This window comes from Phlebotomus papatasi, chromosome 3 (assembly GCF_024763615.1).
Source record: "Phlebotomus papatasi isolate M1 chromosome 3, Ppap_2.1, whole genome shotgun sequence".
NCBI lineage: Eukaryota > Metazoa > Arthropoda > Insecta > Diptera > Psychodidae > Phlebotomus > Phlebotomus papatasi.
The window spans coordinates 73659657-73803835 of record NC_077224.1 but is presented as its reverse complement, the minus strand read 5'-3'; the positions used below and the strand labels follow the sequence as shown (position 1 = coordinate 73803835).

The 144179-nt window shown below is 33.7% G+C and overlaps 7 protein-coding genes across 8 annotated transcripts; 2 read left to right on the top strand and 5 right to left on the bottom strand.

Annotated features, from left to right (window-relative positions):
• Positions 1-17647: 17647 nt before the first annotated feature.
• On the bottom strand, positions 17648-25533 carry LOC129806760 (uncharacterized). The gene is made up of 3 exons (XM_055855532.1): positions 25447-25533; positions 23565-24103; positions 17648-17882 (listed from the first exon to the last, which is right to left on the bottom strand). Exons 1-3 carry the CDS (start codon positions 25531-25533, stop codon positions 17648-17650), a joined length of 861 nt encoding a protein of 286 aa, XP_055711507.1.
• A 3323-nt stretch (positions 25534-28856) lies between these two features.
• Positions 28857-85682, bottom strand: LOC129807332 (arf-GAP domain and FG repeat-containing protein 1). Of its 2 annotated transcripts, XM_055856527.1 has the most exons (6): positions 85256-85680; positions 48920-49108; positions 44433-45031; positions 39890-39976; positions 35843-36219; positions 28857-29924 (listed from the first exon to the last, which is right to left on the bottom strand). In XM_055856527.1, exons 1-6 carry the CDS (start codon positions 85438-85440, stop codon positions 29889-29891), a joined length of 1473 nt encoding a protein of 490 aa, XP_055712502.1. In that variant the 5' UTR covers positions 85441-85680; the 3' UTR covers positions 28857-29888. The 2 variants fall into 2 exon arrangements, with proteins under 2 accessions (XP_055712502.1, XP_055712503.1); XM_055856528.1 differs by lacking the exon at positions 39890-39976 and having other exon boundaries at positions 85256-85682.
• A 152-nt stretch (positions 85683-85834) lies between these two features.
• On the bottom strand, positions 85835-86666 carry LOC129807331 (60S acidic ribosomal protein P1). Its single transcript, XM_055856525.1, has 2 exons — positions 86478-86666; positions 85835-86214 (listed from the first exon to the last, which is right to left on the bottom strand). The coding sequence occupies exons 1-2, from the start codon at positions 86547-86549 to the stop codon at positions 85945-85947; spliced, it is 342 nt and encodes a 113-aa protein (XP_055712500.1). The 5' UTR covers positions 86550-86666; the 3' UTR covers positions 85835-85944.
• A 3230-nt stretch (positions 86667-89896) lies between these two features.
• Positions 89897-96333, top strand: LOC129807330 (F-box-like/WD repeat-containing protein TBL1XR1). Its single transcript, XM_055856524.1, has 3 exons — positions 89897-90132; positions 90207-91144; positions 95437-96333. The coding sequence occupies exons 1-3, from the start codon at positions 90075-90077 to the stop codon at positions 95929-95931; spliced, it is 1491 nt and encodes a 496-aa protein (XP_055712499.1). The 5' UTR covers positions 89897-90074; the 3' UTR covers positions 95932-96333.
• Positions 96334-98144: 1811 nt separating this feature from the next.
• On the bottom strand, positions 98145-99284 carry LOC129807329 (ribonuclease H2 subunit A). Its single transcript, XM_055856523.1, has 2 exons — positions 99063-99284; positions 98145-99005 (listed from the first exon to the last, which is right to left on the bottom strand). The coding sequence occupies exons 1-2, from the start codon at positions 99238-99240 to the stop codon at positions 98233-98235; spliced, it is 951 nt and encodes a 316-aa protein (XP_055712498.1). The 5' UTR covers positions 99241-99284; the 3' UTR covers positions 98145-98232.
• Positions 99285-99329: 45 nt separating this feature from the next.
• LOC129807327 (uncharacterized) lies at positions 99330-104552 on the bottom strand. Its single transcript, XM_055856522.1, has 2 exons — positions 104190-104552; positions 99330-100287 (listed from the first exon to the last, which is right to left on the bottom strand). The coding sequence occupies exons 1-2, from the start codon at positions 104485-104487 to the stop codon at positions 99362-99364; spliced, it is 1224 nt and encodes a 407-aa protein (XP_055712497.1). The 5' UTR covers positions 104488-104552; the 3' UTR covers positions 99330-99361.
• Positions 104553-110656: 6104 nt separating this feature from the next.
• On the top strand, positions 110657-137298 carry LOC129807326 (uncharacterized). Its single transcript, XM_055856521.1, has 5 exons — positions 110657-110996; positions 127574-127754; positions 135177-135448; positions 135509-135985; positions 136221-137298. Exons 2-5 carry the CDS (start codon positions 127586-127588, stop codon positions 136554-136556), a joined length of 1254 nt encoding a protein of 417 aa, XP_055712496.1. The 5' UTR covers positions 110657-110996; positions 127574-127585; the 3' UTR covers positions 136557-137298.
• The last annotated feature ends 6881 nt before the right edge of the window (positions 137299-144179 follow it).

Here is a 144179-nt window from a genome sequence, read left to right as displayed (position 1 = left end):
GCCGGACAGACACACGAATAGATGGACAGACGCATAGACAGATAAACAGCGTGAAATCGCCTGAAACGCGAAGAAATGTTAAGAAAGCCTAGATAAGCTTGAGATTCTTTACCAAGATACATCGGAATGCATGCAATTCGGACTGCGTGAAAATTCGATTTTGAGTTAAATTTTAGGGGTTAAAAATCGCATCAAGCCAATTTTATCCCTTTCTGCCCCCAGAAACAGTTTAATACCAAAAATGATGACCGATAATACGGTCCGGTCAAAACATTTCTAATTATAGCTCAGGTCAGGGAACATTGAGGAAGGAGTGCAACCCACCGTTGGAAAGGTCTCGATCTGAGCTATAACTTACTAAAATTTTAAGGAAATTGATTAAATCGTGAGAAGGTGGAGTGTTCAGAGACTTGTAGCATTCAAATTCTGACAATTGGAACCGGACGTACGATCCTTTGAAAATTAAATTTTTGACCCCTTCTAGCTTGGTTCAGGGAAGTCGGAGGGGCTTAATTAGTCTTTAATTGAAAGCTTTTAGGCCCAGCTATAATATACTACTAAAATTTTAGATCGATCGATGCCATAGAGGCTGATTTATTGAAAAAAAAAAAAACAAAATTTGAGGAGGTTCGAAAAGGAAGTAGGGGGGTTGGAGATGTGGATCTAATATCACTTATTTCATTTAACCTTTTCTGAAAACCGCTTGTAGATATCTCTCTCCGATTTATCTCCAGAAATGGTTGAACTCCGGACAAGACGAACACGGGACGCCGGGCGGTCCACGAAAATCGATTTTTAGCGCTCATGATCAATAAGTGTCAAAACGTGTAAATCCAAAATTTGGGCCCGATCTGACAAGGTTGGATTTCACCTCGGATTCGGACCACAAAAGCTGAGATTGTAAAAAATCTTAAGTAAAAAATAGTTAATTTTTTGTGCTTCATTTGTTCTTAAACGCTTAAGGGCGAGAGGGTCAAAACATAGAGATGAAAAAAAATGACTTTTTCTATCTTCTTATAGCAAAACATAACTTTAGAAGGTTGTAGAAGAAAATTTTTTTGGGACACCGGTGTTACAATAGTCAATAAAGGGTTAACCCTTTAAGGACGATAGGAACACCGGTGTCCCATAAAGAAAATAAATTTTCCTGACTACCTAAAGTTATTTTTTCCTTATGTTTGTACGTAATTGCAAAGTAAAAGGTTGAAGGAATCTAGGATATTTTTTGGAAGTCCCCAGCTATTTGCTATATAATATAGTAATTTTTTAATCTCAAAAATGACGAATTTTTAATTTCGCATAATGAAAATTAATTTTAAATATTTGTTCGAGTGACATCTCTGCCAGGCAAGTACATTAGCTCCTCTGTTGTACGCTCCTGCTGTTTTTGTCCATAACTGACGAATTTGTGTGTCTCGAGCCCTCAAAGGCGTCTCTTTTTAGGCAAAGGAGTCCCACCGAAGGGTCCAAGGTGAAGGAAGGGCTCCTTGTGGGATTTACTAGCCGTAAGAACAATTTTTCTCTCGACAAAAAGTTTTCTTTGAACTCCGGAATGACATCCGTCAAATCCATCACCGGCTCCGGCAATGACTGGTCAGTGGCGCTAGGAAAAAGATTGAGAGCCACTCCTGAAAAAGCCCATGGCGCGCCTTCAAAGCAGAAAAAGCTAAGTGACTACTGGTTGGGACCGACCATAGAAAATCGCTTTTCCTCTTTGGAAAATGAAGGTGAGAAGAACCCAGACGAGGAAATGTCAGCTGATGTTTCCGAAAATATCAACAACAAAAACATAGAAAATCCTGGACACGAACCACGTCCACCTCCAGTATTTATTTACAATGTAGAGCGCATTGAACCTCTAAAATCTTTACTGCAAGAATTGACGAATGGAGACTTTGCTATGAAGATTCTCTCCGGAAATCAGGTTAGGGTGCAACTCATGACAACAGAATCATACAGATGTGTCTTATCCAAATTAAAAGAAAAAAACACTGAATTGCATACATATCAATTCAAGAAAGATAGAGATTTTCGAGTGGTCCTATGTGGTCTTCATCACTCGACAAGTGTTGAAGACATAAAGAATGAGTTGCATAAACTTGGACATGAAGCAACGAATGTATGCAATGTTAAACATAGAGTCTCCAAGAATCCTCTTCCAATGTTTTTCGTAAACCTTGTTACGAAGAACAACAATAAGGAGGTGTTCAATTTGACAAAGTTTCTGCACAGTATTGTGAGGGTGGAACCGCCAAGGACAAAAAGAGAGATTCCTCAGTGCCAGCGCTGTCAGAGGTATAATCACACAAAGGCTTTTTGCAACAGAAGTCCTCGCTGTGTGAAATGTCAAGGATCCCATTTGTCAAAGGATTGCCAAAGGAAACAGAAGGACAACGCAGTTAAATGTGTAAATTGCAATGAAAACCACCCTGCCAATTATAGGGGTTGCTCTGTTCACTTGGAATTGAAACGAAAATTGTATCCTGCCTTAAGACAAAGAATAAACAGGGAAAGGAGACAGTCAGAAAATGTTAATAGTGTTCAGGGAGGCCCTTCCTTTGCTGATGTCCTTTCAGGAGGTGCTCAACAGGGCACCATCCCTGCTACCAATCAAACCCCGTTAGACCAGCCGAAGGGTGACATAGATGAGTTAAAATCAATGATGAAGGGACTTATGGAGCAAATAAGCACTATGATGAACCTTCTAACGACCATTGTCTCCAAAATGACATAATGATGATGGATAAACTCAAAATTTGTATCTGGAATGCCAACGGATTATGCGCACACGCAAATGAATTGCGCATATTTTTGACGCAGTATGATATAGATATCATGCTTATATCCGAGACACACTATACTAATAAAAGTTATGCTAAATTTCCTGGCTATTCAATTTATTTGACAAATCACCCAGACGGAAGAGGGCACGGAGGGACGGCAGTTATTGTTAAAAACAATGTTACTCATTATGAGGGAACTCATTATAGGCAGGACTTTCTGCAGGCCACTTGTGTGGGACTGCGTTCCAAGTACGGGGCTCTGTTGAACATTGCTGCAGTTTATTGCCCACCCAAGCACAACAATAAAAAGGAAGAGTACAGTCATTTCTTTTCTACTCTTGGCCCTATGTTCATAGCGGGTGGTGATTTTAATGCAAAAAACATAATGTGGGGTTCCAGGTTAACTACTACAAAAGGCAGAGAACTGTTAGCAGCTTTTAATGAAAGTGGACTTTCGTATCTCAGTGGCGATCAGCCTACTTATTGGCCAACGGACGGATCAAAGATACCTGATCTCATAGACTTCTATGTTACCAGGGGGGTTGATGGGAGACGCTGTATCATCGAGTGCTTGTCAGATTTGTCGTCCGACCACACACCAGTTTTACTCACTCTAGATGAGAAGATTCAAATGGTTACGAAGCCTCCAACTTTATGCAACAAAAACACGGATTGGACCCTGTTCCGGGATGAATTAAACCAGGCAATATCACTTGATGTCCCTCTGAAGACCAGTGAAGATCTGGAGCTGGCCACAGAGTCTTTGACTTGTATCATACAAAATGCTGCCTGGTCAGCTACCCCGGGTAGTCATGAAATACAGCAGAGGCCATTTTGTCCTGATAGTATTGCTAAAATGATTGCTGAGAAGAGAAAACTTCGTAAAAGATGGCAGAGAACACGATCTAATAGAGACAAGCATGCTTTGAATCAATCGATTAAGATGATAAAAAGAGCTTTAGTTGAGTTTAAAAATGATTCTGTAAAACAGTATCTTTCTGGGCTCTCCTCAACACAGGCGACGGACTACAACTTATGGAGAGCTACGAAATATCTAAAGCGACCCCATATGTCTTCTCCTCCCATTAGAGCTGATGATGGGATATGGATGAAGACAGACGAAGAAAAAGCAGACGCCTTTGCAAAGCATCTACAGAATGTTTTTACACCTTGGCACGGGAGTTCCGGATCTGGGTTGTGCACTAATACTCCAATTTCTGCTTCAACTGATGGAACCATCAAATTCTTCAGCCCCAAAGATGTTGAACGTACCATTTTTCAGATGAATCCCAGAAAATCTCCAGGATACGATTTGATTACGGGTCGAGTCTTGAGAGAAATATCATATAAATGTTTAAGACATTTGACACATATATTCAATGCTGTGCTGAGATTGCAGCACTTCCCAAGTCAATGGAAGACTGCGCAAATCATTTTGATTTTGAAACCTGGAAAGAAACCTGAGGAAGTGCAGTCTTACAGACCTATTAGTCTCCTGCCAGCCCTTTCAAAGGTATTTGAGAGACTATTTCTTGACAGAATAATGCCCGTGATTGAGGAGAGAAGATTGGTGCCTGACCATCAATTCGGGTTTCGTTGTGGGCACTCTACAGTGCAGCAGGTTAATCGTGTTGTGGAATTCATTAGCGGGAGTTTGGAAGAGAAAAGATTCTGCGCTGCAGCCTTCCTGGACATTAGTGCTGCGTTTGACAAAGTGTGGCATGAGGGCTTACTGGACAAATTAAGAAGTCATCTACCCGGTTCAATTTATAAAATATTGGAGTCTTATCTGGTGGGAAGGCATTTCTTTGTGAAACAAGGCGAAGCTTATACAAATTTATTTGACATATATTCAGGGGTTCCACAGGGAAGTGTCCTTGGCCCTGTGTTATATTCAATTTATACTGCTGATCTTCCTCGGACTAAAGGTGTCACAGTCGCAACTTACGCTGATGACACAGTATTACTATCTTCTCATAGTGACCCAGTTGTGGCATCAAGAACATTACAAAACGGCCTGAATGACCTACAACAATGGCTCCAACACTGGAGAATTAAGGCCAACGAGACTAAGTCTGTTCAGGTCACATACAGTCTGAGGAAGGGTGAGTGTCCGCCTGTTCACTTGAATGGTGTCCAAATTCCGTCATCTGATTGCGCAAAATATCTGGGGATGCATCTCGATCGTAGACTCACCTGGAAAACTCATATATGGAAGAAGAGGCTGCAGCTCAGTGAAAAACTGAGGAAGATGTATTGGCTAATCGGCAAGGGATCGCCACTTTCCCTGACAAACAAACTACTCTTGTACAAAGCGTTGCTAAAGCCAGTGTGGACATATGGTATCGAGTTGTGGGGTAGCGCTTCCAATTCGAATGTTGAGATTCTGCAAAGGTTTGAAAATAAGTATCTAAGAATCATCACTGGGGCCCCTTGGTTTGTGCCAAATTTTGCAATTAGGGGGGGAAGCAATCTTTTGCTGGTGCAAGAGGAGATACAGAATAGATTAAAAATTCATAAATCTAAAATTGAAAGGCACAAGAATCCACTGGCCAGAAACCTTCTGGAGAGATCCTACACCACACGTCTGAAAAGGTCAAGAGCTCCTGACCTCAATTTGGGAGTAACATTGTAATGTTCAAGTCATTCTTTTTATTTATTTTTGTTAATTTTATTGAGGATTGCTACTGAGTAATACCTCTGCATGTCCCTTCACGTTGCTGTTCAAAGATTTCACTGAATGTTAATTTTGTGTAAAAAACAGATTGTGAAATAAACAGAGGAGATATTAAAAAAAAAAAAAAAAAAAATATTTGTTATACTTCTAATTTTTTTTAAGCAAAACCGTTTTGGGGAAAGAAACTACAATACTCAAACATAATACTTTTCATTAGATTGAAAAATGTCATTCATTAGTATTGTCAGAAAAATTACTTAAATTTTTAGGATATTTTTACTCCTATCGCTCATAGAGGAAAAAATACATCGAATCAGACTCTTTTGGATTTTCTAAGGTTAGATGTAAGAGATGTAAGACCTTCTATTGGTTTTGTTAATTGGTTTCATTTTTATTGCTAATTTTCGGTTCGCGAAAACTGTCTCGTCGTTAAAGGGTTAAGCGGTGAGCCTACCCAACATAACGATCACACAACTTCAAGAAGCACTTTGGCAGAGTCTGAACCCAATCAAAGGATATGAAATTCCTCAACTTTCACAAAAAGTTGAGAATACTAAAAACCTCACTATAAACTATGTAAATCTATGGAAGAGTCGAACTCCTGATACTTGTAAAGTAGATCTAGCGCTGTATCAGCCCAACTGACGCGATGTGATATCAATCCACCCAAAAAGTGCCAAAGTACAAAAAAAAGAGAATAGGTGTATTCTCTTCTGCTTCTTTTGCGTAACAGAAACTACAGTATCACTTGCGAATGCGCAAATTTATAATGTTGCTAACATCAACCCCCCGCAGAAACGTGAAACCATTCCCTGGTGTTCCCTTTCTTCTTCTTTACACACAATTCCCCATGATAATCATGCTGAACGAGTGACTTACACTGAAATCATAAAGTACCACAAAGGGGGATAGTCAGTCGCGTGGACAAGTTCTGTGGCAAGAAACGGACATGGATGGAAAAAAAATATCCCAAATGGGATGTGGTCTGTGATTTCCAACATTGAAAATCACAGTGATTTTTCTCATGCTGCAAAAGCATCAAAGAGTCACTCCAGCGTGGAATATTCACTTAAATCATCTTCTTGGAGCAGAAATATTGAGTGTCTAGTGTCTGTCTTAGAGTATATTACCATAATTTCATGTTGAGTGACGCAAGAGGAACGCAAAAAGTCTGCCAATGAGGCCAAAGCTACATACAACTTTTTGCCAAAATGTGCACTTCTAAGTGACTTTTTTTTCTCGCAAACCAGCATATAAAAAGCTCATCTGGCACTTTAATTGCGAAATAATTCATCCAGGACATTGTACCAGAGATTAAAGTTTCATCTGTGAATCTTAAAGAGAGGAATGGAACAATTTTGGTAAACACGATGTACTTCCATCGATGTTCAAAGGGTAAATATTTAATGATTGAGAGATTATCCTCAGGGATTTTGAAGAGTTCACTTCTAGGGCAAGGTAGCATTGGCCTAGAATCATGTGGATCTGAAAGTAAACACCAATAGATAACATAACTTTTTGAGTCTTTATAAATTCCTATTGAATGGTCGCACGACTAAGATTATCTACTTATCTAATCGTATTGTCAGATCTACTAATGAAATGTAACAATATTACTATAATGGCTTGCTGTCAGGTTGTATTAATCTGCAAATATGATAAATCTACATTAGCTTTATAATAAACGAGGTATTTAATGTTTACTTTTTCAATTCAATTCAAATTTTATGAACTTCAATTTTTTCCCATAGCATTTGAGTCCATCGCCGTCTTATAGTATCCTTCAATTTTGTCAAACGCTTTAACGATTTAGTGGCTAACAGAAGCCATTTAAATTTGAAATCCTATCTAACAGGCTGTTCGACTCTATCAGCTAAAGATCGAAATACGAAATATCGATAAAATGTCGATAACTTCTGGGATAAATTAATAAATTCTTAAGGATACTATCGGACAGATTCCAAGAATCAAGACAGTATACCACTTTCTACACTTTGATAGCTTGTATCAAGAACCCCAGTTACATAAATCAATCAATAGTTTTTCGGAATTTCTTACACTGTTGAACGACATTTATTATGGTTGGAATTGATGTAGGGTAAGTGTGCCAAATTTGGGCATAGTTGCATGCAAGCGCCAAAGTCTCAAGTTTGAAATGTAATATCTTTAACATAAATTGATTTTTTCATTCCTTCTACTTAAGGAGTGTTGCTTAGAACCTTGTAGAAAGTTTATCGTCTTTATTACTTTAAAATCATTCTTAATACATTTTAAAATGAATAAAAATGTAGACATAGCTTTGGTGCCCTATTTCGGCCACCTTCATTCTCATAGTTCTTTTCCCTTTAGGAATTCTTCAAATGTCTTTTTCACGTCATCCGTTTGTCGAAGCTATATTTTTTGTTATTCTTTTGCATTGTACAATCTCTAGAGTATGCAAAAACTAAAAATTCATGGAAATTCGAGGAACAAAAAAGGTGGCCGGAATTGCAAGCTGGCCGGAATTTGGCACACTTACCCTACAAATAATTAGGATCAGTTAGTTCGATGTTCCACAGGAGCATCTTGGAAGTTAAGACTAGAACAGAAGAATAGGAAGTGATAAGTTGGCCCAAGTACAGTGTCCTGGATGCAGCTGATCCGAAAAGTGAATTTAGTCAGTGAAAGTAAATTTAAATACCATGATTTCGTATGTAATATTTGACATAATAAGATTACAACATCAACCCGTACCATTCTGCACTAAAATTCGGAGAAACTAGAGCAAATTAATGTCTCGAGAAGTTCAAAAACACAGAAAAAAAAATATTTTGTAAATTGTTCTTAAATGTTTGTCAATTCCTACTGGGGATTTGCAAAATGCTCGTAAATCATATAACCCACAGGAAACAAAAAAGTTCGTAAAAACTTGTATTTTTTTTACAAACATTGTAATTTTGTGTGTTCGCCAAAAATTTACGAACAAATAATAAAATTTTACGAACAATTTTCTGTGTTTATGCACATTTACGAATAGATGTTTGTAAAAGAGCAAAGAATGCTCGTCAATTGATCAGATTACGAAGAATGTTTGTGATAAAAGTACAAACATTTGCGAACTTTCTATTGAGTTATACGATTTACGAATATTTCTCAAATCCACAGTCTGAACTAAAAATTAATAGCAATTTATAAGTTCTCGAAACTTAACCTCATAGGCCCTCTTAAGTGACCATCGAGAAAGGAACAATTTCTTCCTGAAATTCCCCTATTAAATTAAAATCCTTTGAAGAACAAAATTAAATGGCCACTTGAGTGCAATAACCCAATGATATCCGCTGAAGAAATTAATTTCCCTCTTTCTAAAAGAAGTCTGCAAAATTGTGTTCTTAACCCGATGAATCTCTTACTCCAACTTTTAATTAATTTTCCTCTACAGATAATTACTGAATAATTAATTGTTTCCCCGCCTGAAGACTCTGTCAATTCTTAGATACTTCGAGCCTTTTAGATTTTATACCCCAACCCCGGAAAAAAAACTTGTTTATTCTGTTAATGTGACTTTCGTCTGATGTCTTGAGGACATTGTGGCCTTAAGAAGTGTTTGGGACATTGAAAAGATGAATGGAGATTATAGTGAATGATGTTGCTAAAGTATTGCAACACGAAACAAATGTCCATTTGAGAGACAACTTGAGAGAAGTGGACAATTATTTTCATTCAGACTCTCTTGCATGAACTCAAAGAGAGAGAAGTGTTGTAATCAGTTGTAATTCTTCAATTTTGAGCTAGGACAGTGACTAATAGGGGAAACTGGGGCAGTAGAAAACACGGGGTAATTGTAAACACTGTAATTTTTTTCAAATTTTTTAAGTTAGAAATTAGACTTCAAAGAACGAGATCTATATGAAATCATAGATAATGCTCTAAACACAATTACAACTTAAGCCAAGAGACGGCTTAACGTAATTATAATAAAAATAATGATTTGACTAAATTCTCATCAGTCTCCTACTAAATAAGCCTTGAGCTCGGTTTAAGCCGGGAAACGGATTAATAAAAAGCAGATGAAAATGTAATCTGATTGTTAATTTAATTATAATTAAATCCGGTTTAAATCTAGGGTATAAGAGTCCTTGACCACTGAAGAAATGATCGACATAAGTCCAAATAGTGTAAACATAAAAATCAGAGTTTACAACTATCCTATGTTTACTAATGCCCCAGTTTCCGCGGGTTCATAAATGATTTATTTTACTGCTTGAACTCCAAAAGAGAGAAGTATTAATCCTTGGATTTGGATGTATATTACAACGTCTAGAAGCCAAACGGTTAGAGATAGAGACTTGCGACTTTCGGGGGACTCTCCATAAATCAACCCTGGGTCCATTAACATGATCCTCATTTCCCCCACCCTTCCCCTTTACCCTTCAAAACCATGTTTTTGAGATTGCTCGAAAACAGGTCGTACGATTTTTCTAAATTTCCGGATATATTTTAGAAGTTACTCAGCGAGCACAGTTAACTGATAAAAGGTGCGTTTTCAGCATATTTTTGCTGAATCCATGAGCAAAAATGTGCTGCCCGACCAGCAGTCCTTGAACAAAAAGTGCTAACCAAATATATGGAAATGGCACTGCCTTGCGAATTTTCGTTTAGGGTTAGCAGAATTCAGCTGAAAATAGTAGGTGAGATTGTTAAGAATCTCACCTAATACAAATAGGGTAAGTGTTCCAAATTTCGGCCAGCTTTATATTTTTTTTTTTAATTTTTTAATTTAATTTATTTAAAATTTATTCCTTTAAAATATCCACAACAAATAGGATACAACCCTCTTACAATCGTGTTGTAAGAAAAAAAGAATATAAAAAAAAGAAAAAAAAAGAAAAAAATACACAGATGAACAAGAAAATATATGAATAATAGGAAAAGAGAAAAAAGCAAGCAAAAGAAAAAAAAGATAAACTAATCAGTTAAGCCCAGTTTGGAAATGTTTCTGAATTGCCCGTTAAGAGCTACGTGCCTCACGGGAAAGGTAATTATAAAAGGCAACTCCTTTTACAAAAAGAGTGCGGTAAAAAAGATCTTGCTCTGCCCTAGGCACCAAATATCCCTGAACCCTAGCCGAACCCCCCTCGTCCAGAGGGAAGCCAGGTAACCAGGTGATCCAGCTGTCACCAGGCGATGCAGAAAGAGAAGGGCACGCATTTGGAGGAAGGACGGTAAATCGCAACCAACAAGCACGTCCCGATGCACGGTCACGATCACGGGGACCAAGCGAGCAGATATACCTTACGCAGTTGTTAAAAGCTACTTTTAACTTGTTAATCGTATCACTATGTGTAAGGAAAAGAGCCCAGCTCCATAGGAATATATGGGTAAAAGTAGGGCTCGTGAGAGGAGAAGGCATGTGTCGTCCACTTTGAGTGTAATTTCGGCCAATCAATTAAATGAATTACATGAATTTATTCTTCAAATAGTCAATGATTTTCTTTTGATTTTAAATATTTATTCATTCTAGGATGTATTAACACCAAAATCGTTAAATTTATTTGCAACTGTGTCAAAATTTTGCACACTTACCCTATTTTGAGCTGAATTGGAATCGGTTAGCATTTACTGCTCGCTGGGTACCTAGGCGGACATTTCATCCATATACGAAAATATCGTTAAATCATTCCCAATGATAGTTTTTTTTAATGTTAAAGGTTTAAAAGGCTCTAGATAACGTATTTCACAACTCAATGGTGTCATGTTTGAGCTTGATGGAAAGGTCTTGGAATTTCTGATAAAAGTGAACCGGTTCTCAACCGGGAATGAGCCGATTCATAACCGATAGCTAATTTTTATTAGAAACCCAATTGTATTACTTCCAAGCCATTTTGGTCAATCTTTTGAGTGATAGCGGTAGATTAGATATAGCATCTAAGTTACGTGTTCGAGCATTTCGCAAAGCATGGGACACTTTGCCACCATTTTCTTAAAATATTGTAGGGTAAGTGTGCCAAATTTCGACATAATTGCATGCAAGCGCCAAAGTCTCAAGTTTGAAATGTAATAATTTTAATACATATTGATTTTTTTATTCCTTCTTCCTAAGGAGCGTTGCTTGGAACCTTCCAGACAGTATATCGTCTTTATTTACTCTAAAATCATTCTTAATACATTTTAAAATGAATAAAAATATAAACATATCTTTGGTGTCCTATTTCGGCTACCTTCATTCTCATGTTCCTTGCCCTTCGGCAATTCTTCCAATGTCCTTTTCACGTCATCTCGTTTGTCGAAGCTACATTTTTTTGTTATTCTTTTGCATTGTATAATCTCTAGAGTATGTAAAAACTAAAAATTTATGGAAATTCAAGGAACAGAAAAGGTGGCCGGAATTGCAAGCTGACCGGAATTTGGCACACTTACCCTAATAATCAAATAATATTAAAAAAAAGTAAAATCGAGCATTCTCCAAATTTCCTTTGGTAATTATTTTTGTCCAACAAACACCAGAGAAAATTTCTGCAAGACATTAATGGTTTGAAAAGTTTCACGCATAGAAATGCATTTGCAGAATTTATTGAGAATTGAGGAACATAGGAAATGCATTTAATTAAAATTCACACAGTAAATTACTTTCACCAAGTTCTCCTGCAGATCAATGTAAATCTTCCTCAATGGAGACAGGAAATAGGGCTCACAAGTGCAAAGGAAAAAAAATCAGAGAAAATTGGGATATATGGGTGAAAATGTCTTCCTTACGTCTGCCCATAAAACAATTGCCATAATTTATTGGGCATTTAAAATAACCAACGATAAATGCCCCATAAATATTTTCCTATGAATAATTTTCTGTCCCTTGACATTACATATTCTCTTCTCACACTTTTTACGTAGGTTTGTTCCTTCTAGGGGACTCTAAGTATCCCTTAAAAGCCTTGTAGTCGTCATATTGTGTTATATAATCATCCGAAGGTTTATCTATCATGTCCCATCACACTGTGTGAATAATTCCTTATTGCTCAAGTGCCTAATTAAAATAATCAACATCCGGATGAATTCCTCAAAATCATGCCGGGAAATCTAAGCTTTTTCACCCCTCAAAAAGTACGCGCTAAATCACAGAAAAGCCTTTTTGTCGTCAAAACTAACTTTTACACTACCACAAACTTTGCTAGATGCTTCCTATAGTTTTCCAGAGATTGCAGAAGCACAGGAAAATCCGCTATAGACTTTGTGTTCATTTAACACTCAAAACTCGAATACATGCAAATAGAATATTAAACTCAATTAATAATAAAAATTTAATCATAATGGAATGAACATATTTAATTCATAAGATTTAAAGCAGAATAAGAGACTAGATTGTAACAAAACATTTTACAAATTTAATGATAACTTCTAAGGCTTAAGACTGAATTCTCCTTCGAGCGCCATTAATTGATAATATGTTTGGTTTTTAGGCAATTAGGTCAATGAACAAAAATTCAATCGTTTAAAATTAATTAGCTTAATTGTACACCAAATTTCGGTATAGTTGTATGCAAGGGCCAAAGTCTAAAGCTTGAAATGTAATACTTATAACACAAATTGATTTTTTTGTTACTTTTTTATGGAATGTGGCTTAGAACCATGTAGATAGTTTATCGCTTTTGTTTTTTTCTAAAATCGTTCTTATATTTAAAGTGAATAAAAATATAAACATAGCTTTGGGTAATTTCGACCACCTTGATTCTCATAATAATTGCCCTTCCAGAATTCTTACAAAGTTTTTTTCACATCATCTCGTTCAACGAAGATTCAGTTTTTGCTTTATTGCATTGTACAATTTTTAGATAATGCAAAAACTAAAAATTCATGAAATTTTGACGACCAAAGAAGTGTCCGAAATTGCAAGCTGGACGAAATTTGGTACACTTACCCTTTGAGTACTCAATGGGTCAAGTGGTAGAGCACTCGCTCTATGATGCAAGTGTCCCGGGTTCAAATCCCCTTTAGGTCACCAGGAATTTTTCTGGCGGTAAAGGTATTCGGATTGCCTTCAATGAGCTTCACTGCACTTGATTCCACGGGCCATGGGATTGACAACCCCATCCCTGTATAAGGAAAAATAATAATGGATGTACCGAGCTCCCATTGTGGGAAGGCCTTATTCCTTCATGAAATGTTGTGCCAGCATTATTATTATTATTGTTATTACCCTATAGCGTTTATTATAATGATTTTGAATTAGTATCTGAATATTTTTATATAAAAAAATACTCCAATTTTCCTATATTTAGGTTTAAATAATCAGTTCATCTTTAACATTTCATCTTTCATATATTTTGCACAAATAAATCAACAAGTAAAATTTATAATTAATAAAGAGAATTTCAACTTTATATTAAATTGGACCAAGATCTCTAGACAATTCGTGTATGAGTTTTGAGTGAAATATTATGTACTTTAAATTTTAGTACATTTATATTCATATTAATATTAATCTTTTCCAATTGCGTGAGAAAATATGTCAAACACTTTTCGCAATGTTTTGTGAAAAATAAAAATTTTGAGCAAGATGGATTTGATTGAAATACAATCCAGCCATAAGGGCTATTATTGCATAATAATCACATTACATTCGGTAGGAATTTTTCACTCGTAAACATACTCTCGTTCAGAGTAGATTTTAATGGTTTTTGTCATTTTCTCCATGTTTTTTTTTAAATATTTGTTATTAACAATACATTTTTCAGCCAAATATACAAAAAAAATTAATTACTTCTTTGCGCTCTTTTTGAAAGCATATCTTTTTTTATAAAAATTTAATTACTTTCGTTGATTAAGGTGAGTTTTTTAAAATATCAGTGTTGTGATACTGTTCAGTAAATTTTAATGGTCTTGGGAACTGTAATTTTTTTAATTGTTCCTGAGAACCACTGAGTTTTTATTCTTCCTGCAAATTATTAATATTTTTGTTCCCACGAAAAGCATGTTTTACCTGTTCTGAGAACAGTATGATTTTTCATTGCTCTTTAGAACAACAGAGTTTTTACTGTTCCTGCAAATATTGATGTGCCTGCGAACAGAAAATGTTTTTGCTATTCCAGAGAACAACAGATTTTTTTTTGCTTCTCCTGCAAACTTTAAATATTTTTGTTCGCAAGACCAGAACACTTTTTAATTCTTCCTGAGAACAGTTAGATTCTTTATCGTACCTGAGAACACTAGAGTCTTTGCTGTTCTTGCAAACATTGAATTTTACCTTTCCTACACACAGCAAATTGTTTTACTTGTTTTGAGAACAGTAAGATTTTTTACTGTTCCTACAAACTATAAATATATCTGGTTCCATGAACAACAATTTTTTTAGCTTGATCTCAGAACAGTGAAATTTTTCACTGTTCCTTTAGAACAACAGAATTTTTACTGTTATTGCAAAAATTTCATTTTTACAAATAGCAATTTTTTTTCATTCTTTTGGAGAACAATACTATGCTATTTTTCCTGCATGCGTTAAATTAGACTGTTTCTAAGAACAGAAGTTTTCTACTGTTTCCGAGAAAGACAAAAATTTTTACAATCCTTGCTAAGAATAAATTTTACTTAGCATACGAGCAGCATAGTTTTTTACTGTTCCTGAGAACAACAGATTTTTTACTGTTTCCGCAAACTATAAATATTTCTGTTCTTAACAAAATATTTTACTGTATCTAAGAACAACAATTTTTCTACTTTTTCTGCAAGCATATTGAAAATTTTAAATTTTACAGTTCTCTCAAACAGCAAATTGGTTTACTTGTTCTGAGAACAGTAAAATTTTTTATTATTCCCGGGAACAACATATTTTTTTGTTGTTTCTGTAAACTATAAAAAATTGTGTTCCCACGAACAACAATTTTTTAAACTTATTCTGAGAACAGTAAGATTTTTTATTGTTCCTGGGAATGACAAAGTTTTTACTGTTCCTACGAACAGTTCCGAAACAAGTCCTACGAACATTTACTTGTTCTGAGAACAACAATTTTTCAGCTTTTCCTGCAAGAAATAAATTTTACTGTTCCTGCAAATAATATTTTAGTTTTTATAGGAACAGCAATTTGTTTTACTCTTCCTGAGAAGAACAAATTAAGTGTTGTTCTTACATAATCATACCTATTTTTTACTGTTCCTACGAACAGCAAATTTATTTTACTTGTTCTGAGAACAACAATTTTTCAGCTTTCCTACAAGGATTAAATTTTACTGTTCCTGCAAATTTAGTTTTCATAGGAACAAACTTTTTTTTTACTCTTCCTGAGAACAACAAATTAAGTGTTATTCTTATATAATCACACCTATTTTTTTGCTGTTTCTGTAAACTTTCTATTCTCATGAACAGCAATTTTTTTTATAGTTCCTGAAAATGACAGGATGAGTTACTGTTCCTAAAAACAGCACATTTTACTGTTCATGAGAACAGTAATATTTTACAACGCCAGAGAACAAGATGAACTTTAAAAATTTGATTTTTCTGCGAACACTGTTTATAATACTGTTCTTATACAGCGTTTTTTTCATTCCTTTGGACAATAAATCCTTACTCTTCCCACGATCCCGAAAATTTTACTGTTTTCAGGAACAGTAAATTTTCCTATTTTTGTGAGAAGTGTGTCCTACTGTTCCCGCTTATAGAAAAATTTTACCGTTGAGAAAAATAATCTACATAAGAGTTAAAGTACTTTCGGTCATAGAACATTTGATTTGATGAAAATCAAACTTAATAACTACTCAATTAAGACCTGAGAGAGCAGTGAAATATTAAAACGAATTTTGAAAAAAAGTGAAAGTTGAAAGTATTTTATTTTATTTATTTATTCTGGATGGTAATATTTATAAATCACACTAATTATTTCTTTTAATTTAGAATCTACTTACCCCGGAGTAGGTTGGTCACCAACGCTAAGACGGCGGTGGACGCATTATCCTCTTGCCTGTTATACTTTGCCTCTAAGAGATGCACAGTTTCAAAGGTATTTTATTTAAATAAATAAAAATAGAATTTTGCCTAAAAATGGGCAGGTACTAGTTATGCACTCAAATGGGCGTGGCATCGTGCATTTTTTGGAATTCGTTTAATTACCATCATGCTTTCAACCAACATAATTCTTCTTTGCCTATCATTTGTATCATTTTAGCTATAAATTGCACAGACAAGGCCATATTTGGTTATGACTCTAGAAGTGGGCGTGACCTAAAATTATTTTTAGGCGGAGCATACATATGAAGTCGAATATCTAATAATCTTCCTTCAAAATAGAAGACTTCTAAAACGGAGAAAATCATTGCATGTTAACCTCATCACATGCTGGCGATAAATTGGTTTTTCTACAGAATTTAATGATAGTAAATTTAATGGAAAAAATAAAAAAAAGATAACTCGTACTCTGCTAAAACTTCTTTATATTAATCTCGTTATTTTCCGAGCACTTTTAATGATCAATACTAGTGCTGTGAAACTAACCCTAAAAATCTATGGGTAATTAATTTCGAAGTCGTTAACTGGTCATAAACCAACAGTTTCCAGGTTAGCATTGTTTGTGTTCCCTCAAAGAACCCGCGAAGTCGTAAAATTAAATATTATTCTGAAAGTAAATAATACGAGTTCCTTTTAATTAAGCTCTGTAATTGTCTTCCAATCTGAGAGGGGGGTGTAATAATTCACAGGTATAGTTAAAAATAAATTATTGTGTCTTTAAATTAAACGAGATTGTGTAAAGAATCTCAGCTGATTTTAAGTGCAATTATTGGCATTCCGAAATATTTCCATTGCTCGCCATAAATTCCCATTACGTGGGCCGAATATTATCCATAATTTTCATGCAAATTCCCATAGAAATTATTTTTGAGTATTTTTGGGGGAAGTTGCAGTGTTGGATGTCGATAAATTTTCTCCCAAAAGTAGCGTCAAATGTAATTTTGTGGTGAGTGACGAGATTGTTGGGGCACTATTTGACGTGGATGATGCCAACTAGAAGCTAAAAGTTAATTAAATAAACGATAAGCGCACCACAAACAATTGATGCTGGGAATTGCCTCAAATTGATGGGAAACTAACCCAATTCCGGCTTTATGATCCACTATACTAGATCAGATTCGAGGGTGGCATTTAGCCCTTTTCCATAGTCTTTTGTCCAGGTCATTGTGTTCAACTCCAGAGACAGTCTTTTCCTCGCAGTTCTGAAGCATAATGTATTTATTGCTGCAGGCAATTGAATGTTTGAATATTCAACAGAGCTGCGGTATTGACGAAAATGCCATTGATAGTGATGGGACAGTCAGATAAGGGCATAAGTAGTGGAGGAAGAAGGGCCAGAGAAGTGCACTGTCTGTCGGATCTCTTCACTTTATTTCCGATCAACGGTTTCCTTATGCTCTTTTTATTTGTCCACCAACTCCATTCATCAGACTTGTGTTCATTGAGAATTCCACTCCAAAGGCTTGCGCGTGTCTTAAAACATATTAAGACAAAAAAAACTACTGGTGTTCGATGGATAAAGTTGCGCATTCGGGCAGTTGAAACACTTCAGGAAATAATTAAATGAACAATGCAATGCACTGGATGTCAGCTAATGCGCTTCGCATAAAACATTTTTGTGCAATGGTGCATTTATCCAGTTTGCTCGAAGATAGAAAGAATAAAAATTAATGATGAGCCTAGACTAGATATTAGATCGTGTAGACGACATTCTTAACCTATTTCACGATTTTACTGTTTCAAATAATTTAATTTAGTAATTTATTTAAATTTTTTTTATATTTTGGAATAGTCTGACAGAGGTAGAAATACATCTTAGTGCTTTTTTCTCTCTTTGTGGAAAGTTTTTTTCGGTTTTTGAAAGATTTTCTAAAAATTTGACATCACCTTGATTTTGATGATATTTTCCTTCATTCTCTTTCCCGATTGTACTCTGAATGATAAATTCAATTCTTAGATAGTTACACATTAAAAATAAATCGTTTTTGTTAGGAATTAATGTAGAGAATTCAAATTCATTAACCGTTACGATTAGTGTTTGATAGTGTCTCCCCATGCCCCCTTATTAGATGTTTATAAATTAGAAAATATGGACAATAAACATCCTATCTCAAGGTTTTCTCAAATTCTAAGGTATGAGTGACACAGTTCAAAATACCTTCAATTTAGATTTGTATCCAAGCGTCAGGCGTATATTGTAGGAATTTTAGTAAAAATGCGAAGACATAAAATTTTCTCATAAAATCCAATAGGGTAAATTGAGACGCTCAGAGCAGAAGTGGTCTCATTTGAATGCATTTCCCTATTAAAACAGTCCACTTCTGCTTGCTCTGAGCGTCTCAATTAAGCTAATTCAAAACCTGCTCCAAATGGAAATTTTTCGCTACTCCAAATGGAAACGTCATTGTTTTCACGATAAATACAGTACTAAATTATTATATTTATATATTTTTTATATCACAGTTTCATTATTTAGTTAATTTTTTTTTGCAAATAAAGCGAAAATCTATTCATATTCACAAATTTTTATTTATTAATTTCTCAGAAAAATTAAAAGTGTACCTTTTCACCATCGAATTTTTCATCGATTGACCTTGTTTTCCAATGAAAAACACAAAGAGGTTACTGTTGTTTATTCATTTCGTTTAACATTTATGTCATATTTCTGGCTAATTTTAGTGAAATTAAGTGCTAATCCTTATTGTTAACGGTACATGAAGATTTCAAATGAAATAATTACCCATTTAGTGAAGAAAAAGGGTTTGTCTGAAGTGTCTGCAAATGCTACAATAGGAAACCCCGGAAATATGATTTTTTGGAGAGATTTTCTTACTGTTTTAGATGGGAAAGGAGAAAAGACTGGGAATAAGAACAAATCCTGCACTCAGGAGCAACTCAATAAGAGTTTTGGAAGCCTTTCGTCGCGGTTTCAGTTACACTCTTTGTCTCCAATTAGAAACTTTCTCTTGTCTCCATTTGGATTAATTTGTTTCCAATAGAAGCATTTTACGCTCGCGTATTTTTCTTGTACTTAAGAAGTTTTTAAATTATATCTAAAGAACTTTCACTAAAAAGTAACTTTCTAGAAGAGTCAAGGAGCAAATTTATGTAATTCTCTTCAGAAAAAATATGAACTTAATGTGTTGAATCTTCTGTCAAAGTTAAAGCATCTGGAAATGGTTTTAAATTAGGACATTTACCCTAACACATAATGTTTGAATTGAAAAATGTTCATGCATTTTATAAATTTTAATAATAGTTGATATATCTTGCCAAATACAGTGCAAATCAATAAAACACAATAAAGTTTTAGCAATGCGCCTTAACATTGCTGAATATTCGAATTTGCAAGGGGAATAAGATATAAAAATCGGAAATGATGTGCAACTCATTATAAAAGAGAGCGGAAATCTATAAAACGGAAGATTTGTAAAGTGAAAGCATAACTTTTCAGTTTACTGCCAATTTAAAATAGGTGATACGTTTTAATTTGTTTTTTTTTTTGAATATTGAAAAACTTGGCTATTTAGAACTTAATAATCCGTGTGTTTCAAAAAGACACATTTTATTGCTCGAACTCAAAGAGAGAGCAGTTATATAATCGTCTTTTTTTTCAACTTGTCACTATTCTGGAGCCTAAGCGGTAAGAGATATCGATTTCCAGTCTTCGATAACCCCCAATAAAAAAATAATATCTCGACGTTTTTTTAATATAAAATGTACTTAGCAAACGTACGACTTTTTTCGAAACCAAGGGACTATTAAAATAGTATTTTTTGATAAAGACCGGTCAATTCAAGATTTATAAAACAAATGCACTGGATATGAACCTGATAAATCATTTAGATTTTCTTTAGTTTTTTAAATTTATCTGGAATACCTCTTAATTCAAATCTTTTAATATTGAAAATATGACGTGATCTAATAACAATTTAGGAGCGTCTATTACGAGAGCAGAAGTTTTTTGATTACAACACTAAATATTCAATTTAAATCTTGCAGCTTTCTTTATTTTGTGAAGTGAAGATTAATTATACTTGCAAACTCAATAAATTTTAATTAGCTGTAAGACTTCCCTGAAAATTTAATCTTGCAACAAATACCCTATTAATGGTGAGTATTCATCTCCCAAAAACTAATTAAAAAGGAAGATTGAGATAAAAGTGTGTCACTAAAATATCATCAAAATCCTTTTCACCTTGGCTTCTAGATAATTTAATGTTAATAAATTTAGCTTAATAGATAATTTTGATAGAGTGCTCAAACTTTCTAATAAATTAATGTAGCTCTTCACTAGACGCGCTTCTGTAAAACAAATATATAGTCAGAGTTCAAAGGACTCAGCCCAGAATCTTTCGTCGCTTTCACCAACTTTTGTGATGTTCTAAGGACCAAAAATTTAATATCGTGAAATCCATTAATGAGAACACAAAACTTAAGGAAATAAAATAAATTCTTTGCTGAAAATCTTAACGATTTCTCAGCAATATCTTCTTGTGTGGCTTACCAGCACAAATGGTGCACAAATAAATTGTTTTATACACAAAACCCAACCCTCTCTGGAAAGAAGAGGGATTGTTTATGCAGAAAACTTCCTTTTTTTTTCTTTTTTTCTTTTTTTTTATGTGAAGATCACTTTACAAACATAGCTCTGAAATGCTCGATTTTTCATGTCCCGCCATAAATATTTATTTTTGCATTTCTCTCGAAAAATAATATATTGAGGAAATTGGTAATATTTTGTGGATTTTTTTGCGGAAGGAAATTTCTTCCTTTTAAGTGTGATTCTTCAACAAAGCACAGCTATTGTAAAGCGGTCTTCAGACTAGAGGTTTAGCCCAGTTCCCGAAGGTCTCAAAATCTTAAATAGCAAGTAATTTCATTGCTTTTTGAGAGCCTAATAGGTCATTTAACTTTAAAAATCCAATCCTTAGATAAATTTTTCCAAAAAATCGTGATTGATAAAAAAAAAGAGAACTTAAACTATTTTGCTAAGCCTTAGGTTTGAAACCCGTATAAGTTAATAAACATCTTTGTAATTTTACGATCGTGTATTCTATAATAATTAAGTTTCGAACTGATTGAGAAAATAATTTATACTTGAATAATTTTGATCGTCTTAGTTTGCTGTTACTTCTTTACTTAGTTTGTTTTTACTCTTTAGTTTGTTTTTATATGATATATTTGGAAGGACTGATCAAAAATCGAATTTATATCACTTACTAAAACCTTCACAGAATTTCTTGGAATGGCCATTCAATTATTACTTTATAGAGATTAGTGTTAAGACACAATATCCCAATCTCAATCAACTATTTACTAAAAATCTTATAATAAAACTTAAAACTTTTAACTTACATTTTTTGCGGTAAATTGTCATATGAAATTGTCATATTGTTACAGAATTTCCCTACTGGCCTGACCTAATCAACATTCTCTTTGAATACGTCTTTGACCCTCGGATTATTTTATGACACCAATGACCAGGGGAATTCTGTAGCACTCTGATAATGTCATATGACAAATTGCATTCGAGTCTCAGGAGAGCTATTTCGCAAATATGATTCTGTACCCATGACATTGCCATGTGGCATTCTCAGAAGTCACATATTTGAGGTTCATTCATTCATTTTCAACCGCTTATCCCTATTGGGGTCGCGGGCCCATGACATCCAATCTAGCAGCCCACGCCTGTCGGTCCTCCGCCACTTCAGGAAGATGTTCGGGTTCGATCCCGAGGCGTTCCAAGGCAAGATTCTGAATTTGATTCAGCCACCTTGTCCTAGGTCTGCCTCGAGGCCGAGGTCTCCTCACAATGGCTTGCATAGCTTTTCTGGGGAATCTTTCTTCATTCATGCGTTGAACATGTCCATAACATCGAAGTTGTGATCTCTCAACCCGAAGAAGCAGCTCCTCGACTCTTAGTTCCTCACGAACGGCCACATTCCTCACTCGATCTCTACGAGTGATTCCCTTTACCGCTCGAAGGTACCTCATCTCGGCAGCTTGTACTCGCGATCTTACCCTTTCGGTCATTACCCAAATCTCATGACCATAGGTGAGAATAGGAATGAACACAGCTTTGAAAACCGATAATTTAGCCGATCGACTAAGCTCGACCTTCCTCAGCACGCTTCTGCCAAGCTCCCTCATTACTGCAGAAGCCTGACCGATTCGCGACGAGAGTTCTGCCTCCATCCTACCATCACTCGTGAATAACACCCCGAGATACTTGAACTTCTCCACCTGTGTCAATGAGTCTCCACTAACATGTAGAGTGCATTTCACAGATTGTCGGGAAATCACCATTACCTCCGACTTTTTGTCGTTCACCTTCATACCTGTTTCGTCACAAACATTTACAAATCGGTCAAGTGTGCGCTGAAGCTCTTCTTCGGAAGATCCAAAAAGAACCAAATCATCTGCATAGAGGAGATGGCTCACCCTGAAATCCCCAATACGAATCGCATTCCGCCCCCGACTGCGTTCCATAATCTTGTCCATGTATATTATGAACAACAATGGTGATAGAACACACCCTTGACGCAGTCCAACACCCACTTGAAAACCTTCCGATTTGGATCCGTTTACACGAACACAGCTACTACAGTCACTGTACAATGACTGAATGGCTCCTACCAATTCTTCATCCAGTCCGTACTCGTGCAGTACATCCCAAAGTTGTTCTCTCGGTACTCGGTCATATGCTTTTTCCAAATCTATGAAACAAGCATAGAGTGGAATTGCATACTCCCAAGCCTTTTCGACAATCATCCTCAGGGTAAAAAGCTGATCCGTGGTGCTTCTACCAGGTCTGAAACCGCATTGTTCCTCACCCAGTCTGGGTTCGACTATTTCTCGACATCTTCTCTCAAGGATTTTGGCATACACTTTGCCGGGCAAACTCAGAAGGGAAATTCCCCTATAATTGGAGCAATCTTTCTTGTTTCCCTTCTTGAATATGGGTACAATGACCCCAACTTGCCAGTCCTTTGGTGCTCTCCCACTTTGCCAAGCCACCTTAAAGACACGCGTGAGCCAATTGACACCCGCTATACCCATGAGTTTTAGCATTTCGGGACGTATTTCGTCAATTCCTGCAGCTTTTCCATCCTTCAATTTACTAATCGCATACAGGACTTCACTCTCTGAAGGACTACTTTCCTCCCTGCCTTTACTCCTGGGTACGTCATCATCAGTGCCTTGCTGAGGATTGAGCAATTCTGAGAAGTACTCTTTCCAGCGATTTAAAACCTCTTCCTCTTTGGTCAGAAGATTCCCTTCCTTGGATGTTACTCCTTGGATGGAATTGCTCTTCTTCCCTCGGAGTCTTCGGACTGTTTGCCAGAAAGTTTTGTTTGCCGACCTATAGTCAAGCTCCAGCTTTTCACCGAACTTTTTCCACGCCTCCTCTCTAGCGGCTTTAACTGCGAGCTTTGCAGCCTTTCGCGCCTCAACATAACGATCACGAGAATCAGAATCCTTACGTTGTATGTACAACTTGTAAGCCTTCTTTTTCTCTCCAACGGCTTCTTTTACTCCCGGTGTTCCCCACCAAGATGACCGTTTCACGTTGTTCGTCACATTAATGCGCTTAACGCCACAAGCTTCTGTAGCCGAGGCCAAAATGGCTGTTTGGAAGCAGGCCCATTCAGCCTCTATGTCAGAAGGAGACTGTGGAATTTGAGGTTTGTAGAAATTTAAATGACAATGATGAATTATTACAAAAGAATTCAAGCAAAATGAAGACTGTATTTGCATAACATCATGACCATATAACTGAATAAGCGAGAGTCTACTGTACATTGAAATTTAAAATGTGCATTTTTAAAAGGTTCTTCTATAATCATCCAGTTTTCTCCAGAGCGGAGACAGGAAAATATTTTGCCTCCACCCAGGATTGAACTAGAAACCTCAAAATAGAGACCAAATAGACCAAATCCATGAATACACGGGCTGCCGGTTCAATTGCTGTTCCCAAATTTCATAAATTGAGAGTGTTCGATTGAAGTGCACAAAGCAATTAGTTAAGGTCGTAAGGCAAGTCAAACAGACCTTGTGGCCTCAACTCAGTTGGTAGAGCCGATAGATAACGATGAGAGGTCTTCCTACGTAGAGGCAGGAATTTTTCTATCTCCACACTCCGGAGCTGGACGATTTGAGTGTCATTTGCTCTCATTAATGATTCTCTGTATGGGAAATCGTAATACATTCGGAGGACACAAGCTTCGGACAAATCATTTTTTCTATGGATTTGGATTCTATGGATTTAATGGATTTGGACTAAAGACCTTTTAAGGAAATTTGAGGCACTAGACCAGGCTATTAAAATATATTATCATCCAGGGGCGTAGTAACGAATTTTTTTTTCAAATTGTTCTAAAATTTCCAACATGAATAAATACCAATTTCCGCAGCTATTTACTTTTACATTTTTTTTATATTAATCAAAACTCTAGAAACGATTCATTATACATTTCAACTTTGAGTACAAGAAAAAATCATGAAAAACCTGAAAAACACGTTTTTCTATTTTGTGACCAGAATCAGCGCTTAAGAGTTTATGAAGCCTCTTAGTTTCGTTGTTTTTGTGAAAAACGATTTTAGAGAACTTATTTTTAAAAATAAGTTTTTTTTTGTTAAAAAACAACACCTGCGGTTGGTAACCATTGCGTACAGGGAGTTCCGGCTTGAGTGAAAATAAACTGAAAGAATTTGTCATGAATTGCCTACAATTGGGAACTCATTTATAAAAATAATTTTTGAAATGCTCCTAAATGTATGCAATTTTTATTCACACGGTAATTTGAAATACATTTCTAATGAACCATTGGCGCATTTGAATACATCACGGCGTTTCTATAAGTTATCCCAAAGATATCTCCTCCAGATATGCAATTTTATTGTGTCATGGAGCGAATTCACGGGCTTTTCTTCGGTCCCGAAAAATGTTTTCAAAGCGGAACTCTCTGTATAAACACACAATCAATTGAAATAGAAGCTCCAAAAATTCTCACAATGGTTCTTGTATAAATTATGCTAAAAGATTGGTCTTCCGGACCTTCAAAACTAAGCTCATTAATTGGTCGCGGTGACGGCGTCATTTCGAACTGTCAAATTAGTAAAATTTTAGTCATTCTGCTGATCTGTGGGGGAATTCTGTAACAGCGATAATGTCATATGGCGCAATTAGTATCGAATGACCATTGCAAGTAGCGATATGAAGCTTTCAGTAACTGATAAGTCGGACTTTTAATTAATTCTTCCGAATTTACCACGTAAAAAAATTTAAATTTGTCATATGACATTGTCATAGGGTCGAATGAACACCTCTTTGACAGGGAACCCATATTGACACTTTTGTCAAAATATTGAAATTTATTTAATGTACCGTCGTTGCGGGTGACTTTGCACGTTTTTTCGCTGTTTTTCAACTTTACCCTTTAAAAGTGGACAGTTAAAGTGAAATGAGGGGGGTAAATGGGTAAAATTATTTGTATTCAGTTGTTAATGAATGGATTTTGTGCCACTAGCATTAATTTTATAAAATTTTACTATGTTTAAAAAAATCAAGAAAAAAGGCTTGTACTTGGGATAAGGTGCGGGTGACTTTGCACTATTTAATAAATACTAAAAAATCAACAATTTCTGATAATAAACGAAAATGAAGATCTTCACATCTAAGGGTAAGATGCACGAGATCTACAAGATGACGTGGTCGCCCTTGATTTGACGTTTCTGTACGCCATTTTGAATAACTGTCAAAACCTAAAACTGATCCAATTGGGTTGAAATTTTAATATGTTGTGGCTGATGTTAAGGCCTTTTCAGAACATATTGCTCCTTGGAAATTACAAGGAGCCATCTCAATCTGAGCCATTTTTCAGGAGACAGCATGAAAGATTCAACTTTGTATAAATAATTATATCAATTAAGCATGTTAATAAAAACAATTTAATCCTTTTCTATTTGTATGAGCATTATTATAAATATCGAAACATACATATTTTTACCTTTCAAAGTATGTTTTTTTTATGAGTTAGCTCTTTGTCATTCTAAATGATGCGCAAATTTTCATGAAATTAGAATGACAAGGGATCAACTTGCTTGAGTAAGTCCCTTGTTTCACAAAAATTTGAACGGTAAATCTATTTTGTGCCCCATGACTTCAAACAAAACCGCGAAAGCAAAGAGTAAAATTTTGAAAAACTTTTCTAGTAACGAAATTTATTGACTCATATCATCTGAAATTTTATTAAATTTTCTGTCTGAGTGCATTAAAATCTCAAAATCTGCAAAAAGTGAGTTGGCCCCTTGTAATTTCCAAGGAGCGATATCTATGTTCCAGTCTACGTTAAGCATTTACCTAGATACAGATGCTCAAAGTTTAAAATTTTGAAATATTCAAATTGTGCGATCTTTGTTTCCTAATTCTGAATTTTAAAACCTAAACAAAATGCATCAGTAACCATTGAAAATGGTTAAGGCTTTTATTTTATTTATTTATTTACTCTTACATAATTTAAAAAATAAATGAAAAGTGCATTAATTTATTTATTTTTGTATTTTTTCATCATTGTAAAACAGATTCAGATCCTCAAATAACATGCTGTTATAAAGAAAAACAATACTTTTCTTTTTGTTTGTTCGTTAAATCTCATCGCCTAACGATACCGCTGCCTTTTTTGTGATGGTTTCGATAAAAGAAGCTCCTGATAGTTCTGTATTCATGTCTAAATTTTGAACTTGGAACCCCAGTATCTAGAAAATCGCTTGACCTACACCTTATTTTATGTATGTTCTGAAAAGGCCTTGATATCAGCTATAACATACTAAAATTTCAGCTCAATCGGATGAGATTTTTGTTTTGACAGTTATTCAAAATGGCGGACAGAAACGTCAAATCTTGTAGATCTCGATCATTTTATCTTAAATTCCCCAAAAAATTGGATAGTTTTTAGACAAATACTTCTATAATAAAGCTTTAGAAAGACCATTATATGCAATTTTATAACATAAATCATGCGTTCTTAGGAAGATAATAGTGAAAAAAGTATTTTAATAAAAATAATGAATAAAATCGAAGTGGATTATTCTAGCCAGATAAATTTAGAATAGATTTAGGCAATTTACTGCTGTGAAAACGATTTTGGAATTTCACCAAAATTTCCTATTCGTCATTACTTTAACACTTTTTGGGTGTAAAAATATATCAACATTTTTTAATGTTAATTTTACACCTTTTAAGGGTAAAGTCAACTTGAAAGAAGGGTAACTTTAACCCATAATACACCTAAAAAGGGTAATATTTACACCGTTTTCGGATCAATACTGCAGGGTAAAATTAACATTAAAAAATGGTTCTAACAACGGCCTCTCTGGCTTGATTTCATGCGGTACCACATTAAATGACAATTTTGGTAATGCAACAATTACCTTTTCCTTACTTTCTATTTCTAATTTGGTAAGAAAATGCTACTTGGGCTATCAAAATAATTACAGAAAAGGTACTTACGGTGACAGTTGGAACTGTGAATTTTCCCTTTTGACAGCGGAAAGAATCTCCGCTTCCTGAAAGCCAAAAGAGTCTTATCGTTTCTTTCCTTGGTGAGAATTGCGTCGTGTGCAGAGGCAGAAGCAGTTGAAGGGGAGGAAAAAAGTGGAAGGAAGATTTCACAATTAGTTAACACATGGTTCAGCAGAAAATGATGCAGGGTCCTCGAGGCGTTTTGGCTGTTTTTCAGCACTCTTCAATCACGTGTAAAACCTCTCAAAATCTCCAACACTCTCTTATGCAAATTCCCAAGCGTAGTCCGTGAAGCATCCTCCGTTCAGGATATCCACACTCAAGTGTCTTTCCTCTTCGATTCGAGAGGGAAAATGGGAGAATGTCGCAGATAGAACCAGGGACAAAAGGGACAAAAAGGAAGAGTAGTAAAAGTGTTTTTTTTTTGTGTTACTTGTGTCCAATAAAAAATATCATTTTTTCATCTATATTAAAAAATAATAAAATGATTAACAAAACAAATTTACAAAGTATTGGTTCAGTTTTCTTGTTCGCCTAAAAGAGATTCCTAAAAAAAAAGAAACAAAAAAAAACTATAAAACAAAAAGATGGAAGGAAAAGCAATAGATTTGTGTTAAAGTATTTTTTTTTAGAGATTTAGTTCATGTGAAAGATTTTTTGTTGGGTTTTTTTCTTAGTTTTAAGAGAAAAAAATTCTAAATAATTCATTTATATTTTAATATATTTTAAAAACTTTGGAATATTTTTTTTCTCTTGCTGTTTTCATTTTCTTTTAACTTTTTCTACAACTTAAAATTTATCTCGTATTTTTTTTTAAATTTTTATTTCTCTTGCAACTCCTTTTTTTATTTTTTTTTTGATCTTTATGCCCCGTTTTATCACTTGGGATTTTCTCTTGTATTTCTTGTTCTCACAAATAATTTTCCTTGTTTTTTTTTTATTAATTTTTTTAACTGGTACGAAAGTCATTGACTTTATTCCACTTTTATTTAATTCTTATATAATTTTTCATTATATTTTTTTTGTCACATGCTAAAATTGTATAATGTACAAATATAAATAAAATAGCCTACATTTTCATCTGGACATTGTTTTATCAATTTCTTTGTCATTCTATTTTTAAATGTGATTTCCTTTTTGATTTATTTTAATAAAATTCCTAAGACGGAAATTGAATAAATTTAATCAATATTTCTCTTCTAAACCTTTTAGAGCACACCTTTGCATCACTTTTTAAATCCTCCTTTCTTTCTCTTTCCTACGTGATTTTCTTCTTTTTTTTTTATTAAGGCCACAAGCAATAATAATTTCATTTAATATTTCTTTTGTATATTTAATCACTTTTTTTTCTCATCGATCTAATATTTTGTAAAATATTTCTGTGGACATTTCTATCGATTATTTTCTTCTAAAAAAAAAAGAATTATGAAAATTCAATGTCACGGAATTAATGTCGAATTTACGAAGAGCGATTAGTTTTGAAAATCTATCATCTTCATCTAAAAAATTGAGCATAAACTCGACGGTTTTCTTCCCAATAAAAATACATCTTCATGCTTTCTCCCTTAATATTTTCCCTTCCAGGAAAATCTTTCTATTTCATCACCAAACATTCATTGAATATTTTTCATGCGAAACTCTTGCGTTAAAATTTCTCTCATTTTTTCCTTTGTTTTATTTTTTTCAAATATTTAAAATGTGACGTGCAAGATAAATGAACTTGAGCTTTTTTTTTGGTGTATCCCAGTTCTAAATCCATCCTTTTCATATCAAATGAATACCTAATTTTATCATTTTTAATTGATAATAATAAAAAAACAAAAAAAAGAGAGAATTGTCGAAAGTAGACTTTTGTGAAAATTGTCCATTGTTGTTGTTCCTTTTGTTGTTGTTGTTGTTGTTACTGAGGGCACTTCCCGATGGCTTCAGAGTTCATAAAAATGGATTAGTTGAATGGGTGGAAGTGGTCTGAAAGACAAAACACCGGCAATCAATTATAAATTTGACAATTGTCAGAAGAAAAATGAAAGCGCAGGAATAGTAGTAAAAATTGCAACACAAAAATTATTTATCAGTTCATAACCGGTTCATTACCGATTCATAACCGATTGGAGTCGGTTGAATCTTGTCAGGTATTCCAAGACCTTTCCAACGAACCTAAACTTGCTCGAATCGGTTGAGAAATACACCTTCAAGAACCTTTTTAACTTTCGAACTTGAGCGGAAAGCGTAAAAAGTCTGTAGATAATGTCCTGTAGGGGAATTCTGTAATTTTCGTGGCATTGTCACGCGTGAGTTCGAAACCTGATAATGCCATTCGAGCTTTTTTTGTCATATCACATGAGTTCGAAAATGCAATTCATTGAATTTTTAATGAAATTTCTTTACTTGATGATTTTATGAAAATATAGTACATATTGATTGATTTGTTTAACAAAATTAATTGTCATTTGAATTGCTAGAAAACTAAAATATGTGACAGAATCGCATTTTCGAAAAAAGCTCTCCTAAGATTCGAACCCAATTTGTCATATGGCATTGCCAGAGCGTTACAGAATTCCCCTCCTTGTTAACAGTACATTGCATAAAAGTGCATAATATTGTTGCGAATTCGTGCCGGAGACCACGATAGTAGGGAGGAAAACAATAGCCAAGGAGTTAAACTCAACAACATTTAATTTACTTCACTATTTGACAGTAAATTCACGGTACCCTGTATTCGATCGGCTGCAAAGTTTCACGGTAACAGAAAATTCCCTGGAATTTATCTTCTACTTTTCCGCGAGAGTTTCCGTGGAAATAAACGTTAATATTCCGCTTGGAATTCTGCGGAGTTATCAGCTTTTTTTCGCGCGGATTTCCTGGAAAAAAAAGTCCGAGGAATTTTCCTGCAACATATCTGAGAGCATTCCCTGGAAATTTATTCAAAATTTCCTTTGAATATTCCGAGTATATTTTCTGGTATATTTCCGGTCAAGACTCCATGGAAGTAAGCGCTAAAATTCTGCAATTATATTTCGCCCTAACGCTATAATTCTTACGAGCTAGACATACTCAAATGAACGATATGGTAGCAATATTTTCAATTCAAAAGTAGAACAATTGAGTGTTCGTCTGATAGATGAACACTCTCCAAGTTCTAAGCTGCCAATTGGCACTGTTCGTCCATATTTGTGGATGTTTTTTTTCTAGAAATTTTCTATGAAAGTTCCATGAAATTTTTGGAATTATTTTGAAGAAAAATACATTTTAAAAATCCACTGGAAAAGTCGTGGAATTCCGTAATATTAAACCACGGAAGCCTCTAAGGCCGTTGCATGGAAATTTCCACGGAGAATTTCGTGGAAATAAAGAGGATTTTTCCAAATTTTTAAAGGGCTGACTGCCGATTATACGCTAATAATCCTTACTGTGTTATCACACTTGCACATTAAAGTTTTAATATGATTTACATTGATTGTCGCTGGTGAGAGGCCAAATGTGTATGTGTAATTTGTGTGTTTGAATCATTTTATATTCAAAATTTGATCTATTTGTTGATAAAAAGGTAAACTTGGCCCGCAAAATTTGATATAAATTGATTTATAGCATTAATGCGAAAAATTAATGAGATTTTCTCTTTAATTTTTTAATGTGAAAAATATTTATGCTTTAGGTAAATTTAAACTTATTTTTGCAGGCCAAGTCCACTTCTTTATCAATAAATAGAAAAACCCCAAATATTAAGTGACTCAAAGACACAAATAACATATTTGGACGCTCACAAGCGACAATTAATGTGAATCACATTAAAATTTTAATGTGCAAGTGTGATAACGCTGTTAGGAAAAGCCGTGGAAATATTCGTCAGAGAAAAGTCCATGGAAACTCGCGGACATTTCTTATTAGATGGTCCAATACAGAGTTCCGCAAACGTCCATGGACCGCTAGGAATAAATTTAGCGTCAAATTCCATCTCGGAAGCTTAGGGTAAGTGCTCATAATTTTGGACAGTTTCTAAATTTGGACACTTTGAGGGTAAAATTGGACACTAAAAATAAATTGATTAAAATGATGGATTTTTATTCCAATATTTGATGAAAAATTAATTCTATCTAAATATTTGTTCTTTTTGGAAGATTTTGACACTAAATACGTTAAATTTTGAATATGATTTGAGTTGAAATTGCTTTGTTGAAAATTCAGTGTGAGCAATTGCTTACGAGAAATGTGACAGAACTTCGTGGCTTACTTCAGTCTTATTTAGTTTTGGTGAAGTACTAACAAAGTTTGTTCGCTGTTTTTGAGTGATATTATTGAATATTCATTGAATATTGTGTTGATTCACGTTACTGATGATTTGTACATTTGACCTGAAGTGAGATTTGCCTTGTGAATTATATTTTTCGTGTGAAAAATGGGAAATTTTTTAAGACATTCACCAGTGAGGTGATGATTCTTATTTTGGACAGGTGTTTTTCTCACGAAATTTCGTGAAGTTTTAGCTTTTGTGATGACTAGGTTAGACAAATGCCTGGAGAAACAAAGGAGCATCATCTCTACGAACGAGTTGTAGCGAGAAATGCCTTGAAAGGCTCCCGGAAAGGTCAGGGAATGAGCGAATCTGCACGTACTTGGAGTATCGAAGTCAACTCACTTTAATGAATGATATGGAAAGTTTCCGGGCTTCTGTGACATTCTACGTTTCCCTTACATGAACAGGAAGAGGACTTGGTAAGATTGGTTCATGAAATGAAGAACTATGGGCATCCTATTGAGGCGGATTAACTGTCCAAATTTACAGCCAAGTTGGATAAATTAATAAACAAGTTGTCCAAAATAAGAGCCAAAGTCACCTCTACATATCAATTCATTTTTAAACGTATTAAAACTAATTTTAATAAAAATAAGTCGATAAATAGCTTGCTAAGTTTCTAAACAACCCTTCTGAAAAGAGAGTAACAAGAAATGTCAATTAGTATAGAAAATATCGCACTTCAAACTTGGAACTTCGATGCTTATAAGCAGACTGTCCAAAATTATAAGCACTTCCCCTACGCGAATTTTGAGCGGTAAAATCCAGGGAATTCCACGCGGATTTTCAGCGGTAAAATCAGCGGACATGGCAGAAAAGACTGCTGGAAATCCAGTGGAATCGCTGCGGCCGTTGGCTATAGGGTAATCTCGTGCAGCTGTAAAGCGCACAGAGGAGGGAATTTGTGCTCTAGAATGACAGGGTGAAAGTTGCGCAAGCAGGATAGATGTAACAAGCTTGTTCACTCACTCGAGCGCGAATGATAAACTTACTTCATTGCGAGTATGAGTTGCTCACATGAATTATAGCGGTAAATTTAAAATCACCCAAAGCACGGCAATCACCCCCTAAAGAACACCGTGTAGCATCCCCTAGGCAAGGTATGCCTTAAAGCAGGTCCGCAACAATATAAAAGTCCAAATAAGTGCTTATTAAGTCCATAATTAAGGCACTTTTCAGGACAGTAGCAGTCTGATGGCAAAAAGAGGAAACTGGACCAGAGATTACGACAGACACGTGTTAACCATTGCGTAAAAAGATATGGAACAATTAGACGTTTCAGAAGAGCATAATACAATGAGTTCCGCTTTCAAAGAAATTCCCGGGACCGAAAAAAAGCCCAGGAATTCACTCCAGTGAGATAGAAAAATTGCATACCTACAGGAGATGTCTTTGGAATAAGTTACAGAAACGCCATGATGTATGCAAAACAGCCTATTTCAACCTATTTTCAGCGCCAACAATTCATAAGAAATGTATTTCAATTCAAATTTACCGCGTGTGTAGCCGGGCGTTTGCCATGAAAGATTATTCATGAAGATCAAGGCTTATCGCGACCAATTTCCCGGCAGCGATCCAGCTCTGTGCCCCCATCCGAACTCTTCCAGGTCATCCCCATAGCAAAAGAAAGCCGAATAGGAATAACAATCGAAAAATTTCTCGGAATTTTTCAGTAATTTTCCTTGAAAAATTCCATAGGAATTCTTTTCTATAGAATACTTCCATGGAAATGTTCGTGGATTTTATGTGGATTTCTCCACTTAAATAAAATGGAGAAAAAATGAAGTTGTCATATGCACCTCATGCTTTCACTTCCGAATATTAAAGAAATAGCAAATATCACGAGGATTTTAATATGTTTTACTAAATCAGTGATAGCGAATTACCACTTTAGATAATAAAAAAAAAAACTATTTTACAAAAAAAATTTTCCTAAAATAAACATTAAATTACATAAAACTAGTATTATTTTAGGTTTGCGACCTATTTAATGTAATCACTTCACTATTATCTACACGAAACGCAGTGTCGCATAATTAATTATATTATAATTGCCACATGAATCACTAAAAATGTTTGGAGAAGGTTTAGAAACAAATTATCCATGTTGTCACAACTCCATTTAATTTGCTAGACATTCGAGAAAAATAGTGGAAAAAACAATGGAAACCCCGTTGAAAGATTGTGGAAATTTCCATAGGATTTCTTTAGCATATCCCACGAACGATTCACGTTTGATTTTCCATATAAATGTAACGCGGAGTTCCGCGAAATTCAACGCTGGAATTCCACTGGATCGTACTTGAAATTCCAAGGAGAGCTATGATTTCAGTGGAATTTCCAACTCCAAATTCCATGGAAAACTTTCTGGAATTTTACCGTCAAATTCCGCGGATTATTGCAATTTGGACGCTAATTATCCACTGGAATTTCCGCGGAATTTTGCTATGGGGAAAAGCATAAGGTGCATGTGACAGCTTCACTTTTTTCCATTTTATTTAGGTGGAAAAATCCATATAATTTCCACGAATATTTCTATGGATGTATTCCGCAGAAAAAATCGTGTATAAATCCATGGGATTTTCCTTGGAATCTATTATGGAAAATTCCTATGGAATATTTCAAGGAAAAATACTGGAAAATTCCGAGGAATTTTTCGCTTGTTATTCCTATTCCGCTTTCTTTTGCTATGGGGCTTGCTTGGAGCGATAGGCAGGAAATATGAAATTCCCGCGAACAGGGAAGGAAATCCATAGCCGGGCTCTATTTCACTATCAGACAAAAAATCTCGACAACGCATGGAAAAAAAATTTGCATACGTTTAGGGACATTTCAAAAATTATTTCATAAATGAACTCCCAAATAGTAGGCAATTCATATCAAATAATTTTAAACTGTTTTCACTTAAGACGGAACTTCCTTAATATCAAAGCTTTATTAAGTATACTTGAAATGCTTTAATAGGAGTCTTTCTTTTAGTGACAGTCTACTATTTCCATTAAGAAATTTCTTGACAAATTTGTTGGAAAATTTTCAACTCCACTTAAACTCGAACTCCTAATTAAGATGATAAACCTCAAAAGTAATTTTGTATAATTTACCGTTTACCGTCTCTCAACCGCTTTGAACCGACTTATGAATCGCTCAAAAGATCCCCCAAATTAGTTTTAAGAGTAATAGAACTGATTTTTTGATAAAAATATTTTTTCGATTCATGACCGGTTCAAAACCGATTTGAAACGATTCATAAATCACTCATAACATTTTCCAAAATACACGTCTTCCATTACCGCTTCGAAAACCGATTGGAACCGTTTCAGGCTTGTCAGGAATTCCAAGACCTTTCCAACGAGCCGAAATATGACACCATTCGATTAAGAAATACGCTCTCTAGAGCTCTTTTACCCTTTGACCTTGAAAAACCGTTATTAGGAATGATTCAACAGTTATTTTCGTATAAAAATGAAATGACGATCTGATTAATCCTGAAAAAAAAAATTATAATAATGTTGCAATTTTCAATACAAACCCTGTGCTTTCCCTTCTGAAACTTGAAAATGAGAGAGAGAAAAAAAAGAAAGCGATTAATTACAGCAAAAGGGTTGAATGAGAAATTTGCCGAGCCATTGTTGAACTGCTGTGGCTGTGGGGTCGCCTCGGGGATCTTTGCGTAGCCATTGGTGAAACCATTTGTGGCAAACTGAGGCGCTGGACTGAAGACACTCTCACTGGTTGTCCACTGAACCCCATTTCCACTTTGGAAGGGATTCTTGAAGGGATTGGGACTGGAGCCCATTTGGAAATTCGATGATGGTGCTTCGCGCTCCTTCGTCTCGCGCAATTGCTCATCGAGATCCTTGAGGGCGGCATAGCGATCAGCGGACGGGGTCGAATTGAGCGATGAATTGGACGCAAATCCTCCACTCGATGAATTCAAACTATTGCTCGAGCTCAGAGACATTGGAAGACCTAAAAAATAGGTAATCCGAAAGGAAAAATTCATATTGACTGACTGAATAAAAGTAATTTAACTAATTTTTTAAGAACAATGTCTTTATGAAAAGATGCATTTGAGTTTCATTGAACAAATCGAAATGTCATTAAATTCCACGTAAATTTCCAAAATTTCATGAAATTTCACGGAAAATTCCAAAATTTCTTTAAATTTCATGAAAATTTCCAAAATTTCATTAAATTTCACGGAAATTTCCAAAATTTCGATACATTATTTCAGTTTGTTTTTTTTTTAAATACGGAATAGTTTATTATAAAATTCACCATAAATTTATTCAATTTTAAAATTTCATACGAAATAAATTTTCATGATAAAAACAAAGTTTCACAATATTTCATGAAAATTTTAAATTGAAAAATTTATGAACGAACCTTCGATGATTAAAAATACTTATGCTGCTTTCTTCTAACTGGAATTTGATAAAACAGAAAAAAATAAAATTTCAGATAAAATTAGAAATTTCATCAATTTTTCAAATATTTCAAAATGTCAAGTGTCAAATTTGTAAATGTATAGAAATTCTTCCACTTCCTCTTCTTATTTGAAAACTTAAAACATTAACAGCTGAATGTTGAATCGAAGTATAAAGATAATTCGAGGATGATCCACCATTTTCTAATGTTTGAACGAGAAATAGAATAAATTTAAACAGTGGATTAACGTTTAAGCCAAAAATTAGACCCCCGATTTCGGAGGTATAACTTTTGGCTTAAAGATGGAATAAACCTGTCCACATCTATCCGCAAATTCTTCCCGAAAATACTGTTAAATGATACAAAATTGATATAATCTGCACTTTAGTGGATTTATTGAAAAGAAATAAGGCTTTCACTCTATTTACAGCTTCTTAAAAAGCCAATTTTGCCTGAAATAAAAAGAAACATCCACCATATGCAACTTCAATGAGTCGCCACTGAAGTAAGAGTCGCGGGAGTCGCGCTTTTTTGCACCCAAAAAACATGCACATTCTTTCACATCCACAATATTGATTCCTATGTTATTTTAGAGAATTTTTAGCAAGTCTGGTGGTTCAAGATTAGCAAATAACGAGAAAAATCCGTGGAATCTTGCTAAATCGAACGAAAACATTGACGAATTGACATTTTCTTGCATGCCAGAAAAGCCAAGATATGGGCTTGCCGTATGACAAAAACAGCTTACGCCAAAGCACTATTCCACGTTTCTGCATACGAAAAAATATTTAAAAGTAGCTTAATTTTAACTCTAGATTTACGCTAATCTGAGGTTCGACTGAAGTTATTCTTCGTTTCAACATTCAGCTGTAAGAAATTATTAAAGGAAGAGCCATTTCAAAAATTTTGGAATAGTAATCAAATATTTAATATAATAAATAAATATCAAATTTATCAAAAACTTCTGGAAAAATCAAAATTTCGAACTTAGGGTAAGATGGGGTCATTTCGAATTATGTCTAATTTGGAACTTTAAAGTTTCCTAACAGTTTTAGATGCCAAAAAAAAAAACAGCAAAAAAAGAACTAAATCAGCAAGACAATTTCAAAATTCCAAAATAGACATGATTCCGAATTGCCACATCTCACCCTATTCTAAATATTTTATAGTTTTAGGGTAAATGTCCTAATTCAAAACCATTTCCAAACCCTTTTATTTTGACAGAAGATTCAACACATTAAGTTCATATTTTTTCTGAAGAAAATTACATAAATTTGCTTCTTGACTTATCTAGAATGTTACTGTTTAGTGAAAATTCTTTAAATATAATTTGAAAACTTCTTAAATACAAGAAAAATAATCTAACGTAAAATGCTTCTATTGGAAACAAATTAATTCAAATGGAGACAAGGGAAGTTTCTAATTGGAGACAAACAGTGTAAGTGAAACCGCGACGAAAGGCCTCCAAAACCTTGTTGAGTTGCTCTTGGGTGCAGGATTTGTTCTTATTCCTGATCTTTTCTCCTTTCCCATCTAAAACCAATAAGAAAATCTCTCCAAAATAATCATACTTCCGGGGTTTCCAATTGAAGCATTTGCAGACATTTCAGAAAAACCCTTTTTGTTCACGAAATAGGTAATTATTTCATTTGAAAACTTCACGTACCGTTAACAATAAAGATTAGCACTTAATTTAACGAAAATTAGCCAAAAATATGACATAAATGTTAAACAAAACGAATAAACAACAGTCAATTTATTGTGTTTTTCATTGGAAAACATGGTCAATCAATGAAAAATTCGATGGTGAAAAGGTACACTTTTAATTTTTCTGAGAAATTAACAAATTAAAATTTGTGAATATGAATGGATTTTCGCTTTATTTGGAGCAAAATTAACTAAATAATGAAACTGTGGTATAGAAAATATGTAAGTATAATAATTTAGTACTGTATTTATCATGAAAACAATGACGTTTCCATTTGGAGTGAAAAATTTCCATTTGGAGCAGGTTTTGAATTAGCTTATTTTACCCTAATAATTCAATGATTGCATGAATTTTGGAAAAATAAAAAAAATCAATTCAAAATTAAAATTTTGAAAACTACAGTAAGAATTTTTTAATTTTCTTTTTATTCCGGAATTTGGTAGCCAGATTAAGACGGCGGTAGTCGCAAAGGGCACATGCAAAAATTTGATAAATAAATATAAATTGAATAAATGTTCATAAAAGTTTCACAAAATTTCCAGATTATAGTTCATTATATTGGTAAATGGGGAAAATGCATTAACCCTTTAAGGACGATTGGATCACCCGTGACCCATAGAGAAAATAATTTTTCCTGACTACCTGAAGTTATTTCTTTCTAATGTTTGTACATAAACACGAAGTAGAAAAATGTAGAAATCTAGAATATTTTTTGCAAATCTCCAGCTATTTGCTATATAAAAAATATTTGAGCTCAAAAATAACGAATTTTCAAATTTTCACGTTGGTGCTTGAATTTTAATATTTTTAATATTTCTAATTTTTTTTAAGCAAAAACCACTTGGGACTAGAAACTATAATAACTATACATAATATTTCTCAACAAAGTAAAAATTATAGTTTATTGGTATTCTCAGGAAAGCTTCATAATTTTCATGGGTCATATATGACCCAATCGTCCTTAAAGGTAAAAAAAAACACCGAATTTGTCTCTAGTGGATTTCAGAATATTTGAGGTTAGACTGTTTCATGTTTTTGTTTATGTGTGCGCAAAATACTTAATTATTCGTGTAATATTGTGTGACATATCAATTAGCTGAGATTTCCCAGTGCAATACTGACCGACTATGAAACTCAAATTCATAAAAACATTGCAATAATTCCATCAAATCTATTTCAACACTTTAAAAAAAAACCAAAAATAAAAATCACAAACTGAAAAAAAATAAAAATAAAACAAAATGATAGAAAATAAGAGGATATCGAACACGGGTAAAAATCAAATTGAATTGCTACACGCAATTGGGGAGATTCAGCGAAAGAAACATAAAAAAAGAACAACAAAAAAAAAAAGCCCAAGCAATTGATAAGGGGCAGAAAAGTTTTTGCTCAATTTCAATTGGGAGGGCGAAAAGGTGGGAGAGACGGTGGTAAATAAAAAAAAATATAGGCGAACAATTGAATGGGGATTTGTGACCATAGAAAAGCACAAACCAAACTTACTCCATCGATTCTGTTCCGGAGGCTGTAAAGGCCATTGGAACTGCTGCCAGAAGCTCCACTGGGTACTTGGAGGTGGTGTTTGGTAGGCTAAACAAGAACATACCATTGTGAATTAAGTGCTAGATGCCCACCACCACAATGATTTATTCACACAACATTTGACCGAAAGGGAAATGGTGGAGAAATTCTCTGCTGTGGGAAAATCTTGTACATTTTGTCCAACATCCAACATTCCCCCCCAATATCTAAATACCCAGACAAAACCACAAATCTATATAAACAAATGGAATTGAAAGAGCATTTGATCACACTTTGTATCTCTTTGACTTCCAATTGTTGACACGGATTATAAAAGTTATTCTCTTCACATTGTACCATGAAAAGTTTTCAAATCACATAATTTAGTAGTTTCACTTTATTCCTTGGCAAATATTATCCAATGCTGAATTAAGTAAATATTATCGATTTTGGAGTTTATAAAGTTTGATAAAAATACATGATAAAGATATACTTCTAAGGAATATTTTTTCATTAAGGGAAGTTTTCTCTGACTTCGACACTTCATATTTGTGCTATATTTCCTTAATGGATTTGAGCTACTATTTTTTTTAGGAAATGTGTGACTACTTAGTATTTAGAAACCGATTAGATTAGTCTGCAATTCAAAAATCTTTGAAACTGAGACGCTCAGAGCAAAAGGAGCAAATTGTATCTATATTTCTGGACAGGTTTAATATCGGTTCAGAACCGATTCAAATCGGTTTCGCTTCATCTAAAATTCTAAGACCTTTCCAAATGAAGCCAAACTTGCCCCAAATGATGAAGAAAGCTAGTGATAAGACCAGATCAGCTTATTGTAGGTAAGATTCTTGACGTGAGCTAATTCGGAATGCATGCAAATTTGATTTAGAGCTAACGTTCAGAGACGCCATTCAGTTGTCTTGAATCAAATTCGTGAAATTATACAAATTTTCTATTTAAACCAAAATATCACAGATTTGGATGGACTGACAGAAAAGTGATATATGGGTGAAATGTAGACCAGAATGTTCTCTATAATTTCGCAGTAGAACATGATCTCATCGATTAATCAGAAGCCGAGATAATCGAGGTTGTTTGTTTCTTAACTCGTTTTTTGCGACCAGAGGCGCCCCAAGTGTTCATTTAATTAACTTAAAATATATCAAAGAATTGTTGTATTTTGTGAGACTTTCCATTTAAAACCCTATTTTAAGTGTCTTGGTCGAGAAGAAGTAGTCATATTGGCATCTGAGTGGTTTCAAAGCGTTATTATGGGAAAAATCAATTTTTTCACACTTAAACGGCAAAATCAGACAGATGGCATTATCTGATCGAAAAATGATGTATAGACGAAATATAGAGACAAATGTCCTCTACAATTATGTCGAAGTAGTCATCAAAATCGGTTAAGCACGTGTCGAGATAATTGAGGTTATGTGATATTGAAATTGGTTTTTCGACTGTAGCGTCCCTGGTGTTGGTCCCACGAAGTTCAAATGTTCTACAAAGTTGTAGCATTTGGTGAGATCTTTCGTTTAAGCCCTCACTCATCAAAATCGGTTAAATAGAACCGGAGATTTTTTTTGATCCTCCCCTTACCCTTGATATATGTCTGAAGCCTATCGACTTATTGTGACCAAGATCCCATTTTAATCAAACACTTAACAATTATACAAATTACAAATGTCCTAAATTAAACTCTATCGTTATCAGTTATATTCTAACGTCGTTACTGTTTAGAAACGCCACAATCTTTTTCAAGAGTCCTGGAAGAACCAGATATACCATTTTTTTGAATTTCGTGAACTTTGAACCCTCATATCTCCGGTTCTATTGTAACCACAGCGAACCCACGGCACTTTTCAGAAACCTTATAGCCTAGACTACTACACTCTAAAATTTGATCAAAATGTGCAATGGCGTTTTCGAGAAAAATGAGTTTAAATTTTGACGCTATCGCAGCGCCATCTGTGGTGAGTTTTTGAACTTCCATCTGAAAGTGTTTATCGAAAATTTAGCTCAAAATGTAAATTTAGAACTGGAGATAGAGGCTGGTCAATTTCCGAACATGGATCCCTTATAGTTCGGGTCAGGGGTTATAGATCGACTTAAGTTTTTTTTTTGATAGGTATAATCTGCGGCTACAACGTAATAAAATTTTAGCCCGATGCACAATGACGTTTTTGAGTTATTTAATTTAGATTACAGAAAATTGAAAATTTTTCCTTTTAATAATAGCGCCCCTAGCGGTAGTTTTATGAACTTCCGATGTTAAAAGGGAAGTGGAATTTCATAAGAGCTTTCCAAAATGGCCTCACTTTTTAAATTCTGACAATTATAACCGGAGTTATGGCCATTATAAGATTTTTGTTTGGACCCTTATAACTAGCTCGGTCAGGGGGATCAGGGGGACCTTAAGTTTTGTACTGATCGAAAGCTCTAAAGCCCAGTTATGACATACTAAAATTTGAGCCCGATCGATGCCATATGGACGGAGCTATTTAGAAAACAAACAAAAGGGGGTATTCAAAATGGATTAAGTGATTATGGAGTGATTAAAAAATGGGATAAGAATAGTAAGCGTCGTTGTTCTGTTTTTTTCCTCAAAAAACTGTGAAGATCGACACACTTTGACCATTTTGACACTTGAGCACTTCAAAATTCGAACAGGATGTACCTCAGCCACTTTACGGAATTATCAAGAAGTAAGAAAGTCTCTTTTTTTGGATCTTCAAATAGATTTTCGAATTTTTCAAGATTTACTTGTGGATGGTAAGATTGTGTGTATAAGATAAGATTTTGCCAGGGGTCAGTTCTCCATTTCGGATATTCCGATGCATCCAGGCCACCAATTGGGCCCCTTATGCTTCCCCACTCCTATTCTATCTTATCCCCCGATACGGGTACCCGCTCTATATCGCAGCTCTGTGTGGACAATCAGTGCCGTTACTATATCACAGCATCCCTTCTCGGTGTGTGTTTGGGATCAGTGACAGCGAATATTTGTATCGATTGAAGTACCACTTTCACATCGAAACTCGTTTTCGTACCAGCCTCTATTGTTTTTAGGCGGTTCACTTTTTGCCAATATGCACCATTGACATTATTATTCAGTCATTCACTGGACGAATTCGAAGCCGATATGGCATGAGAAATCTTTTTCTGTTGCCGCTCAGCCACGAACCCACGACCTCGCAGTCACAGAGCCACTGCTCTATCCTGACCCACTCGAGGCGCTAAGATTGTGTATACCTATGACACTTTTTAAAAATTCGGGATTTTCGCTTTTCGGAATTTTGGCACATTTGGAATTTTAGCCTATTTCGGATTTTGGACTATTCCAGATTTTCACTTTTCTGAAATTTGTGTCATTCTGGATTTTAGACCATTCAAGATTTTGTCTTTTCGTTATTTTGCCTCCTTCGGGATTTTGGCTTTTCTGGAATTTGGCCTATTCCGGATTTTGGCCCATTTGGGATTTTGGTGTTTTAGGATGGCCCGGTTCATCAATTTTATCGATCAGAATAATTAAAATAAATCAATTAAATAGAATAATTCTACATTGAAAGTCTAGTAAAAAGTTTAGTTCCAAAACAAACATTACACGAATGATGTGATGTTTGTTCTTACTACTCTTTTTGACGTTTTCACACGTCACAAAGTTAAACATTCTCAGGTTATCTGTAAAGAATCTCAGCTACCATAAACTTATCTGGGTTTACCACTATTTTTTTCTTCTTCTTAAAATTGATATCATTCGTGTTGTAATTATCTGAATATCAAAATAGATGGAGCAAATGAAAGATCTTGAGAAATGTCACAATTTTTTAAACATGATAACTTTCTGCGATTACCGCTAATGGCGCTCAAGTTAAAAAAACATATTTAATCACTGAGAAAAAACAGGGATGCGATTAACTTTTTTCCTCATAACTTTAACACTTTTTAGATGTAGAAATATATCAACATTTTTTAATGTTAATTTTACACCTTTTTAAGGGTAAAATTAACATGGGAAAAGGGTAACTTTAATCCCTAATACACCTAAAAAGCATAATATTTACACCGATTTCGGGTCAGTACTGCAGGGTAAAATTAACATTTCTGGAATGTTATTTTAACTTTTACGGAATTCTCTCATGATGGCAATTCTCAGTGGTTTTATAATAGTACGCCCCTTAATTCTGCATAACAATGTGTTTCAAACTTTATCACACGATTCCTTAGTGAATAATACTAGGGACTTTGGATTTTCCAGAGAAAAAAAAACACAAAAAAAATCTTTCACTTCCACTCACAGTTCAAATTGTGTGACCAAACACTACTTTAACAAATGCAGCATTTTGTACGACAATTCCTTCATCGTACCCACAAATAAACCTTTTCTCACTCGTAAACCATAGAAAATAAAATTGAATTTTCTCAATGTCTTCCAATATTTCCATTCAGTAGACAATTTGCCAAACTATTTTGCTATACGAGGAAGAAAAGTACAAAAATAAAAAAAATTAATGGTATTTACCTGCAGAATTGTAAATGGGATTGTGTTCGAAATCAGCAAAATTTTCATTTGTTCCACCATTTCCATTGATCTGCTGCTGCTGGCCAGATGACACATTGCCATTGACAATTTTGCTCGTACCATTAGCTGTATTATTCACCATTGTTGTTGATGATTGTGTTGCATTGAAAATATTAGCTGATCCAAAATCAGCCACAAAATCTGCGTCCGGCGTAAATTTATTATTATTATTTGCCACTATACCACTGAGATTGCTCGTGATGCCATTCTGATGTCCACCGCCGTTGCTACTATTGTTATTATTATTTAACCTAGTTTGACTATTGCCCAAGTTAAATAAACCCGTCTCACTATCTGGCGTGAACTGATGCTGAAAATTCACTGGGCCTTTGGTCGTCGAACGCGCATTCTTATTGTGCAAACGTAGCGATTGCGGGGGCGTCAGTGTGATTGATTTCAAGACGGCTGTATTGTCCAGCGTCACATTCGTTGTTGTTGTCGTCGATGACGATGTACCACTTGACGAGGAAGTTGCACATGTGGTCAGCTGTTGCGATGATGCCAGTGATTTAAGCGGACTCGCCGGCTCCAAGTAGTATCTAAGCAAAAAATAAATAAATAAGGGGAGATTCTTCACAATTTCCGCCTACGATACCAAAAGCCATATCATAGTCAATTGCAGAATCCACCTTTAAAATTCAATCCCAAACTGCACAATATTATGCGGTTATAGGAGATAAATTGTCGCAAAAGTCCTCCCACGTTAACAATAACAAAACTTCTAAAGAAAAAAACCTTTTAAAATCCTAGGATTTTCATTGAGACTTAAACCGATAGCTTGCCTTTACAACTTATCTCGGGATTATTTCTCAATGGTCATAACCGCCATAACTAAGCCACGCGATATAATCGGAAAATTTACGGATTTTGAGTTACCCTACTGTCACACTGTTCATAACAATTTTGCCAATTTTAAAAATCGTGCGATCTAAAACCTTAATTTATTTATGGCAAAAGACACCAGAGTAATTGTTTCATAACCAAAGGAATAAATTCGATCTTTTTAGGGACTAAATAAACTTTCCTAATGAACCCAAACTTGTCCCAATCGGTTGAGAAATACACTCCCTAAAGAACCCCTTGGAAGGAACGATACAACGCCAAGGATTATTAGGCACATTTTCGAGACCGAAAAGAACTGCCCGAAATGCATTTGTACCGGAGGCAGCTAAAATCCCGAAAGGGCCAAAATGTTGAAAGCCAAAATCCTTAAAAAGGATAAAATTATATGGAGGATAATGTGTAAAATAATTTCCCAAGACACAGACACTTTACCTCCAGTAAGCGTGGATGCAATCGTAGCTATGACACTTTTAAGAATTCAGGATTTTGGCTTTTGGGAAACACATATGTACCTCCCTGAAGTTGACTGATGGTTAGGCAAATGTAGGTGTGTGTCTCGGCTAAGGAAAATTGTTACAAATGCAAATTATAATTCTATGTCTTGGCAAAAACTTTGAGAAAAATTATTATAAATGTAAGAAAACGGAAAGAAAATGATGAAAACTCATTGTTTATTTGAAAATTAGGGTGTGTGCTTTGAATTAATAAAAAAGGCATTTGTTCAGCAAAAAAATCGACATACTCAATAAAAAACTTTAGAAATGGTCTGTAAAATATTAAAAAGGCAGTAAAATCTTTTTATAAAAGAGCAGTAAAAAATAAAAGAGCCGTATTTTATTGAAAACGATCATTCAAAACTAAAAAGTGATTAGTAAAATATAAAACATGATCAGGGAAAAATAAAAAGTAGTCAGTAAAAACTAAAACTTGATCAGTAAAAAATAAAATGTGGTCACTGTCACTTTCTGATTTTATACTGCTCAAATGGAATATTTCTACTGGTCATTTTTTATTTTTAACTGGCCCTTTTTTTATATCTAGCCAATTTTTTTTTAAACAGAAAAAGCTGAATTTTCAGCAGAAGCACTTGAAGATCAGATTAAAAGCTCTTGAATATCGAACAATTTAGTTGCATTTGTTTTGTTAAATTTTCATTACAGTTTTATTGTGGGAAAGTATTTAAAATCTTGATGAAGTCAAGACACACACCATAATTTTCATTTAATTCATTTCCAGTATATTCATTTTGTCAGTGTTTTATGTCAAGACATAAAAAAACATTTGAATTTGAAACTGTTTTTTTAGCCGAAACTCAAACTCACATTCGGCTGACCTTCGGTAAACTTCTGGAAGTTGTTCGAAACAACATTATACGGGGTTACTCCATGAGACTTCTGAGGTCAATTTCTCAAACGTAACTAGTCACAACTGATTACTGGCTGCTGGGGATTTCAGTGGAGCAATAGGCAAGACTATTGGTTTTGGACGGATAGACCCCTGACTTGACTCACAGTTATATAAGTTCGAGTCCCGTCCGGTGCAAAAATCTGAATGTCTAGAAAAAGACATTTTCACTGTGATATACCGTAATAAAAACTCATGGCTTCTGTCCAAAAAAAACTCCGGTAACATGAAAGAAGCATCCACATTACGAGAAAGGTGTTACCGGGCGATCTACGATCAACAGATTTGAACACGGTATATACGACAACATGATTGATACGATTAATAATAATACTGTTACTGTCTATTTCGTTTTCCAATTGCCAGGTTTAATCGGAAATTAAATTTAGCCACGGTCAAAACCAATTATCTTGTACAACACTCCACTTTGTATTAATCTTATACCAAATTATCTTTATAAAATATATTGTCCAGTAACCAGTCAAAAACTTATCTGGTTATGCTCGTAAATTTGGTCTCTGGTTTCTATACAAACTATACAAACTCTCTTATTGATTAAGATTTATTGATTAGGTACCTTTTAGGAACTGAACTAATCCTCTAGTCTGAACACCATTTTGGAGCAGTAGAAATGAATAAATGTGTAGCAAAATGTAATCACCGGTTCATAACCGATGCATTACTAGTTTATAACCGATCATAATCGGTTAAATTTTATAGCGAATTTTAAGACCTTTTTAAATGAATCCATATTTGGTAAAATTCCTTATATGTTCAGCTTTCTTGAGGTCATTAATTTTTAACCTTCAAAAACCCGCTTAAGAAATGATTCAAGGTTATTATCGTGTGTCCATCAATAACGACTCTAAATACAGGAGTTGGGGAAAATAAAGCCTATGTTAGTGATGCGAAGAACGACTTACGAGAAGCCTCTCGAAGGCCCTAAGTCGCTATTTTCAACCGTTTATCCTGTAATGCCGGCTTCAAAATGGAGGTTTAGCCCTGTTCTCGAAGGTCTCAAAAATCTAAATAACAAGCAATTTTATTGATTTTTCAAAATCTAATGAATCATTTGCCCTTGTGATCCAATCGTAAACAACAATTTTCTAAAAAAATTTGTGCCTAGTTAGAAATTAGAGGAGTTAAGCCAGATGGCTAAGTCTTAGGTCTGAAGCCCGTATAATGCCCTAAGCACATTTACGATTAAAACCGGGATACGACTTAACGTAATTATAATCAAAATAATGATTTGGCTAAATTCGATAGCAGATTCGATTCGCAATTTTAAATTCAAAATTGATTCGAATCTGCTCACTAGAACCTTTGAAATTGAACTTATTTTTAACAACCAAATTTTGCAAGTTTATCCCCTGTAACTAATTACTTCAACTCAAAGATTTAAATTTTTAAGCCCTTTTAAGGACAATTGAAACACCGATGTCCCAAAGATAAAAATTTCCTACGGGTTCTAAAGTCATGTTTAGAAATTTTTAGAAATTTAGTTATGAAATCAAAAAAAAAGTGATTTTTTTAACCCCCATTTTTGACCCTCCCACCCTAAAGGGGTTAAATAAAATTGAAAATTATCTAAAACTCTTAAAATATCTATGACAAATTCTCAAAAGATTTTTATTATTTTATAATCTTTTCAAAAATTAATAATCAAAGATTTTATAATTTTTTTTAGAGAAAATACAGCTTGAATTGATATAATAAATCAATATTTCATAATAGTACAAGTATAATAAATTTCATTTTATTTCTTTTTAAATTAAAAAAAAACCAGTGAATTTTTGTCATAACCCACATAAAATTTAATTGTCAAATAAAATTTTACGAACCCTTTAAATTTAAAACTATTGAAATTTTTCATTATTATTATTTTAAAAGGCATTGTTTAAATCGATTTTGATTTTTTTTGGTACTGTGTTTTTTTTATAGTATTAAATCTGATATTTTTTTTAAAAATAAACATTTTTAGTCAATAAAAATCATATTGGTACGTTACTAAGACACTTCAAAATTTCTTAACGTTTCATTTTTCAAAAATATTTCGCTATTTATAAACACTGAAAATTTATAATTGTCTTTCCAAGTTTGCTTCTTTTAGTGACCATATTTATCAAGATACTGTAGTATATTTATTTAACAAAAAAAAGTCCCCAATATAGGTAACTTACCTCTTTCGCTCATATTTATCAATCATCAATTCACGTTGATCGAGCGGTCGAGTCCTCTTAGGATCCCACAGACCCAGCCAAGTTTTGGCGCATTCATCATTTCCATGACTCCGGATAAATTCAATTTCATCCGGAGTAAATGTGGCCATTGAGATAGACTTGACACGATGTGGTGGAGTTATTCCTCGTCTACCAATGAAAAGAAACCAGAAAAAAAATTTATGAAGCACAATAAAGAGTGTGAAAATTGTTTTAATTCAATTATATCATTCTAACACTAATCTATATTATAGCAATAAATCCTCAATTGCATACAAGCACTATATACATCATTTTGGATTGGATAAATTTATGAATTAATCGTATAGGATTTCGGATGGGCATAGGAGGAAAGAGAAGAAAACGCCACATTTCCTGTCATTCACAATATTCATGTGATTTGGTTGTTAATTCATAAATTTCTATACATTCCAATTTTTTTTATCTTGTTATAATCCAACCAGACACATATATAATAGATTAAATTGAGGAAAATGTTTCATCGATATTTTCACCACAACTTTTTACCCATTATCTTTCTCCCTCTGTCTTTCTCTTCATCTTTCTCCAACCATGTCATTTTTCAGACACGTGTGAGTGCTTTTCGCCCCGTCCCGCACAACAAAATCAATAAACTTCACGTCTTCAACTTTAAACCACATTTTAGACGTGAAATCGAATTAATTTTCATCATTTCACCTTTTAATGTATCTCTTGTGAAAAGTATTCAATAGAAACCATCCATTACATCCAAAATAAATTCTCGTAAAACAGGCAATGCAATTATAGTTAAGGATCAATTTCATCGTATTTGAGATGAAATTTATTATATTTTTATAGACACACTGTCCTTTGCGATGTTTCGATTTTATGAAGTAAATAGAAACAAAAACTATGGGCTTTGACAGTAATTTAAATTGAAAAATAAATATCTGAAATTTTATTCGAGACACCAACGAATTTTTAAACTGTCCCAAAAATGTCCCATTTTTTGTCATTAGCAGTTCTGCAATATAACTTGACAACTAGCACATTGGGTGCAAACACAAGTAGATTTTGATTCTCCAATAGTGTCTTGGATAAAAGGTAAATATGGAGCTCTATTTGCACAAAAAGTCGTTGATGTTCGAAGAATTCAAATTCATTTTCAAATTTTCATACTAAATTTTCGAACAAGGTGGGGATAATTTATCAAATATTGCACTAAAAAGCTCGCAAAAGAATTACTCAGTGATTACGAGAGTAATTAAATAATGGGACAAAAAGAATAAAGGTCGTTACTTTATGTTTTTCCGCATAACAAAGTAAAGACCAACACATTTTGACACTTGAGCACTTTGAAATTCGAACAGGATGTACAACAGCCACCTTGCGAAAGTAACAAGAATAAAGAATGTCCCTTTTTTGGCTTTTCAAATAGATCTTCGAATTCTTCAAGATCTACTTGTGAATCTACTTGTGTAAATTGAGGCCATTTACACCATTGAATTAGAATGAGTTTTGGAGTGGAAATTAAGTTAGATTTTCAGCGGGATGAATAATTTGAGAGGTTAGAATCATTAGAAAAATTATTCTAAATTTCTAAATAGAATTTTTGTTTAATTTCACTGAGAAAGAAACGGGGGTTCGATTAACTTTTTTTTCCCATAACTTTAATACCTTTTAGGTGTAAAAATATATCTACATTTTTTTATTTTAATTTTACACCTTTTTAAGGGTAAAATTAACATGAAAAGGGTAACTTCAACCCCTAATGCACCTAGAAAGCATAATATTTACAACGATTTCGGATCAATACGGAGGGGTAAAATAAACATTTCCGGAATGTAATTTTAACTTTTTCGGATTTCTCTCTCACATCAGTGTTATAATAAGTTAATAATATACAATCTCAGCTAAATGCTTTTTGACTTTCATATCACTTATCACCTTAATACTGCATTTTTTTGTAATATCTGATAAAGAGTGCAAGTTTTATACTTGTTTTTTTTTCTCCTATTAGACTTTTCAGCTGTTATTTCTTTGAAGGAAGCTTTAAATTAAAACCATAAAATAAGGTCAGATTAAACGTCAAATGTTACTCCGAATTTTTTCGTGCGCTCCGAAAACTTTTTGGGACAACTCGGACAAGTAAGAGTAGGCTCTCTTAAATTCGGGCATTTCGGACTGAAATGTCACTCGTATTAGAGAGAAATTCGGGCGTCAAATTGTTTGAAATGCAACGAGTTTGTGTTTTTCTTCATACTAATATTAAGTTTACATATTCATATTTATAGGAAATTTCATGAGAATCCCTTAATAATGCAAAATCACAAATTAACTAAGACAAACCATGGCAAATTTGAGCATATTTGTTTCATTTGAAAATTTGAAAAATATCGATAAACTTTTTCCAAATTTAACTGCTGCACGAATTAAGAAGTAGGGTGAAAGGAACGTCTATTGACACTTTAAGAACTCGTGTCAGCACCTATTGACACCCTACTCTGTACCATTTGGGATACGAAATTTGAACATCTCTGTTTATAGTAAAAGGTAATATTACAAAAAAAAAAAAACGTTATATTACTTATATTTTACTAGATACATTAAATAATTTTCAACATTTTGACAAAAGTGTCAATAGGGGTTCCCTGTCGAACAGACGTTCCTCTGACCCTAGTCCGATCTTAAAAGGGTCGAATTATCGAGAATCTACTGTAAATCCAATACAAGGGGTCGTATAAATATATCGTTTTCATAGTCAAAATTTAAAAAAAAATCTCAATCTAATGCGACAAAGCAAATAACTTTATTAATAAATTTTTAGTGAAGAGGCCATAAATTTAAAGTGAATATTCAATTAATAAGGGGAAGATAGGGTAGTTTTATGCAAGCGAATATACAGAATTTTGGGATAAAATTGATAAATGGCAAACACTCTGTATATATTTAAATAGGCAATACCCAAGAGAAACTAACAAGACTTGAGTAATTTTATTATAAGTCGTAAACGTTCAGTAAATGAGTCTTGAAATTAGTATTTAGTAGCTCTTTAAAACTGCCCAACCCAGCTCTTTTAACTGAATAACAGAGAAATACACATTTAGAAGCAATCTTAAAAAATAAATCTCAATTGCTAAGTTTTCCAAATTACAATAATGAAAAATAAATTAATATAAGATACTCTAAAACCGGTAAACATTAAAATGACCATCCAGAAAATTGAGTATAAAATTCAGTTAGTCTCAAGACTTATGCCCAAAGCACAATAATTTTTGTTTGTAAACATGTTTTCAAAATTTTCTATAGGAGTGAGCGAGATGACTAGATCCAGATCTCACTCACTATCATTGAAATGTCAAAAACATGTTTACTAAACAAAATTTATTGTGCGTTAAGCATTATTCAAGAGGCTCGTGAATGAGACTCGTTTCATTTAAGCTTTTATCTGGGCTTATCATTGGTTTTCTAAGTATAGACATTCTTATTTATATTACTATCTTCTTTTTGAAATTTAAAGAAAAATAGTTAAATAGTCTTGCAATTTTATATAATATTATATAAAATATCAAGAACTAAGAAGAAATTGACTAAGCGGTCAGCCAATCCTAGCGAATAATTTAATACGTACTAATCGCATAGTTTAGTCAAGACACAAACACAAATTGACATTTATAATAAGTTTTCGTATTTCTATAATGATTTTGCAAATATTTTCACAGAATAATTGAGAATGTGTAATTACAAAATCGCTCTTAAACTGTAACAAAAGCAAGGGTGAAAGGGATGCCTTTTCGAATTTATCGAGCGTTTGACAAGTTTGACAGCTGTTATCCAGATACTGAACAGCTGAATAAAAATCTATCCATTTTTTCCAAGTTACAAAGATATTTTTTGACACTGCAAATGTTCCAATAATCCAATGCAATCATTTAAAAAAATTATTGATTTAATGTCATTTATATAAAACATCTATAAGTTCATCGTCATAAAAGCTTTCCCATAATTACTTTTGACTTTTTCACTACAAAAAAATAAAATAAAATCGAATTTCAATGCGGAATTAACTGAAATCTTTGGAGAACGTGAAACATTTCACAGTTATATCCCAGTAACTTCTTGAAAGCAATTAACACAAATTGCCGGAATTGGAAAAGAAATCTGTCTCTCACTTAAGAATTCTATTAGGTCATCCAATTGTCTTCCGGACACCCCAAAGAAAGGAGAGAATATACGTCAAGTAGAAGGCGATTTAATCCATTTTTATCCAACATCTCAAGCATCTTGAATTTATTGTTGCGATAAAAACCGGAGGAGAAAAAAAAGGTCTCTTATCGAAAGGCTGCAAAAAAAGAGTAGCAGGAGGATGTTCTCCATATCTTCAAGAACACACTTTCTTTTCCTCTTCTCTGTTATCGTATCCCCTGTCTCATCTTTCTCACAAAATGATTTTCTGATGAAACGATGGTCACAACCTTGACTTAAATCACATGCAAATTTTTTTTTTTGTAAATTTGCATTTTTCCCATACATCTCTTCTTTCGAGAAAGAAAAACGTCACTTATTTTCTTTTAATTCTCACATTGCACTTTTTAAAAAATAAAGAAAACTGAAATGTTTTCGGTGAGAGAAAAATCCAGGTCAATGGTTACAAGAGTTATATTGAATACAAACATAAAAGTTCGTCTCTTTTCCTATTTTTCCAATTTTTTCCCCACATTTGAAAAGAAAAGGCAGTGTAACAACTTTTCCCCAATGTATTCTTGCAATCACTTTATTATTCAATTTGTGACAAAAATCCATCTCTGTCGCTTGTAAGATTATATACTACATTGTTAAGCAATTTTGGCCTCATTTCATTTTTCCAATACAATTTCTGCTTTCAGTGAGCTATTTGCATTTCCCCTTATACGTAATTCCTTTTCAAAAAAAAAGAAGAAAAAAAAATGCTCAAAAACACTCATGTAAAAATGGCAAAGTTGTAAATTCTTTTTCCCTGACATGGGATCAAAACAAAGAAAATTGACTCCAGACGACACAGAAATTGAAGTCATTCCTCCTCAAAGAACGAAAAAGAAGAAACTCAATTTGTAAAACTCAAATTCTCTTCTAAATCTGCTTATTAACATTGATGTGGTTAAATTGTTTGTGAGATTTTTCATCTAAATAATCCCACAAACTCAAGCAATGTTATTAAATTACAGAGTACCATTTCAAACAGTAAGAAAATTGTACATGTAAGTAAATGTAAAGGACTTACAGTACTCTCGCTAATTCGGTTCTTTTGAGATCCAGGCCAATTTTTAATTCAAGTAGCTATTATATTTGCTTGTTCAATTATTATTAGCTGAGATTCTTTATAATGAGCCCGATCACAAGTAGATTTTGATTCTCCAATAGTGTCTTGGATGAAAGATAAATGGTACTCTATTTGCACAAAAAGTCGTTGAAGTTCGAAGAATTCAAATTCAATTTCGAATTTTCATACTAAATTTTCGAACAAGGTGGGAAAAATTTATAAAATATCACACTAAAAAGCTGGCAAAAGAGTTACTCAGTGATTATGGAGTGATTAAATACTGGGGAAAGAACAGTAAACGTCGTTGTTCTGTTTTTTTCTTCACAAATGTGAAGGCCGTCACATTTTGACACTTGAGCACTTCGAAATTCGAACAGGATGTAACTTCCGTCACCTTGCGAAAGTATTAAGAAATAAGAAAGTCTCTTTTTTGGATCTTCAAATAGATTTTCGATTTTTTCAAGATCTACTTCTGTACGGAAAGATTATCTCTTTCAGTTTAGGCGCTAAGTGAGAAAATAAAAAAATTTTGAAACTTTTTGCTTCTAAAATTCACATTTTAAATTTTTTCAAATTTTTTAAATGAAATATACAATGTAGAATGAGATATCTTTCAGTAAAAAAAAATAAATTTATCTTAGTCAGATAACTTTAAATCGATATTTTTCTTAAAATTGGAAATGAGTTTTTTTGCACAAATATTTTTTGTTGCTTTTTCTCTGACGTGTTACACAAAACTGGGGATAGAACCTAAAAGTAGAGTCAAAATGAGTTCAAACTTTCAAGAGATGTTAGTAAGACTCTTACCGAAGACACTATAGCACTTTTAAATAAATAAAAGCTTTGCAATCGCAGTAAATGTGATTTTTGTGAAGACCGTCTTGAGACGGTCTTACCTGATAGAAGGTTAAGGACGAACCATCAGATTAAATATTTTCTCTTTACCAAGACAGCCCATTTGTTTTCTGATCTGTTACAGATGCTTTTATAAAATGAATACCTTTGGGCATATTGTGGGCCATACTAAATTCTAAAACAATTTGTTGGCATACGAAAAAAGTTACCAAATATCCCCGGTCATGCGGTTTGTTCACCTGTCTGATCGTATGCAGACCTAAAGGGTAACCGGTGAGAGATAGATAATTGGGTTTTCAGGGGAACTCTATTTCATGAAAGATTTACGTATTAGTTAAGGTTTAAAAAACCCTTTTCTGTACACCGAGAAAAATGTGGATGGTAAAATTTACCATCCTCCATACAAAATTCTAATGGCCGGATAGTAAAAAAGTCACCCAGCAAACGCGATATTAAATTGAACTGTCAAAAATTGTAGAATCTATTGCATGGATAGTAAATTCTAATAGCCGGATGGTAAATTCTAATATCCCCGGATGGTAAATTTTACTGGCAGGATAGTAAATTTTACTAGCCGGATATTAGAATGAAAAATGTCGGAAAAATTTATTTTTCCTTATTTTCATTGTTTTTTGGCCATTGTTTGAGGGCTTGGGGCCCTTCTTCGATGACATTCTCTGTATTTCAAGCCATTTTGGTGCGTGAAAATTGATGACTGCGTCGAGATTTGAACACGTGGCCTTTGTGATGACAGTCGAGCATCTTCCAGCTGCGCCACGAATTGCTATAATGTATTCAAAGCATATCGGGAACCGTTGCATCGGCACACACGATATTCCAAAATGACATTCTAACAGCAGGATGGCAAATTTTACTGGTTTCTGGCTCTGTTAAAATTTACTCTCTTCCAGTTAAATTTTAACATCTAATATGCGGCCAGTAAAATTTACTTCCCGGATATTAGAATCTAAGAGAGGTCAAGGTAAAATCTAAATGAGGATAGTAGATTTTACCATCCGGCTGTTAGAATTTACTATCCATAGGATAGTAAATTTTAAAATGTCAACATGGTAGATTCTAAAGGAAAGTTTCTATGGAGGATGGTATTTTCTACTATCTTTTGAGGCAGTAGAATTTAAAGACACGATTTGTAGAAAATACCATCCAAATTTTTCTCGGTGTACCTAAATACCTAAAAATCAACAGACTCGGGAAAGTTTGGCTTTGACGGAAAGGTTTTGGAAATACAAGTCTAATCGGCTTTCAACCAATAAATTTTTACCTAAAATTAAATTGCATTACTCTTGAAAACGTTCTGCGCTATCTGTTGATTAATTTCACTGAGAAAAAATCTGTAGAATTGAAACAACTCTATGGCCGAGTTGAATTAACTCGAAGAATATCGATGTAAATGTTACTTTTTTTCGTTGTAAATTTTAGTAAACAAAATTAAAACAATTCAAATTGCGAGTTGAATTATATCGTCGTATATCGATGTAATTATTACTCTTTTTCGATGTAAAATTTCATCTCGACTGAAGTATATGCTTAAATATTTTCATTTTAAGAATATACTTCAGTCAAGAAGATTTTCGTGTGACAAAATTCATATGGAACATGAATTAGAAATATTTCTAACATTGTTTAATGCAGACATGTGCAGTGCATCATATGTGATATCTCTGAATATGGGAAACTTGGCATCAAGAACTAAAAAATAATAAAGGAAACGATAACATAAAAGAAAATATAAAATTGGAAAATCTATCCATTTTCAGATTTGAAAAAGAGATATTTTTATTCGATAAAAGAATAATTTAACTCTTTATACGAATTATTTTCACTCTTAGAGTTATTTTCATTCTTAAAAATAGTTATTTACACTCTTTTGACATGTAAATTTTAGAACAAAAAAGTTGATACGACTCTTCTGAATATTACACCTAAACAGAAGTAAAATTAACTCTAAAATATAGTTAATTGAAAATCACAACGAAAAAGAGTTAATTTAACATCGATTCGAGTAAATTTTACTCGTTTATTTTTCTGAGTGTTATAAATGAGTTCACTGAGAGAAATCCGAAAAAGTTAAAATAACATTCCGGAAATGTTAATTTTGCTCTGCAGTATTGATCCGAAAGCTGTGTAAATATTACCCTTTTTAGGTGTATTATGGGTTAAAATACTCTTCTTTCATGTTGATATTACCCTTAAAAAATGTAAAATTAACATAAAAAAATGTTGATTTTTACATCCAAAAAGTGTCAAAGTTATGACGAAAAAAAGTTAATCGCAGCCTCTTTTTTTCTCAGTGTTCAAATCTATTGTCAACCGGTAAACATAAAAAAGTAATACAGTGGAAAAAAATTTTTGTTAAATGATCTAACTCATGAGCACGATGGTTTTCACCTGAACCGCAAAAGAGCTTTATTGCTGTGGATTAATACGAAACTACTTTTGTAGTATATTAATCTAAATTCGAGCATTTGGCAAAGCTGGGACGCTTTTCGACCCCTTTGGGGCACTTAACATTATTAGAACAGCTACAACGTAATTTAATAACATTGGTCCAGATGCTTTAGGTTTTATGTTTATCAGTAAACAGCCCAGACAAAAGACACCTACTCACAATTATATACTTCAAAGGAGAATTTTTGATTAAATGACTCAAAATAATGATGTCTGTGAGTTTTTTTCCTACATTACAAAAAAATACTAAGAGAGAAAAAGAGAAGGAAAAACCATATCGAAAAGAATTATTATTCATGCTATGCCAGCGAGCTTCTCTTTAATGTACCTACAAGTAATTCATTTGCAAATTTACCAATGCAATGTGGCAATTTTTTCTCGTTTTTTTTTTAGAACAATAAACCACTTCTATGCTAAAATCCATTAAAGCTTACTTTCCACACAAACCATCCTCTCTTTTCGTATTTGTTTATACACGAGAGAGTTTGTAGATAAAAAAAAACCGTTTTATGCTATATGTACAATTAAACACGGTTGTGCAGCAAAAAAAACTCTAGCTTAATAAATTTATCTAGAAAAAAAAAACTAAAACACCCAAGAAAGAGTCTCATAAAACATGATGTTTTATTTACAAAACCATTTTGCAGTATCGTCATAAAAATGAAGTGTAATTTTGTTGTTACACATTCAAAAAACACATGTCTTTTTCTATTCTTCTTTAACACCCATCGATCTTTTATAGAGATTGGAAAGATTGTGTATATAGAAAATTGTCTAAATTGTACATTTTCCACTAAAATGATTTTCTCTGCCTTTTTGTCCAATTTGTAAAAGAGTCCATATATCTATTTTCCGAAAAGAATCAGTCGTGCGAATAATTTGTTGAATATTTAATCTCAAGAGTGAACTTTTTCTAGCTTTTCCAAAATAATTGATGATTCATGGCATTGAAGAAGGAAGAATAAATCTCGCAAACTTATTCAACACACATACACGGAATAAAGATTACAAAAATGCCTCTAGATTGCTGATGGTTACCTATCTATATCCATGATATATTATATTATCGCAAAATCTTATATACTTTACTTTACCTCTTTGCCACATTGTAAAGAAAAAGAATGACGATATAAAAATACAAATAGAGACGTAAGCCAATAAAAAGTATCGACGTTACCCGGTGGACAACGACGATGTCGTAATCAGTGGTATCAAAATACCTTATGCGTACCAATAAAATTTTATACTACAACAATTTAAAGATATTGAAGTCGTAAAATATCTACGTATAAAAGAGAATTCATACACTCAAATCCGGAATTTAAAAACAAAAATCGAATAAAGCCTTCTGAAGTCAAGAAAGACTTTTTTAACTTCTTGGTAATTCCGCAAGACGGCTCTTGTATTTTTCTGTTCGAATTTCTATATATTTCGGATGTAAAAAATTATCAATCTTTACTATCTTGTGAGAAAAATTTAAATAATGAGGTTTTCTTAATTGAGTAACTTCTTTAGCATGGTATTTTATATAATTTCAGAAACTTCTGCAAAAATTCAGTTCAAAAATTCGGAATTTAATTGTATTTGGCAATCATCAATGACATTTTTGTGCAAATATGCACCACAAAAATGTCATTGAAATCAACCACAAAAAAGAGACTTTCATACTTCTGAATAATTCCGCAAGGTGGCTGATGTACATCCTGTTCGAATTTCGAAGTGCTCAAGCATCAAAATGTGACGGTCTTCATATTGTTGTGAGGAATAAAACAGAACAACGACGATTACTGTTCTTGTCCCATTATTTAATCACTCCATAATCACTGATGAGTAACTCTTTTGCGAGCTTTTTAGTATGATATTTGATACATTTTCCCCATCTTGTTCGAAAATTTAGTATGAAACTTCGAAATTGAATTTGAATTCTTCGAACTTAAACGACTTTTTGTGCAAATAGAGTTCCATTTACCTTTCATCCAAGACACTATTGGAGAATCAAAATCTACTTGTGATCGGGCTCAGTATGGTATTTCATATAATTTTAGAAACTTCTGCAAAAATTCAGTTCATTTAATTTGGAATTTAATTGTATCTGGCAACCATCAATGACATTTTTGTGCAAATATGAACCACAAAAATGTCATTGAAATCAACCACAAAAAAGAGACTTTCTTACTTCTTGATAATTCCGCAAGGTGGATGAAGTACATCCTGTTCGAATTTCGAAGTGCTCAAGTGTCAAAATGTGTCGGTCTTAACATTTTTGTGAGGAAAAAAACAAAACAACGACGATTACTGTTCTTGTCCCATTATTTAATCACTCCATAATCACTGAGTAACTCTTTTTCCAGCTTTTCAATGTAATATTTAATAAATTTTCCCCACCTTGTTCGAAAATTTATTATGAAAATTCGAAATTGAATTTGAATTCTTCGAACATCAACGACTTTTTGTGCAAATAGAGTTCCATTTACCTTTCATCCAAGACACTATTGGAGAATGAAAATCAACTTCTGTTTACACCCATTCACAGCTGGAATTTGATTCTCCAAATGTGTCTCGGCTAGAAGGTAAATGCAAATTCAACTCTATATGCAGGAAACGTCGTTGATGCTTAAAAACGTTGAAACGTTAACATTGACACTATTTAAGTCGTTCTGTATACCTGACTAACCACTGACTTGTAATAAAAACAAATCATAAATACCCCTTTATGCGATCAGCTGAGTGGTATTGTTTACGATTTCAAATAGAACAGAGAACTTTTCAATTTCATCGATTAATTGACTGAGTCAAGAAACGAAAAGTAAAGTCTACGTGAGATGTTTCAATAAATCACTTCCCTGTTGGGTTTAGTGTGCACCAAAAGATGTTGTGGATGGAAGATGGAGTTTTGAAAAAAGAAAAACTCTCACTTGGATTATTTGTCAGTATTGTACCAACAGAAATTATCTCACTAAATTGGCAGCACTTCAACTTGTATATTTTGCTCATACAATTTTTTTCTCTACTTTCCTTAATCCCTTTTTTTTAATCGCAAACTCGACTAAGTAAGTGTGAAAAGTTTCTCACCAGACACTTTAGGACATGCCGATCATCCTCTTTATCGTTCATATAAAAAAAAAATACAAGTGAGATAAAACTTTCAAAGTTTCACCATATTTGTTGTAAAAGCTCACAAACATTTCTCTCCTGCCTTTTTTCTCATTAATATTTTTGCCATTAAACTAACTACTACAGAACTCTTTTTATTTATTTTTTCTTTCATAGCTCTGCCTTTTCTTGACATATTGATTTTTTCTTATACCATTCAACAAACCAAAGTACCCTCCATTAAGAGCCATTAACAACAAGGTGCCCTCAAGTGGTTCAAAAGAGGGAATGAGAAGAACCAAAAAATAATTCTCACAGTATAATTACTTTAATTGAGTCGTTGAAAATCTACCAACATACGTCAAAATTTTTCTCTGTCTCTTCATATACAATTTTCCCACAAATTTTTGTATCTTTTGATATCATCAAAATTGTCACCGTCATACACAAAATACCTTACAGCAACGTCTCAAAATTTGTAGAGGTTTGTGTTGAATTGTAAAACACAATAATAATAATATGGTAATAATTTTCATTGTTTCACAGTACAACGATAGAATACTTTGAAAATATGTTTATAAATTTGCAATAAAGCACCCAGATCAAAAACTATATATTTTAATTAACAATGAAAGTTTTTGCAATAAATTAAAAGTAGGAGACAAAACCTCAAAAATATACAAAATCATATTCCCTCTGTAGTTGAATATTGTTCTCTAAATTTTCCATTATTCATGAATGGTATAGCTAAAAGCATTGTGGAAGAAAAGCCCCATTGAGAGACACTAGAAATGCTTTACACATATGCATAGTTATTAGATTTTCCACTACAAAATTTTGATTGAAAAGCTCTCAAATGAATTTCAACACAAAATTTTCATATCGTGGAATTTTTGAAATTTAACTCTTAATTGGATTTTCATACCTTGCCTTTAAGTGAAATTAGAAATATATTAGGAAAAGTTTACTTAGTTGCAATTTAGAGAAGGAGTGAAGATTACAAATATCCTTTGTCAATAGAAAAAAGGCCCAATTATGAATGTCACTTTGAGAGCATTTGGCAAAGACACTTCAGAATTTTTATTATGGCTTTATGGGTGCAAACATAAGTAGGGTTTGATTCATCAATAGTGTCTTGGATAAAAGGTAAATGAAACTCTATTTCTACAAAATGTCGTTAATGTTCGAAGAATTCAGACACAATTTCGAATTTTCACACTGCATTTTCGAACAAAGTATGGAAAATTTATGAAATATCGCACTAAAAATATGGTAAAAGAGTTCCTCAGCGTTTATGAGGTGATTTAATAATTGACCAGGAATACTAAGCGTCACTGTTTTCTGTTTCACAACAATGTAAAGACCGACACATTTTGACACTTGAACATATCGAAATTGGAACAGGAAATACTGCAACCACCTTGTGGAATTATCAAGAAGAAAAAATGTCTCTTTTTGGGCTTTTCTATGGTGAGAATATGAATAAAGAACTTATTTGATCCTGTTTTTCCTACTTAATTTCCTTTTTCCTTTCCTTATACTATTGTAAATCCTTATTTTCTTTTTTGTTTTTTTTTTGTTAAGGCTTTTTTAATTTTCTTGTTTTTTTTCTTTTTCTCTTAAACACAATTGTGATTGAATAAATTATTACTATTACTATTAAATATTTCAGGCTATCAGTCTTCACTTTGTTGTAATGAAAATCTAAGCAACGACGCTCGTAATATTCCTGTGCCATTATTAAATCCCTTCATCCTCACTATGTAACTTCTTTAATATTAACTTAATCGTGGTATATTCCATGAACTTTTACAATTTTTGTGTGAAAATTTTGTTTGTAAATTCGAAATTCAGTTGGAATTTTTCGAACATTAGCGACATTTTGTGAACATAAAACCTTTTAGCCGAGACACTTCTGGAGAATCAAACTCCCGATACACACCAATTCTGAGCGTTTAATGCTTTTATACACTAGGAGTAATTAAAAAAAAAAACTTTTAAAAAGAACATTCCTCCTATCATTCTGAGCAGAGACGTCGAAATTTAAAAAAAGACAATTTTTTAGGAAATTTGCTTCTAGTTCTAGTGTGTAAGCGCCACAGACAGGAAAGACATTGGAAGATCGCTATTGAGAGCCAAAATAAATTACTTCTCGTATTGTCCGCGAATTGACTGAGTTCTGTTCGAATTTCGAAGTGTCGTGACTGTCAATATGTGTCAGCTGTGTCAGTTTTCACTCTCTTATGAAGAAAACCAAAGCAACAAAGCTCATAATATTCTTGTTCAATCACAAAGTCCCTTTATTTTCATTTTTCCCTTTCGAAATTGACTTTGAATTTTTCAATCATCAACGCCATTTTGTGCTAATAGAATGTTGTTTACTTTTCAGGCGAGACAATTTTGGAGAATCAAACTCCGGCTGTAAACACACAAATTATAAACATTTACAGGAGAAGTCTTCCTAAGAGAAAATATATTCAACAACCAATTTCGAAAGCCAGAGAAGACATTTTCCTATCTCATCCTTCGAATTTCGAAGTTTCTCGAATGACTTGTCATTGTGTTAAATCCCTTCATAATCATTGAGACAATTCTTTCATACATTTTTACAACTTTGTTCGAAAATATTGTTTGAAAATTCGAAATTCAGTTTGAATTTTTCGAACATTAACGACATGTTGTGTAAATAGATACCTCATTTACCTTTAAGCCGGCTGTGCGCAAATTGATTGTATTATTCGTTTTCTTTTTTTTTTTTTTGCAAAAAATCACTCAGAAAGCTCGTGATTTTAGCTTCAAGAAAACTCCCAAAAAGCGGGTTTCCCTCTGTCAGAAATTTGTATATGAACTTTTTTGCATGTGCTAAAAAGTATAGCTGTGGGAGGGAAGTTAATGAAAGACAAATCATCATCATAATCTTTTCAAGTAAAATAATATATTTCTGAGAATTGAAGGAGAATCCAATGTGAGTTTGTGCTGAAGAAATAAAAACATCTCAACACACCTCAATTAACACAAAAGACTTGCTATTTCTTATAGTCAACGCCACCTCAAAGCTTATAATCATGATATACGTAGAGTCAGAATGTAGAAGCTTTAACTATTATATACATAACAATTTAAATGACCAAAGACAGAAGTAGCACAATTTTCTGAGAAAACACTTCATCGACTTATTCACTGAGAAAACAGACACCATCGAGAGAGACAAAGAAAACCATCTCTTTCTTATGCTAATTCCCATCACATAAAATACTGGTATCAAATTAATCAATTAATTGACTTTTCTGAGAAAATTTAATGCAAAAAAAATAACGAACACTTTTAATGTATATTCTCACACCAAAACGTCCAAAAATACAGCAACACCAATAAATTACCATCCAATCGTGATTATTTTTGATTGAAATTTTGCGTGTAGACTCACTATCATTGTGTTATTGATCGCGTATATAAAAAAAAAATATTGTGCGTGTTATTATCAAAATTTATACTTGCGTTCATTCATGTGGTAAAATTATCGCAAGAGTGGCTTTTCCGTCCATTCTCGACGCCTTCGTCACCAATGTCAACAGAAAAGGGGAAGCGCAATAACCCTTTTCATTGCCTTATAGGCCTTTATATAATATTTTTCGAAAAGGGACCATTTTGCAAATTAAGTGGTTTCTCTCTTAATTATCCCACTCCTCCTACACTCTCTGTCTAGTAAAAACTTTACCCCAACACAATTTCCATTCACATTTAATTTGCGGAAACTCAAGATAGACCCATTAGAGATTTACCTTTCAATTTAGCGAGTCACCCATTCCTTCAAAGATATTTCGAAATGTAAATTGGAAGACTTTTGATATTTTAGTAGGAAATAGGGCTTCAGGACATGTTAAATAGCGTGGGTGGATTTCTGTGCATATTTAACTACTTTCAAATTGTTTTAGCTGTTTGATAACGATAAATTGCTTAGATTAAGTAACTAATTTAACATTAGGGCAAGAGGGATGAGTAAGTTTTTCTTTAACCACCAAGTTCGTTTATTCTTTAACTTCAAGGAACTTTGCTAATAAATATAATCCACCGTCTTTCAAACTAATTCAGGGTTGAAATCGGATTTCATTTCGGACTTAGGATTAATTGATGCCATTTACATTGTCGCATCATTAGATTGAAATTTATTTTAATTTTCTCGATGTGACAAATCTAATACGACCTTTAGTATCGAATTGGATCCGACATAAACTGTCCCAGTCCCACTTGTCCCAAAAAATTCCGAAGCAAGCGAAAGAGCTGAATTCGGAGTAACGCTTGATTTCCAATATAACCTCATTTTATGGTTTTTGCTAACAAAGCGAAAGAAACAAATTACACATTTGAGACTTTTGTCAGTGTTAAGACTAAAAAGAAAAGGATAATGATAAAACCTAAGCTCTTTTTTTTTTTAAATATTATAAGAAAATTAAATTTACCCACGAGATTACATCCGAATTTTGGGACAATTCAATGTAAATCAACAACATAATGTCTTTAAAATCGATCTTCAAATTCAAATTTCCGATTTAAAAGTCCTTAGTTGTCAAGCAAAGCTTTTATGATTAAGTAATTTTAACATTTCAGGTGGTCTATGGTTGCACTCGGTAATCAAACTCGGACAATTGGAAGAGTATTACAATTTTTATCATAGGGTGGATTCTACACATTTGGACAGGGGCGTAGGAATGAATTTTGCTCACGGGGAGGAGGGCGGCAAATTTTTTTATTTTACTTTTCAAATTTTTGAAAATATACTCATCCTTAAAGGACTCTACACACTAGAGATGTTTATGTCCATATTAAAGAGTTTTTCCTACACAAGAGTAGGGAATTTACTTCAATATGGACATAAATTTCTCTAGTGTGTAGAGGCCATTAGGGTGGAGTGTCAATTAGAAGGTAAAAAGTGGTCTACATTTTTTTTATTGTTTAAATCGATAGATAAACTATCTAAGAATATACCCTAAATATTTCAGAAGTTTATTCAAAGTACATTCGGAGTATGTGACAAAGCAAATGAGCGCCGAGCAGATTAGCATGCGCTCGAGCGCACATCGAAAGATTAAGAAAAACTTATGGACCGAATGAAATGAATAAAGGCTTATTCTATTCCGCATTAAATTCTTTTCTAGTTGAACTAAAAGAATTAATAAAAACTTATTTTTCGATTTTTTACATCATGTGAAAATCAAAATTTTGTCCCAAAAATGTATCTTTTTCAAAAACCTTGAAAAAAAAGTTCCGACTTAACGATTTTCTTCTGGTTTTCTTAGTTTTACTATCAAATACACTAATGGAAATTGAATTTTTTTCTCAGACAAAAATTACGAACTGCAGATTTTCCGCAAATACTACTCCCAAATAACTAATATTTTCGCAAATACAACGTGTGACAACGCAAAAATCTTAAGTTATTACATTAAACAGATTTCGAAAAATCAAAAGAATTGTTAATTACATCATAAACTAATAATTTTATGACTTTTCGAAATCTGTTTCACGTAAGAACTTAAGATTTTGCATGCTGTCCGTGACGTTCTTGTTACTGTTCTAAAAATTCTAAACGTACCGTAGATGCAGGTGACTTTGTATTCAAGGGGTGATTTCGCACCTCCGCTTTTCGTAAAATATTATTTAATTCTAGCACTTAAAAATGATTTTAAGACTATCCTTAAATGCTCTTATGTCCTTTAGTTCATGAATTAAAGCTAAGCTTGCGAAGAGCAGAGGTGCAAAATCAACGCCGGAATAGTTTCATGCATCTACGGTACTACAAAAAAATGGTCAATATAGTTTTTTATAAGACTTCACAAGTCTAAAAAAACCTAAAGTATCTATTAATAAATAAAAATATGAAATAAATCATTCTCTTAAAGATTTGTAGGGTAAGGCTTGAACTTGAAGGCTTCGAACACTTCATATTTTCTCACATTCCTTTAATGAATCATTCATTGAAAAATTCATTAAACGAATATGGGAAAAATATAAAATGTTTGAACCCAGAGTATGTGCAAACCCAGAAAGACTTCCCCTAGATGCACTTCCTGAAAAATCCTTCTACGATAAGTCCAGTTCTTGTAATATCCTCAACTTGTTATCTTCAAAGTAAAATTCACTAAACTGTCCTTTTCAGAGATAGAATGAAGATGGGAATGAAAAGTATTTTTACAAAGAGAATAAAAAGAGAGATTCCTCACTTGGAAAGCTCTTCATCATTTGCAGATATATACATATAAGTTCAGAAAGATGTATTTTTCCACTTTTGACCACTTTTCTATCCATTTGTCATCCCCTTCGTCAGATTGTGCAGAAAAGAGTGTATGTTGCTGAAAAGCACTGTTATCAGCGAATATTTGCGGGAGGAGCACGCGAAGAATCCTGCTTCACATTGAATTACGAGTGTGGGTGCGAGATGTGGAATTTTTCTTGTCTGCAGGAGGATATATACCCATAAAAACTGGGCTGATGTTATGCGGAGGAGGAGATTTAAGAGAAAAACATAAGGAAAAATTCCAAATCATTCTCGTCTGTTTCTCTTTTTTTCTCGCCTTTTTCCACCCTTTTCCTCTTTGTACCATCAAAACGATAAAAATATGTGACTTTTATGCTAGAGGCGTCTCATAAGCTCCCTCTCTCTCTCTCTGTCTAACTCATTTACTCGCCTTTTGTAACATTTTGTGAATGAAATTGAAAACCACAATCGCAAAGTAATTCTAAAACACACGCACATGAGAAAAATGTTTCTTTTTTTTCCTCTGTTTCTATTTCTTTTTGTGTGTGACGGGATGGAGAATGCGAAAAGACACATAAATCAGGAAATATGATTTCCGTGCCTCAATTTAGCACCATATTATTTTATTTCATATATAATATTATAGCAAGAAATATATTTCTTTTGTTATGATACTACTCTTTGACACACAAAACAGTTACATTTAGAATAAATTGAATTATTCCCATGCCCATTAATCATATAGAATTTTGGTGACAATTTTACATAATACCTGGCCCATTAGTTACACTCCGGAATTTGAGGAAGGATGAGTTGAGTGCCTAATGTAATTCCTATTTATGTTGGGAAGATTACTATTATAGGGCAAGCCGATTGATCAAACATTTAACACCTCTTGCATATGTTGTTAAGCTAATGAATTAATTGTATTTGAATTCCAGTGAAATTCACATGTTCAACATATTTGGTTGGTCCGACCAAATTGTTATGTAATGCGGAACGTACACGTGCTTATGTTTGATAACACTGCTTTTGGACCTCAATGAGGATGAGAAAAACAACAATAAGATATTAGATGGTGGTAATAATGATTTTATTGGCACTTATCGAATTATTGTGTTCTTCTTCTTTTTCTTCTGTTTAATGTTTTAGCTAGTCTAGTGAGTTCATTGAGGTCACTCAGGTCCCATATTGTCATATATTGTGTTCACCTCATTATTCCGTGAAGAAATAATACACCTATTAAATAGAACAAATTGCCTTCAACAATTATAAGAGGTTACGTTACTAAACACTTATATGAATCATTCAAAATAAGTCTCATCCTTTATTAAACGATTGTAAAGACTTCGGCTATTAAGTTACTAATTTTCATATTCTGATTAAACATTGTTAAGCAAAAAACGATAAAACAGTTTTTCAAAAAAGAGATGACAAAGCAGCCCAGCTTTGCGAAATGCTCGAACTCACGAAAAAGAGCTTTTGTCCATAGAAGTTTACTTCCGTTTCACTTTTCTTTTATTTTCCAAACTTAAGCAAATCGGTTAAGACTCTTCAAAGTAGTCAAAGTTAAACCTTAGAAAATTCGATGTCGAAATTTTTTCGGTTATAGGTGCCTAATAGAAGAAATGTTCACATGGACTACCTACGAAACTCCGAAAGAAAAGAAACAGCCGTTTTCGAGAAATATCTAGAAAATATGGTCTTGGTGATGACGGAGGAAGAAAAGGGAAAAAAAACTTCCCTAGGGGCTCGGGCGGGAGCGGTCACCGAAGACTGGAAGTTGATATCTCTTACCGCGTTTAAAGCTCCAGAACGGTAACAAGTTTAAAAAAAACTGATTATGTATATTGCTCTTTATTTGAGTTTCAGTAGTAAAAAATAATAACAGCTTAGGAAATGCGTACAGTTAGTTTTCGTAAGGTATTCATGTACCTTGAATATGGCCCTGGTCGCCGCGCGCCTGAGTAGCCTATAATGAGGATGATGATATTCATGTGCCTAAGTAAATGGGACACAGGAGTTGGGCTGTATCCCAAAGTGTCAAGTAAAGGTGGTGAGAGAAGTCGAGAAGCTTCAAGGTAAAGTTTTGCATTATACACTGGGACGTTCTGTACTCCACTCTTCAAGCTGGCCCTCGCTCTAGAGTTCCGGATAAAGTGAGAAGTCATACATTTATTATAAGCCCTCTCAGATGTTGGCCTACGCGAACGACATTAAAATCATGAGCCTGTCCATGCTCGTCGTGAAAGAACTTTTGTCGAAGTAACCGCAGCATCCGAAATGATGGGATTAAAGATCAATTAAAGCAACAGGAAATGTATGGTCGTAAGCAATGCAACATCTAGATTCCGTCAGAATGTCACTTTTGATGAGCGGATTGAATACTGAGGATATGGTAGATCGGGTCGTTGAAGACTATTCTTGAGGGCTTTAACGAAAAACTTACGAACGGCAGAAGGACAAAGTCACCCCCGAAGGTTACATTTACCCGCATCAACGGTATATAGGGTAACTTAGGGAGAAAGTCCGGCTTTTTTACCCCTGTTCTGGTGAGAAGACAACGCCATCTCGAACCCAGGTATTAAAGTATGCCCATACTGAAGCTCGAAGACTCCGGGAGTCCGGACAGTGGATTCTTCGAGTTTCGAAGCAAACGAAAAGAATGAGTCGCCCAAAAACGGAACGAATATTGGACGATGTCATCAAAATCCCGGAACTGATAGCGCAACTCATTGGCGGCATAATTTTGTTCAGTAGATCTTATCCTTAAAAGGGACTTAACGTTAATAGGCCACTAAAGTAAACAGTACAAATCGGTATTATTCGTTTAAGTATTCAATACAAAAATAATTGTGAGAACTCCATAATCTTTAATTGATTCTCAATTATTTTGCCAATGGAAGACCATTCCGAAGAAAATAAAAATTGACCTTCGAGCTTCGTGATTTCTCTCCTAAATTGCTATAAAGTCTCTAGGTCACGAACTTCTTTAAATAACCCCATCGCGGTTAGAGTCGCAATGGCTTTTCGAATGGGAATGAGAGAAAGCGTAAACAAGATGGTTAAAAATAGATTAATTCATTTAACGTAAAAGAAAAAAAATCCCACTTCATTTGTCAAAATCTTATTTTTAATTATCACCCACTACCACCAACCAAAACCTCAAGTCACTAAGGAAATAAGAACATGTACGAAATATGCATACCCTACATAATGATAAGATTATAATATTATATTGAATTCCATTGCAGAAAGTAAGATGAGAGTCTCATGTGAAAAGTATCATGTGCTAAAATGCTTATATTTGTGTTGGGAGAAGCAATTGAGAAGGAAGCAAACTATCACTTGTCTCCAGGGAGGCCTCAATTCAAAGAGGAAGATCATTGGTGTTATGAAGAAACCCATAAAGTACCTCATATTACTTCTGGCCACAGAGACTTCTTTGCACACGATAAATAGATACGCAAGTCCAATTCTTTAAGGATATAGAATTACGGACTAAATGTTGTTGAATATGGGCAATAACATACAGAAGAAATTCCAGCAAAAAAAAAACTTTTCCCTCTGAGAGACCAAGAGAAAAGCAGTTTCAGATGAAAGACACACACAATAAGGAAAGTTTTTTTTTCTGCTATTTTTATCTACCCATTCACGCTTCATAAATCGACCTTCCGAAAAACACAGACATATAAACCTCATGCGGAATTTAATCAAGTATTTACGCAAAAAAAACAAACTTTTTTTATTTCCTTTCAATTCGCAATTTTGTTTTTGTTTTTTTTTTGTTGTTGTTAGTTTTTGTAAAACATTTCAAATAAGAGCAAAAAATACTTTCAATTTAATTGCAAATTTTGTCCAATACTCTCTTTGTACAAAGGTGTTCACACAATACACAATCCACTATTATGACTCTTCTGTGAGCTAAATCCCTTTTAAAACTAAAATCAAATGCCTCAATTCTCAGATTAATAAAAGTTAAATATTCGAAACTTGAAAAAAAAAAACAAATCAGCATCTAAAATTAAATTCTGTCAGTAAAAGACCTAAATATTTATTAAAAATGGATCAATTTTATATTGTTTACAATTGAAACGCATTTTGCTCATGTTTTCAGAAGATGCCATTTGACAGCCCGCCCGATTCCTACATTGCCAGAATCTAAGCACTAAATCTCAATTTAGGTCTGAAAAGGTTTCTGACTCATTCTTAGTCACTATCAAAAACATCTTAGCGAGGAACTGGCATGATCCTCAGGTCTGAAGCCGGCCTAAGACAAAAACGGTAAGACAAAATCCTCGTGACCGATATAGGATTCGAATCCGGGACACTTGCATCATAGAGCAAGCGCTCTACCAATTAATACTATATTCATACCAAAAGAAACATATCACAAATTTTATTTCATGAAAAACTGGCATGTGTGTCTACAAACCACCTTGCACAATAAATATCACAAATTCCAGAGATATGTTTGTTACACACGTTTTTTTTTATTTACTCATTAAATTGACACGGTAATTGTGTGTATTAAATAAATACTATTACAATACAATACAATATTAATTCATAATTAATTCTCCACTTGGGAGAAGTGAAAAAAAAACAAACAATTTGAATTAAAATTCTCTTCTGAAAATTCATTATTAAATAGACTATTTGCCAAAAATAGTAAATTTTATTTTTTTTTATTTGCTGGAATCATGATCCAACTGTGTTATAAATCGACCACTCAGAATATAATGCGACTAACTCGATTTTTTGCAAAATTCGTTTTTTTCGCTTTTCGGATACTCCGTGACACCCTCTACCTTCCCTGTGAATATTATACCTGAATATAAATTATTTCCAAAGTTATAGCGCTTTTTCTAAAAAAGCAAAATCTCACTCATTTTTCAATTCAGTCAGGATAAGAGCCGCATAACTCGACCGTGTGACGTCATCATTTTGCTTGTCAAAAGTATCCCGGCTGATTTCACGACAATAGATAAGCTATTATTTGGCTGCAAATATGTATAGTCTTCAATTTGGTAATAACTAGTCAATAACTAATATTGTTAATAATAATTAATAACTCTTCTATAAAATTAAAAAAAAATGGATCAAAAACTAAAAATTGGATATTGAATACGAAATAGGCGTAAAATGCTAGTATTTTTATATGGAGTTTGACAGCTGTAATGGACATTTGAATGGCTTATATTTTATAAAGACCAAAGAAAATTTCACGATTTAATCCAGAATATAAATTTTGCGAATATTGCAATTATTTATGAAATATTACTGATATCTTGATATTTTTTTGAGGTTCTCTAGTATTGCAAGTATTGCAAACCTGGATAAAAGCAATAAAATGCTAATTTATTATGCATCAAACTTCTCCTTGGCGCGAGAGCTCATAACCTATTAACTTTTAAGAAATTTTGTTGCTTGAAAATTAGAAATAATAATAAGAAATATGTGAAAAAGTGAAAATAATAAAAACTAAATAATATAAGACCTACAGGTGGTGTGGTTATCGGTCCTGGGAATCCTACTTCACTGAAACACTACCTCTTGGTTCGATAATTATATCTTTTTATTAATCAATTTTTTACATGAAAGTTTTCTACATTTTCTTTCGGATAATTAGCCGCCATTCCAAACTTCACTTCTTCTACTTCTTCCTCTTCCAGTTCCCCATCCTAGACACACACCAACTGATCGACATTTTCCCATCACTATAGTTCCCACAGGGTAAATTCTGTAATTGTCGTGGAATTTTCACGCTTGCGTTTGAAACCTGTCAATGCCAATCGAACTTTTGTTCTCATATCACATTTGTTCGATTCGAAAATGCAATTAATTGATTTTTTCACACTTTAAAACCCAAATTGGCATTTTACTTTAATTTCAAGTGATAACACTAATGTATAGAGAATTTAATTAGCTTTCGTTTAGTAAAAAAAAATAGTTGATAACTTTTTTATTATGTTAAAAATTGAAAAAAAAAACTAAAAAATGGGCGTAAAATACCAAATTGGCGTAAAATGCTACCTTTTTAGACGTAGTTGGCATCCGAAATGGACATTTGAATGGCTTATACTATATAACCTAAAAAATGTTAATATTTTTGAGTTTTGTCACGATTCGAAAAATACGTGAAAATAATAAAATAAATATTAAAAATTAAGTATTATAAGACCAAGAATTGATGTAGAATGGTAATGTAAAAAAAGGTGAATATTCACTTTTCGCTTTGTTTTACTTTTTCTTTTCTTTTTAAACTATATATGAGAATTTTAAAATTTTACAGGATAATATGTAGATATGAGTTCTAAGATTCTTGCCAAATTGTTAGAAAAAAGAAAATTCAATATGTAAACAAATAGTATAAGGAAATTCAATAGAAGTTGCCTTTTTGCTACGAAAATCTGTAAAAATTCACTTTAGCATTTGTTGTCAATTTTCACAAAATTTATATAAAAATGACTAGAAAAATGGGAAAATATTTATTGAAAAAATAATTTATGAGTCCTAGAACTGCTGTAGAAGTTTTACGGAAAGAAAAATATTGAAAAATTGCTTTTTTGTGGAGAATAATTGCACTGGCATTTTATGCCAGTTTGGTGTTTTACATAATTTTTTTGGCTCGGGTTTTAAAGTTTTAAAATGTCTTGAAAAAATAACTTATCAAAATTAGAATACATAGACAGTGATGCGTATGGGGAATGATATCGAAACAATTTTGACAAGTGATGCGTGACCAGCCGGGTCGCTTGGCAGCGTGGGAAACTCGAGTTGTTCGGGTCTTATCCTGAGCTTTTGATATGACAGCTCAGGAAAAATATGTTACAACTCGGAAAATATTGTAATAGTTATTAAAATACACATTATTTTGTGAAAGTTTTATGGAATTAAGATAGCTATTATCGAATCCTTCCGTTTAATGTACAATATTAGGAAAGTGAAGTTAAATTAATTGATTTATTAGCAAATGCAAATCTCAGCTTTAAATCGCTCTCCTGTAAAGTTGGCCATTCGCGAGTTAGTCGGATTATATTCTGAGTGGTCGAAATGCTCCCTAACAATGTGTTCTTTTTTACTTCACCCATATAGAGAAACATTTAATTATCTTGACCTCAAAAAAGTAATCCCCTAAATAGAGGCACATTTCTTTTCTAAATAACATCCGGACGTCTTTCACACACATTTAATGTTAAAATCTGGAAGTAAACCAGCCCATTGTTAAGCACTAAACTAAACTAACCCCCAAGAAGGATATATGAAATCTACCTGAAAATCTACCCCCAAAGAGATGTAATTTTCAAGGGAAAACAAGGAAGCATAAAAAAATATGTCGAATCACTTGGATCGATATTCATGGGAAAATAATTAAACAACTAAGGCGCACATTTTCCTCCCTTTTGTCCCCTCTGTCAGACCTCCTTCTTTTGTAATTCAAGAGATTGTTTGAAATATGTTTGGAATGTAAGTCGACACATAATCTGCGTCACCAACCATCGAGCGCTAATTTGTTTATCACTAACGATGTTAATATTTATTAATTGTGAATTCGCGTTGTTGATCATCTCAGACATATATTACTTAATGAAATGTGAAACACTTCTGTATGTGATTTGTGTCATTTATAAATAATGTCACAAAAAATAGTCTCATGTATGTATTCTATTGCAATCAATTTTTTTGCGGAAAAAAATTAAAAAAAAAACTGTAGTTTCGTAATTATACTTAAAATACTCCTTCTTCTTCGCTTTAAAGTTTTAGGCCGGACGTTCTAACAACATCCACACAGCCACTTAAAATACGTTGTGAAGAGTATTTGACAGTTGTCAAATCGAGTATGTGACAGTTGTCAAATAGAGTATTTGACAGTTGTCAAATAAGTATTTGACAGTTGTCAAATAGAGTATTTGACAGTTGTCAAATCAGTATTTGACAGTTGTCAAAACAAGTGTTTGATCACGTGTTTTGCTGTCTAAAAAATGTTATTTGACCTATAAAAAAAAATTGTAGTAAACTTTTAATGAAAATATTGAACGCCAGTTAACTGCAGGCCATAATAAGCGCTCTGGACGAAACTTCAAGATTACTGTAATCAGTAACTGTAGACAGCAGATACAATCAGAGAAGTAAGTAAAAGAAAACATGTGTAAAATTGTTAAAGAAAAAGTGTTTAAACTACAACTGTTTAAATTTTCTTTTGTAAACAGGGAAATTTACTTTAAAAAAGTCATGATTTATTATTATGTTATTTCGTAATACCTCTCTTAATCAAACTTTAGAAGCAAAGAAATGTTTTAACCAACTATGAAGAAAACATCTTTTATTGCAGTCAAAACAATAAAAGTTATCTAACTATTTTGTGTTTATGTACATTCATAAATAGTTATATCAATAAATGTATGTAGAATGTTTTTGAATATTAACAAAAAAAATAAAATTTTCTTTGCAATTTTGAAATATGAAATATCCCCCATGTCACTAGCCTCTTTTATTTTTACACAATGCACTAAAATACATTTATTTATTCTTCTAAATTTCTTCTTTATTCTAATTCTTTTTTGACAGTTGACAACTAAATCTAAATCTGACAGCTGTCAAACTTATAGGATTCGTCATATCACAACTTTTCTCCTTCTTGAGCAAGAAATCGAGAGTTTGGCAACAAATTAATCAAAAATTGCTTAAATTCAACCTTATGAAACTTACAATTTGCAATTTCTTTCATATTAATCATTCAATGATTTTTGCAAGAATTTATTCCAGTGTGACTCAATTCCCAGACATTTGCCACAAATAAATTCATTTTTTTTTAAATAAAAACAACTGCGAAATTTTGTTTACTTTTAGAGTGAATCACTTGCGGTTATTTCTCCTGTTACCAAAATGGTTAATATGATATTGAGCAAATACTTATGTTCTCCAATATCGATTCACTCAGCATAACAACCCCAAAAATAAAACTTGTAGGATTTCCCTAAGTTCATTTGCTGATGAAATTACTCACAGCAATTTCTATTTCATTTGCACTTTTTACGGTAGAATAAAATCTCTTAAGCATCCATTTATTGAACTTCATCGATGTACTATTTCCACCATAAATTGACAATAATTGAATTTAAGAGAAACGTCTCGTGCAAGAATTGAGGAAAAAGTGCACGCCAAATGTGTATTGATTTTTTTTTGCGAGGAATTATTATGGTGTAGGAATTTTTCATTGAGGTGGTAAAGATTTTATTTCCTCAGGCGGATGTTCATCATCTTTTCTTGCTTTTCGACAGTCTTTTAGAAAATTGATTTAATAGAAAAAAATTGAAAGGTTCCATGGTGACTCATACAGTTTGATTGATTTTTATTCCACAAATTCTAAATGAATCAATAAAGTATCAATATTAGAGTTTCTTGATTTTTTTGGTTAACTTATCGCGACCCTTCATCTTTTATGGGAATCACATTGTTAAAACAAATCAGTGAGGTCATATAGGATTTCCAAGAGAACGAGGAAGTCATATCAACCTAATTTCAAAAAGGAACTTAAACATCAATCTTTTTTTCTAAATTTTCAAATATTATGTGCAGACTTTCCAATCGAAAATTTCACCAATATGAGACCTCAATGATGATCCTCATTCAATCCTTCAATTTTGCTCCTTCTACAAAGTATATTCATGATTAATAATATTTTTATTATTATTCATCACTATAATAACGCATCAGCATTTTTTTGTCATATTGAACCTCGACCTATTACATTTGCATTTTTATCTAGGGGAACGTGCCCATGCTTGATACCATTGGAAGCTTCGTAATGACTAAATTTTCTATGTTTTCTATGTAAATTTTCTAAATTTCTATGTAAAAGTATAGGAAAGTGGCCAGTTTTTAAAATATATTGCGGAGTCACGTTTATTGAGAAACATAGGAAAAATTTAGTCATTCGAAGCTTCTAATGGTATCAAGCATGGGCACTTTCCCCTACTGTGAATTTGAATATAAATTATTTTTGTTGAAAAAATTTGATCAAGGATCGAACATGGGATTTCTGTATTACAAAATTAGAGCTTCGTACCTTAAGCTTAAGCTTTTAAGGACTAGATTGAAAGAATTTTAAATCCAGATAAGCCTCAATAGGCTCCGTGTAATTCAATAAATATTTATTCTTTTTAGGCCTTGACTTAGCTTCCCATGAAGATTTCACTTCATATTCAATTCTAAATTCTCTTTCTTATGCCAAACGTCATGTCATTTTGATTGAATCTAAATTCATGACTCTGGCATACCTTTAAGATCAAGAGAATTACATAAAGTCAAATTCACATACCTTTTTTTCTTAAAAGATTTGTATATGTTTGTCCTACTCTTTCGTATGCTTCTTCTGCTTTTGAACATCACACCGAATTAAATTTAGTTCACTTCAAATTTAAGGCCGTAAGAATGGAATAGACTTATGCAAATCTTTTGAGAAAGAAATGGATACGAATTTCCATTTCATTAAATTTTGCCAATCTAAAAGGTGTACCGGAGGCATTAGAATTGAAATTATTGTGTAGAATCAGTTTGAAGCTATTTAAATTCAAGAAAAACCTCGAAAATTCGTAATAGATATGGCAACCCCAACTCTAAATTCGCGTTTGACGTAACGTAATGACTCCAGCCACTCTAGCACATCTAGATAAAAAAAAAATGAAATCAAAATTCACTATACCTTTCCTTCTCAAAAATAGATTGAACTGAATTGAATTTGGTGTGAGGTTCAAAAGAAAATGAGTGTGAAAGAGTGAAATAGAGTTATGCAAAGAGTTTGAGAAAAAAAGGATATGAATTTGGATTTTATGAAAAATTTTCGTGATCTAAAATGTATGCAAGAGGCTTTAGAAGTTATTTAATTATTTTGATTTAGTGGGAAATGCATAATCTAAGTTTTTTAAATAAAAAATTTGACGCAGACCTTCTGAAGTGGCACATGATCATCTCAAACAAAAAAGGGTAATGCAAATTCAGCAATCTATATCATTTGAACATGAATCAAAATTATATACCGACAAATCTAATTTCACCAAATGGAAATGATTTGTATGCAACATAATAAAATGAAATTCGTTTGTCACCTAAAGGTAAAAAAACGAGTTTTATCTACGTCGAATTTTGTTATTTATTAACTTTTTCTAGACCTTTTAGATCGAAAAAACTTTGTAAAATCAACATTTAAGCCCTCTCTTTATGGCTCTAGCACATCTTTTTGGTCAGGAAAATTTCATGAAGTCGAAATTCGAATCACTTTCTTTCTCACACGTTTTGCATATGACTATCTCATTCTTCCGCACTCTTCTTCTTCTTTTGAACATCACACCAAATTCAATTTAGCTCAATCGAATTTAGAGAGCGAGAGAATGAGACAGACATACGCAAAACGTGTAAGAAAGAAAGGGATTCAAATTTCGGCTTTATGAAATTTTCCTGATCTAAAAGGTTTGCCGAAGGCATTAACATTTAAATCTAAATTGCATTTAGCTAGACGATTACATAATCAAACACGTGATCAGCAATCCAAATAGAGTAGGATAGCAATATACAAAACCTTTGAGGAATAAAAAGGTGGAAATTTCGATTTCATGAAATTTGGCAATCTAAATCTAAAATGTATGACATATGCAATAATTTTTGGTTTAAAACCTGTTCGAACTATAGTTTCACTAAATTTAATACACACGTAAGGGAATAATGATCAGAAATCTACAATGATTGGGGTTACCAGATCATATCTCCGGAATTTTAATAGATTTAAATTATCCACCAAAAATCTAAATTAAAATATCCTAGCAGAAAAAATTTTCCATAAATTGAAAATTACTAAGTCGAAAAGTGGCAGAGACAGATGCAAAACGTTTAAGAAGGGGTTGTGAATTTTGATTTTATGACATTTTCCTGATCTAGAACCTAAGTTGGAGGCTTTTTTTTCTAATTTTACTATTAAAAGTCGTAAAGTGAATTCAATAAAATTTGTCGAATTTAAGTTGAAGTTTATTGTGAATTTTCTTTTTTTTTTTTGTTAAGTATTCTACAAAATATTTTCCACTTCGCTACCACTCTATCAGGGAGAGATGTTAATGCAAGAAATGTTTCTTGAGGAGAAATGTCGCGTGAAATATTTCTTAGTGAGGGATTAATGAAAAATTCTTTGATGGCATGTTGGGTCATTTTTTCCACTCTACTTGGTCCTAACAGCAAGAAGTCACAGAGAAGAGAATCAGCAGGAAGTTTAACAGTAATTGCTAGAGAGAGTTGTCCTCTTTTCCATTCTGAATCCAGTCACATAAGCAATCAAGGAATTAACATGATGTCCAGTGGCTAGGCTCTCAAGGAATGAGGTTTAAAAGGAGTAGAGAAACCACCAGTGTTAACATAAATAGTGAATTTATGGGATTTAATAGCCACACATTGTGATCCAAAGCAAAGAGACGAAGAGAAACAAGACCGAGGACGTTAGCCTAGGATTGTGTGAATAATGGGAACGGATAAACACTCTGGAATATCTCAATTGTGGCCCAATTTACCTTCAGTTCTTGTTTATCATCTTCACAAAGCTGCCCATACCACCCCACCCCCCACCCCCTTGAAGTCCTATAAAACACAAGCATTACCCAAGTGAATGATGATTTATTGGATAACCACAGAATCACAGCTGGAGGGATCATATGTACTTAGATGGCCCAGTATTGAATCCTGGTCATTGTTTTAGAGAAATAATGAGATGAATTAGACCGCCATTAATTCGATTAGAGGCACTGCAAAAATATCGCCATTCATTGAATATTGAGACTAAATAATGCACCCGGAATGAGGAAAATCAATCAATGCCATCACTTTTTCCTCCTCAAACATCGCAAAATAATCTCTGACGCGTCTAACAATTTTTTTTATTACTATTTTGTTTTTAATTTCAACTCTATCGCAGAGCTATCAACTTGCACTGGTCAGTGTAATAATTAAATTTGCAATTGTATGGGTTTTTTGTTGTAACAAGTCTTCTTTGTGGAAAGATCATTTTGCTTCAGGGTCATCGAGTCTTTTGTGACAAAGACTTCTCTAATCATTTTCTTTTTTTGTCGGAAATGACGGATGTTGTGTCTTCAGGAAAAGGATTTTTTCCAAAAGAAAAATTTTATAACATTTTTAGAAGATTAACTTGGATGTGCTAATTAATGTGCAAAAATTGGGGACAAGATAAGACTTTACACACGACGCTTTCTATATACAGATTAATTTGTTTCAGCAATCAGCAATAGATTACACGCAACTTTGGCTGTTGATTAGATAGAAAGACCGGAAAAGCAGTGTTATCTAAAAAACCTTAAGAGCAATCATAGAGTGAATGTAATATAGGGGAGATGAGGGCTACAATTAGGGAATAAAATCCTGTCTAAAACATGGTAGAGGGAAGGCAGTGGGGCACTTTTTAATTGGAGCACCTTTGAAATCGGGCTTCTCTTTGACAAACCGATTGGGGAGCTAAATTATATTATGATAAACCACAATTCCTTTTAAAAATAAGAGAAAGAACTCAATTTCAAAGGTACCCGATTTCAAAGGTGCCCCACTTCCCCCTTTTATAGGCTACGCTCATTCGATTCTTGATTTTTGTTTTTTGATATCTTGGGGGACATGTCCCCTCTACACTCTACACCACACAGTTTTCGTCAAAAATGTTTTTTTTTTCAATGGGAATTGCCTTTGAAAAATTCAAAGTCAAAATTCTGTCAAAAATGTAATTTTTGACAGAGGGCGTCTACACATTGGGAATAATTTTCGTCAAAAATTGTATTTTGACAGAATTTTAATATAACTACCTATTTTCTTCAAAAATGCAATTTTTGACGAAAATTACTCCAAATGTATTGAGTCCTCAAAATTGATACAGGGGTCCCGGGATTATTTATATTTTCCGAACCAAACTAAATCACACAAAATGGCTTTATGCATACAGAAAATTTGCATACCCTCAGGAGATTTGTTTCAAATAAGTAACAGAAACGCCGTAGAATACACGAAATATATGTGGCGCCAAGTTTTCGGGCTATTTTCAGCGCCAACGGTTCGTAAGAAATTAATTTCAAATTTACCGCCTCTAAAATGCATACATTTAGGGGTATTTCAAAAGTGGCTTAGCTCCTAGTGATAGGAAAAAATGCACAGATGTGTTTGCACAATCCCATTAATGCATAATCTCGATATGCATGATCCCGGGATCCTCTGTACAATTGTAGTAAGACTGTTGAGCTTAGAACACTTGCAAGGAGAAAGCCCGTCTTGACTAATGGTGTCTACACACTAGGAGCAATTTTCCTCAAAAATTGCATTTTTTTAAAAAAAATTCTGACATTTCTGCCTACAAGGATAGGGGAAATTTTCTTTAAAAAGACATTTTTTAAAGAATTTTCTACTAGTGTGTAGAGGCCATAAGACACTTCTAAGCCAACGGTACCAATCGCTGTTCAGCTGGGGTAGTGACTTTGGGGAGTGCCATAACGGCTAACTTCATATATCGCCGATAGATAGAGCAGTGCGCGTCTGATGAATTATCCTGAAGTGGCATACGAGTCGATTCATCAATCGGCCTTCAACCACCCTCCCGGAAAATTCTGCAGAAATTCATCAGATTTGAAAATGTAACTGCCAAAAATTCTGCAGAATTTTATTTTTCTTAAAGTATATTTTCCTAATTTTTTTTTTTGGATTGATGCGAGACTTCGCTTACTTGAGACAAAATTGGATAACTTTGGTTAATAACCGCTACGATCGCTAGTGCAGTTAGCGATTCATGGCCGTTAAGAAAGGAAGAAGAAGAAATTTGCAGAATTTCAGATGGAAGTTTTGCTGGGAAGCTATGAGGTAGCTCGAGTCATAGCTACGGAAATAGGCAATCAGATGGGGACTCTACTCCGGGAGTCTGGCGATGAAGGGCCCTCCAGCATGTGCCGGTGTGGGCCAATAGTAATTGTGCAAAGGCCTTGAAGCTTGAAAATCTACAGTAGACTCTCATTTATTCGTGGAGTCTTTGTCCTGGTGATATAACATAGTCCATGATACAGTTGAATTAAAATTTTTTTTGACACATTTGGCCTGAATTCTAAGACTAAGATCAATTTCAAGATCAAGATAATTTCAGGATATTGGTATTCTGAAATCACAAAATCAAAATCAAGATGTCAAATCCGTCAAATTTTTTGATGAATTTGATGGATTTTTTGAATCTTGAAATCCAAGACACAAACCATGTGGATGTCAAGATTTGCAATTTTGGAACCAATATTTCAAGATTTCAAGACGTCAAATTTCTTGTTTTCCTGAAATAATTCCAAGAACCCCTCGGAGGTGCTTGGAATTTTCAAGATAGAAACAATTTGAAATGGAAAATGTGGAAATGACTATTGATAAGGAATATTTCTATAAGAGATGGAACAAAAAGAGAATTACTTTGAAAAAAAAAAAAACTGTATTTGACCTTGTAATTTAATCGAAATGGTACGTATTTCTAGATGTACATATCGAAGTACACCACCCTGAAGATATCTGCAAAATAATAATTCACATCTTGCATAAGCATTTCTTGGTTTATCACAGGTCACAAGTTCGGTTTGCACTTCCTGTAATCCCGTTTATGGCCTCTCATTTATTCTTTATTATTTCTTATAATTAATTTTCCTAATTTATAAGACGAAATTTCAACAAATTCAACAGAGAAATGAAGATATTTGTCAGAAGTGACGTTTCGTTAAGTGTGGAAAATCTTGAAATCTCGGTTCTTAGCTAAGACATTCTATATTCCATAAATACTTCGCGTTAGAATATGAAATCTTGATTTTGGAAATATTTGATAGCTTGAAATTTTGATCTTAATTTTGGCCTTAGAATTGAGGCAATTGTTTACATTTTTGACAGAATTTTGACGTTTCCTCCTAATGGTGTCTAAACACTAGAAGCACTTATCGTCAAAAATTGCATTTTTTAAAAGATTCTGACGTTTCTGCCTGCAAGGATAAGGGAAATTTCATTTTAAAAGGGCATTTTTTAAAGAAATTTCTCTTAGTGTGTAGACAGAGGCCATAAAGCAGTATAGACGATTTTCTTCAAAAACGCAAATTTTGACGAAAATTGCTCCCATGTGTAAGAGGCCTTAAAGCAGATGTGCTCTTATCTGCCGGGATTCTTTCTGCTGTGGCTTTTTTTGGAACACTCGCATAGTCAAAGAGGATTTAATTCAGTCAGGTCAGGATTCACACAACAAACTTCCTCTGTAAATGGTAAAATCATTGGTTTTCAAACGATTTGATGTATATCAATCACTTGACCCTTTAAGGACGATTGGAACACCGGTGTCCCATAAAGAAAATAATTTTTCCTGAGTACCTAAAGTTATTTTTTTTTACTGTTTGTACGTAATTGCAAAGTAGAAAGCTGAAGGAATCTAGGATATTTTTTGCAAGTCTCCAGCTATTTACTATATAGTAAATATTTAGGCTTAAAAATGACGAATTTTTAAATTTTTATATTGAAAAATTATTTTAAATATTTTCAATACTTCCAGTTTTTTAAAGAAAACCGTTTTGGTAAAAGAAACAACAATACTCAAACATAATATTTTTCATCAGAGTGAAAATTATTATTAGTCATTTCATTGGTTATCGTTAGAAAAATTACTTAAATTTTTGGGCTATTTTTGTCCCTATCGTTCATAGAGACAAAAAATACACCAAATCAGAGTTTGTTGGATTTCCTAAGGTTAAATGTAAGAGGTTTTACTGATTTTGTTTATCGGTTTTATTTTTATTGCTGATTTTCGGTCAGCGAAAACTGTCTCGTAGTTAAAGGGTTAATCACTTAATTCGAAAAGCGGAAGGGCTCTGTAATGGCCGAACTGTTAAAGATATTAATTTTTGGTTTTTGATTAGCTCACTTTAAGGTCATCATTCCCAATATTTTTTTTTATTTTTCCCATCTTCCGTCTTTCTTCCCCTGCAGAAAGTTACTCTTTGTCAATTTGCATATATTTACTTGGCAATGGCCTTCATTAATTTTTTCTATGATTTTTCAAGGTCAAAAGTCAAACCTCTATATTGGGGTTATTTCTCAGCCGATTTTACTCAAGACTGAATTAATTGAAAGGTCTTGAAATTTCCTGACTTATTTCACTTAGAAATTTAAGTTTGAATAGTAATTATCATCAGTCCAGACAAATGGGTTACTTCCAGAAATTAAATCTAAATAAAATCTTCCCAAAGCTGCATTTCTATGTACTTTTCAACCCTTTCGATTTTACAATCTATAAGAAATACCTCAGTTATTGTGATTTAATTGAATCATTATGTCAATTGAAGAAGAGTTCAATGTTTTTTTTTTTTGTATATTCTTTCCTCATTCTCTAGTAATTTGTGTGTTGCGTCAAATGTCCGTGACATTGTTGACACTCGGAAGGGGGATCGCCTATAAATAGTCCTCCGCCCTTTTTTTTTATATTTGTTTACGCAACAATTATGTAAACAATGTGTGAACATCTCTCTGTGTCACCTTTTGCCAATGGAAATAATTGCAGAATTGCCTTTCGCAACATGCAGATTGACGATGGAATATATTTAGCACGCTTCTGTGACTCCTCATGCCATCGATGGCATCCGGCTGGGTGTTTTGTGAGGCACAAGACCGAAGATATTTGAATCGACGATGATGTGGGGAAAGATTTGGGCCAAGTAGCGGATCATCTTTCTGAGAGAGGTGCTAAACCTTATTCAATGGGTTTTGTCTGGGTTTTTTTTTCACCCTGCGATCGACGGTGGTAGGATTGGTATTTGAGGACATATGGGGGGGGGGGGCTTTGGAGGGATCTTGGCGTGACTGGAGGCCAGGAATGAGGGGAATTGCAAGGTGCTCACAGGGCGTGAAACGACGCAATTATCGATCAAAGTCAAAGTCTCGGGCATAAGAGTCTTTTCCTGTGTCTTTAGTTTTCTTTCAATTGCTGGGGCATGGCACTCCCTGTGTCTTTTAAAGGTTTGTTAGGGAGGGGTATTTGGAGACAGGAAATGGGGCACTTAACTAGTCCCGGAGGTGGACTTCTGGGAGAAAAAGGGACAGAGAGAGAGAATACAGAACTGGCAGAAGAGCAATTTATTCCACCAGCTGCACCTGCTTTTTTTCACCTGCAGCTGGTGTCATTAGCTTATTGCTTCCTCCTCAACATTTAGCACATGCCAAAGTGACCCCCAGACATCTGCATCACTCATAATTCCGGGAATTCCCAATCAAACGACAAAGGAGGACATTAAAGAAAAGGTGTCAAACTTACAGCATTCCCGAGCATTTGGTGCATACAAATGATCCAATGGTCATGTTGATGTATGTGGGGCCCCTTTGGCCACAATCGAAGCACTGTCGATTTCCACCAAGTGACACAATTTCCCTCAAAATCTTCAAATTTTTGTCATCGGTCTTCTTGCGAACCACCGCCATTTTGGAAATTTCTCTTTTCATCTAAAGAGAAGAAAAAAAAAGTCTACACTGCGAAACAGTCCGAGGGATTTTGTCTTTTTTCAGCACTTTCCCAGCCCTTTTGCCCACTTATTTAGCACACTAATAGCACATTGGACACTCAGGTGTTAGATTTTGCAGTACTTTTGCCTGTTAACACGTCATTCACCAGCGAAATTGCTAAATTTCGCAGACCTACATTTTAACCACGACTCCCCATTTTGACAATCGCACTCCAAACTGACAGCAACTGACAGCACACCCTATAACAAAATGCCACACATCAGCCGAACAACTTCGGAATTGTCCACTGATATTCCCACAATCCTCCAGCAGAACTCTTTTTCCCCCTTTTCCCACAAAAGCCCCAAAATCTCTTCAGGAAAAACCCAAATGATTCATTTTCTTAAAGAAAGAGGTTTATTTCAATCAACTCTCGAGGTTTTTGTACATTAAAACTGTACCAGACACCTTGGGTTGCCTTGGAATCTTGTTTTCCGGGAAGTCTTACTCGAACAGCCCGAATCCCATGTCATCGTCGGACTCTTCAGGTTCCTCCTCCTTCTTCTTCTCCTCCTTGGCAGCAGCTGGAGCATCAGCAGCGGCAGCTGCAGCTGGGGCAGCTCCAGCAGCTGGACCAACAGCACCAACTCCGGATCCAATGCTGGTAATGAGATCCTTCACATTAACGCCCTCGAGCGCCTTTGAGAAGAGTCCCGGCCAGTAAGGCTCCACTTCAACATTGGCAGCCTTGAGGATGGTATTGATCTTCTCAGCCTGAAATTATCAAAACAGACTCTCTCACTCTCCGGAAAATTCAACCTAACCTCACTTTGCCACTCCACCCAATTTTCACAAAATCCCCTACAATTTCACCGATTTCCCATCAAATCTTCCTCACAAATTAAAGATTCCCTCCTTCTGAGTAATATTTGAAAGGAATCTCAAAGAACTTTGAGGAATATCAATGAGTAAACAAGGAATTCTAGGAGCGGAGGAACACGTTGATTGTTGAGATTCTTTTCTGGTATTTTACTCACCGTCACAGCCACATCATCGTCCACGAGGATGAGGGCAGAGTACACACAGGCTAGTTCAGCGTTTGACGACATTTTTCAGCTTGTAAATTGGCTTGATTTAGTGCAAGTTGCCTCAAATTGGCCTTAGCTCACAGAAAGAGAACAAGCACACTCGAATGGCGAACCGGAAAGGAAGCCATTGCTGTCAATTTGCTAATTTTATAAGCGCGTATTATACATCGTGTACAATACATCGCGTAATAAATTTATTACATATTTTACACATAAGAAAATTTATCGTAATTTATTATTTTGAAAATAAAAATTAAAAATTAAAAGGAATTTTAAAGATAAAATAATTGCAATTTAATTCATTACAAACCTATTGATTTAGATAGAGTAGGGTAAAGTGATATAAAATAAGTTAGACAATTTGCCACATTCAAACAAGACATTCACACTACACCTCTTATATGAGAAATTGCATATTTAACAATGACATGACTATAAAATACTCTAATGTTGGGAACATCAATGCCTAACAACAAGAACGAAACAGAAAATATTAAAACATCATGTCAGCAAGATGGCGATACATTATCATCGGTTAGATCAGTAACTGTGCTAAAACTTCGTTTGCTTTGCGTCTGCATTTATTTCAAACGACACATTGCTACATGGCGTTTGAAATAAATGCAGACACAAAGTAAATGCAGTTAACATAATTGCTGATCTAAGCTACGAGATATGGAGCGGAAAATGCTACAAGAAAAGCACAGTAGGCAAAGCATGTAGCTGGTGCTTACTTAAATGCACCTAAAGAAGTTCATGGAGTGTTCAAAACCATCTCAATGACACACCAGTGAAAAATATTTTAATCACAGCGGTCTTTATCGATAATAGAATAAGTTCGCCAGAACAGACGGTAAGAAATTTTGATTTAAAACTTTCATCTTAACCTGTTCGTGTTATTGTACTTCCGCTTTCGATTATTACAGAAATAGATAGAGAATTTTATGCACATTCAGAATATGGTTTTATTTCAAAAAGTTTGTACTGAAGATCACCAATAGCTGTAGATTTTAGAAAACCTTATTTGCTGTATAAGTGATGTTTGCAAGATTCAACAAATATTAATAGGAGAGTGGTGTTTTTGCATAGTAATTTGTAAGTGTTGCATACATCTCAGAAAATGATAATTATGCACGAGAATTCATTTTTTCTTAACAATAATTCATTAAAAATGTGCCCGATGAAGTGTATAATATTTGCAGTAAATCAGAGTTAAATCCTGACAAGCTTTACGTGGAATAGTGGCGTATTGTGGTAACTCTTTAAGGACGAGTGGGATACGGATACCGGCATCCCAAAAACAAAAACCATATTTTCTGACTATTTAGAGGTCAAAATAACTGTAGTTAAAGAAAAATAGTTTTATTTTGGAACACCGGTGTCGCACTCGTCTTTAAAGCAAGCCTCAAAAGGTTAAAAGAACAAGTTTTGCCTCAAAATTATTCAATTTTTTTCTCGAAATTCTGTAAATTCTCTTTATTTATGTTTTATAAAGTTATATACAGTAGACTCTCTCTCAAATGGGCATTTGGGGCGAAATGTCATCTGGTTTATCGATAGATTTGGCCGTCAAAGCCTTTGTAAATTCCACAAAAAGCGTTCAATTATAAAGAATCACGATAAAATAGGAAGAACTACAGCGAATTTGAGCAAATTAGCTTCATAATTAAACATGAAAATTGTCAATAAAAGTTTTCGTCCGATTAAGAAAGAGCCGATTGAGCGAGAGTCTACTGTAATTTAAAATTTTGCTTTACAAAATGTTGTTTATTAAAAACAAGAAATGGGTCTAATTGGGGACGGGTAATGCAATTATATAGCCTCTTCCCCTCAATTCCTATGTTCACCGTATACTCAGGTACACTCAGATGAGTGATAGAAGATTGGGTAACTAACCCCAGTAGGAAGTCACGAACCTGAGGATAACGAAAAATGGATCTGGTCTCTCTAGAGAGGGTTGCGCGAGGGGCTAACAACCCATCTACGTAAAAGCAAGATTGTTACAAAAGCTTGTAATGAGCCTCCGATAGTACAGATTTTACGACTGCGACCTATGCTACGTTTTGAAGCGAGCTGACGCAAAGTCGCTAGGAATGGAAATGAGTAGATGAGTGCGAGAGACCCGGTCCCTTAAAAGGATTTTGCAGCCGACTAAGTACAGTAGAGTTCCTCAAATTTGGACATTTGTTGGGGGGTATAGATGACATTTCTCACTCCTCAAATTTGAACGATATTTTCAAAAACGTAACGGAATTCATGTGAAATGCACTTTCCGTAAATTAATATACAGTGGTGTCTCGCTATATGCACAGTTTGGGTACTTTTTTTGACAGTTCTCTCTCTGAATATGCACAACTTTTTTTGAAATTCCCAACGGTTTTTTTCTTTCTTTTAATAAATTATTATTTTTTTATTGTTCTAGATTTTCCCGTGTTATTTTAAATATTATATAATATGAGACAGAAAAAATAAAATTAAGAAAATTAAAAACAAGAAAAATTAGTTACGAAAAAAATAATTTTCTTTAGTACTTTGTCAAAATGTAAACAAATTGATTTTGAATGCAACCGACACAAAAGCTGTGCATATAGAGAGTGTGCATAGAGAGACAGCACTGTAAACAACTTTAGAGAATATATCAATGTAATTTATCATGAAATAAATGGAATTTGTTGCGGAAGTTAATATAATACGATAATATTGAGGAAATATCAGAGAAAAATGGCACTCCACACAAAATTTTCTTCACATAACCTCAAATTTTACATTTTGAACTCAACCGTCGTCAAATTTGAGGAGTTCAAATTTGAGGAACTCGACTGTAAGTAAGAAAAATAACATTAAGAAAGCCAGAAAATGTATTCAATAAATTACATTTTATATCTCAATGAATGACTGAAGACACGTTAGAAATGAAAACGGTAAAACAAATATTTTAAAAGCGAAAATTGTATCCAATTAGTCATTCAAGGATTCAAGTTCGCTATAGGATAATACGTAATTTGAAAAATGCTTATCTTCAAATATTTATAATTATTGTACGAAAACTTTAATTCATCTTTGAAAGCTTCTATTCTAGCTTTAATCTCAAAACACCCCAGATACTAAAAGTGCCACTAAAATAGCAGAAAAGTGCGATATGATCTTCTTCTTCTATTCTTTATGATTTTTTGAGGGGTCGAATGTCCCTTGACATCCACAGAGTCCATTTATCCTTTTTATGAACAAAGAAAGTCGGAATAGCACAAATTCCTTAGAATAGAATATTATACAGATTTAATTTTCTACACTTCCTCAATGTAATAATACCTTCACGACGCTACACCATTCGAACATCGCAAATGTAATAAAATCTGAAACTTCCGGAAAACAATATGGCGTTGCATTCCGGAGCATTTTTGTTGTGTTGTCAAAAGTTGGCCGCAAATTCCGCTGTTTTTGCCCAAAAATCTCTATAAAATCAGTGTTTTGTGACTTTCTGTGGCCCTAGGATGCATCATTGAGTACCTAGTTGGACGACAGAGTGGGCAATTGGACGTGAAAATCATGAGTTTCTCAAGTGATGAGGTGAACTTCCTGGTGTACCGCTATCTCCAAGAGTCAGGTTAGTTTGGGACCTTCTGGGGGGCTTTTCTGGGCTAATTCCCGTGACTTTATGTGTCCGTGGGGGTCTGGCAGGTTTCCACCATTCGGCATATACCTTTGGGATAGAGTCGCACATATCGCAGAGCAACATAAATGGGGCAGTTGTGCCTTCAGCGGCGCTGCTGACGATGCTCCAGAAGGGGCTGAAGTACACGGAAGCGGAGATCAGTGTGGATGAGGATGGGAATGTGCATCGGCTGACGGAGGGTCTGACGCTCATTGATGCTGTGATGCCTGAAGTGGTGGCCATCAGGCAGAATTTGCACAATCAGCAGAAGCAGGCCATCAAGACGGAGCCGGCAAGTGGCGGTGAGACAAATGGGGAGGAATCAACTGTTGCAGCAGCCCCTGCGCCCGTAGACACAATGGAAGTGGATCAGAGTATTGAGATCCCAGCGTCAAAAGTGACAGTGCTGAGGGGGCATGAGAGTGAAGTTTTTATTTGTGCCTGGAATCCAAGTACTGATCTCCTGGCTTCGGGTTCCGGAGACAGTACAGCCAGGATCTGGGATCTATCGGACAATAGCACCAGCCCGGATCAACTGGTGCTGCGTCACTGTATCCAGAAAGGGGGCACAGAGGTGCCCAGTAACAAAGATGTCACTTCGTTGGATTGGAATTGCGATGGAACTCTCCTGGCCACGGGCAGCTATGACGGATATGCTAGGATCTGGACCACAGATGGTCGACTTGCGAGCACTCTGGGACAACATAAGGGGCCAATCTTTGCGCTCAAGTGGAACAAGAGGGGCAATTATATCTTGTCAGCCGGAGTGGACAAGACAACCATCATCTGGGATGCTTCCACTGGTCAGTGCACTCAGCAGTTCTCCTTCCATTCGGCCCCGGCCCTGGATGTTGACTGGCAGACAAATACCAGCTTTGCCAGCTGCAGCACTGACATGTGCATCCACGTCTGCAAACTCCACGCCGACAAGCCCATCAAGTCCTTCCAGGGGCATACCAACGAGGTCAGTTTCCTTTTCTTTTTACCTTCATTTTATTTATTTCAGGGATTGCAAACCTTTTGGGAAAAACCAAATCGAAATGAAAGAAACTTTGCAGAATGCTCGGTTTCTCAATCCGAATTCCGGATTCCTTCACTGAGAAAAAAATTAGGGTTCGATTAAGTTTTTTTCCTCACAAATTTAACACTTTTTTGGCGTAAAAATATATCAACATTTTTTAATGTTAATTTTACACCCTTTTAAAGATAAAATTAACATGAAAAAGGGTCAATTTAACCCCTAATACACCTAAAAAGGGTAATATTTACACCGACTTCGGATCAATAATGCAGGGTAAAATTAACATTTCCGGAATGTTATTTTAACTTTTTCGGATTTTTCTGTGTTTGTCAAAAATTTTTCAATCTGACATTTTAAAAGTCATGGCATCCTGGGCTTTAACATTGTGAGCTTTAGAGGCCAAACGGTTGGATATAGCGACCTAGTGGTTTCGGGTAACCCTTCCCTCTCCATAATGTTAACATCTTACTTGAGCCCTTTCTTATGCCGAAAATAGACACAGGCTGATCCTCGAGAATACTCAGGTCGAAAAAATTGACAGAAAAAGATAAGCCCAAACTATCATACACTTTTATTTTATTTAAGATCAAGGATTAGCGTTTTTTGCGTAAATTTTTATTTAATGCGACCACTTTAATTGCTGATATATTTCTTAAATGAAATATCAATGCATTTTTGATACAGACAGGAGTATTCTGACCTTCCCATTATTCCTATCTTAATGAAATTTAAGATTTTGCGACATTGCGTACCATTACTCCCCGTCAAATCATTGCTCTACCTGCCGATTTTACTCGGATTATTTTTTTTGAATTTTAACGGTATATTCTAGTACATTCAGAGAAAATCTGTAGATTTTCGGCAGACTTTCTACGTAGAATATCTGTAGATTTTCGGCAGAAATTCTGCCGAAAATCTGCAGATTCTCGACAGAATTTCTCCCTATAAAATCTGCATAACCTCCATTACTTCACAAAAATATTGTTGATTTATGAAGAAACTGTAGAAGTTATAAAGAAAATTGTATGCTCTGCTTAACAAGCATTACCGAGTACACATTTTAGATAAGTAAAAAAAATGCGAGCAAAAATACTAATTTCTTAAAAATCGCCAATCGAATGATACAAAAACACGAAATTTTGGTCGACACTCTGTTTAAAGATTTCACTTCACTATTCTCTACTTAGAACACGGCGTCGCAGAATTCTTTATTTTATATAAACACTGTGAAATCACCAAGAGAATCACTCTATTGATTTTTGCAATAAACTTCAGTGAAAAATATTCCATCTTTTCTGACACAGCTGTCTGGAAAGTCTGGAATGCACAAAAATCTACAGAAAATCGGCAAAATATCTACAGAAATTCGTCAGAGTATGCACCAGGATTCGTCAGAAAATATGGAAAAATTTCTGACGAATTTTGTCCCAAGCTCAAATAAAATTCGTAGGAATATCTACAGATTTCTCGGCAGATTTTCGGCAGAGGTGTAGATATTTTCTGCAGAAAACTTAAAGATATCTGACGAAATTATTTGACGGGTCTCCATGTTTTTTCATTTAAACTAAAAACCGTTCCCGTCCTAATAGCTCCGCCTCTATTGCATCGATCGGGCTCAAATGTTAGTACATATGTTATAGCTGGGTCTTAGAGCTTTCGATCTATACTAAACTTAAGGTCCCTGACCCCCCTGACCCGAGCTATAAGAGTCCAAAAAAATTCTTAAAATGGCCATAACTTCGGTTCAATTTGTCAGAATTAAAAAAGTAAAAGCGTTTTGAAAAACGCTCCTGAAATGCCACTTCCTCTTCTAACATCGGAAGTTCATAAACAACCGGTAGGGGCGCTATTATTAAAAAGAAAAAAAAATCAATTTCAACTTCAATTTATTCAATAAATTGCTTTTGAGTTTGCACTCTTGAACTGATTATACACAAAAAAAATTAAACGCTACGGGTTCTGTTATTAAAAAGAAGATTTTTCAATTTCTTTTGAACTCCTAATACACAAAAAAATTAAACGCTACGGGTTCTGTTATTAAAAAGAAGATTTTTCAATTTCTTTTGAACTCCTAATACACAAAAAAATTAAACGCTAGGGGTTCTGTTATTAAAAAGAAGATTTTTCAATTTCTTAAATTAAATAAATAACTCAAAAATTCCTTTGTGCATCGGGCTGAAATTTTAGTATGTTGTAGCCGTTGATTATACCTATCAAACAAAAAAAAATACTTAAATCTATCCATAACCCCTGACCCGAGCTATAAGGGGTCAAACTTCGAATATTGACCGGTCTCTATCTCTGGTTCTAATTAACATTCTGACCTAAATTTTGGGTTTTTGGTTTCGTCTCGATGAGCACTTTCAGATGGGACTTTTCTGACGATAGGTCGCAACCGTCTCTACCCCAACCCACTGTACCCTGACCCTTACTATATCGAAATTGACCGGGCTCTATCTCTAATGTTTATTAGCCGATTTCAATGATTTTTTTTCTCAGGTTGCCCTTCCACACTCAGATTATTTAAAATAGAAAATGACCAGTGATAAGCCCAGATAAGCTTATGGTAGCTGAGATTCTTTACAGGTGACCTCGAAATGCGTGCAACTCGGGGTGCTTGCAACTCGGAATGCGTGAAAATTCGGTTGTGAGTTGAATTTTGGGGGTAAAGAATCGTGTCGAGCCAACTTTATCCATTTCGACCGACAAGTACAGTTAACTCTACGCGATTCTTTACCCCCAAAATTCAACTCACAATCGAATTTTCAAGCATTGCACGATTCACGTTTGATTTTCCGTATAATGTTTCGTGGAATTTAACGTTGAAATTCCACTGGATCGTACTTGAAATTCCAAGGAGAGCTATGATTCCAGTGGAATTTTCAACTCCAAATTCCATGGAAAACTTCCTGGAATTTTAGCGTAAAATTCCGCGGATTATTGCAATTTGGACGCTAGTTTTCCACTGGAATTTCCGTAGAATTTTGCTATGGGGGCATGCATTCCGAGTTTGCTCATGTTAAAAATCTCACCTACAATAAGTTGATCTAGGCTTATCACTAGCTTTGTAAATTTCCAAACATGGCGGCAAATTTCCAATTTCCAATATGGCGGCAACTGTCTTCTCTCATACTTAACACTTTCCGGACCGCAGCATATGCTGCAAGCCAAATTCACCATTTTTTAATCAAAAATATTTAAGCTTAGGAATTACACTCGACTCTTCGCAATCCGGCTAACTGGGGGACAAAATGACATTTAGGTTTTTTGAATGATCAACGGTTTTTATATTTTGTGCTGTGTGAATTTATTTTCTGTCTGTCAAGGAACAAGAGAATTTTCTTCATGGTGTGCTTATGTTTCATTTTTTATCACAATTACGTATTAAAAACTTCGATACAATGATAATAATACTTTAATTCACACTGGACAAACTTCATGTTTAGTAAAAATAATTTTGAATACATCAACCGCCAGTGTTTGGCTGCTGTCCCCCGGATAACGAAGAGCCGTGTGTAAATGAGGTTGTGTGGACAGAACGACATCTGACGGAAATTTTATGAACTAATATTGTTTGGCATTGTAATTTAGGCCCTTCCGGCATTCTGTCTTTTCATTTTGTGACTTTAATGGCGAGACACGCGTGACGACGACGACTATAGAAATTTGGTTATTTTCTCGAGTAAGTTGTGAAAATGGTGTAAAATAATGTTATCTATTGAATCTAAGAGGAAATTTTTTTTCTTTGCGATAGGTTGATTAAATAGAGACAGACGGATTTAATAGATATTAGGTGATCAAAGACAAAGACGATTTATTTAGTAATTAGGACGACTTTTAATCAGTTTACTTATTAGCTCTACTAGATCTTCTCGGGAATTAGCCGTGTCTCGCCGGCTGTAAGACGACGACAAATAAAAAGCATTTACAAAAAAAAAAATACAGTCCACTCGATTTGACGACGACCACAACAGAGGTCCTACAAAAAATGTCTTATATTTGGACATCCTTATACTTTCTAATCATCCACAAGAATCGGATTTTTATCAGTTCTGAATAATTAAAAAAATATTGTTTTTCATAGAATATTCATATGCTTCTTTGGGTACTCAGAGTCCCAAAAGAGACGAAAGAGTTAACTGACGCTTTTCTCAGTCCTTAGAACAGAGATAGTGAATTCAGCTTGAATGGTCAAATGCTGAACATGGAAAAATTTATTTCTGCACCCAAAACAGGTGAATGCTATCAAGTGGGATCCTCAGGGTCATCTGTTGGCCTCCTGCTCCGACGACATGACCCTCAAGATCTGGTCGATGAAGCAGGATACGTGCGTGCATGATCTCCAGGCGCACTCCAAGGAGATCTACACGATCAAGTGGAGCCCAACTGGTCCAGGTACAGCAAATCCCAATATGAACCTCATCCTGGCCAGTGCATCCTTCGATTCCACTGTCCGACTCTGGGATGTGGAACGTGGCGTTTGCATCCATACGCTCACTAAGCACACTGAACCCGTCTACTCTGTCGCCTTCAGTCCGGATGGGAAGTTTCTGGCGTCCGGGAGCTTTGATAAGTGCGTGCACATTTGGAGCACACAAACGGGACAGTTGGTGCATAGCTACAAGGGTACAGGGGGCACCTTTGAAGTGTGCTGGAACTCACGTGGAAGCAAAGTGGGCGCCAGTGCTTCGGACGGGAGCGTCTTTGTGCTGGATCTCAGGAAATTGTAGAACATTCGCAGTATACTTTTTCTTATTTTGCTACAAGTCACATATTTTTGAGGATTTCCAGAATGAGAGAGGACTTCTTTTTTTACTTCGAGCTGGCCAAGTGTTTTTTTTTTTTTGGAGATGGCTAATAAAGGACGTTTAATCTGAGACAAAATACTGAATGGCTTTTGGGGAAGGATTTGCAAAATAGGAATCTTCAAAGTAAGTAAAAAGTCTTTTTGATTTGATTCCGATAAAGCAATTCAAGTGAGTAGGAAAGAAATGGGATGTTCTAGGTTCCAGAGGAAATTGTGAAACATAAATAAGGACCTTTCCAAATTGTATTTATAAAACGGATAAATATCCAAGATTTTAATAGTTACAGAAATAAAAGGAGCATTTAAAATTCTTAAAATTAGAAAATGTATTTTGTAAGAATAAAATTTTCAGATCCTATTTGGACAGGAGTGCCTACTTGTAGGATCCTAGTGCAAGTTTCGCTGAGTGTGGCAGCTGAAATATTTAGCTCTTGATCATCTATAATAGGAATAGAGGATCCTAGTATTAGGAAAAATAAATTTTAAAAAAATCAACGGGTCCTTGTTCATCTAGGTTCTAGGTTCCAGCACTACGACTACTTACCTGATCAACTAAAGAAGGCTACATTCTTAATTCAGGGTTCTGTTCTTGAAAGACAACTAAAACAAGATTTAATGTTCTTAAGTTCTTAATATAATGAAAGCCCAGCCAAGAATTTCTCTTTTTCAGAAAATGCAATATATTGTATAGACTTGACCCAACGGACAATACTTTTGACTTTGCATTTGACGGAGTTTCCGCAAGGTGGCACTTCACGATGGCCGAAGTCTGACAATCGGATGGACGCGACAGAACTAAGTTAGACACACACCCGAGATTCCGAGATGGAATTTGACGCTAAATTTCTTCCTAGCGTTCCATGGACGTTTGCGGAACTCTGTATAGGACCGTCTAATATGAAATGTCCTCGAGTTTCCATGGACTGTTCCCTGACGAATATTTCCACGTCTTTTCCTATGGATTAGCGTATAATCGGCAGTTAGCCCTTTAAAAATTTGGAAAAATCCTCTTTATTTCCACGAAATTCTTCGTGGAAATTTCCATTCAACGTCCTTAGAGGCTTCCGTGATTATGGAATTCCACGACTTTTCCAGTGGATTTTTTAAATATATTTTTCTTCAAAATAATTCCAAAACTTGATTAAAAAGTTCGTGGAACTTTCATAGAGAATTTCCAGAAAAATATCCACAAATATGGACGATCAGTGCCAATTGCCAATTGGCAGCTTAGAACTTGTAGTGTTCATCTATCAGACGAACACTCAATTGTTCTACTTTTGAATTGAAAATATTGTTACCGTCGTTCATTTGAGTATGTCTAGCTCGCAAGAATTATAGCGTTAGGGCGAAAAATAATTGCAGAATTTTCGCGTTTACTTCCATGTAGTCTTGGTCGGAAAGATATCAGAAAATATACTCGGAATATTCAAAGGAAATTTTGAATCAATTTCCAGGGAATGCTCTCAGATATGTTGCAAGAAAATTCCTCGGATTTTTTTTCTAGGAAATCCTCGCGAAAAAAGCTGATAACTCCGCAGAATTCCAACCGGAATATTAGCGTTTATTTCCACGGAAACTCGCGGAAAAATAGAAGACAAATTCCAGGGAATTTTCTATTACTGTGAAACTTTGCGGCCGATCGGCTACAGGGTTTTAAATGGAAAGTCTCACAAAATCCACAAAATACAACAATCTTTGATATAGTTGAAGTTCATCAAATGTACACTTGGGGCGCTCTGCACGAAAAAACGAGTTCAGAAACGTCAGAAACAAACAACCTCGATTATCTCGGCTTCTGAGTAATCGATGAGATCATGTTCTATAGGAAAATTATAGAGAACATTCTGGTCTACATTTCACCCATATAACACTTTTCTGTCACTCCATCTAAATCCTTGATATTTTCATTTAAATACAAAATTTGTATAATTTCACGAATTTGATTCTAGATAACTGAATGGCGTTCCCCAACTTCAGCTCTAAATAGAATTTGCATGCACTCCGAGTTTAGCTCACGTTAATACGGGCTTCGGACCTAAGGTTTAGTCATCTGACTTAACTCCTCTTATTCCTGATCAAGCACCATTTTTTAAGAAATTTTTCTTTAGGATTGGATATTAACTAAAAATTCATCAGTTTTTTTTGTTAAGATTCTTTATTTAAAAAAAAAAGACAGTTGAAATCGGAAAAATCCTAATGGATTTCCTGAAATCAGGGAGAATTTTCAAAAGTCCTGCACATTCTGCAGATGTCTATTTCGGAAGAATCCGCATCTGTTGCGTGTCTTTTCGGTTGCTCTGAAGAAACTGGTAATTTGAGGTCCAGAATATTTCTGGGAATCATCATCGGCATCCTCAAAGGTAATCTTCTGGGCAGTTTTCTCCAAAGCTTGCTCAGCTGTAGCCCAGCTGAAGCGCACAATCCTCGGATAACCAAAGATGTTGTCCACATTGTCTTCCAGGAAGGCTTTTGTGAGTGGATCTCCTGGGTAGCCGCTGCCGAAGGGCTTTTCAGGGGCCACTTCGTTGAACTTCCATGTCCGGAGAGCTGCATCCCGGACGACTTTGGCACAGATACTGGCAGCTGAGACAATGGGATAGGTGGAGTCAGCCTTCTTGGCCACAGTGATGGAGATGTTGGGGAAGAGGCGTGATAGTTTGGCTTGGTAGGTTTCCGGAGGACCTACAGTGTCCACGTAGACTTCTGCAATGTTGACATTCAGGGAGATGGCTTGGTTAATCAGACCAATTGCTGACTCCATTGAGACTTCATTTAGGGAATGTTTGGAGCGTCTCAGCATAGATTGACTGATGTAATTTGGACTGATGAGCTCTACAGCCCAGCCCATATTGTCAAGGGCAGCTTTCCGGGAGTTTATGTCCCAGAAAATGCTCTCCCGTTTCTCCTCAGTGAGTTGTTTTGAGTCTGCACAACCAAGATCTTTCAGCACTTCAGTGTTGCTCATCGCACAGAAGCTTATCCCATAGACCAGGGGTCCTGCAGGGACCAGATGATCAGAAGCATATCCTAAAGGAAAGTACTTATATCACTTACCGAGAACTGGTCCCCTTCCTGCTTCGTCAATTCCCAGGACACATGGTGTGTTCAGGCAGTTCTCAGGGATCTTGGAGAAGAAAACAGTATTCCCGGAATTGTCCCATGTCCCCAGGAAGGCCTCCAAATCCTTCTGAGTCTTAATTTCACTCACTGTCTCAGCTGTATCTTCAGACATTTTTTTGAGGTTATCCCGCGCAAACTCTCAGAGGTCAGAGGAAAAGTTTCCGGAAAGCTCTCGGAGAGAATAATTCAAACATAACGTACAATAAAATTCATTTTATTCGAAAAAGATTAATTCAATCCATTGATTTTTCTACATTCTCTCCATAGTCCAGCATTTTTGTAATGCCAGGTATTGCAGGAACTTCTGGGACAATTTGTCGTAGATTTTCTACTGAACAGCAATGCACGGAATCAGGATCGGAACCAGGACCGTAATTGAAATCAGGAAACCACCAATAGTTTGAGCAGCTTTCTGAGCATGGCTTCCACTCCTTGTCTATGGATCTCCTCAAGTCCTTGGGTTTATTGCTAAAGAGAAATCCTGTGGCTTTGTCTCCTTGCTTGACCACCAGCCAGAGAAACTTAGGTACAGGGAATTTGTTGTCCTTGAGGTAAAAATCAAATAAAACTCCTGAGATGTCATTCAAACTCTGCAATCCTGAAGTTCCTGCCCAAATTTCCACATGATTTTTTGCAGTTATTTTTTCCAAGCCTCTCTGAAAATCTTTCCAATGATGCATCCCGTCGTGATTATAAGATATGGCGTAATTCCAGGTCAATCTGTTCATGAGATGAAGTTGAGGATTGTTCAGCATTGAGGCAGTAAGAAGAGTTTTGGATCCCATCAGAGGAATGTCATTTTTGTCCATCTTTTTCTCCAGACGACTATTTATAGAATCCTGTCGAAGAGCTCTGAATAAATCCATCTTATTCCTGGATTCAGGATGGGGTCCTGACCTCAAATATCGCTCATCCTCGGCTCTCAGGGGTTCAGACTTTGCATGCACAAAGATTGTTCGTCCTTCCTTGGTGGAGTAGCAAGCCTCTCCAACAATTAGTGATTTCCTTCTGATGGGATTGATATAGCCAAATTCCATTCCTTCAATATTTCCCTCTTCCACTGAACATCCTGGTAGATTGTTCGCTATAACTTCCTCAACGACGCGCAATTCACAGGCAAAGCTCCTGCTCCATGTCTCCTGTTTCCCATCCTCGAGTTCTGCCCACAAAAAAGGAAGCAATTACAGAGGAATTAATTAAAAGTCGCGGCAAGAACTCAAACCACTCATTCATCGCCTCGGAATATTTTACGGGCAAAAGGATTTAATTAAATAAAATGATATAATTAAAGCTTTTTATTTTGTTATAAAATGATTCATTTTGCTTCAGACACCTTACGGATTTTAGCAGAATGTTTTCAAACCAAATTCATTATTATTTTTGCTATCCTATTTTATTATTATGCTTATTTCTAGTAGGATTTTTTGTCCATTTTTGCAGCCAAAATGCATTATATATTTTTAAAAGCTCAAAAGATTTATGGCATGTTGATATATTTTATGCCATTACAAATCTTATGGCATTTAAGGATTTATGGAAAATTACCATATCGGAGTTTTAAATTTATATTGGACTTGTAATATTAGTATTTTTATCTCACTCATTAATTCAAATAATTGTATATTGAAGAGCACTTAGTTATTTATTAAAAGAATTCTTAAAAAAAATTCAGGATATTTTAAAATAAAACTTCAGATATATTGAATTTTTATGGCATCTTTATAGGTTGTTTTTTACGACTAGATGACAATACAGAGAAATCCGAAAAAGTTAAAATAACATTCCGGAAATGTTTATTTTACCCTGCAGTATTGATCCGAAATCGGTGTAAATATTATGCTTTTTAGGTGTACTAGGGGTTAAATTTACCCTTATTCATGTTAATTTTACCCTTAAAAAGGAGTAAATTTGACATTAAAAATTGTTGATATATTTTTACACCTAAAAAATTTTAAAGTTATGAGGAAAAAAAGTTAATCGCACCCCCGTTTTTTCTCACTGAAGACAATTACTCAATAAACTTTTTTTTTTTGCTTCAGTAGTTTCATCAATTTCATTTATCTTATAATATCAAAAACACCACGATTTAGGGGAAAGTACTCTCCCTTCGAACGTTCATGCCTTCGAATAATGTGAATTCCTTTTACTTTTCCTAAGAGATTTCCACATGAACGTCACATAATCATCAAGTTGATAATAAACTAGCTAATAATAGTTGATAATAAACTAGCTGATATTTAATAGAAATGTTTAAATCTCTTAGGAAAACTTGAAAAAAAAATCACATTATTCAAAGGCATGCACGTTCGAAGGGAGAGTACTTTCCCCTACATACTTTTCTTCTCTTCTTTAAAGTTTTTGTAGGGGCCGGACGTCTTTTGACATCCACACAGCCACATACTTTTCTAAGCATTCTGAAACATTTATAACCATAATGCCATAATATTCGGAAAGTTGTGAAAGTTGTACTTGGGGCTTTTGAAGCTTTTGGTAGTTTTACTATATTAAAAAGCTTAGAACTCAGCAATAATTTACCATAATTTTTAAAATTTCCAGACAGTTATAGAAAGTGACATAATTGCCTAAAAATTGATACAATTACAATATTCTTCTTAAATTGTCAATCCTATTAGTGCCTAGAGAAGAGAATGTACAAACAGGTAATTAAGTAATTATTACCATAATTAAAAAAAATGTAATATTTAGAGAATAAAATGGGATCATAATATTTTATAGGACGAATATTCTATTACGAAGCTTACGATCGTACGAAGTATGGACATTTTTTCCTAAATTATGTAAAATTGACTTTTTAATTCGACATTTGAGAAAAAAAATGACAACAATTCTTCCCGTGAAATAAATTGATATAGATTATATTCTAAGATTTTGCCATCAATTTAATTCAACGAATATTTTCTAAAAGAAGGAAGAAAACAAAAAGTAGTTTTACTTCATTATTTCGTTTTTTATAGCATCTATGTAGAAACGATTTTAAATGAGTTTTCGTATGATTAAGTGATGTATATAGCATAGAAAAATAGATTGGCAAAACAAAATAAATTTGGTCCCTAATGGCTCCGGTACACCTTTTAGATCAGGAAAATTTCATGAAGTCCAGATTCCAATCTCTTTCTTTCTCACATGCTTTACATATGAATATCTCAATCTTTTGCTCGCTAAATTTAATTGAGTTAAATTGAATATGGAGTGATGTTTAAAAGAAGAAGAAGAGTGTGAAAGAATAAGATAGACATACACAAAGCGTGTGAGTACGAAAAGGGATTCGATTTTATGAAATTTTCCTGATCGAAAAGATGTGCCAGCGCTATAAAAAATTAAATATGGTCAATAATGACACCGGCACAACTTTTAGATCATGAAAATTTCATGATGTCAAAATTTATATCTCATTCTTTCTTCAAAGTTTTGCATATATCTGCCCCACTCTCTCACACTTTTCTTCTCTTGAACATCCCACTAAATTAAATTTAATTCAGTCCAATTTTGACTCCGAAAGAATGTGAGAGACATATGCAAGTCTTTTGAGAAAGAAAGAGACGCGAATTTTGATTTCATAAAATGTTTTCGATCTGAAAGGTGTGCCGAAGGCATAATAACTCTGGTACAACTTTTAGATCAGGAAAATGTCATAAAATCGAAATTCACATTCCTTGAACATCACAACACATTCAATTTAGTTCAACCCAATTTTGAGTCCCAGAGTTGGGGTTGATATTATAAACAAAATAATTGAAAAACAAATAATGCAAATTTTGATCAAGAGTCAATCTTCCACTGCTGATGGATGAGGAGCAATACGTAGTGTCAGTGAAAGTTGATGGTGTTGTTTTATTATTCACAATTGTTCTCCCAGTTTTTGATGCCCTGAAGAAGGTCCCAACCAAGGATCGAAACGTCGGCCAATAAAAACGTAAAGAAGAACAAGAAAGTTTTTAGACCGAAATTCCAACATCTGACTTATATTCTGAGTCCTGATCTAAAAAGTGTGTCGGAGCCATGAAAATGGAATTATATTAACAAAAAAATTTAAATTGGTGAATAATGGCTCCGGCTAAAAGATGGAAATTTCATGAAATCAAAATTCACATCTCTTTTTTTCTCAAATCTTTTGCATATGTCTATCCTACTCTTTTGCACTTAAAATTGGATTAAACTAAATTGAATTAATTGTGATGCTAAATAGAAGAAGAAGAAGGGTACGAATAAATGGCATAGACATGTAAAATGTTTGAGAAAGAAAGGTATATGAATTTAGACTTTATAAAATTTTCCTGATTTAAAAGGCGTGCCGGAGACCTAAACAATAAAATTCGGTAAGTAAAAAATTAAATTCTGTTAGTCATATCTTATACAAAAAAAGATTCTAGATCTAGATTGTTGCAGGTTAAACGTAACTTTTTATTTTCCCTTTGACAAAACTCTCTTGAAAATTTCCCTGATTATAAAGTTCTAAATTGAGTACACTGATCAAATTTGAATTTTTACTGACCAAGTTTCATTTTTTTATTGATAATAATTTGTTATTGCGACGAAGAATTATTTTGGCAATACAAGAGGTGAGATTTTTCTTAGATTAAGCTGAGTTGAATAAACAAAAAATGCGTACATGCTTATCGATTAAACCTGGGAAAACCAGTGAAATATTTCATGCAAAATAAGAGTAAAGATAAGAATTTGACAAGCAATAAGAAATATTTTAAAATGACATCAGAACGCTTAACAATGAAGTAAAATATAAATTATGATTTTATATATTTGACAGATTTTATAGCAACCCCTTTCACCAAACATAACCACTTTACACATTAAAATTCATATTTCTAATTCATAAAATATTATTTTTACTTATCTTTTCCAATAAAAATATTTTATTGTACAGAGCATATCACAAAATACACAAGAAATCATGATAAAATGCATATATGAAATGGAAAACAATTTTCTTTTGAAGCTTGAGTTTCTACAGCATCTGTCGTATTGGTGGTATTGGTAATTATAATTTTGATAATTTTACTATAAACTTATTTCACATCTTACCCAATTTTTCTCCTTCTACGCATTTTGCGTTTAATGAACGGAGTTTAGGATAATATTGGAAGTATCCAGGATCACAAGAAATAGTCACTCTATCACCATTCATCAATAAAATTGCATTGCTGGTAGCAGAAGCCAGTTGTCCGTTGTCTTTGTAAACCAAAGGAGCAAAATGTCCATACTCGACTGGTTTTACAGGCAAAATGCAAGAATATTTAGGGCTTTCATCTACAGTGAACCCTTCAGTTAAGAAAGCTCCTCCCAGAAGGATAATCACTGAATATATTGTCTTTTTCAGCATCTTTTCTTAATGAATTTTCAAACGAAACTGAAGAGATTTGCTCTCACTGAAGAGCATTTTAATCCGAAGTAATTACGGAAGCTTATCAAAAGGTCAAATATAGTCATCATCAACCGATATTTAATGCCAAAAAATCCCCTAATCTCAGAATTTCCAGACACTCAATGTAAACATAAACATTTTGAGAGAAATTCTTATAAATTCAATATTGATAATTCCCTCTGAATAAATAATCTCATCAAAAGTGATTATTTTTTTGGTAGACGGAAGAACTTGCAAATTTCAATTAATTGATAGTCTGAATGAATGTTATATTCACCAATTTGTGCTTCTTCGTATTTTACAAAGTGTCTCTTCAACCTGAGAAAGTTAATTATGCTCAAGCAACATGAAAGATTTCTCAAAAATGACATCTTGAATACAAATACTGCATTTATATTTTGCATCCATTTCCGTGAAATGCTAATGATATTTCTTCGATAGACAATAAATTTCATTTTTCTTTTGATATTTTTAATGATAGAAATGGAAAATCTCGTGAATTATATTCAATGTTCAAGGAGTTTTGTTTTAAATTCAAAAGTTGACAAATGATGTCATAGAAATCATAATTTTTCCTATAAATGCTATAAAAAAGATTTGCAGAAATCTTATAATTTCTAAATTTATTTCTGTAATAAATGTGCTATTTCTTCACTGAATTTTTTAATCGACTAAAAAATAAATTTAAAAATTTTAGAAATGTTCTTTGATAATACTATTACTACATTTTTATTGGTTTTGGTTTATAATTAAACACGTGTCAAATTATAAGAATATCCAATAAAAAACACTCACTTTAAATATTTAAAAGAAAAGGATATAAAACACTTTGAATTGTGCTATTACAATGAAAAGAGGAAATTTTAGTACATGACTGCTTCCATGTGCTTCTGCATTATCGGCACTTCTTTGTGTTGGTTCTTGTCACAACTCTTTGGTAATTTTAGAATACGGCGAGGATTGGGGAAACAGTCCAGACAGAAACCAATAAAAAGAAAAGTCGATAATGCAGAAACACATGAGAGCGTCTTTTTCTTTTTTTATTCCTTATGTTTAAAAATTAAGTTCGGTTTCCAACTTCAAAGAAGACATGACTAGTTCTTGACTTGATCGCTTGGTGGCTAAAATAATTCCTGTTCGAAATTCGAAGTGTCTCTAGTGTCAGTCTTTTATTGTAAGGAAAAGCAAAACAATGACGATTACAATATTATTAAGGGAAGAGCACCCCGGATCGGAATATTAAGAAACGTGCTCAATATTTAGTTGAAAATATAAGCCTCAAAATACTATTTAGTATTTTTGTGTATGCTAATCTATATATCAGTGATACATTTAACTATATCTGTGTTTTTTCATTTTAATTTTTTACAATAAAAATTAATAATAAAATAGATTTAATTGCAACTGTGTACTCTGTATCTCGGAGCGTCATAAATTTAATATGGTGTCTCACAGAAAATTGGTTTCATAAATTAAATCTGAACAATGAGAAAAAAAACGGGGGTGCGATTAACTTTTTTTCTTCATAACTTTAACACTTTTTAGGTGTAAAAATATATCAACATTTTTTAATGTTAATTTTACACCTTTTTAAAGGTAAAATTAACATGAAAAAGGGTAACTTTAACCCCTAATACACCTAAAAAGAGTAATATTTACACCGATTTAGGATCAATACTGCAAGGTAAAATTAACATTTCCGGAATGTTATTTTAACTTTTTCGGATTTCTCTCAGTGTAATAACGATTTTCCGAGATCAAAGGTAAAAACGCTTTCTAGAGAGCGTATTTTTGATCCTAATGGTATCATGTTTATGCTTGTTGGAAAGGTCTTGGAATTTCCGATGCAACTGAACCGGTTTCAACTGGTCTGAACCGGTAATGAACTGATTCTGAACTGATTACTGAATAAGTAATTTTTATCAGAAAATTAATTGAATTACTTCTAAGATATTTTGGGTATTGGTTTGAGTGATTCAATAGGTTCAAAAAATCGGTTAATTTAGTTTTAAAATTTTAAAATGAGTTTGAATTCTTGAGGTATTAACTCAACAATTATTGTGTGAAAAGTTGTTCAATTTATCTTTTATCCAAGACACTTTTGAAGAAAGCTGTGAGTGGGAAGAGACGGAAGCAAAGAGCTCTGAGTAGATTTGTGAACTCTCGAGCATTCACCGAAAACTTTGAAGAGCGTTTTTTCACTTCTCACTTTAAAGATTTGGTAGAAGAGGCGGAAATGATATCAATAAAAGTTATTAACCGAATGAAACGAATAAAAGTTTATTCTCTTCAAAATTAAATTATTTTGTTGATGTCAAAATAATGTATCTAATGTCGTTGGATGTGATGGCATGTTGATGTCAACATTTTGTATTAAAAAATATTTTCTTTTAAAACACAATTAAAAAGATATTTCGCGATTTTTACTGGTTTTTACAAGTTTTGCATAAGGCGTATTACGGGTGATAATTACATATAATCCGGATCATCAAGGGTGAAATTGACAAAAAAGTGACATATATTAATGAAATTTGGACAATACGGTAGAGTGTTTGACAGCTGTCAACCGTATGTCGAAACAGTTTTAACCTTTTCAAATAATAGATATCTAACCTATAAAAAAAAACAATGACTTAGAATAGAAAGAATACAGAGATTATAGATTAATTTAACGAGGTGTTTGAATTTTGAGTGTTTAGTGAAATGTAACGGATTAAATTTGAATTTAAAATTGACAGATGTCCAGGTAAGCTGTTAGAAGACTCGCAAGAATGCCATAAATTTTGAAAAGAAAACGGTAAGCGTTGTAAAAGCTGCTACAAATCAGATGAGGATGAATGTTCCTGGAAAATGTTGAAAAGTTTTCCACATGTCAAAGCACCCGGAAGAAATCTACTTGGGATGGCAAAAAAAAATCAAACCAATTTCGCGCACAAAATCATCAATGAGGAGAAATTGGTTGAAGGTGTTTGAGTATGCAAACCACGCCTGGGCAAGAGCGTCTCTTTTCGATAATTAACTTGTGCACTTTTTCCATTTAGAAATTTTTCAATTGTTTCCATCATGTATTCTCATCGCATGCACCACAAAAGTGTTTGGAGATGGAGAAGAAAATGCGGTCTCTGCACTTCCTCTTTTTTTTCTTTGGTGCGCTCACAGAAGAAGAAAAGAAAGTTTTTACTTTCGCAGGAGATTGTGGGTGATTTATGGGAAATGCAGCAATGAAAATTCACAACATTTCTTGTCTGCCAAACAATCCTCTCAGATCGAGGGAAAAATTGCGTCTGTTTTCCACGCCACAACATTGCCAATGTCTGCGTGCGCAGCCGAAGTCAATGGATTGTTGCTTGCATTGCCATTGAGCCAACAAAAGGGGAGTGACTGTCCGCGGCTTTTAGAGTTGAGACGGGTTTGCGGAAATTTTCTAGATAAGAATTCTGATTAGAAAAATCCTTCTAATTTCTTATTCTTATTGAAAATGTCTAATAATTTTTAATTGAAGTGAATAGGGAACAGTGTTGTAGGTACTTGGATAAAATTCTCCATTCATACAACAGGCAAGTATATCTTCAAATTTAGGAATACACATGGTAGACAAATTGCATCTGGAACCAATGAGAATCAAATTGACCCCATTTCTCATTCTCCTCTTTTTCTATATCACATCCCCTGAATAATCTAAAGGTAAAGGCATATGCGTTGCCTTTCTGAAGTATAGACTTAAGTGTAAAATTCTACTACATAAGCCGATTTATGTAGAAGTAAAGTCTGGTGCTGAAACACAGGGCCGTAGCTAGAGTTGAATTTAAGGTAGGGCATTAATCAAATTTTTTCATTGATCTATTTTGGTTAGTCGATTTCCGTCCACCTCACTTGAATGTAAGTGAATGAGGTAAAACAAAAAAAAATTATTCAAAACGACAAATTTTAAAAATAAAATATATTATTCTAATTCTTCGATATACATATATACTTAAGGGGTTACGTGGGTCAAAATTGATAAAAAACACAGCATATTTTGTTGTAATTTCTTTTAAACATAATAAAAATAATATTAATTCAAGTTCTCAGGCATATAAAAGTACAAAATTCAAACTATATTTCCTGAAATTTTTATTTAAAAATTTATCCTGTGTGACTTGCTTTTGGACATTTTTGAAAAAAAAAAACATACTTTTCGGTGGACAAGATTTCTCGGAATTGGTTCATTTGGAAACCAAAAAAAATCCTGTAACCTAAAAAATTTAGAAAATATAGGTTATGTTAATGTTGTACTTTTAAATGCCTAAGAACTTAAATTATTTTTTTTAATATGCTGAAAAAAATTGAGAAATTACGTATATTTTTACAGTCTTCTTGATCCACGTAACCCCTTAACCCCCTTAACTATCTTGAGAATGAGAAAAGGAAATATATTGCGTTTTCTATGTAAGAAATGTAAGAATCTTTACGCTCATTTTGCTCAGAACCATTGAAAAATATTAATTCACTTAATTAATCATCAAATAATTGCAATTTCAACTCATTAATAGCAATGCCAAATTAATGGATAAATATTCTATTTTATTTTTTAAGAGATGTTTGAGAAAATATTTAAATTTTTCACAAAATTATCGTTTGACTTTCCATACGATTTTAACCAATTGCATTAAGCACTTCAATCGATAACTCTATTAGATTATATGTATCAGGCCATTTAATAGGAGATTAATTTCTTCTCTACTATATCATACTACGAGCAGTTTACTTAGAACATTATCTTAGTTTCTGGCCATAGCTACTAAAACCGACCGATTTCCTTACCGCATTAAACAGCTTTCGCCCACAACCGCTATCGGGAAGGGCTCCACGTGGTGGATATCACAGCCTACCACGAGGATGGGACGTCGGGATAAGATTGAAAAATACGAGCATTTGGCGTCCACCTTGGCCCAAAGATTCGGGGTAGGCTCCAGAGGGGTACTGTCTATTGTTATAAGGACGCTAGGAGCCATCTCATTAGAAACTATGCAATCACTCCAGGAACTCGGAAAATTCTAAAGAGGAATAGTCCCTCTATGGCCTCTACTACACACTAGAGAAATTTATGTTCATATTTAAGCAAATTCCCTACGTTTTTGTAGGAAAAACTCTTCAATATGGACATAAATTTCTCTGGTGTGTAGAGGCCATAAAGCTGCGGATATATGAAACGCACTTTAAACTTCCGGTTGATTTTCGAATAGGATTGGCTTTGCTTGGAGCGGCTTTGTCTATTCGAAAGGTTTCTACTGCATCAGTACCATTTACAGCTAGAGTTTCCGCTCAGTTTCGATGTGAAGACCGATTTCGAAAGCTCAAGAAAACACGTGTTAACTTCTCGTTTCATTCGCGTGAAATCTGTAATATTCATGTTCGAAATTTTAAAAGTGGTAGTTCGAATTTCAAAGTTTCTTGGTGAGTGTTAGTAGATGTTAGTTTTCAATTTGTTGTGCAATAACTAAAGGAACGATGATCAAAATATTCCTGTTCCAATAAAATTATTATATCTCTGAATTGCTTCATTCACAGCTGGAGTTTAAGAGTTGAATTGTATTCTCGGTCTTTTGTGGATAATTTTGAGTCAAGAAACACGGTATAGACCTTTTTAAAAACATCTCTATTTCCTTCTGCTACGACGTTTCGGAAATTGGTTGTCTCCTTTTAAGTCTCCTTAAACTCCTGTCGGAGTTTAAGAGGTTCGAAGATCAGTTTCGAAAACCAAAAAAAAGACATTTCTAGTTTTAAGTGGCTTAAGCCGAGACACACTTGGGTTATTGTAACAGATGGCTGAAATAATTTATTCCAGAAACAAACCAAAATGGGAGATTTAGCAAAACTCACTCTTATGGCCTCTACACACTTGACTAATTTATGTTCATATTGAAGAGGTTTTCGTACACAAGCGTACGGAATTTGCTTCAGTATGTAGAGGCCATTAGACTTTAAATATCTTCATTAAGAAGCAGTCTTTAACTTATCTTCAATTTACAAATGCCTCAACTCTGATCGCGAGACTCACACAAGAAAGTCTTTCTCTCCATGTGTCTCCGGCTGAAGAGGAGGAAAGAAAAATAGTCGAAGTATTGCCGGTGTGCGTTTGGCTTTGCGCTGGGGCATTGGGTAGAGTCATTGCCGATATTCTTCCTCATCTTCACAATTCCAATCAGTTCAAAGTCAACCGATCACTCGGTCAGTGCTGTGTTGCGATCGCTTCTTCTTTTTTTTTTGTTATTTCAAGCTAAAAGATAAAGAGACTTTTTTGTTGATCTGTTGTAAAGTGCGTTTTCTTGGTGGAAATAGGCAGTGAGTGATGCAATTTATTGACCATCGCGAAGATACTGCATTTTGTCACCTCTTTCTGCTCATCTATTGATCTCAAGAACAGTCTAAGGATTAAGGATTTTAGCTTGGTGTACTTTTGTCCCAGAATCATTTGGATTTTGAGAGTGAGTGAAAATTTTCCTTTCCTTTGACCTCAATTTCCGCTGGATCTTCTTTCCCACGCAATGTCGGAAAGAATGATTAAGTTGCGTGTGCAAGAAATCACTGCAGCTTCTGCCCTCGAGATAGTAAGAAATTTTTAGTGATATCCAAAAGTGACTTTTCATGCTACAACCCATGCTGAAGAAGCCTCTTCAAAAATCCATGATGGCTCGAGGATATCTCGTGGCTTCTTCATCATTTCCGTTTGATGGTGTGAGAAAAATCAGGAATTTGTCTATTGAAAACTAAAGTTCGGAAGAATAATCCGAAATGTTTCTTTTTCAAACGTTTATTTAATCCAAAAAAAAAACACAAAAATCTTTCTGTGAAAAAAAAAGAAACTCTATCTTCTTGGGATTTCCACTAGTGTGTCAGTCACAGAAAATTTACATTGAAATCCATTAAATCTATTTACACTGCATATAAATGTGATATAAACATTCTTAGGAGACAAAGTTTTGTGCATAAACTTGGGTGTTGAACTCTCAAAATGGAAAATTGATTTCCCGCTGAGTCCAACATTCCTCAAATATTACATGGACAATAAAATTTTTGAAGTTAAGAAAGTTTCTCCATGGGTGGAAAATTCGACAATTCGACAATTTTCCACCCTCGCGAATTTTCAAGAAATTGCACGGCTATTTTGAGGGCTTCATTGAACCAGAGAAATTAAAGATGTGAGGTGGTGTGCAGAAAAAAGAAAAGTTTTCTCAGGTTTGGGAAGATGAAAAAAGAGTCTGCTTTAAAACAATGGAAAGTAACAATATGAGCAAAAGAACCACAAGAGAATGATGAAAGAAGTTGAATGTGATTAAATGTTGCGATGTTAAATTAAATTACAGCTGCTGTATAATTACGGATTGACTTACGAGTAAATAATTACAATCATCAAACAATTTATTATTAACCAAAAAGTTTTTTTTTTAATTTTTTTTACTGTGAAAAGGATTTTATTTTATATTTTCTTAGTGGTCATAGGGATTTACTCACAGTAAGAAGAGATAGATATAATGCTTAATGCCAGGAAGAAGATCCGATCCGGGGCCAAAGTTTTGGTAAAATCAAGTAAAATTGCAGAACCTAAAGTTAAACAAAAAAATCCCGCATTGTTTTCTATTATAACAATAATTCATAATCTTATAATCTAAGAAGTATCCACAGAAAGGGAGATTCGGGAAAATAGTATTAAAAAACTAATAAAATAATTTCTTAATACTAGATCAATTTCGACATATCGGATAAGGCTCAGTTCCATTAAAAATAGGAGAAAAAAGCCCAATTTTAAAGCTGTCCTATTCAAAGGTTCCCCACCTTCCCCTAATATTATTTCGAAGAACTTAAATTTTGGTAATAATGCCTTAGAATTTACAGACTACTATTTACATTTTTAAACAGTTTGGCATTGATTTTAGTTAAAGCTTTAGATCTAGATTTTATGTCATTTGTTGCAGAAATTGTTTTTCTTTAATTCAATTCAAATATGTTTTAAAATTCATGACAGAATTTCTCGAACTTACCCTAGTATATTGACTTAGAAAGTATTGATAGGTGACTTTGAAATCTCAGATTGTACAAAACTAGCCAACGACTAGTATACTAAAAGAAACAAAACAAAAGAAATCAATTTTAAAATGATTTAAAACCGATAATAAAAGCTTTAAAATTGATACCACTAGGTACTTTAGTAGATACCAAAATCCTCCCAAACCAATACTAAATTGCTTTTGCCAAAAGGCCCTAAATTCAGTCTTAAAAGGTCCTAAATTCAGTACTAATATGCTCTAAAATCTACGCCAAACATTTCAAAAATAAATGCCAAAATACTATAAAATCGATATCACAATGCTCTAAAACCGATACTACAATACCTTTAAATCGATAACAAAAGATCTAAAATTAATTTTAATTTAATTTTAGTATTTATTTATTATTCGCACACATTCCGTAATTACAATGTACAGTTGGTTTTTACATTTAAAAATTCTAATAACTGTACATATACAAAAAAAAAGTTATCAAAGACGAATTCCCCATCATTATAGACGATAAAGGGTGTTTAGTTTTTAACTGTATACTGCAAGAGTAGAAGGAAGCTTAGAGGCTCTGACGAGATTTACGAAGAATTCGTTTAGTCCGAATCTTTGAGAAGTAATGGAAAATAGAACAAAACAAAAAAAAAACAGAAAATAAAAGCTCGAAAATGTAGTAAAGAGGGAAACTGTTTATTAGATAATTTAGTAAAGTTAGATATTTTATGAATAAAAAGAAATTTAAAATTTGAAATTGATGTGAAAAGAAAAGTGGTGCCAAATGCTCTTAAACCGATATCAAGATAAATATTATTGCAAAAAGGTTCTAAGACCAATGCCAAAATACCCTAAAAATTCGACACCAAAAGACTATTAAACCAGTTCCATAATGTTCTTAATCCGATACCAGAATGCTCTTGCCCAAAGGCACTCCAATTAATGCCAAAAGGCTCTAAAATCGATAACAATATGCTCTTAAGTCAATGCTAAAAAAAATCAATAACTATTTAATATCAAAATGCCTGAAAATCGACACTAAAAGGCTTTAAAATTTTTCAATACCAAAAAGCTCTAAAATTTTTCAATTTGATGTGAAGAGAAAAGCCTCTCAAAGAAATGCCAAAATGCTCTAAAATCAATAACAAAATGCTCTGAAATGGATGCCAAAATGTTCTATAATCAATACCAAAATTATCTAACATCAATGCTATAATGCTTTAAAATCGATACCAAAATGCTCTCAAATCGATACTAAAATGCTCTTGCCAAACTGCTAGAAAATTACTACTAAAGAGCTCTATAACTAATATCAAAATGCCCGAAAATTTTTGCGTCGATTAAAATTTTTCAGTTCCAAAAGGCTCAAAAATTTATCAATTTTCAAGGGTTCTAAAATTTATATGATGAGAAAAGTGATGCCAAAATAGTTTTAAGCCAATACCAAAATAATTTTTTTTGCCAAAAGTCTTGAAACTCAATACCAAAATGCTATTAATTCGATATCAAAATGCTCTGGCAAAAAGGCTCTCAAAAAAGATCCAAAATACTCTAAAATCGATTAAAAAAATGCCGTGAAATCGATGTAAAAATATTCTAAAATCAATGACAAAATAATATCTATCATCAATGCTATAATGCTCTGAAATCGATACCAAAAGGCTCCAAAATTGATATAAAATGTCGATGCCAAAATATTCTTAAACCGATACCAAAATACTCCTAAATTGATACCAAAATTCTTGTGCTAAACGGCTGTAAGCAATGCTAAAAGGCTCTAAAATCTATGCTAAAATTACGTAAATGCGATACCAAAATTCACTTGCCAAAGACCTCTCAAATCAATGCTAAAATGTCCTGAAAAAATAGGTACCAAATACTCTTAAATCGATACCAAAATACTTTTGTTAAACAGATCTAAGCAATACCAAAAGGCTCTAAAATCGATACCAAAACGACGTAAAATCGATACCTTAGGCTGAAAAATCAATGAAAAAAAGCACAGAAATATTTTTCAGTGGTGCTTGGATTTCAAGAAATAAACCTGATCTTAAAACATTTTTTTTTTAAATTTTTGTAAGAGACAGTTTAAGTCGGTTTTAACTTTTTAAGGCGTCTACACATTGGGAGCAATTTTCGTCAAAAATTGCGTTTTTGACAGAAATTTGACGTTTCCCCCTACAACGCTGCAGATAATTTTCTTCAAAAAAGCAATTTTTGACAAAAATTGCTCCCAATGTGTAGAGGCCATTAAGGACGATAGAGTCACTGATGAGAGAAAAATGAAGTTTTTCCTACGGCCTTCTAAAATTATGTTTTGTTCTAAAAAGTCCAATTTTTGATTCTCTAGTCCTCAGAGGACTAAAATCGTTTCGAGAATATGTCGTTTAATCTGTTACCTGTTGTTGGAATCACTATTTAAAATCGATGTCAAAAAACTCGAAAATTAATTTCAAAATGCTCTAAAAAACCATTCTATAAAGTTATAAGAGCCTTTTTAATGCTATAAATGGCATAAAAGTGCGTACCATTTTTTCTGTGTACGTTGTCTACTAATTGTTGATTGGACTATCATTGTAACACATAAACATTTGGATATTACTGCATGTAATCTGTGAAATAATTTTTTTGTGTAAAATTAATTGTGTAAGAAATAGTGTAAAAGTTAAAGTTCAAAAAAATCATTTCAAACTATTAATAGTATAGTTATTATTTTTTGAAAAACTTACATTCTCAATGAATTTATGTAGTACAAAACGTAACGTACTTTTGTGATATTAAGAGTCCCCAAATACCCAAAATTACTTGGTTTTTTTTACGTAAACAATACCACTGAATGCTGAATGAGACATCGAGTAATTTAACATCTGTGATTAAATGTTTGCTATAGGAAAAATTAAATAGGGCGATTTTTTTCTTTCTTCAAATTGTCTGGGCTTGAAAAAAGGCATATACACAGCATTTTGAGATTTCGTGACGAAGAAATTAAAAACTGATTTTTTCATCAGAAACTTCACCATCAGTAATCTTGGGTCTTTTTTTCGACATACAAACACAACAATCCCAATGATGGAAAAAAAAGAACATCGCTCTGCCAAGAAAAAAACACAACATCAAATGATTCGCGCGTTCTCGAAAAAAATCACACAAGACCATTTCTTTTTTTGGAAGATACCCGCGCAAGAATGATTGTTTTTAGAAAATGAAGCACAAACCTCGTCTTCTGCACCTCTCCTGGCCATTTGAGACCGCATCTCCGTGGTCAGTGAAAGAAGTGACAATCAAATGGCCAGGAAGGTGATCTCCCACACACGAGATCACTGGCGGAATATTTATCAATATATATACCCGCGCTATTTGAATTCCATATTTTATTGATCACTCGGCTGACCTCTTGACTTTTTCCATGTTCGTTTGTCCACCTTTCGCCCTCCCCTCGCACAGACCCATATATAGAATTTCATTTGTAACGATCGCAATATCAAAAAGCCATCTCCGGAGATTTTCACTCCAAAATCCATGCCATTCTTCTCAAACTCAATTTTTTTTTCTCAACACAGCAAATATTTAGTTATTTATTGTGTATGGATAACAATGCGTAAAACCCCATAAATTTCGCATTGCCATCATCTTTGGCAACAATTTAAGCACATTTCATGATTTGATCTCAATGCCAATGTGTGTGATTTTAAACTTATAAATTTAAAGAGATTTTCACCAGTCGATGGGTTCTCAACGAGAAGAGTTGTAAATTTTCTAGTTTAAAGATTTTTATTCTTTCCGTACAGAAGCAGATCTTGAAAAATTCGAAAATCTATTTGAAGATTCAAAAAAGAGACTTTCTTACTTCTTGATAATTCCGCAAGGTGGCTGAGGTACATCCTGTTTGAATTTTGAAGTGCTCAAGTGTCAAAATGTAACGGACTTCACATTGTAGTGAGGAAAAAACAGAACAACGACGATTACTGTTCTTGCTCCAGTATTTAATCACTCCATAATCACTGAGTAATTCTTTTGTCAGCTTTTTAGTGTGATATATGACAAATTTTCCACATATTGATCGAAAACTTTGTATGAAAATTCGAAATTGAATTTAAATTCTTCGAACTTCAACGACTTTGTGCAAATAGAGTTCCATTTACCTTTTATCCAAGACACTATTTGAGAATCAAAATCTACTTCTGTTTGGGCTCATTGAATTTTTTTTATATCCGAGATACGAACCATTTTTCTAAATTATTAGGATACATCATCATAAATTAATGGTGTATCCAATGCATAGCTTCCTTTTACAAAATGGATAGACATGAAGCCTCAAGTGGATCAGTGGATAGGGTAGTGTCTCTAAGAATGATAGGTCTCGGGTTCAAAGCTGAGTAGCAGAAGAAAAAGATTTGTCATGCCATATCGACTTTAAATTTGTCCAGTGAATGAATGAATAGTAATGCCAATGGTTCACATTAGCAAAAAAGTAAAACGACTAGACAGAGGATAGGCTGGTACGAGAAGGAGTTTCGGCATGAAAGTGCTTCTTCATTCAGTCGATAGAACTACTCACTGTCACTGATCCAAACACACTCCGAAATGGGCTGCTGTGATATATTGGCGGCACTATGAGTGAGACAGCCGCATGCAGAGCTGTGATATGGAGCAGGTACCCATATAGGGGGACAAGATAGAATAGAAGTGGGGATGCATAAGGGGCCAATTGTGGCCTGGATGCATCGGCAATCTGAAATAGAGAACTGCCCCTGACAAAATCTTATTTTACAAAGTGCATAGGAGGGAGGGAGGCATCTTTGAGTTTAGGCATCTTTATAATAGGGCTATTTTATAATGGTCTTTCCTGTTTTTAGAGAAAATTCTTGATTTATCAGGTCTCGCCGATGCTGAACAAAACATAGACTTTCGAAGTCTGAAATTTAGTACTTTGAGAACCCGGCAGTCGCAGTGATCATTATTTTGAACCTCAAGGGCAGAAATGAAGAAAATGAATGTTATAATTTTCTTTTATTTTTTTTATGGAACTGGATTTTATTGTGACATAATTTAGCTAAACGAACCAATTTTCTTAAACAAAAAAAGCTTTATTTTAATGGTGACACTGGTGTTCTAACTCCCCATATCGATTATTCGAAGTTATAAAAAAAAAATTGAAAAAAGTTAAGAAAGGTTCAGTGATTCCGTCCATTTCCTGTGACATAATAACGTAACGTTAATTTTTCGAATTCAGTCCTGGTAACTCATTATCAGGCAAGAACTTCCCAAGGTGATCACAGTAAAACATACATTTACTGCGATTACAATGTCTTTATTCATAAAATTTCATTGTTGCATTTATTGTCACAGTTTTACTGACATTTCTTCTAATATTGACCGTTCCAATTCCATACTATTCTATCTCAGAATGACAACCTTTCAGGTGAGTCATTTGAAGTTGGCGTTTTCCTATGCTGCCCATGTACATTTTTTTCCGAAAATATTGAATATCTCATTACCCGTAAATACCATATTCTTATTTATTAGAAAATTATAGTTTATTACCTAGAGAATTCAAGCCGTTTTGACCACTTTTAGGGGGTTAAAATCGCGATTTTAATTTACACCATCGGATGACCACCAAATTTTTGCAAGTTGTAGATCTCGGTTGGAATAACATATCTCTCGAAGTAATATAATTCTAAGTTGACTTAGAATTCATACTATGGAGATATCGATATAGACTCAGTAAATGTAAATTTAATTTTTTTTTTTAAATTTTATATTATTATGCAAAGTTTTTCGAAAGAAATTTTTTTTCGATAGAATTGCGAAAATTTTCTCTCCTTTGCTACATGAGCGTAAAAGTCACATAAGCTGCTCATAGACTTTTCCAAAGCTTTCAATATAGTCTTCAAGCTTTTGTCTTTCTTCAAATTACTCTATGAGACTTACAATTTATTGGATAATGATTGTTAATTAGCATGTAGAGAAAATAGGGGCACTGTTCTGACAATTTGCAACAATTTTTGGTAAGTTTGGTATACAAAATTGCAATATTTTTATTTGGTGAGATGCTCAATAACCTACTCAATATCCCTACCTCACACAATCTCACCTACTATTTCCTCTTGAGATTAATCGAAGTATCAATTGAGTTACTAATAGAAACTGTTTAATGATAAAAAAAGTTGACAAAAGAAAAAATCGGGCAGTAAAATTTAGAAATTTCAACTTTTGGAAATATTATTATACACCTAAAAGAATTATATGATTCCTTGATTTTTCCAATTTCTTTTTAAATTAAAATTGTAAAGTTTGCTCTCGATGAGCTGATAGTTAAAAATCACTTTATATAATCTCCTATTTTAGTACGTAAATATAGCTCCCAAGACACTTTAATGGCAATTTCAATAGCAAAGTAGTGCATATCTTATCTCAGTATACTGGCCAACATTTTTATTGATATCTTCGTTTAATGGTTTTCATATTTATCCAAATCAGTTAAAAAATATTTCATTTAAAAAGGAAATCCCATTAGTTTAAAAGAAATTTTCTGTCATTAAAGGTATCAGAATATCGAATCACATCCAGTGTACCAAATAGCTCTTATTTTTCCACGTGAAATGGGACTGAGAAGCTTATGCCCTGGATACAATTACGTTTTATACCCAGAGACGGCCTAATGTAATTTTAATCGATTAATGATTAAACTAAATTGTTTTTATTTAGTGGGAAACTGATGGCAATTTAATCAAATCGTTATTTTAATTAAAATTACGTCACACTAAACCTACTGAATGTTTTTGGTAGTTTTACCTAGCGCGCTCGGTCAAGTGACAGACCGCGGTAGGTAAGATAATCAAGAAATTTTTCATGAAAAAGAGGAAAAAAATTAAAATTTAAACTCATGAAAATATATTACATGTATCTTTTTAAGAAATCCATAAAATCTGATAGTGACTTTTTACCGTTTAAATATCGACCACTCAGAATATAAGTCGAACAACTCGATTTTTTTTACAAAAATTGTTTTATTCGCTTTTTGGATACTTCTTTATACCCTCTACTTTCTCTGTGATAGCTTTGAAAATAACTATTTTCAAAGCTATAGATATTTTAAATGAGAAGAATCATATCGACGGCTCCATTCCATACTATTCTAAGTCGACTTAGAATTATATTACTCCGAGAGATATGTTGTTCCTGAGACCGAGATCTATAACTGGTAAAAATTTGGTGGTCATCCGGCGTTCGGGTAACGAGAAATTCAATTTTTTTGAAAAAAATTTACACGGGCAACATAGGAAATCGCCAACTTCAAATGGCTCTCCTGAAATGTTGTCATTCTGAGATAGAATAGTATGGAATGGAACCGTCGATATACTCTGCATGTAAAATCTCCGCTTCATATCGCTCTCTCGTAAAATTTGCCTACTGCGAGTTGTTCGTTTCTTATTTTGAGCGGTCGATATATGTTAATTTTAAACAGTTTTTAAACCAGTCAATTTGACCGGTCGTGGTAGGATTACTGTTAAACCATCTCTCGGCTTAAGTTGTAAGTGTGTCTAGGGCACTACATACGAGAAGGTTTCGTTACGTTCATGAGACCTTATACTGAATTTATTAATGTAAGAAATTTCATGAGGATCTTTCATCTATTGCAATTCAACTCTTCCCCTCTTCGAAATCTCCTTTTGCAATACTTGACTTCTAGAACGAGGAACTTGGTTAAATGCAAAAGTGCGAACATAAGGGTGACGAATATGCAATTGCAGCATATGGAATTGCATAAATCTGACAAATTATTGCAATTTGTTATATAAGTGCCACCCACACAGAGTACCATCGCAGTATCATCTGATCTTGATAAATTGATTTGTGCAAATCAGCGGAAAACGAGTTCCCTTTGGTCATTTGCTTTTGTTGTCGCACCTCTCTTTATCATTTTTGCCCATTTTGCCATCGCGAAAGCACGAAAGATGGAGCAAAGAATGAGAGCGATAATTTGCAATCTCACCCAATACATCGTCCAATAATGAAGACATATTGGTGATAAAAGGACGGACATTTAGGATGATTTTCTTCTTTTTTCAGTATATAGGTACTTTGTCTCTTGGCCATGACTTTGTGCAATTCTTTGATACCTATAGTCATCCTTTAAAACTTGTATTCATGTTATTTCAAATGTTGCTGAAGCAATGCTTTTTCTAGAGCTTTTTTTTTGTGCGGATGGAATACTAAAGGAAGGAGAACGGAGGGAACTTCAAATCAGAGAATTTCAAAAGCTTTATGATCAAAATCCCAATCCAATCTCAACATTCAGCACCTGAGACACCGACGATAAAAAAATGTTCCTAAAAAATCTGGGATACATAAAAGGAGAATATTTATCAGTTCGCAAAAAAGCAATAAACATGTATATGAAAAATTGGAATATTGATTTCGTCATTACGTATATGATATTTGTCTTTTCAATATTTCTCTTTTTCTTATTTTTTGTCGAGCTTTTTATAGCAAAAGTTTATTGTTCATTCCAATATATTTGTAAAATTGCATTTACAAATAACAAATAGCTGAAAACTAAGGGACTACCAATTTCAAGAACCGGCTTGAATATTTTCAAGAAATTGTGCTATAAAAATAATGTGTTTAAATACTAGTGTTTTAATAAAAAATCAATGGTTATTTTAGTTTCGATATGTTTTAGAAAGGTCATAAGGAAACCCAAAATGTTAAAAGAAATACTGAAATTGATAAATAAGTTTCCTTTTCCGAAATCGGATGTAATTAATGAATAATTATCATTTATTTTACGAAAATAAAATAAAGTTTTATTGTGACAGATAAACTATAACAAAATTCTAGATGCCATAAAAAGCACAAATATTTTCATTCGTAGGTTTTTATTAGGAAAAATATATATGGATGTGCTTAACAAGGGAAAAGTAAAAAAACCACTGTGTTTAAGCAGGGGGAGATATTTAAGAAAAAATGTGTAAGGTAAAGTGCCCTTGCTCGGCCGGTTCCACGTCTAGACTGGTAAATTTATTTATTTAATTTATTTATATTTGCTATAATATTTTGCGTATGATCTAACATTAATAGGTCAATCATTCCATGAATAATACGAACCAGTGACAAATTATTAGAAATTGCCAAAATTGACCATGAAACATTCAAAAATTGACCCACCGACCGGTCGAGTCGAGGAATCCGGTCGAGTGAGGGTATTTTACCTTATATAACTTCCTACCATAATATTTATATCCCTCTTTGTTAAACTAAGTTTCACAAAGTTTTTTTTTAATATATCAATCAGTATAGAAACTTATATAAATATAAAAAAAATATAGGGAAGGCCAATAAAACCAAAAAACAGGGTTTTAGAAAATTTTTGGAAACTGGAAATGAGTAAACTAAAGCAAAATATGATGTTTTGCTAAGTTCTTTTTAGATAAATTAAGTAAAGTATCTTCATGCCGTTCAATTGACTTTTTTATAACTTTTCTAATGTTTTATAACTAATTCTTCTTGCTGATTTGTTATGAAATAATTTCTAAATATTATTGTAAATCTAAATAAATTTAATAAATAATCCCACTAACGGTATGCTCATTCACCGCAGGAGTTTGATTCTCTGAAAGTCTCTCGGCTAAAAAGTAAATAGCTTTCTCTTTGCACAAAATGTCGTTGATGTTCGAAAAATTCACAGTCAATTTCGATTTTACAAACAAAATTTTTGTGCAAAAACTGATACTATAAAGGGAATTGTCAGTCCAACGTCACGTGGAATCAAGTGCAGTTCAAAATTTGAACACCTTTAATGTCTTAAAAACTCCTGGTGCCTCAGAATGAATTTTGGATTTTCGGGATCTTGGCGTTCGGGATTTTAGCTTTTCGGGATTTGGCGTTCGGGATTTTGGCTTTTTGGGATTTTGATCCATTCCGGATTTTGGCTTTTCGTGATTTTGGCTTTTTGGGATTTTGATCCATTCCGGATTTTGGATTTTCGTGATTTTAGCTTTCGGGATTTTAGCTTTTCGGGATTTTGGCGTTCGGAATTTTGGCTTTTCGGGATTTTGGCTTTTCGGAATTTTGCCTTTCCTGGATTTTGGCGTTCGGGATTTTGGCTTTTCAGGATTTTGGCTTTTCGGGATTTTGGATTTGCGGGATTTTGGCTTTTCGGGATTTTGGCGTTCGGGATTTTGGCTTTTCGGGATTTTGGCTTTTCGGGATTTTGGCTTTTCGGGATTTTAGCTTTTCGGGATTTTGACCCATTCGGGATTTTGGCGTTTGGGATTTTGACCTTTTCAGGATTTTGGCGTTCGGGATTTTGGCTTTCGGGATTTTGACCGTGACCCCAAATTTTAAGGACACTATTTTACGATTGTACAATGATTTCATATTTTTGTTTTTGGATTTAAATTTATTGCTCTTTGATTTAAGACAACGTCTAAATAAATCTTCTCAGAGGTGTTTTCCTTTGAATTTTTTTTTATCTATGAAAACTGAAAGTTGTTTCGTATTTTAATTTTCACCAATAAATCACTTTTTGCCTCTTTTTCCCAATTTGAAGCAACAATATTTGCCAATTTGCAAAATGATCGACTCCACATTCTATATACACAATATTTATCCCTATTTGACTGCCTTCCCCACTCCAAATTCAGTATTTAGCCAATATTTCATATTTTCCACCCTTTTTCTTTTACATTACTCCTTGAAATCAATAAACAAGACATTTTTCCGTACCATTGAGCGAATGGGTGGAAAATAGGGAAAATATTTCGCATCACGTCCCGTTTAACGAGTGCTAAAAGAGCGGAATGTTCAATGAAACAATTCCATCCACTTTGATGAATGATTCAATGAGCGAAAGTAAGAGAAGATTCGTGCCAAAGGAGGGTGCCTGTTTTTTTTTTGCTGAGAAAATTTTCCCGCCAAAGAAAATGTGCTTGAGTCCTTTAAGCTTTTGCAGACGGTGCTCTTTAAGAGCTCTCTAAATTGACGCCAACACTGAATGACATCCCTTGGAGACGACTTAATAGCATCCCCATTCAATCATCCTTCTTGCTAATCCGTGGCTTCCTTGCACGTCTTGCACCTCAAGCACTTAGTTGCGTCTTTCAGAGATTATAATGGTGGTTGATTTCCGTCGCTCCATCAACTTGCGGGATACCTTGTAGAGGAAAGGGGAAAAATGACTGTCTATCCACCGTGAAAGAGCATCCCACCACCATAGTAATGACTTCCCTTATTTCTTACACCTGGAAATTCTGATGGTTCACAAGAGCACAAAAAATCTCAGCAGGAAACGTAATTTTATTAAGGCGATGGTCCGTGAAACGTCCCTTTAACATCCTGCCCACTATTTCTCCATTAATGAGGTAATAGCATCGTTTGAGGTCGATTTTTCTGTGGAGGATTTCCTTCTATATTTATTAATTACACGCAATTGCCATTCATTTTTCTCAAGATGAGCCTCTTGGGTTTTATGGGCATTTTGTTAAGATTCTCTTTATTAAGGATCTTATCGCATGACATTGATTCCTGTATTTGGTGAGGAGATTTTATCAGGGTACTTTTTGAAAATAGAAAAGTTCTTTAATGATCTTTTTTTCTTTATCGATAAAAATTTGTATTCCACCTAAATTACAGCAATGTCCAAAATTGAACCATAATGTTAAGCAGGGTACAAAATTTAAGTGTTTCATTCATAAAAGCCGACTTATTCTAATATAAATGTAGGCAGGTTTTAGAAGGCCCTTTCAGTTTTTTTAAACTTTGTAATTCTTGTCAGATTGAAATACAGTTTTATAAAAAAGATGTTCTGTAGCAGTATTTCTCTACAGGAAGATTTTTTGTGAGTTTTTGGGTCGTTCAATTAAAAACAAATTATAATGAATGCTAATGTTCATTCAGTGACTTATCTTAAATATGAAATGTAATAAGTAACTCATTATAATAGTTCACACGAAATGATATTCAATTACAACCTTATGTAATTTATTTAAATCGGCGACTTTATTTTAAGCATCTAATGGGATTTTTTAACCCAATACTTCTTGCAGTATTAGGGTCGGAGGAACGTCTGTTCGACAGGGAACCCCTATTGATACTTTTATCAAAATGTTGAAAATTATTTAATTCATCTAGTAAAATATAAATAATATAACATTTTTTTCTGTAATAAACCTTTTATTATAAACAGAGATGTTCAAATTTCATATCCCAAATGGTCCAGAGTAGGATGTCAATAGGTGCTGACACGAGTTCTTAAAGTGTCAATAGACGTTCCTTTCATCCTACCTAGTTTCATTTTTTGGTTTCCGGTATTTTTTAGGTAACAATATGGAAACACAATGATTATACAAGAATTGCTAATTTAGATGACGAGCAAATTACAATAATTGCTGATCCAAGTGACGATACGATAATGATCTTAAATAATTGAATATTGAATCTTGACTATAATCTCACCGATCTCACCTACTGTAATAATCACTTCATCACAAGATCTCAAACTTTACCAAAATGTGTTTCGCCACGTTCCGATCCCAGATGGGTGGATAAAAATTTTCCGACCGTCTATGTATATGCTTTTCAGACTCCTTTTTTAAGCTTAATAAATCCTAAACTAAAAGAGATACAGACTTGCGGTTTTCGGCAATGGTTATGTTTTATCGTTTTTAAAGAGTTCATTTTTCAACATATTCGGCCAAGTTTGGATTTATTGGAAGGGTCTTTAAATTCCAGAAAAGTCTAAATCTAAACTAATTTTAATCGACTATAGTCATAAACCGATAAATCACAGGAAAGAAAAATCTAACCGACATTTAATTTTAGGCAACTTTTGAAGTTACGCAAATATCGGTTTTATATCTAAATAAAATAGTGGAAAAGGAACTTTCCCATTTTCTTTTTAAAGATTACCTATACTTTTTTGATTTATGAATTTAAAAAAAATGAATATGTACTAATAATAATTTTTATTTGAAATTCAATTCTATTGTTTCTATAAGATTTTGAACGAATTTACAAAATACTCTATGCATCAGTTTCAATTGGTTTTGAATCGCTGAAAAACACAGAATTATGAAATGGAAATGTTCATTTTGTAAAGCTAAAGCTTGTCAACAGGATTCTTTTTTTTATAATCGAAAGTAGACCACTAAATAATTCTCTTTATCGAAACAATTAATGCGTAATCATTTTTTAATACAGCGACAAAGTCATTGAGTTCGAGTACTCACTCAGAAAAGCTCTGACGTTTAGTCATTCCTTTAAGGTAAAACTTTTTTTAAGAAGTTTCAAATTTCTAATGTGGCAAAGTTAATGTTAAGTTTGTTGCTTTTGACCTTAAATAATTAAAAAGAAATGGTAATTGAAGATAGATACCTCCTATATTTGTTCTATATAGGACATTACGTATTAAAATATGTTTACCTAAAGATTTGCCCCTACAGAAAAAAAATATTTCGTAAAAAAGCTCGCAAATGTGTGAATTTCTATACAAAATGCTCATAAATCGTATAACCTACAAAAAAAAGTTCGTAAATGTTTGTACTTTTGCACAAACATTTGTCTATAAATACTCGGAAACACAAAGAAAAATGTCCGCCAAATTTTGTCCGTTGTTCGTAAAATTTTGCCGAACAAACAAATATGTACAAACAAATGTTTGTAAAAGAACAAAAAATGCGTGTTGAGTGATGATGCTACGAACCAAATACAAAGATCATCCATTTATTTGTAAATTACGCTCCGCCAACTTTTTAAGCATCCTTTCGCTTAATGGAGAATTTTAATTCAATTTTACACTCATTAAGTGCCAAATTTGAAATTTTTAATTTTGGTACTAAATAAATTTTAGATAAATAATTTTTTTGGAATAAACATAAATTGAGAAAAATTAAATTCGACTTATAATGCCTCTCATACACCTTTTTGATCAGGAAAATTTTATAAAATCAAAATTTGCATTCCTTACGTTCTCAAACATATTGCACATGTCTATCCCACATTTTCACACTCAAACCAAAATTGAATTCATTGTGATGTCCAGAAGAAGAAGAAAAAGAGTGCGAAAAAGTCGAATAGACATGCGCAATTCCTTTAGAAAAAAAGAGATAGGAATTTTGATTTCATGAAATTTTCCTTATGTTATAGGTGTGCCAGTGCCATTATAATAAATTAAATTTGCTCAGTTAATATTAAATATTGGGCAGTAAAATAACGTTCTCATTTAAAAATATCTATGTAATTTATTTGATTAGGTTAAAGGTGAAATATAAATTCGTTGATTCTTTGCAAGAACTTGCATGATAATTTAATTGCTTTTAAAGCACTTAATCAGTCTCAATTTGATTTGAATTTTTACTGTTTCTTTTACTGCCCGTTTAAACAGCGAGTGTCATAATTATTCTAAAGACATTTTACACTTGTGCAGTTGCAGTTGAACTTGAATACTTAAATGACAATTTTAGATAATACCGATCGAAATGTTCTATAATGATTTCTATTAACACAAATCAAAATTGGTAATATAATTTAGATTTATTGCTAAATTTCTTATTGTTATGACATCCATATATTATGCTTCCGGCACATATTTTATATCAGGAAAATTTCATGAAATCAAAATTCATATCCTTTTGCTTATGACTATCTCACTGTTTCGCACTCTTCTTATTCTTTTAAACATGATATTAAATTCAATTTAAACCAATCGAATTTCGAGTGAGAAAAATTGGGATAGGCATAAGAAAAACGTTTGACAAAGAAAGGGATTTGAATTTTGATTTCACAAAATTCACTTCATCTAGAAGGTGTGCAGAAGGCATTAAGATTTAAGTCCAAATTTATGTTACTTTTTCTTAAAGTTTTCCTCTCGAACTCTTTTACTCATTAAAATGTTACTCAACAAATTTGAATTTGTCTTAAGATATTCAAGTATCCAAAACTGAAGAAACACAACAAACTAATGATATAAAAATGTCCAACCAGCTGATTTCCATTTAAATGTTTTGCAGGTGTTTACCACAATGAAGCGCACACAGTTTGTTGCACGCTATTTCAATTTCTTGCACATTTTCGTGATTGTGATGAAATGCGGCATGGCCATTGAGTCAACAGCATCAACAGCTGCAACATCGACAGAATCACCACCAATCTACATCACTTCCAGTGCTGATCAACCAAATCCAGTGGCTGGTAAGTGTGATCAAAAACCTCCTCCTCAAAGTTTCTACCATCCCAAAAGCAAATACCCAATATCAATCAATATTTGTCCCATTTCTCCAAATTCACGCCCAGCTGAGAAGCGTTGGGAATTCTACGTTTTCAGAATGAAAATATCGAGAGGTTATGGAAGTGGGAAATGTTTCACATGGCGGTGAAAGAGTTTGTCTTTTTTTTTTCAAAAAATCTCGTTGTGTTTTCTTTTAATTCCGAGAATCGGACAGTCTAGTCATGAAGTGTGTCTGTGTCTTCATTGATGAGATCACAAGAGAGCAATTCTATTTTTTTCAAAGGGGGTTATATTTTTATTGATTTTTTAAATTATTATTATCTTTCTTAATTCTTTTAGACAAATCCTTCAGACATAAATCTTTAAAACCAGATAAGAAAAAAATTATTAAATCGAAATTCACATAAAATTTATTACTCAAATGTTTGGACTATATATCTCACTCTATGACACTTAAAATTGGATTGAACTAATTTACTGTGATGTCCAAAAGAAGAAAAAGAGAGCGGAAAAGTGAGATTGACATATCCATAATGTGAATTTTGATTTCATGAAGTTTTCTCGATGAAAGACCTATTCCGGAGATAATGCAGCCGTCACACATTTTAGATCGGTAATATTTCATGAAATCAAAATTCACATCCCTTTCTTTTTCAAAAAATTTGCATATGTCTATCTCATTCTTTTGAATTCAAATTTGGACTGAACTAAATTTAATTTAGTGTTTATTTTCAAATACATTATATTTCTATTTTTTGAATACGTATTAAATATAAAGTTTTAATTATTAAGAAACGGTCGAACCATTCAAATTCACAAACAAACTTGCAAAATTGGATAAGGACTTTTTTTAGTCAAAATCAAAAAGGTAAATACAATCGATGGGTGTTGTAAATAAAAGGTTTATGAATGTAAGATCATATTAAATATTTTTCAATAAACTGTTTTAGTTGACGTTTATAGAGAAGTATAAATCGTGATAAGAACTTCGTTAGGAAATGCGAATCAAAAAATCGTATTTTAACATAATAAGAGCTATGAAATTAGGTTTAACGTTTTTAAGTCATTGACTGCATTGTATAAAAATGATCAGCAAAAAAATAAAGTTAGAACAATTTCAATTTAGAGCTTTAAAAGCAAAGAAATCATCATTCAATTTTTGGAATTATTCCAATTCCAATTATGATATCTATTTTTGCAAAGATTTAGGTTTTTTAACGATCAAAATTGAATATTTTACGCACAATTTTTATATTTCTAATGGACATCCGATTATAGTACTCGGTTCCGTACCAAATTCTGGTCAGTAGAATCGAAGATGTGATCAAAATAATACAATAAAACAGTGAAAATAAATAAAAACCAATTAAGTCCCTGTCAAAACCCCGAAAGCTAAAATCCTGAAATTCAAAATCCTTAAAACCCAAAATTCCAAGAAGCCAAAATCCCGAACTGGTCGAAATTTCGAATGGGTTAAAAAACCCAATGGAACAAAATTCCAAAAAACTAAAATAGCTTAAAGTTAAAATCCCGAGTACTAAAATCTCGAATTCTTAAAAGAGTCCTAGCTCCAACGATTCCGACAATTCCTAGCTCCAACGACTCCTACTCCAATGATTGTACTCGCGCTTACTGAAGGCAAAGGGAAATTTTTTGTGTTTTGGAAAATTATTCAACTCCGTAGAATTTAGCCCTTCTCGGAACATTAATTTAACAATGCATGATTTTGGCTATTCGGGATTTTGGCCCAGTCAAGATTTTGGTCCATTCAACATTTTATATTTTTACTCATCCGGGATTCTACCAATTCAGGATTTTGGATTTCGGTATTTTGGCTTTCGAGATTTCGGCTTTTCGGGATTTTGGCGTTTGGGATTTTGGCTTTCGGGATTTTTGATTTTCGAGATTTTGGCGTTCGGGATTTTGGCCGGTACCAACAGATACTACGAATAGACCTAGGTTATAGATTTCACATTTCAAAATCCGTAAAAAAAAATTTAACACAATAACTAAAATATTATGAGCGTAATTTAATAAATTTTCTTCCAGATACTCACCCCTTTATTTTTTATTCAACATTGTAATTTGCGCGGGAAAAAAGAATCGCACATGTTGGAAACATACCTTGGCCGTTTAAGGGTATATTGCCATGAAAATCCAATGTGGATCTCTGGGCAGAAAGACATCAGTGAGAAAGAAAGCGCGAAAACCCTCCCACTGCTTTCCCAAGAAAATATCAATATATCGAGATTGCGAATTGTATCCATAAGTGCGTTTATTTTCTCTCAATGGATCTTTGGCCATTGAGTGGAAAAATGTCCCAGGTGGAAATAAAATTTCACTTCCCATCCATCTTTCTAACGGCAAAATGATGAAATCGTTTGGACGACGATTCATGATTTGATCGCGAGAGCAGAAGATCTCTCTGCACGTTGGTGACCCCATCATTCATGGCGAAGGCGCGGGAAAACCACCAGCCAAATCATCAATGAACGTAAATAAAAGTAAAATTTATCCATGCGATTCGCCATTGAGCAACTAATGCAGAAATATAGACGACAGATGGCTTTTCGAGTCATCTTCGTCGATATGAGAAATCGCGAGCAGAAGATGAGCAACAATGTTGCGAATTTAGTGCGCGATATAAAAAAATAACACTTAATTTCGCGGAAAAAAAATCCGATCATCAATTTCTTATCTCACGAGAGATTAATTTTTGAGGAGACTCCCAGCATTTGATCAGACACTTTCACCAGTTTTCCATATAGAACCCATATAGTATAGGAAGATTATGCTTTATATTTTACCCGGTACTTAATTGGCGTCTTTATTCATGTAGAATATTTTTTGAGGTTAGAATAAAATAGAACATGTTAAGGATACAGCAATACTTTGTACTCCAAGGTCAAACTAGTCGATTTTCTTAGTTGTACATCTCTGGGATTGCGACCCATGATGTTAATATCGTCAGCATAGGCTAGAAGCTGTGTGGACTTATTGAGTATGACCCCGACGGATCGCTATCTCCGGTGCCAGGTTGAAGAGGACGCACGATAGTCCGTCCCCCTGTCTGAACCCGTTGTTTTGATGAAATCTAATGACTACTGATGAAAATGACTACTATGTAAATAAGATTAATATTAATTTCTTTCTATGAAATAAAAGATTAAACATTTTTTTTTCATTTTCTGTTTGTTCTAGTGTTTAAAATTAATTATCATGCTTCTATAATGCAAATTATGCGAGAAAAAACGCGTCCCACACTGCCCTAGGTCGGGCAGGTTTGGGACAGAGCGTCAAATTAAATCTTTTAACTCAGTTGTTTTCAAAGTTCCACCAAGTACTTTTTAAAATGTTAATACTCGTAAGTGTATTATAGACCGAATAAAATTGTTATACACTGTCGTGATTTCTCGTAATATTGTCCCAAAGTCAAAACATGGAAAAGTGTTCCAAATCTCCCCGGTCTCCCCTACTATACTTTTCAGTAGATCCGTTTGAATTTGCGATCCGCTTTCCTATGATGTCCTAATATTTTTTTTTCAAAAACATAGAATATCCGTTACCTAGACATCAGATGACTATCAAATTTTCGCCAGATGTAGAACTTGATCTGTGAAGTAACTTCTTTAACTAATATTCTAAATCTTTGTCTACTTAGAATGGTATGGAATGTAGCCGTCAAACCCTTTAACGACGAAACACTTTTCATGGACCGAAAATCAACAATAAAAAATAAACCGATAAACAAAATTAGTGAAACGTTTTACATCTAAATTTGGAAAGTTCAACAGAGTCTGATTCGGTGCATTTTTTATCTGTACGTGCGATAGGGACAAAAATAGTCCGAAACTTTAAGTATTTTTTTGAAAATAACAATGAATAATAATTTTCAGTCTAATGAAAAATATTACGTATGAGTAATGTAGTTTTTTATTCCTAAAAGGGTTTTGCTTAAAAAATTAGAAGTATAAAAAAAAAAAAACCATTTTTCAATATGAGAATTTAAAAATTCGCCATTTTTAAGTTTAAATATTTAGTAAGCAAATAGCTGGAGACTGGCAAAAAATATCCTAGATTCCTTCAACCTTCTCCACTGTAACATACACACTTCTGTTCTTTACGTACAAATACAAGGAAAAAATAGCTTTAGGTAGTCAGGAAAAAATATTTTCTTTATGGGACACCGGTGTTCCAATCGTCTTAAAGGGTTAATATCGGTTAAATAGTCTTCAGTCTAACTGGATGCAATTATGAAATTCAATATTCTACTCATCATTGATCAAAAATCGATCTAAACAAGTTCAGACGAAGTTTATTTCAATTTCATCTCAGTACATTTCCAAGATAGGTGTTTACTTATATTTTAAGTAAACTTGACCTTGAAATAATTTTAAAAGGATATTTTCAAAGTCATTGACTTATTTTAGTAAAATTTAAGTCTTTCAAATCTAATTATTATCTGAATTTTGAAACCTGGTACTTTTGCTTTACGTGTTTGACTTGTCAGATGATTATAATAAATTATTTTATATTTTTTACACCTCAGAAAATAAATGTAATTAATATCAAGTGTATTAAAATCACTTGCTCATCTCTTTTTCGTTTGATGTTGTGCATAAAAATGCGCGTCAAGACAAAATATCCCATGTTGCGTGGAAGAAGTAAAAAATAGCATAAAAGTAGTAGAAAATAATAAAAATAGTTGAGAGAGAAGACACTGAAGCCACGACACACTAACCTGGCTCACAATGAAGATCTGGAACTGGTAATGTTCAGACTCACAAGAAGCACAAGAGTGCGCCAAAGAGTGAAATGACGATGCCATCTTCCATTCAAATGCACCTCGCATAATGTTTCAGAGACTCTGATCACCCACGTTCAACCACGTGAGAAATGTTCAACAAGATTTTCCGGAGGTGAAAATTCCCGGGAAGGATTTATCACTTGGCACGTTGATAATTTTCTTGTCAAAATTCACCTTTTTTTTGGGCTATTTGTGACATTTTATGGTTCAAGAGTAATTAATTGAGATGACGAGCGAATGTGAGAAAAGAAGCGCACGATGCTTTGTGATATTTATCTGACCAAATTGAGGAGCTTTTTTGTGGCTTCTCTAACTAATGTTTGTGAGATTTATTAGGCAAAAAAGCTTGTTCATTTCACTCTTTTGCTAACTAATTAGGTATTATTTTTTTCTGGAATTTATGATCTTCATTTTACTACATTAATACTACTAATTAAATTTCGCCTTTAAACACAATCAAATCATCCGTACTGAATTTTGCATATTCTTTTGATATTTAAAAAACCAGAGTTAATTTTTTTAATGTAGTATTTGTTATACAATCATCAAGGAAAAATTCTAAAATAAAAGAAATATATAAATATATGACTGTGTAGTCAGATAGGCCCTAAAAAAATTTAATTTAAAGTCACAAACAAGATTAAAAAAAAACGAAAATCTTTCTCTAAATTTTTTTTATTAAATAATTTTTTAAACTCTCTCTCGAATAGAATACTTTGCTGATTTATTAGCGATTAAATCCGATCCAGCCGGGTTGGAAATTTTAATATTTATGGCGTTGGCACACCTTTTAGATCAGGAAAATTTCTTGAAAATTGGAATTCACATCCTTTTCCATCTAAAATTGTTTGCATAAGTCTATCCTATTCTTTTGCACTCTTTTTTTTTTGAAGATCACACGAAATTTAATGTAGTTCAGTCAGTTCAGTCCAATTTTGAGACCGAAACAGTGGAACAGACTTATGCAAATCTTTTGAGAAAGAAAGGGATTCGAATTTCGACTTTATGAAATTTTACTGATCTACAAGGTGTATCGGAGCCATTAAAAGCAAAAATCCAAAATTTATGCTAATCGTGTTAAAAATAAGCCCTCTAAAGTCGTTGAAATTCGATCTTCGAAAATTCGATATCAAAATGCTTTTCGAACATAAATGTCTAAGGACGAAATATTCATCTTGACTATCTCCAAACCATATTCGAAAATGAAACAAAATCTTGGAGCCGTATTCTAAATAAACCAAAAATCATGGTTTTTGAGGGAGAGAACAGGGGTAAGTGGAAAAAGGAAAAAAGGTGTCCTATATTGACTTATGGGCAGGTCGCCGAAGATCTGCTCTCTCTTTCAGTTCGACTAGCAAAAGGTGCATTATAAACCGGTAAATAACAAAAACTAATTTAAAAGAAAATCGTAGAATACTCGAGATGTTTTTCATATGCGTACCATGTGTACTTTTTTTTACTTCGGCTTGCATTTTGAGTCTTAAAGTTTGGTTGTGATGGTTCCGACACATCTTTTAAATCAAGGGAATTTTATTAAATCAAAATTCACATATTTTTCTTTCTCCAACGAGTTTTATATATTCTACTCTTAGGTACTTAAATGAATTCTAAATTGAATTTGTTGGGACATTAAAAAAATAAGAAGAATGTCAAAGCAGAATAGACATGGATAATATAATGGCTCCGGCACACCTTTTAGATCAGGAAAATTTAATGAAATCAAAATTCGCATCCCTTTCTCTCTCACGTGCTTTGCATATGTCTATCTCATTCTTTCTTACTTCAAATTTGATTGAGCTAAAATGAATTTGTTGTGATGTTTAAAAGAAGAAGAAGAGTGCAAAAGAATGAGATAGTCATATGCAAAATATGTAAGGAATAAGATTCTAATTTAGACTTTAGGAAATTTTCCTGGTCTAAAAGGTGTGCCGGAGCCATAAGAAACGAATATGAATTTTGATTTGAATTATTGATCATAAAATAAATATTTCCATTTCTTTCTTTTTAAACCGTATTGCAAATGTCTAGTTTACTTTTTGACTCTCTTTTTCTTTTTCTCGTGAACATCACTACAATTTCAATTTAGATTTGAGTGTAAAAGGGTGCGAAAGAAATATTCAAAATGTTTGACAAAGAAAGGGATCGGATAGGAATTTTGATTTTGCAAATTGATACCAAAGGCATAATGATTCGAAATTGAATAGTAAAGAAATACATTTTTTTGAAGCATTTATTCATTATTTTTCTTTTAAAATGCGTCGCATCGTGTCGTATCGCTATGTTTAATTATGTACGTAATGCATTAAATTAGCGAAGAAAATGCAAATAAAATATTGTTTAAGCACCCTTCAGAGCATTATTGCACCGAACTTGTAAAGATAAAAATATCATCTGCAGATGCATAAATGCACATTTAGTTTCCCAGCGATATGCGGCGGGATATGAGCTCAGCACCTGGGAATTTGTGATTATTTCTTTTCCACTTGGAAAAGTACAAAATGTTTGCGAGGGAAAGTCTCATGGGGGAGCATTTGGGGGAGTAAATATTTGCTTCAATAACATATTGTTTGTATTGCAGCTTTTGTCAACAGTGCCGCAGTTTCCGGGCGGGCTCTGTTTTCACCTCGTGTTGATTACAATGAATGGATGCCCGTGGGACGGGGAGATCCACTGAAGAATGATCCCACATATGACTACAGTCCTCCTTTCCTCGAGCGCGTTCGATACTGGGAATCTGGCAAGCAGGAAAAGAGTGGAGAGATTCTTCTTCTGGGAGTGCCATCGAAGAAGCCCAGTGTCCCTTCCAGGAAGGACTTCAAGTACCTCACGATGCGGAGGAACTTCTATCAGGTTGGAACCGGTGTAAATGATTTTTTTTGACGGGGGATTTAATTTAACGATTTTTTGCAGTTGCCAACAATTTTGATGCCTCCACCGATGCAGACCACAGAAAAATATCATACTCCCATGGAGTCCTGGACCCAGAGACCTAAGGATTCCATGGCTGAGGCTTCTATGAGCGTTGGAGCTCCCTTCAAGTCCAACTACAAGCCACTGAGTGCCATGAATTATGGAGAAATTAAGCCAGTAAAGGCTTCCTATCTCCATGCAATCCTGCAGAAGGAGACCCTTCAGCGCCCTACAACTCCTTCACCCAGCTCTACCACCTCATCTGTTGTCATGCAGAAAGTTCCTAGTGTCTTCGAAGTGCACCAATCCACAGCTATTGTCACCAAGACAACTCCCAATCAACAAATTGAGACAACCACGCATTTTGTGCCCACAGCACCTCCAACTCTCACCACAGATGCTTACTTCTCGCACTACAATCAACCACCGGCTCCCATTTCCGGACCCATGTACCTCATCATTGAGGGACACTCAAAGGTAGTTTGAAAATTTATAGTTCATTACCTAATACGTCCATAAATCAATTATGTTTGCGTTGTTTGCGTAAGAAAACATTTCTGATAGAAATCGAATTTCCGGAAGTTATTTGCATATCAAAATTTTATGCGTAAATTATGACAAAAACTCTCTTGTTAAAATGTTTTGGGTTTTTTATCTGAACTTACGCAACTTGATAGTAATGCTTTACTCATGCTAATCAACCGCATTCCAGGTAAAGACATACAGTTCCAGCGATCCTCCAGATGGAAAGCATCATGCCAACATTGTTCCAGTGGTCAGTACAGAGGACCCAGTGGTCAGGAGGGTTGTTAATGATGAAGTCAAGCACCTCCACTTTAGAGCTCCAGAAGTCAAGCGAAAACCGCTTCCAACGAGGACTTCAGCTATGGATAGTCTACTGAGCCTCCTGGACGTGTCCTTTGGGAGTCTTCTGAGTGAGGAAGCTCAGGAAGATCAGAATAATTCAATAGATTCCAATGCCCTGGAAGGAGGGGATAAAAGACAAGCGCGAACCTTTAATTTACAAGACGCCGATAAAACTTCTTAATCTTATTCAAATCAGCAGATCCGATCCAAAAAGCTCTTTTTAAGATTTCATGCTGGAAGCTTAAAAGAAAAATTGTGTTTTTAACTGGCATTTCTATTGAACAAATAAAAGACAGCAGTATAAAAATATTTACAAAATATTTTCACATGATTGTAGTGCTCTAAAACGATTATCATACGGGCTTCAAACCTGAAAGCCATACGATTTAGCTTGTCTCATTTCTTATCAGTCCGGATTTTTTGAAAAAAATGACTTAGGTTTGAATATTTAAGGTGAATGACTTATTATGCAAGAAAACAATAAAATTGATTACTATTTTTATGATTTTGAGACCTTCAGGAACTAGGCTAAACTTCTAGTTTGTAGACCGCTTTGGTTAGTCCTATCCGATTTTAATTGTTTGAAGAATTTTAAAATCGCGCTTAATGCAAAACTTTGCAAACTAGATCCGTAATTATTGCACTTTTTCTCTTTATTAATAAACTATTTCTAATAATTTTTCGGACATGCTTAAAAATAACTTCTGGCGTATTTAATAATATTTTAGAAAATTTAATAACATTATTACAGCTTTTAGAAACAAACATTCAGAATCAGAATTAGTGGATATGTCAAAATATCGGACACCTTGGAATATCGGACATTTCTTTTTGTTTCTCAAAATTGCCAAATTTTTAGTTTTTTTTTCAATTTCTAGGGATTTTATGTAGCCAAATAAACAAGTGAGCGTTGTTTCTCTGAATGAAAATGATAAATCCTTGAAAGAGTACCAGAAGTTCCAGAAGGTTAATTGACTGCGAGAAACTCTGTGTCCGATATTGCATACGAAGCAATATATTTTTATTCAATTTAATAAGAATAATTTTTTTGAACACAAATAAGATAGACTACTTTTTAAAGCTTATATAACATTCCTTATGAAAAGAAGTAAGGTGTCTTTTGGAGACTTTTAGGGATTATTTTAGTTTTCCAAATTTTAAAATATTTTTAATGTCTGAAATCATTTTGAATTACTATGATTGCAAGAACCTTTCTTTTTCTAATATGTTTAGCAAGAAATCTTTTTCTCTGCATTAAAGTGGCTAAGAGAATTTGAAGGAATCCAAAGCAGTTTAGAAGCGTTGATATTTTTTTTATAGTCAAAAAGAATTGATGGTTAATAACCTAAAATCAGAGCAATTTTGGATAATTTAAACCGAGATATAGGGATTGACTTTATTGCTCCAACCATAAATTGGTTCAATGGGTCAAGTGGTAGAGCACTTGCTCTATGATGCAAGTGTCCCGGGTTCGAATCCCCTTTAGGTCATCAGCAATTTTTCTGGCGTTAAAGGTGTTCGGATTGCATCCAGTGAGGTTTCACTGCACTTGATTCCACGGGGCATGGGACTGACAACCCCATCCCTGTATAACAAAAAAATGTATGTCCCGAACTCCCCTTGTGGGAAGGCCTAGTTCATCTATGGAACGTTGTGCCAGCATTATTTATTATTATATTAATTATAAATTTGAAAAAAATCATGCATTTTTCTGTAAGTTTTCCTTAAATATGGCACTACGTTCTATAGTGCAGTCAGTAAGGTCTTCTAGAATGCGTGGTTTTAGGGATATCCATTATTATTTTTCTTATACAGGAATGGGATAGTCCGTCCCATGCCCCATGGAATCAAATAGAGGGAAGCCACTGAATGCGATTCAAACTCGGTACATTTGAATCATAGAGTAAGTCCTCTACGATTAAGTAGGGTTGAAGGAACACTTCTTCGACAGGGAACCCTTATTGACACTCTTGTCAAAATCTTGAAATTTATTTCAAGTACAGCAGAGTTCCTCAAATTTGAACAATATTTTCAAAAACATATCGGAATTTATGTGAAATTCACTTTCCCTAAATTAAGATAAACAACTTTAGAGAATATATCAATGTAATTTATTGTGAAATAGATGGAATTTGTTGCGGAAGTTAATATAATACGATAATATTGAGGAAACATCAGAGAAAAATGGCACTCCACTAGAGATGGTAAAATTTCAGAAATTTCACTGTAGTCGCCATCTACAATAGGCGAAAAAACGAGAAATTTCTTGAAATTTGCCATCACTACACTCCACGCAAAACTTTCTTCACATAACCTCAAATTTTACATTTTGAACTCAACCGTCGTTCAAATTTGAGGAACTCGACATTATCTAATAAAATGTAAATAATATGACGATTTTTCGTTAGTCTACGTTTTCTGATAAGGATAGAGATATGTGATAAGGATAAAGATAGGTGTTCAAATTTTGTCTTCCAAATGTACACATTAGGGTGTCAATAGGTCCTGACCTGACACGACTTCTTAATGTGTCGATAGGTGTTTTTTTTACCCTACCACTTTAATTTTAAATCTGAGTGATAAAACCGTTAACTTCTTTAAATAGTGAAAATTTAGGAAAGAGCTTCTAAAATACTGTCACAATACATTTACTAAAAATATAGAACATTTAATCTTGATATCAAATATTGATACTCACTTTCCCTATAATTCATAAGAATATCTTAAAAGGGGCATAGCATCAGTGGCATATTTGTGAGGGGATTAATACATTTCGCCAAGTAAAATTATGCCAAATTGCTAGATTATTATTAAAGTCCGAACTTTCAATTATTTGGTTTATCTGGAATTCCAAATTTTATGTTATATCTTCTCAAAAATATTGGTCCAAGCTTTCAAATTTTTCGGAATAAAACTATAAGCTACAGAGACAGAGTCTCCGGAAATTCATATAGGGGGGAATGGAGCAGTTTCATGTATGTGTGACTTTCGAAAATTCTACGATAATAAGTTACTTAATGGGAAATATTCTAAATTTCCAAATAGCCAATATTCAAAAAAAAAATTAGTTTTATTCAGACTAGATTTATATAATTTTTTCAGATGCTTACAATTGCCCCGTCCTCCTCAAATTGTGTATGGCCGATCCGTGATTAAAACATTAATCATAATTTTCTCAAAACCCGGTTTAAGGCCGGTTGTTATGATTTTTTGGGAACGAATTCATTGATTTAATGGATTTCATTTTAAAGTCTTTGCAGTTTTTTCAGGTAAGACAAACCGCTTCAAGTTTTACCGAAAACTGCACATTCTCTGCAAAAATATAAATAATTTATATTCTTTTTAGTTCTTCAGTTGACCTCACAAGAACAGTGTATCTAGAATTTTAGTAAGGGGGGGCAAATTTGAAGAGAATATTTTTGAAGCATTATCTCTTGTTTTTCAAACTCAAAGAACCAAGATATTTCTTAAGAATAAATCATAAATAAATCTCATTTTAATCTAATTAGGGTGAAAGGAACACCTATTGACACTTTATGAACTCGTGACTTTATGAACTATTGACACACTACTCTGTACCATTCGGAATAAGAAATTTGAACACTTAGGGTAAAGTGATACAGGTTGGACAATTCGCCGGTACAAGTTGGACATGGCTTTTTTTTTGATAAATACAGTACAAAATTTGTTTTTAAGCACAAGGAACCAAATTATAAAACTAAAGCATTAAAAATATACAAATAAAAATGAAGTACTAAATTTATTAAGAAAAAAGTCCTGTCCAAATTGTGCCATTGTCCAACTTGTACCACTCTACCCTATCCTTATCGAAAAACGTAGATTAACGAAAAAACGCCATATTACTTACATTTCATTAGATACATTAAATAAATTTTAATATTTTGAGAAAAGTGTCAATAGGGGTTCCCTGTCGAATAAGTGTTCATTTGACCCTATATGAATTTGAGCTTTTTAAATAACCTATGAAATTTTTACTGAGATCTCTTGAAGAAAATTACTTAGGGACTGATATTTGAAGGAATTTTATTCTTTGATTAATTTCTTCATCGATTTATCTGATTAGGACGGATTTATACAAAGGGGTACAGAAAAGTTCTATTGTGAGAATTTGCAAATTTTTTGTTCAATATCAATTGTATTCATGTACAGAGAATCGTAAATCAAAGCAAGTGAAAAGCTCTTCTTGGAGTAAAAAGGCCACTACACATTGGGAGCAATTTTCATCAAAAATTGCATTTTTGACAGAATTTTGACGTTTCTGCCTACAGCACTGCAGCCAATTTCCTTCAAAAAAGCAATTTTTGACGAAAATTGTTCTCAATGTGTAGACACCTTAACTTGCATTTTAAAGCTTGATAATAATATCTCAAAAGGAAAGGTCTTAGAGCAGAAAGCCTCTTTAGACTTTACTAAAAATTTTAGTAATACTTTAGGGATTTTAATGAAAAAGAATGAGAAATTGCTTAAATTTCCCATTGAAATTTTTCAAAGTTTCTACAAGTTTCTTCTGTTTAAAATTAACCATTTGATCAATTTCCACATCTCGATTTTTTCGATTTTAAATTATTTGTAAGAGAGAACATGTCCACAAGTCCTTCAGAAAGAATTTCGAATGTCTTTTTAGTGGGATAATTAGGTGAAAATACGAATTAAAAATTGTGAAAATTTTTCTTTTCATACCTGGAAATCTAATTTAAATCTAATCTTAATGCATCGCGGGCTCCAAACTTAACGCTTAGCCATATGGCTTAACTTCTTTAAATTCGTATTAATCAGTATTTTTTTTGAAAATTTTTGATTTGGATTGGATGGGTAAATGATGTATTAGATCTTGAAAAACTAATAAAATTGCTTGTTATACAAGATTTTGGACCTCGGTAACATTGCTAAACCTTCAGTCTGAAGACTGTGTTGGTGACTTTTCGCAAGCTTTACTTTAATTTTAGTAATCAAGGATAGTACAGTGGCAATAACAGTACTTAAGAACACTGAGAGAAATCCGAAAAAGTTAAAATAACATTTCGGAAATATTAATTTTACCCTGCATTATTGATCGGAAATCGGTGTAAATATTACCCTTTTTAGGTGTTAAATTAACCCTTTTCAAGTTAATTTTACCCTTAAAAAGGTGTAAAATTAACATTAAAAAATGTTGATATATTTTTACACCTAAAAAGTGTTAAAGCTACGAGGAAAAAAAGTTAATCGCACCCTCTGTTTTTTCTTAGTGAGAGACTATCCTTTACTGCTGGAATTAAAGAAAAGCTTTTACGATAAATTTATATCAACTTATGCTGACACAATATTTAGAAAACCATGTTACATTACCTGAATTTCTAAAATTTTCAAATTAAATATTAGGAAATATTTTTATATGTTGTTATTTTATTCATAAAGATTGAAATAAAATATTAAAGAAAAGTAGAGAATATATACATTGCAGCATCCGAAAACCATGTAAATCCCTCAAAGACATTGATAAAATTCATGTACCATTCACAATTGAAGTTAGAACTAGGGCATTTCGGTACCTGCAAGCTATCATTAAAGGGTTGACTTCAAATGAAACAGTTTCTATATCGTAAATTTGTGAATTCAAGCAGCTTTAATCTTAAGGGTTTAACAGAGTTTTATAGCTTTCCAAATCTAAACATTGCTCATTGAAAAGTTAACTCCAGCACGGGCATATTGGCAAAGAATTTGACTAAATAATTCCCTTGTTGCTCTACTAAACCTATTGATTGTAGTACAGGATTAAGTGGATATTTTCCACATGAAATTCCACTCAAGAGCTCCACAGAGTTTGGCAACGGGGTTTGGCATCGGGTCTGCTGAAAATGCAAGAGTGTTCATATTTGAATTATTGAAATATCTCAATTGTCCACTCAAAATGTGCCCAAAAGCGAGAAAATGATTTTGTTGGGGCGTAATTTGAGCCTCTGCCACTGTTCACAATTTGAATGGTGTGTCCAATTTTAGTGTCATTAGCAGCAATGGCAAATTTTGTTGCCTTGCATGGAGATGAAAATTTGACCAAAAGCGAAAATAATGTAACATTGCAGAAGTATTTTTGCGAAAGAATCGTTTTTTATTAATTTTCTGGAATTGTTTTTTTTTATACATGATACACAATAATTCTTCAACTCGATAAATCTTTTCAATTGCTCTTTCTCTGCAAAACATAAATTGCATAGTTTCTTTCTCTTCTCCTCCCAAATCATCTCTTTCACGATTAATACATTGATTTTTTTCTATATATAATTATTATATAATTATGTTCTATTATTAATGATTTCTTTTCATGTATGTGTTTTAATATAATAGAGAAATAACCTTATCAAGTGTTTTCTTTTTTTATTAACGTAAAATATTTTGTAAATTTGAAAATTGTTTTTATCACAGATATTTAAAAAGAATTCCACAATTTTTTTTACTCATCGCCAAGACTCTGCTTTTCAATCAACTTCTTGGCTGCTTTCTTTTTTTCTTCATCTCAACCAAACTAGGGAGAAAGTTTTCTTCAAGAGATGGTATTTTCAGCATTTTCCCGGAAAAGTGTTCTAAATTTGCATCAGAGACACCATCAGAATAATATTCCACAAAATAGTTTCTCCAGAACTTTTTTGTTTTCATTCCTCCAAGGAGAAAAATGCCACAATACAAAAGGAAACTACTTAGAAAAATAAACTCTTAAACTTTCAAGCTCTATTTTCTTAACACTTTTTTAACAATCAACTTCATCAGGAAAAAAAAGAGCACAAAGGATCCTGTCTTGAAAATAATATTCGATGTCATGCGATTAAAATTTTCACTGGCACTTCTTTACAGAAAATAAATGAAGGAAAATGGAGGTGGAAAAAGCACGAAAGGTGTTTGATAATAAATTTGAATAGCAGGTGAAATGTATGTCTCATTTTCACTTTCATTAAAATGCTAACACTGAATGCCTCCTAAATTAATATTGTTGAAGAAGGGCAAAATTTTCTGCATAAATAAATATTCAAATTTTAAACTGAAAAATATCCAAGGGGGAGATATCTGGATTTAGAAGATAATTATGTTCTAAAAATGCTTCTAAAATACTCCCTCCGTCCCAAAAAAAAGTCGTACGTTTGAGAAAAATTCTTGTCCCAAAAAAAGTCGTACGTTTGGAAGAAAATCGCTAGGAAGAGACGGTGTAAAGTAGAAATGCTGTGTATTGGAAATATCTTATGTACATACTATCTTCCAGCTTCAGTGGTAATATGGAGGTCCACCTACGATTGTAAGATAAGAAAACAATGTCTTAAAAACATCTTTCTTTTGAATATTTTTAGCAAGATTTAAGTACCAAAAGGTTGGAGATAGAAGCTTGACACCTTCGGCGGCGCCCTAGTAAGTCGACCTTAGGATCATTACCCTACCCCTTATTTAGCCCCCCTCCCTTCCCCACCAAAAACCATATTGTTTTTTGGGATTGCTCAAAAATACATAGTGCGATTTTTTCTGCGGAAGAGGAGGGACGGGGGGATACTAGGGTCATATTGAAAATCCAAAAGTTGACCTACGGGGGGTGGGGGTCGTTCAAAGACATCAAATCTTTATCTCCAACCATTCAGCACCCATATCACAGATCGTAGAAAAAAAGAGCAAGATTGGTTTTATTGCTCTTTTTGTGAATTTAGACCCATTGTTATGGCATAACGAAAAGAACTATAAATCCCTTCTTTGGTACACTAAATTTTTAAATGAAATTCTAGTTAAAAATGTTAATTGCAGTAGAATTTTCAAAAGTTACATATTG

What these genes read in the sequence shown, in the direction of transcription:
- LOC129806760 (XM_055855532.1), bottom strand. Translation starts at nt 25,533, where the DNA reads ATGACGCCGTCACCGCGACCAATTAATGAGCTTAGTTTTGAAGGTCCG. An exon ending in TAATTTATACAAGAACCATT is followed by an intron (nt 24,104 to 25,446) that starts GTGAGAATTTTT and finishes CAAATTCCACAG; the next exon opens with TCTCCTTCTGACATAGAGGC. An exon ending in CCTTCAGAGAGTGAAGTCCT is followed by an intron (nt 17,883 to 23,564) that starts GTATGCGATTAG and finishes AAGCCTTTGGAG; the next exon opens with TGGAATTCTCAATGAACACA.
- LOC129807332 (XM_055856527.1), bottom strand. Translation starts at nt 85,440, where the DNA reads ATGAAAAGAGAAATTTCCAAAATGGCGGTGGTTCGCAAGAAGACCGAT. An exon ending in ACCAAATGCTCGGGAATGCT is followed by an intron (nt 49,109 to 85,255) that starts GTAAGTTTGACA and finishes TTTCATTGGTAG; the next exon opens with ACGAGGAATAACTCCACCAC. An exon ending in TCCCATTTACAATTCTGCAG is followed by an intron (nt 39,977 to 44,432) that starts GTAAATACCATT and finishes GTTCTTGTTTAG; the next exon opens with CCTACCAAACACCACCTCCA.
- LOC129807331 (XM_055856525.1), bottom strand. Translation starts at nt 86,549, where the DNA reads ATGTCGTCAAACGCTGAACTAGCCTGTGTGTACTCTGCCCTCATCCTC. An exon ending in ACGATGATGTGGCTGTGACG is followed by an intron (nt 86,215 to 86,477) that starts GTGAGTAAAATA and finishes TGATAATTTCAG; the next exon opens with GCTGAGAAGATCAATACCAT.
- LOC129807330 (XM_055856524.1), top strand. Translation starts at nt 90,075, where the DNA reads ATGAGTTTCTCAAGTGATGAGGTGAACTTCCTGGTGTACCGCTATCTC. An exon ending in CCGCTATCTCCAAGAGTCAG is followed by an intron (nt 90,133 to 90,206) that starts GTTAGTTTGGGA and finishes GGGGTCTGGCAG; the next exon opens with GTTTCCACCATTCGGCATAT. An exon ending in TCCAGGGGCATACCAACGAG is followed by an intron (nt 91,145 to 95,436) that starts GTCAGTTTCCTT and finishes CACCCAAAACAG; the next exon opens with GTGAATGCTATCAAGTGGGA.
- LOC129807329 (XM_055856523.1), bottom strand. Translation starts at nt 99,240, where the DNA reads ATGTCTGAAGATACAGCTGAGACAGTGAGTGAAATTAAGACTCAGAAG. An exon ending in AGGAAGGGGACCAGTTCTCG is followed by an intron (nt 99,006 to 99,062) that starts GTAAGTGATATA and finishes TGGTCCCTGCAG; the next exon opens with GACCCCTGGTCTATGGGATA.
- LOC129807327 (XM_055856522.1), bottom strand. Translation starts at nt 104,487, where the DNA reads ATGCTGAAAAAGACAATATATTCAGTGATTATCCTTCTGGGAGGAGCT. An exon ending in CGTAGAAGGAGAAAAATTGG is followed by an intron (nt 100,288 to 104,189) that starts GTAAGATGTGAA and finishes TTTTGTGGGCAG; the next exon opens with AACTCGAGGATGGGAAACAG.
- LOC129807326 (XM_055856521.1), top strand. Translation starts at nt 127,586, where the DNA reads ATGAAGCGCACACAGTTTGTTGCACGCTATTTCAATTTCTTGCACATT. An exon ending in TCAACCAAATCCAGTGGCTG is followed by an intron (nt 127,755 to 135,176) that starts GTAAGTGTGATC and finishes TTTGTATTGCAG; the next exon opens with CTTTTGTCAACAGTGCCGCA. An exon ending in TCATTGAGGGACACTCAAAG is followed by an intron (nt 135,986 to 136,220) that starts GTAGTTTGAAAA and finishes ACCGCATTCCAG; the next exon opens with GTAAAGACATACAGTTCCAG.